Source organism: Lacerta agilis, chromosome 5 (assembly GCF_009819535.1).
Source record: "Lacerta agilis isolate rLacAgi1 chromosome 5, rLacAgi1.pri, whole genome shotgun sequence".
Classification (NCBI taxonomy): Eukaryota; Metazoa; Chordata; class Lepidosauria; order Squamata; family Lacertidae; genus Lacerta; species Lacerta agilis.
Genome location: NC_046316.1, coordinates 3614552 through 3757550, shown reverse-complemented (window position 1 = coordinate 3757550; position 142999 = coordinate 3614552). Strand labels below are relative to the sequence as shown.

General features: G+C 43.4%; 5 protein-coding genes across 6 annotated transcripts; 4 read left to right on the top strand and 1 right to left on the bottom strand.

The window, feature by feature from the left end:
- Positions 1 to 2559: 2559 nt before the first annotated feature.
- Positions 2560 to 3588, top strand: LOC117046227 (basic salivary proline-rich protein 1-like). The gene has a single exon (XM_033148024.1). The coding sequence runs from the start codon at positions 2560 to 2562 to the stop codon at positions 3586 to 3588; it is 1029 nt and encodes a 342-aa protein (XP_033003915.1).
- An 18243-nt stretch (positions 3589 to 21831) lies between these two features.
- Positions 21832 to 24765, bottom strand: LOC117046278 (probable tubulin polyglutamylase TTLL1). The gene is made up of 3 exons (XM_033148078.1): positions 24660 to 24765; positions 23101 to 23264; positions 21832 to 21981 (listed from the first exon to the last, which is right to left on the bottom strand). Exons 1-3 carry the CDS (start codon positions 24738 to 24740, stop codon positions 21852 to 21854), a joined length of 375 nt encoding a protein of 124 aa, XP_033003969.1. The 5' UTR covers positions 24741 to 24765; the 3' UTR covers positions 21832 to 21851.
- Positions 24766 to 27029: 2264 nt separating this feature from the next.
- Positions 27030 to 51318, top strand: SAMM50 (SAMM50 sorting and assembly machinery component). The gene is made up of 15 exons (XM_033148306.1): positions 27030 to 27119; positions 30396 to 30506; positions 31214 to 31315; positions 31860 to 31947; positions 33610 to 33716; positions 34840 to 34970; positions 37917 to 38004; positions 43673 to 43801; positions 45547 to 45618; positions 45869 to 45955; positions 47079 to 47149; positions 47538 to 47605; positions 48606 to 48752; positions 48991 to 49132; positions 51125 to 51318. Exons 1-15 carry the CDS (start codon positions 27099 to 27101, stop codon positions 51168 to 51170), a joined length of 1410 nt encoding a protein of 469 aa, XP_033004197.1. The 5' UTR covers positions 27030 to 27098; the 3' UTR covers positions 51171 to 51318.
- A 3349-nt stretch (positions 51319 to 54667) lies between these two features.
- PARVB (parvin beta) lies at positions 54668 to 108121 on the top strand. Of its 2 annotated transcripts, none has more exons than XM_033148304.1 (13): positions 54668 to 54801; positions 76839 to 76928; positions 79590 to 79660; positions 81932 to 82034; positions 83975 to 84115; positions 85061 to 85176; positions 94923 to 94981; positions 96095 to 96114; positions 97044 to 97105; positions 98808 to 98876; positions 101710 to 101811; positions 105265 to 105337; positions 108039 to 108121. In XM_033148304.1, exons 1-13 carry the CDS (start codon positions 54687 to 54689, stop codon positions 108113 to 108115), a joined length of 1098 nt encoding a protein of 365 aa, XP_033004195.1. In that variant the 5' UTR covers positions 54668 to 54686; the 3' UTR covers positions 108116 to 108121. The 2 variants fall into 2 exon arrangements, with proteins under 2 accessions (XP_033004195.1, XP_033004196.1); XM_033148305.1 differs by lacking the exon at positions 54668 to 54801 and adding an exon at positions 70155 to 70253.
- Positions 108122 to 117554: 9433 nt separating this feature from the next.
- On the top strand, positions 117555 to 134879 carry PARVG (parvin gamma). Its single transcript, XM_033148303.1, has 12 exons — positions 117555 to 117674; positions 118137 to 118201; positions 121007 to 121109; positions 122676 to 122816; positions 123686 to 123801; positions 126123 to 126178; positions 127878 to 127900; positions 129000 to 129061; positions 129164 to 129232; positions 131857 to 131958; positions 134263 to 134335; positions 134557 to 134879. Exons 1-12 carry the CDS (start codon positions 117599 to 117601, stop codon positions 134634 to 134636), a joined length of 966 nt encoding a protein of 321 aa, XP_033004194.1. The 5' UTR covers positions 117555 to 117598; the 3' UTR covers positions 134637 to 134879.
- Positions 134880 to 142999: the final 8120 nt, after the last annotated feature.

Sequence of the window (142999 nt, the reverse complement as noted above, 5' to 3'; positions counted from 1 at the left end):
ACTCACCCAGAATCAAACAGAGCCCATAGAGTTCAACAGCAAACCAGCCCCTCTTGCCTGACCAGTGCAAACACAGACAGACTCACCTAGAACCACACAGAGCCTATAGAGTTCAACAGCAAACCAGTCTCTCTTGGCTGACCGCTGCAGACGCACACAACCTGACCCAGAATCACACAGAGCCTATAGAGTTCAACAGCAAACCAGCCCCTCTTGGCTGATCGCAGCAGACACAGACAGACTCACGCAGAATCACACAGAGCCTATAGAGTTCAATATCCCCTTCAGACACAGACAGACTCACCCAGAATCACACAGAGCCCATAGAATTGAACAGCAAACCAGTCCCTCTTCGCTGATCGAAGCAGACACAGACAGACTCACCCAGAATCACACAGAGCCTATAGAGTTCAATATCCCCTTCAGACACAGACAGACTCACCCAGAATCACATAGAGCCTATAGAGTTCAATATCCCCTTCAGACACAGACAGACTCACCCAGAATCACACAGAGCCTATAGAGTTCAATATCCCCTTCAGACACAGACAGACTCACCCAGAATCACATAGAGCCTATAGAGTTCAACAGCACAACTACAACACCTTGTGGGGACAAATTAACAAAGACCTAAAGAGATGGAACAACACGTACTTCACTTTCTCAGAGAAAATAGCCATGATCGAAACGATCACCCTCCCAAAACTACCTACCTATTCCAAACCCTCCCAATCTGGATCCCCCAACCCAAAACCGAAAATGGCAGAGAAAACTACACTTATTTATCTTCTCACACAATAAACCAAGAATAAGCCCCAAATATCTGCACCTCCCCACCACAGATGGAGGATGGGGAATGCCCAACATAGAAGCATAATAATTGCCAACCAAATATGCCACACAATTCCATATATACTAGAAGATGATGAGACAAAACAATGAGTACATCTGGAGAGAGACACAACTGAAAATACCTGCACCACAGCATACCCATTCCTTCCACACAAACTAATTAAAATTCCCACAACACTCACCAGATACACACAGACCATGCTTAAAGCATGGAAAACAGAAATCGACAAACTGTCCCCCAACCCCATCCCCACTAAGCAGCTACAAGCATGATCTTTATTACAAAACAAAGACTGTTGGCAACAGGGTCCCCACTCACGTAACAAACTGCAAAGGGAAACCCCCCGGGGGCAGGGCGCCATGACGTCACATTGTGATGTCACGACGGAGTGCCGCCACCGCTTCCGCAGCCCCCTTTTAAGCCGCAGAGCGAAAAGGCGGCTTGTGGGGCTGCCGAGCGCGATCCCCCCCACCCTCCCCTGTAACCCGGGGCGTCCCCCCCCACCGCCCCCCCCCAGCGACGCCCCTGGACGGAGGAGAAGCCAGAAGAAAACAGGATTCTTACATTTATACCTTTTAATTTCCATACATAACAATGAAAACAAGAGACGTCAGACGACGGATCCAACAGGCAAGTGGTAGGTCGGAAGAGGCAAATCCCTGTTAATCGTCGTTTGTCGTCCACACTTGGTTCTCAAGAATGAATTTATTATTTCAGTCACAGACCAGTTCCAGCCCACATACAATATCAAGGAAGTCATAAAAAACGATAGGGATACATCTGAATTTATAATTAGGTATAAGAAGGACAATACATATATAGCAACAGTTAAGAAATATAGAAATTAAAACTTAGTCACTAACATATAACCTAAAATTATCATTTAAGGCCTTAATCATTATGATAACAGCACAGCTTGTTCCCTAAGTTTTAGGCACGCATTTGGCTCGTGTTATTGTTTGGCAGGCAGTGGGCACAAAGGTGGCAGAGGAAGGTGGGTGCGGTGGGCAAGGCCGCCCCTTGCGCCATCACAGAGGGGGGTGACAAAGCGCCTGGTGGGAAGCACAGCCTGTCCCCTGGAGGTCCGCCCCCCTCCCCGAAACAACACCCCCTCCCTCTCTCCCCCGGCAGCAGCCCACCCTCCTACCCTCCCCACCACTGCCCCAAATCGCAGCCGCCTTCATGTCAGCACCCCCAAGCCCTCAGGCCCAGCGGCCTAGTAAGGTCATGTGGAAGCATCCAAAGCAGGGAATGCAAAAGAACGGGCTGCCCCCCTCCACCTCTCCCCCCCTTTTCTTCCTAATGTCACCCTAATGTCTCAACAAATGTGACTGACCTATGGAAAATGTAACTTGAAAAAAGAGACATTGCGCACACCTTTGTTAACCAAGACAACAACAACTAATAATAATAATAATAATAATAATAATAATAATAATAATAATAAGGAAAAGGTGTTGCAATGGAGGAGGGCAGGGGAAAGAAAACGCCTGACGCTCATTCTTTCTTGCTACAGAACTAAAAGATTTCTCCGCTTTCCTCCTTTTTCTCTTGGGTGGTGTGTTAAGCGGTCGCCCTAAGGGGAAACAGGTGTCCCCCCCCCACTTTGGAGGAAATGGACTGATCGGAACCAGCTTGTGACCTCAGCTCAGAATCCCCACCTCAGTTGGCGGTTGAGGTGGAAGTAGAGGTGTCCTTGGTAGAAAATGGAGCCACGACCACCAGGCAGCCCCCCAGAGGAGGAGACCCCAGGACCACCGTGTGCAGGAGAAGAGGGGTCTGTAGAAGAGCAGCCTGGCGTGGGGCCCAGAATAATTCTGGTGCTCCCTTACATCAAGCCAGAGCGCCCCGAAAGCGCCTCAGAACATCAAGAGGCCGACCACCTGGGCGAGGACACAGGTGCCTCCACCAGCTCCTGCCCCTGCTATGGGACCAACGAGGAGTTGCCCCGCTACCAGCCCCCCGGGCGCCCCGAGGACAGAGTGAGTGGGGACCCCCAACCGGGCAGGAAGAAGATCCCCCCCACAAAGGGGCAGGAACCCCACCACAGGCCTCCATCACCTGTGGGACGGAAGTGTCTTCAAAAGAGGAAGAACCAAGAAGGCTGGGAGGAACACCATCACAGTCTTCGTCCTTCGGACAGCAGGGAGGCTGCTGGGGACAGAAGAGCTACCCCCCCTGAGGGCGGGGGACCCCCCAGCAGCCCTCCTCCTCCTGAGGGACGGGGACCTCCCAGCAGCCCTGCTCCTCCTGAGGGCCGGGGACCCCGCAGCAGCCCTACTCCTCCACCTGAGGGCGCGGGATCCCCCAGCAGACCTCCTCCTCCTCGGGAGGCATGGAAATCAAAGAAGAAGACCAAGCATGTCCGGTGGGCAGATGAGCAGGACCAGAGCTCTCTGCCCCACCACCCCGAGGAGGAGGCAACGCAGCTGCAGGCAGAGGGGTCTCGACAGCCTGGCCCCATTCTGGAAGAGAACAGCAGCCAAGGGCCGTCCGAAGAACAACACCTGGAGGCGCCCAGAATGAAGGAGGCCAGGCCGAAAAAGAAGACCAAGAAGAAGACCCCCTCGTGCCTTAGCCTCCGATCCCTCTTCTCCCGGGTCCGGAAGGCCTTTCAGAAAGCGCCACCACCTGCGCCACCTCCGGAACCAGAGAAGAGGAGGCCACTCGGCCCGTGGCTGAGGCGGTGGCTTCAACAACGCCGCCGCAGCTGTTTCCATCCAGAGGCCCTTTAAGGAGGAGGAGGAAGAAAAGCCACCACTTCCCTTGCCGCCAGGTGGGTGTGGGCCGCCCTGGGTGTTGACCGCCTCTCCACAGCCTGAACAACCTTGTCGGGTCGGGACTGCTCACTTTGGTGTAGTGGGTCAGAGCGGTAGACTAGCAATCTGGGGAACCCGGTTCGTGTCTCCGCTCCTCCACATGCAGCTGCTCGGTGACTTTGGGCTAGTCACACTTCTCTGAAGTCTCTCAGCCCCACTCACCTCACAGAGTGTTTGTTGTGGGGGAGGAAGGGAAAGGAGAATGTGAGCCGCTTTGAGACTCTTTCGGGTAGTGATAAAGCAGGATATCAAATCCAAACTCTTCTTCTTCGTCTTCTAATGTAGATGAGATCCAATGCCCTCGACAAGAAGTGAGCTTCCTGTGCCACCAGCGTGCCCCAGTACCACCTGCACCGTGCCGATTTCTGCACCTGCCTCTCTGGGTCCTGCAAACATCACCTCAGGTTCTCCTCTGCTGCCCACGGAAGGTCCCACCGTTGATCCAGATTCTGCCAAAAGTCATCTGTGAGCAATCCAGTGCAGCAAGGTTTGTATTCTATTGTATTTTAAAAAAATTATTTATTCCTTTTAATTAATTTTCTAAGCAGTGGAAACTTTAACAATAGCAATAGTTTTTTAATATTTTTTGCTTCTGGGAGGGGGGCAGCTGCCCCCCTTCCTCCCCTTCCCCCGCCCCCCCCCCTCCACCCTTGATGGCGAGAGAAAAGCATGAAAAGGCGGCGCTTCTTGAGGTGGCTTGGTCGTCGTCGTCTTCGTCGCCTCGGGGTCTCCGCCGCGCGTCTGCCGAGAGAAAGGATGTGCGAGCCCAGCAAGCAGGACTTCGGCGCCGTTTTCCGGAGGCTCCGCGCCGTCCCCACGAACAAGGTAAGCAAGCGGGGCAAGGGCGGCCCGAAGGAGGGAGGCGGACTTCTCTCCCCTGACATGTCGCGCATCCGCCGCCTCCCTGCCCGGCCCGCGTCTCCCTCTCCCGAGGAGTCTCCGGGAGCTTCGTGGTTCCCATGGGTTCGTTTACTTTCGCCTGCCACCCTGGAGCCAAAGAGGCCAGACAAAACCACAAGACCCCACAGACGAAGATTGTGATCCTCGTCGTGATTTCGCACCTTCTGTGGCCATTGCCCCCCCCCACCCCTCAGGGTCGCTGTGCTTCCCAAACTCCCTCCCCCAAATCGCATTATCCGCCAGGTGCCGGCGGCTTGCGATCCTAACACCCCGAGGTACGTAGGGAGCAAGCCTGGTCCCATTAGGCGGGGCTTCCTTTCGAGTAGATGTGGCCAGATTTGTTTCACTTTTATTTATGCATTATTTTTGCATTTATTGCCTTTATGTTCCAAGGAGCTCCAAGTGGTGCGCATGGTTCTCCTCCCCCCGTTCCCCCCATTTCATCCTCGCAACAACCCTGTGAGGTAGGCCAGGCTAAGAGAGGGAGGCTGGCCCAAGATCAGATCACCCAGTGAGCTTCATGGAAGATGTGGGGATTGGATCCCGGGTCTCCCCCTGTTGCAAATGACTTCGTTTCTAGGGACTTGAGGAAGGGGCCGAATCCTTTAAGGGTTTGGCTGCATTTGTTTGCAGACAGTCTTAAAGTTGTCTGATGACTTTTTCTTCTGATCATATTTAACCCAAAGGCCAGCCTGATTCCTATCAGGTTGTGAGTTGCGTATTTTGGTGGAAGATCGGTGACAATTTTCTCTTCACAGGATGAGTGTGCAAACTATTCGGAATGTTTTCAGCGTGGAGACTGGTTACCGCCTCTCCGACGACCGGATTGTCAACCATTTCCCAAACCACTATGAGCTCACCCGAAAGGACTTAATGGTAAAAAAGATTAAGAGGTATAGGAAGGAATTAGAAAAAGAAGGCAGTCCTCTTGCAGAGAAAGATGAAAATTGAAAATACCTTTACTTAGGTGATTTGTCTTGGCCAATTCAACTATTTGTATGTGCATGTTAAACACCAGACATGCCTCCGTAGCATGTATAATAGATATTCAGAGATTTGGATCTTTGCCATCCAGTTGACACGTCATTCAATCACTGTTTCACTTTCTGTGGAGCAGGGTGTCTGGTGCAGCTGCTCAAAAAGGCCATGGTTCGTTCTCCCTCCCTCCTTCTAATGGTGAGGAAACAGTCAGAGGCAGGCTGGATATTTTGTGCAAACCAGTCCTTGTGGTTTGATTGTCTCCTAACAAATCATGATGGGGTTTGTTCTTGGCTTACCTTTGTGGTTTGGTAGGCGACAAGGTCTGCTCTTGGCTTACCGTAAGAGTTTGTTGGGAAACGTGTGCGAACCGGCACACGCTGTGTGTATAACAGCAAGCCAACCTCTGGTTTGATTTCTCGCTGGTGGACTGAAGGGAGGAACAAAGTGTGCATTTCCTTTAAGCCATACTGAATCTTGTACTGTGATTGAAAGTGGCGTCTGAACCAGGCCTGTGGTTTTTCAGTGAATTCTGCAGCTTGCTCATCTCTCTCTGGGTCTTGCTCTGCTCATGGTAAGTGACCACATGCACAACAGTTCAGCAGCTGTTAAGGTGAAATGTAAGCACTTCAAAAGCTCTTAATTCTGTACAGCACATATTCTCAGGTAGTAGGTAGTAGGGTATCTTCAGTGTGAGGGTCTGAGGAACAAATCTATTTCATGCATTTGTCTAATCCTCTTTAAAGGCCGCCACCTCCTGTGGGAGGGAGTGCCGTAGTTCGACTACGTGAGGCACTTGGGTTTTGTCTGCCCCAAAGTCTCCCAATGTTCACCTTCCTGGGATGCTTCGCTAGAGTTTTATGTTAGGAGAGAGGGAGGGAAATTTTCCTTTGCTCACTTTCTCTGTGCCAAGGGGAAAGAAGCAGGCTGTGCCGCAGTTGACAGGGCACACGGGGATGGGGTGCCGTTCCTGCGTTTCTCACACTTTGTGAACTGCGTATGGTGTGTCTGGATCACTTCCACTTGTTACTTACTGGAGACTATTTAAATTTCTACAGGTAGTGGAGAACTGTGTGGCAGCTGCTGGATTCAGCATTGGAGAATATGCAGCCCTTGTTTTTGCTGGAGCCATGGACTATGCAGAAGGTATCAAGAAAGTATCCTTGCGCTCTCATATTAAATGTTTATCCTTTAGCTAATATCTTTTCAATGAAAGGATAGCATGTAGCTCTGGCTGGGGGCATATCAAGGGGGGGCAGGGGGGCCATAGCCCCAGGCACAGAATTTTTTTGGGGGGGGAGAAACCAGGCGCCCCCCGGGGATTCCCATCCTGCCGTGCCTGCTGCTGGGGGTCTCTGGGCCCCGGAGCCCAGCCTCACTGCCGCATCTCCAGCCCCCCTGCTCCGAAATTACAGCAACTGAAAATGCAAACAAGTTTAAATTTGCACTTTCTGTTGCTGGGTTGTTGTTTTTTTGTTTTTGTTTTTTTTTTGAGAATACAGAATTAGTTAACCTGATGAGGAGTATGTCATATGTTAAAGTGCTTCCTTGAACAGAGAATTATAGTTTATGTTACAAATAAGAGTCTTGCAGTCTTGCACATGAATTGATAAGCTTGAAATAACAACTTCCCTCTTAGAATTCTTTTCTGCATTAGCTAATACCATAACCTTAATGCTGCAATACCCATTACGTTAGAATTGTTTTGCTATATTTTACCGATGTTTTAAGAATGTAGATTTTCCTATGATAGATTTCCCTCCTGTGTTAGAAACCTATTGCTTCTAACCATGTTAGATTTCTCTTTTGTATAATCTAACAGTGGGAGTCAACCAGCTAAACCAGCTAACGGGGACAGTGGTATCTGCGGACTTGGCAGTGCAGGAGAATGGATTTAGGACTTTTTGTGAAAGCTATGAGGATATTCATATAGAAGAGGAGAAGACCCAGAGAAATATCGGAGGATTCAGCCCGCCAGAGAAAGACAGGATCAGGAGGAAAAGGAAATGCAAAACAGTGAGACGAAAGACTGGGAAAGCTGCAGGAAAGAAGAGAGTTCAACGGAAGGCGCTACAGTTTTTGGACATTGTTGAAAAACTCTCAAGGACATACGAGATAAGAATGGAGCAGAAGCCAGTTTCCCAGGACAGTGGAATCGTGAGATTAAAAGGGTGGGGGGTGGGCTGAAAAAATGGTGGTTTTATGGTCACTCTCCTTGTATTTCGGTATAGACATACGGTTTGGCAATGGACAATGGATAATGTGTTTTTTTTTAATAAGAATTTATTAAAGTTTTCAAATAGAAAAGACAAGAAAAATATAAAAACATACAACATATAATTACAAACCACCACAAAACAAAATACAAAATACAAATTACACCTAACTAAACAAAAATTAAAAAAAACAAAATTACTTCAAAATATACTAAACTTATTCAAATCTTACTTGGTGGACTTCCTCAAACCCTCTCTTCAGTGTTCATTTCAAATATACTTTAGTAACTTTGTAACAACTTTAAATCTTCTTTAAAACTTATCTACCTCATTATCAATACCTATTAGTCAAAACTTATTTTAATAATACAAAAATCCTTGATTCCTACATCTACCACAAAGATCCTATTTTAACTTAACCTGTTATTGCTATCGCCTCAACTGTCCACTGATTCCATTCAAATCTCTATCTTTTCACGTTTCTTTAAATAGTCTTTAAATTTCTTCCACTCTTCTTGCACCTTTTCCTCCCTCTGATCACGGAGTTTCGCTGTCAGTTCTGCGAGATCCATATATTCAATCATCTCAATCTGCCAATCTTCAACAGATGGTAGCTCTTCAGTTTTCCAATTTTTTGCAATCAAAATTCTAGCTGCTGTTGTGGCATACATAAAGAAAGTTCTGTCCTTACTGGGTATCTCATGATTGGTCATGCCCAGCAGAAAGGCCTCTGGTTTCTTGGAAAAAGTGTTTTTCAACACTTTTTTAAGCTCATTATAAATTTTCTCCCAGAAGTCCTTTACCTTTGGGCATGTCCACCACATGTGATAGAAGGTACCTTCAACCTGCTTACACTTCCAACATTGGTTACTCACATTATGATACATCTTAGCTAATTTAACTGGTGTTAAATACCATCTATAAATCATTTTCATCATATTCTCTCTTAATACATTACATGCAGTAAAATTGATTCCTTCCCTCCACAATTTTTCCCAGTCCTCCATCATTATATTATGTCCCACATCTTTAGCCCAGTCAATCATCACTGATTTAACCATTTCATCTTTTGTATGCCACTCCAATAACAGTTTATACATTCTAGAAAGATTCTTTGTGTTTGGTTCAATTAGTTCAGTTTCCAACTTAGATTTTTCTGTTTGAAAACCTTGTTTTTTGTCCAATTTGAAAACCTCATTTATCTGGTAGTACTGTAACCAGTCAGTAACACCTTCCTTCAACTGCTCATAACTTTTCAACTTAAAGTTCTGTGCTTCTTGTTCCAGTATATCGGAATATTTCAACCACCTTGCAGACATGTTAGGTCTTTTATAAGCTTTAGCTTCCACTGGAGACAACCATCTAGGAGTTTTCCTCTCTAACAAGTCTTTGTTCCGCATCCAAACTTGATACAAGGAATTTCTTATAATTTCTTATGGTTTTTAAACGCTTTATGAGCTGTAACTTTATCATACCAAAGATAGGCATGCCAGCCAAATACATTATCATGTCCTTCCAAGTCCAAGACGTCTGTATCCTCTAACTTAATCCAATCTTTCAACCAACAAAATGCTGCAGCCTCAAAATAAATCCTTAAATCTGGCAGGGAGAATCCCCCTCTCTCTTTAGAGTCCATTAAAATCTTATATTTGATTCTGGGTTTTTTCCCCTGCCAGATAAATCTTGATAGATCTTTTTGCCATTTTTTGAAGCAATCCACTTTATCTATAATCGGGAGTGTTTGAAATAGAAACAACATCTTGGGTAAAACGTTCATCTTTATGGCTGCTATCCTGCCCATCAAAGACAATTTTAATCTTGTCCAGCTCTCCAAATCTCTTTTAATCTCATTCCATAGTTTCTCATAATTGTCCTTAAACAAGTTCAGATTTCTCGGTGTCAAATTCACTCCTAAATATTTTACCTTTTTGACAAAAATTAATCCAGTTTGTTCTTGTAATTTCTGTACCTGCATAGAAGTCATATTTTTGTCAGTACCTTCGTTTTTGTTTTATTTAATTTAAATCCTGCTACTTGTCCAAACATCTCAATTATCTCTAAGGCTTTAGGCACACTGGTTTCAGGATCCTGTAGGGATAGTACTAAATCGTCCGCAAAGGCCCTCAATTTATATTCTTTCTCTCCCACCCTAATTCCTTTTATTTGCTTCTCTGCTCTAATCCTGCTCAAGAGTACTTCCAGGACCGTAATGAATAGTAGCGGGGAGATAGGGCACCCTTGTCTCGTGCCTTTTTCAATTCTAATTTCTTCGCATATCACATTATTTACAATAATTTTAGCTTTCTGTTCTTTATAGATGGCATTAATGCCATTCATAAATCTATCTCCGACTTTCATCTTTTCCAAGTTCTTTTTCATAAAAGTCCAAGATAAATTGTCAAAGGCCTTCTCTGCATCTATGAACATCAATACTGCTTCCGTATTTATCTTTTTTTCTAATCTCTCTAATATATCCACAATATTCCTTGTATTGCTTTTTATGTGTCTTCCAGGTAAAAATCCTGCTTGATCTTTGTGAATATTCTCTTTCAGCACTCTCTTTAATCTCGTGGCCATGACATTAGCAAAAATTTTATAAGCCACATTCAAAAGTGATATAGGTCGATAATTCTTCATTAAGGTTTTATCCGAATCTGGTTTCAAAATCAATGTGATATACGCCTCTTTCCATGAATCTGGTGCCCTCCCTCCCTCCAACATTCCATTGCAAACCTCTTTCAATGGTTGAATTAACCAGTCCTTCAAAATCTTATAGTACTTTGCTGTTAGCCCATCCGGTCCTGGGGCCTTTCCAAGTTGCATTTTATTTATAGCATCTGTTATCTCTTGCATTGTAATAGGGTGGTTGAGTATACTAGCTTTATCATCTGGGACTGTTCGCATGCCATTCTTTTCCAAGAATTGGTCAATAATTTCCTCTTTAATTTTCTCCTCTTTGTACAATTGTTTGTAAAATTTCTGAAAGCATTTTCTAATTTCATCTGGATTCTCCACTTCTTTCTCTTTGACCTTTAAATTGGTGATGGTATTCATTTTCTGTCTTTTCTTTAATTGCCAAGCTAACATCTTCCCACATTTGTTAGCTGATTCAAAAGTTCTTTGTTTCATCATTTTAATTTTCCACTCAATTTCCTGATTCAATACTTTCGCATACTGGGTCTGAAGTAACTTTATTTCCTTTTGAATTTGTTGATTTTTGGGGTGGCCTCTCAATTTTTTCTCCTTTTCTTTAATTTGATTCAATAATTTTACTTTTTCTTGATCCTGTTTTCTTTTCTTCAAACCTTTTTCTCTTATGAGGACACCCCTCATTACCGCTTTACTTGCATCCCATACAATTCTCCTTTCCACTTGAGTATTCAAATTTATTTGAAAGTATTCTTTGATTTTTTTGTGGCCTCTTCTACTACTTTGGTATCTCTCAACAGACCATCATCCAACCTCCACCTGAAAGAATCCTTTGAATATAATTTCAAGTCCAATTGCACCGCATTATGATCTGAACAAGTCTTGGCCCATATTTCCGCCTTCTGTATCTTGGGGGTCAACACTCTCGATATCTATATATAATCCAAACGAGACCACGACTTTTGCGATTCTGAAAAATACGTTGCCTCGGTCTCCGTTGGATTTCTTACTCTCCATGAATCTATCAAGTTCAAATTGTCCACCATTTCAAAGAAAGTCTTGGGCAGTTTCCCCTCATTTGTAATTTTCGACCTTTGTGATCTGTCCATTAAGGTGGAAACTGCCCCATTGAAATCTCCAAGACAGATAATATTGTAATCCAAATAGTCCAGCAGGATATCATGTATCTTTTTGTAAAAAGTCGATTTCCCATCGTTTGGCGCGTACAGTCCCAGAATCAAAAACTTGTCGCCTTGTGCTTTGATTTCAATTGCAATGTATCTTCCTTCCTCATCCTTAAATAATTGCTTTGGATTGTATTTTTCTCCTGCATAGATTACCACTCCTCTCTTCTTGACTTTGTCTGATGATATAAATTCTTGACCTAGCTTTTTATTCTGTAAAATCCTTCTATGATGTCAAACTACATGTGTCTCTTGTAAACAAATTATGTCCAATTTTTTCTTCTCTAATGCATGAAAAACCCTGTGTCTCTTCGGCCTCTGATTCAGACCGTGAACATTCCACGTTAACACCTTCATCGCCTTCCTAGTTCCGCCTGTCGCCCCTTGTAACTCTTCTTCTGATTCCGATGAGGCTATGTCTTCTTCTTCTGATTCTTTCTCTTCTGGTTTCGCTGGGGTTACACTCACAGGGTTACTGGAGGAAACTTTAAAGTCGTCTGCGTAACGATCCAGGAATTTCTTCTTGTCCTCAAAGGATCTAATTCTTACTCTTCTATCTCTGTATTTAAATGTCAGACCCTGTGGGAATTCCCAGCTGAAAGGGATGTTCTTTGATCTTAAAGCTGTTGACAAATCGTTGTAATTAAGCCTCAAATTTAAAAAGTATCTTGGGATATCCTTAAAGATGATCACCTTCTTATGGTGTACCACGAGGTTATTCTTATAATGAAAGTCCAAGATCTGGTCTCTCTGGAACCTGTTCTGGAATATCACCATGCAGTCATTCACCCTTTTCGGATTCTTCTTGCCTTTTACGCCAAATCTGTAAGCCTTCACAATGAATGACTGTAGGTCGTTTTCCTCCAGCTGCCAAAATACTGAAAATTCCTTCACTATGTTGTTGTTGTTCAGTCGTTCAGTCGTGTCCGACTCTTCGTGACCCCATGGACCAGAGCACGCCAGGCACACCTATCCTTCACTGCCTCTCGCAGTTTGGCCAAACTCATGTTAGTAGCTTCGAGAACACTGTCCAACCATCTCATCCTCTGTCGTCCCCTTTTCCTTGTGCCCTCCATCTTTCCCAACATCAGGGTCTTTTCTAGGGATTCTTCTCTTCTCATGAGGTGACCAAAGTACTGGAGCCTCAACTTCAGGATCTGTCCTTCTAGTGAGTACTCAGGGCTGATTTATTTGAGAATGGATAGGTTTGATCTTCTTGCAGTCCATGGGACTCTCAAGAGTCTCCTCCAGCACCATAATTCAAAAGCATCAATTCTACGGCGATCAGCCTTCTTTATGGTCCAGCTCTCACTTCCATACATTACTACTGGGAAAACCATAGCTTTAACTATACGGACCTTTGTTGGCAAGGTGATGTCTTTGCTTTTTAAGATGCTGTCTAGGTTTGTCATTGCTTTTCTCCCAAGAAGCAGGCGTCTTCTAATTTCGTGACTGCTGTCACCATCTACAGTGATCATGGAACCCAAGAAAGTGAAATCTCTCACTGCCTCCATTTCTTCCCCTTCTATTTGCCAGGAGGTGATGGGACCAGTGGCCATGAGCTTAGTTTTTTTGATGTTGAGCTTCAGACCATATTTTGCACTCTCTTCTTTCACCCTCATTAAAAGGTTCTTTAATTCTTCCTCACTTTCTGCCATCAAGGTAGTATCATCAGCATATCTGAGGTTGTTGATATTTTTTCCGGCAATCTTAATTCCGGTTGGGGATTCATCCAGTCCAGCCTTTCGCATGATGAATTCTGCATATAAGTTAAATAAGCAGGGAGACAATATACAGCCTTGTCGTACTCCTTTCCCAATTTTGAACCAATCAGTTGTTCCATATCCAGTTCTAACTGTAGCTTCTTGTCCCACATAGAGATTTCTCAGGAGACAAATGAGGTGATCCGGCACTCCCATTTCTTTAAGAACTTGCCATAGTTTGCTGTGGTCGACACAGTCAAATGCTTTTGCATAGTCAATGAAGCAGAAGTAGATGTTTTTCTGGAATTCTCTGGCTTTCTCCATAATCCAGCGCATGTTTGCAATTTGGTCTCTGGTTCCTCTGCCCCTTCGAAATCCAGCTTGCACTTCTGGGAGTTCTCGGTCCACATACTGCTTAAGCCTGCCTTGTAGAATTTTAAGCATGACCTTGCTAGCGTGTGAAATGAGTGCAATTGTGCGGTAGTTGGAGCATTCTTTGGCACTGCCCTTCTTTGGGATTGGGATGTAGACTGATCTTCTCCAATCCTCTGGCCACTGCTGAGTTTTCCAAACTTGCTGGCATATTGAGTGTAGCACCTTAACAGCATCCTCTTTTAAAATTTTAAATAGTTCAGCTGGAATATCATCACTTCCACTGGCCTTGTTGTTAGCAAGGCTTTCTAAGGCCCATTTGACTTCACTCTCCAGGATGTCTGGCTCAAGGTCAGCAACCACATTACCTGGGGTGTATGAGACCTCCATATCTTTCTGGTATAATTCCTCTGTGTATTCTTGCCACCTCTTCTTGATGTCTTCTGCTTCTGTTAGGTCCTTTCCACTTTTGTCCTTAATTGTGGTAATCTTTGCACGAAATGTTCCTTTCATATCTCCAATTTTCTTGAATAAATCTCTGGTTTTTCCCATTCTGTTATTTTCCTCTATTTCTTTGCATTGCTCGTTTAGAAAGGCCCTCTTGTCTCTCCTTCCTATTCTTTGGAAATCTGCATTTAATTTCCTGTATCTTTCACGATCTCCTTCGCATTTTGCTTGTCTTCTCTCCCCCGCTATTTGTAAGGCCTCATTGGACAGCCACTTTGCTTTCTTGCATTTCTTTTTCATTGGGATGGTTTTCGTTGCTGTCTCCTGTATAATGTTACGAGCCTCCATCCACAGTTCTTCAGGTACTCTATCCACCAAATCTAAATCCTTGAACCTGTTCTTCACTTCAACTGTGTATTCATAAGGAATTTGATTTAGATTGAATCTTACTGGCCCAGTGGTTTTTCCTACTTTCTTCAGTTTAAGCTGGAATTTTGCTATAAGAAGCTGATGATCTGAGCCACAGTCAGCTCCAGGTCTTGTTTTTGCTGAGTGTATAGAGCTTCTCCATCTTTGGCTGCAGAGAATATAATCAATCTGATTTCGATGTTGCCCATCTGGTGATGTCCATGTGTAGAGTCGTCTCTTGTGTTGTTGGAAAAGAGTGTTTGTGATGACCAGCTTGTTCTCTTGACAGAACTCTATTAGCCTTTGCCCTGCTTCGTTTTGATCTCCAAGGCCAAACTTGCCAGTTGTTCCTTTTATCTCTTGACTCCCTACTTTAGCATTCCAATCCCCTATAATGAGAAGAACATCCTTCTTTGGTGTCATTTCTATAAGGTGTTGTAGGTCTTCATAGAATTGGTCAATTTCGGTTTCTTCAGCACTGGTAGTTGGTGCATAAACTTGGATTACTGTGATGTTAAGAGGTCTGCCTTGGATTCGTATCGAGATCATTCTATCATTTTTGAAATTGCATCCCAGTACAGCTTTCGCCACTCTTTTGTTGACTATGAGGGCCACTCCATTTCTTTTACGGGATTCCTGCCCACAGTAGTAGATATGATAGTCATCCGAACTGAATTCGCCCATTCCTGTCCATTTTAGTTCACTGATGCCTAGGATGTCAATGTTTATTCTTGCCATCTCATTTTTTACCACATCCAGCTTACCAAGGTTCATGGTTCTTACATTCCAGGTTCCTATGCAATACTTTTCTTTACAGCATTGGACTTTCCTTTCGCTTCCAGGCATATCCGCAACTGAGCGTCCTTTCGGCTTTGGCCCAGCCGCTTCATCAGCTCTGGATCTACTTGTACTTGTCCTCCGCTCTTCCCCAGTAGCATGTTGGACGCCTTCCGACCTGAGGGGCTCATCTTCCAGCGTCATATCTTTTATATGCCTGTTGTCTTTGTCCATGGAGTTTTCTTGGCAGGGATACTGGAGCAGCTTGCCAGTTCCTTCTCCAGGTGGATCACGTTTGGTCCAAACTCACCACTATGACCTGTCCATCTTGACCTGTCCATAGCTTCCCTGAGTAATTCAAGCCCCTTCGCCACGACAAGGCAGTGATCCATGAAGGGGTCCTTCACTATATAATCCTTTAAACTTCCCTCCTCCAACTCTGGAAGATTTCTCATTCTCAAGTTCGCTTCTCTTTCTTTCAACTGCAAAAAGGCCAGAGATTCTTGGACGTCTCTCTGTTGTGCTTCAACTCTCTCAACTTTTTCAAAGTCCAAATTCTTAATTTGAGTTTCCACTATCGTAATTTTCTCTTTAAATTCCTCAGATTCTTTTTTCAGTACTTTCACTTCTTTATTAATTGACTGGATTGCAACTCTATTTTCCTTCACACTCTTCTCAATTGATTTAATTGAAGAATCCAATTTTTCAGAGGATTCCTTTATCTCAGTTTTCAAATTATCTGACAAATCTTTAATTTTGTTCTCTAATGTATCAGAGACAGTCTGCAATTTCTCATTAATTTTCTCAAAAGCAGCCAACATTTGCTCCTCTAGGCTTTTTGTCGTTGAACCATTCCGTCTCTTCTCCCCCTCCTCCTCCTTTAACTTTATTTTTGTCCTTGTGCTAGATGACACCAGGGCAGTGGGGGTAGAATCTTGCATTTCTACAATAGCAGCTGGTATTCAAGGTCACTCTCACAGACACAGTTCCAGTTAGCCAGTTCCAAAGCAATTCACTAAAATAAACACCAGGTGGCCAAAGCCAAAACGCAGTCAGAGAACAAAGAGCAAAACAGAGCCGGTCTACTTCCAATAAACAGGAGCTCTCATACAGTTTCGATTTCCCCTAAAAGCTTCTTTAGACTCCAAACTTCCCAGAGGGTGAAGTGGTGCTTATTTGTAAATCCACCAAAAAATATCTGAATCTAAACAAGAGATGTCGAATTTAAGCCAGTCCCCCCAAAACCGGGGTATTCTCAGTCTTAAGGAATCGTTTTAAAACTTTGCAAGCAAGCTCGAATGGCTCAAGCTCATTCCCGTTACTTTCTTTGTCACTTTCCGAGAGAGGTAGACTTCCTGATTTTACCCTCTCTCCACAAGCCAAATTGCTTTAATTTAGGTCCAAATCCAAATGAAAGACAGTACTTACAGAGTTATCCATAAAAATTGATAATGTGTTTAAATGAATGGTGACTAGGAGGGGAAAGAGTTAAAGTAAAATTAATTTTAAATTGGTTGTGGAAATGGATTGGGGATTTGACAATGGAGGTTTAGAAATGCAGTGAATGCGGACGATAGCTTAAAAGGATAAAGTAGATATGTAAGTTGGAAAAGTATTTAGAAAAAGATATATGAAAAATGTAAGAAGGAGAAAAAGTAATATGGGGATTAAATTGGCAATAACTGTGAATTAGGGTTAATTAGGGATTCAACGGGGGGGGGGGGAATCGGGGAAGTCCGTGAAAGTAAACAATGATTTGTGCAATGTAAGTGGTTAAATTGGGAAAGTAATATTGATTACCTCAGTGAGAGGGGGGTTTGTTTAGTATGCTCCTCTTGGTGAGAGAAAGGGGGGTTAGAAAAATTTAATCATGTATTGTATTTTTTTAAAAAATCTTTTTATTGCTTTTATTTATTACATCAACAAATCCGCATAACGATAAAATATTTCAAAACATATTGCAAACCATTGTACATCCATACATTTTCTTTATATATCCCTATACTCTTCCGAGTATTGTGACTTCCCTCCCTTCCATCACTGGTTTTTAGTCTTCTCATCATTCTCTCGCTTTAATTATTGTTCAATTACCTTTAACATATTGATTCTTATTTTGTTCTTCTCTGAATCTATTATCTAATATTCTCACATTGCAAGTATTTTGTCAAATCCTGTTGGTGTTGTCATTTTATTACCATACTTTTTAAAGTACTCAATAAATTTACTGCAGTCTGTTATAACCTTTTGATCTCTCTGGTTTCTTATCCTTCCTGTCAATCTAGCCAATTCCAAATATTCTAATAATTTAGTCCGCCAATCTTCTATTGTTGGGAGGTCTGGAGTTTTCCATTTTTGAGCTAACAAAATCCTGGCCGCCGTAGTAGCATAAAGGAATACTTTCTGATCATTTTTTATAATTTCATTTCCCATTAATCCTAGTAGAAAGGCTTCAGGTGTTTTGCAAAAGGTATATTGCAACATCTTTTTTAACTCATTGTATATTGCTTCCCAATATTGCTTCACTTTCTCGCACCCCCACGACATGTGGGAAAAATCCCCATCTTGAGTCTTACATTTCCAGCATTTCTTATTTCCTGTTCTGTACATTTTAGCTAATTTGGTTGGGGTTATATACCAACGGTATAACATTTTCATCAAATTCTCCTTTAATACTGTACATGCCGTAAATTTAATGTTATAATTCCATAATTTCTGCCACCTATCATAGTGTATATTGTGTCCCAAATCAACCGCCCATTTTATCATGGCCTCTTTCACTAATTCATCCTTTGTGTACCACTCTAATAAATAATCATACATTTTGGTCAGCAATTTCCCTTTCCCTTCCACTATTTCCATTTGGAATTTTGATTTATTTTTTTCAAAACCACATTTTCTTTTATCCTCCTTAAATAATTCATTCACTTGATGGTATTGTATCCATCCAGTCATTTTATCCATTACGGCCTCATAAGGTTTCAGCTTCCATCCTTTTTCTGAGTCTATCAATAAATCTTCATAAGTAATCCAATTCCCTGCCATATTTACTTTTTTCACCGTCAAAATCTCTGTTGGGGATAACCACTTTGGCATCTTCCTTTCTAACAAGTTTTTATACCTTTCCCAGACTTCATACAAAGGTTTTTTAATTACATGTGTTAAAAATTCTTTATGTACTTTTACCTTCTCCCTCCACAAATATGCATGCCACCCAAACCTGTTGTTAAACCCTTCTAGGTCTAAAATATCTGTATTTTTCAAAGTGATCCATTCTTTCAACCATATTAAGCATGAGGCTTCATAATATATTTTCAGGTCTGGTAGCCCAAAGCCCCCTCTTTCTCTCCTATCTACTAATATTTTATGTTTAATCCTTGGCCTTTTTCCTTGCCATATAAATGCGGATAGGTTTTTTTTGCCATTCTTTGAAAATTTTTGTACCTTTGATCACTGGTATCATTTGAAAAAGGAACAGTAGTCTGGGTAACACATTCATTTTGATGGCTGCTATCCTTCCCCAAAATGACAAATTCAATCTTCTCCACACCTCTATATCTCTTTTGATTTCTCTCCAAATTGGTAAATAATTATCATTGAATAAATTTATATTTTTCACTGTTAACTTAATACCAAGATATTTTATCTGTTTAACCGCTGACAGCTCAAATCTTTTTTCTAGTTCTTCACTTTCACTTTTACTCATATTTTTGACCAGCATTTTTGTCTTTCTTTTGTTCAATTTAAAACCTGCCAATTTCCCAAATTCCTCTATTTTTTCCAACATTTCTCCAATACTGTCTTGAGGCTCCTCTAATGTAATTACCAGGTCGTCGGCAAATGCTTTGATCTTAAATTCTTTCTTCCCAACTTTAATACCTTTAATTGTGTTGGTGCCTCTTATTTTGTTTGCTAATACTTCTAGAACCAAGATAAACAGAAGTGGGGAAAGTGGGCACCCCTGTCTGGTACCCTTTGATATATTAAATGTCTTTAATAAAACATTATTAATAATTAAATTTGCCTTTTGCTCTCTGTATATTGCGCTAATTCCTCTCTGAAAGTTCCCTTTTATTTCCATATTCTCCAGGGTCTTCTCCATAAACGTCCACGACACGTTGTAATTGTAATTTGGATTTAATTGGAAAACCTTTAATAAATATTATTATTATTATTATTATTATTATTATTATTATTATTATTATTATTATTAAAAAATAGATTTCTCTTTTGTAATAGGGAATTATATTGTTTGTAACTACTTCTGCCCTCACCCCGTCTATACCACAGTGACAATGAATAGAAGAGAACCAGTTTATTCATCAATGAAAAGAAACATCCTGGACATGAATTTCACACCCATATTGGAAGCCGTGGGAATTCCAGCCAGCCGCTAATCGCCCAAGAATCGCTCCACCATTTTGAGGGTCTGCTCCTGACAAAGAAGAAAAAAGGAAGAGCCAGCAGAGAGCAGGGGAAGAAACATTTGACACCTCTCCACGCGAAAGAGCACCCATGTTAACACCAATTATTTCCATAAACTACCCCAATTTCCTTGTAAGACCCTTGTTTTCGTGCTTTCCAGCCACCATTGGATTGTATGGGAATAGGAGGGTATAAAGAATAGGAACTCCCACTCATCGGGGCCCCCTTCCTTCTTTTCTTACGAGGCGGGGACCCTACAGCTGTAATTTTTTTTCTGTGTCTCAATAAAGGACCAGTATTGTTTTGCCTGATCTACGTGTTGGTCTCTGTCAATTTCCCGACCGGAGCTTGAATCTAGAATCAACTATTGTGCCTCCGTATCGCCACCGGCTTCGTTACGAGGCAGTGTCATTTCAGGGTTAATTTCTTAGAACAGTACCCCTAGGTACCTGAACTTGGTGTGGCAAAGTTTTATCTTGGTGGCGTTAGTGAGTTCCTTCTGGGTGTGGGGAGGGGTGTTGAAGCACATAGCTTCCGAATTTGCAAAATTGACCTGTAGGCTGCATATCATTGCAAATGTGTTGAGTTCTCCGATTAGGGAGGTTGCTGTATTTATAGGGTCTGGTGTTGTGACCATTAGGTCATCTGCAAAGAGCCCTAATTTGTAGGTTTTGCCTTTTATTTCCTCTCCCTCGATGTCTGTGGCTGCTGAAGGTTCCTGAGCCAAGATGAATAAGAAGGGAGACAGTGGGCATGAGATTGGGTGGTATGACTCTACTTTGAGGTTGTCTTTCAGCGGCTTTGGGATGGAGACTATTTTGGAGTACGTCCAGGTTTTGGGAATAGCCCCCCCCCCTTTATGGTGTCATTGAATAGGCGGGTCATGTAGGGCATCAGGGGTTCTTTGAATTTCCTATAGAATTCTGCTGTAAAACCGTCTGGGCCTGGGGCTTTGTGTGACTTCAGGTTTTTGAGGACCGTATCTATTTCCTCTGGGGTGATAGGACTGTCCATGAATTCCTGTTCCTCATCAGTTAAGGTAGGCATGGTCAGTCCTGCTAGGAATTTTCTGGTTTCCTCCTCAGGTGGGTTAGGAGAGGTGTATAGGTTGGAGTAATATTCTGCAAATTCTGAGGTTATTTCTTTGGGGGAGAATTTTATGTTGCCGTCTTTTTTGTTGATGCAGTGTGTTCTTGTTTTGAGTCCTTTTTTCATACACCTGTTTGCTAATAGTCTGCAGTTTTTCTACCAATAATAGCTGTTACATCAAATGGTGCAGAAATGCATTGCTGTATCAGCACACAGCTTATAGATCGGTCTTTGCTATATATAGTCATGACAGCAGGCCTGTCACACAATATCCCCAGTACACAAAGGCTTTTTTAGGTTCCCCCTCCCATTCTATAAGCCGCTTTTAGAAGTGGAAACGTGTAGTTTGAAAATAGGCATTTCGAACATGAACCATACTGATTTAGTCTTTTACTGTAGTGTATTTTGCAAAAACAAACAAACAAGTATGTGTGTTTTCAGTAGTATTCCCTTACAATTCTAGTAAAATATTAAGAAAAAAAGACTACAAAATATGAATTTAAAGATGCAGATTTTGTCCAATGTGGCACCTGGGGGCACCCACTGAGGTTTCCAGCCCCCGCTGATTTATTGAAATAACAGTTTGGGAGGGATTGCGGGGTTGTTGGGGGAGTGTTACCTGTTTTATAGGATGTGTTTCCTGTATTTTATTTGTTGGCATTTTCCTTCTTTAGGAATTCTGAGCATCACCAGGTTTAGTTCTATGAAATGGGTATTTTGTAGTCTAAAACAAAACAAGTGCCCCTGAACCGAAAAGTATTGGGGACCCCTATGGTAGCAATGTGTGAGAAAGCAACCACTTATTTGCAAGACACAGCAATTTATTTAAAAAGCTCGTTTCCAATTATATTACCGGTAACTCATTGTATATATTAATACAACTATTTCATACAACATGCAGCATAACAGTCCTGCAGTAAAACTGCAATGAACTGATTAATAACTGTTTATATACATGCTAATAAACCAATTTTGTCCAGTCCTTCAATGTACTTCCTACAAAGGCCACAGCCCTGAATTTCAGGAAGCATCAGCTACCTCCATGTAAGGGGCCCTGATTTTCCAGTGTCTCTGGTTCGAGTTCCCTTCAATCCAATGGACTGCCCAGAACGACTTCTCAAATCACGATCTGATGCTTCACTTTGTGCCATCTCTTCATCATACCTAAGGGCAAAGAGAAAGTCATTATTGTCCCAGGGGATTCACAGGTGGGCTGAACAATGATCAGAACATAGTGGGACCGCTCTTTCCTTTTTGCTTCCGGATTAATGTCACAAATGACAGATGGTGACGTCACTCAAGTGAAACAAATGGCTCATCTAGAAAAAGAACCTTAAAACTTTTAACAGCAACAAACCTCAGAGCTACCGCACATTTATAACTGCGATCTGCAACTTTCTGAAATTTCTCAATTCACAGCAGGATGCAACCCTAACAGACATACAGGTGAAACTCGAAAAATTAGACTATCGTGGAAAGGTTCATTTCTTTTAGTAATTCAACTTAAAAGGTGAAACTAATATATGAGATAGACTCGTGACATGCAAAGCGAGATATGTCAAGCCTTTATTTGTTATAATTGTGATGATTTTGGCGTTCAGCTGATGAAAACCCGAATGTTGAGATTGTTAATTTGGGGTTCTCATCAGCTGAACGCCAAAATCATCACAATTATAACAAATAAAGGCGACATATCCCACTTGGCATGTCATGTGTCTATCTTATATATTAAACTCCAGTAGCTAATGAAAACAATTGCTTACATAAATGAACTTTTCCACGATATTCTATTTTTTCGAGTTTCACCTGTATTTAACCAGATATAATGAAGAAATATTGTGTGGTACAGTACAGAAGTCCAGGGTGCAAGGCTGGAATCGGGAATGGCTAAGTTACCTGGCACCATAAGTAAGACTCAACCCAGGCGATCTTAGTGTTTGAGGCATAGGTTTTTCACGGGACTATTTTTTCCACCATAAAATGGTCTTTCTGCAGTAGCGATCCCTGTGGATTGCTTTGGGAAGGTTTCAACAAACAATGCTAAGTTTACAGACCTTGTGAGCCATTATACTTTTATGCATTATGCACTTGTCATGGTTTGAAATTGCTCAGAAATGCTTTCTAAGAAGTCATTCATAAAAGTAGTAAGTAATAATGTGCCATTTAAGTTTCTGCTGAGTTAACACCAAGGCCAAGTTACACTCAGATACTAGTCAAAAGGCAGGCCTAAAGCATTTACTTGCAGAGGTTCAGACAATTGCTTTATCTATGATTAATACTTACAAAATCTCATAATGCCCAAGGGCTTCTTTGGGGGGAGATTTATTCCATTTACAGTCTGGAATTTCCCCGTTCGGGACAGCAATGTTAAGTGTGTCATTAATAAGATTGTATTTGAGGAGACGATCGTTGGCAGTACTGGAAGTAAGAGATGGAGAAGCGTTGACCTACGAAGTGCACACAGGAAGGAGAAAAATAGATAGTTCACATCCACCAATTCTTCCACAAACAGAAATATGATTAATGAAATTATCAACAGCAGCTCAGGGTCATTCCATATCAAGTGGTCCAATTTTTGATGACCTTTTTACCTCATATCGGCCAATTTTCTTAAAAGTTTGAACACTTGTTGAAAGATCAGAACTAAGTTTAAATCTCAATTTTACTTTTTTATCTCATCCCGTTTTTGAGTTATGGGGGTTTGAATTTTTTAAAAAACTGGCAATTGTGGCGTTGCCAGACTAAACAAAAATCCTAAAAGCTCAGCTCAGAATAGAGATATATCCAAATGAAAAATACCAGTTTCTTCAGAACTTCATGGGCTTTAATTTGATATGGCACATGATGGATTTGCTTTAAATTGTTAAAGTGTTAAAAAATTAATAGGAATTAAAAATTCAAAAAAATGTATTATTTCATATTTCTAAGTGCGTCCTGCAAAATTGGGATCTCACTGGGATCACATTTAAAGATATATATTGTACTTATATGTTGGCCCTATTGGGTTCTATTTAGGATTAATGGGTTTTCCTGGAGTAAAATGTAACTGAATAAACAAGACTTCAAAGTGTAGTATCAGTTACTTCAGGCCTTTCTTCAAAATGTTACTCAATTAAAGGGTATCTGAAAAGCTAGTCAGGCTTTTCTTTTTAAAAAGTGTTCCAAAGTGGTTTCAAACCGAGAACACAAAATACGGAATAAAACAAGAACAAAACCAAAGAAATAATACATTTAAAGGGCGATAGAAGGTCCAAGGAGCCAAAGGCCTGCTTACAGAGCAACGTTTTCGCCTGGCGCCTAAAGATAGTTAATGAAATGCCAGGCAAGAGCCTTCCACAAACTCCCACTTCTCTCAGACTCAGCGCCCGCATGGCCAATGGACCAAAAACGATGGGGGTTTTAGCTCAGCAACAACGGGAGGGCCAAAGGTTCCCTTCCCCTTATCTAACAAGGTTTTTCTGCAAGGCAGAGTTGCAGATCTGGGAACGTGCCCCTGATTTTCATGAATCGAGACAGCCAAGTTTGCCAAGTTTTACCAGGTGCTATGATGCCGTAGTTGGGTCACAATAGTTGCCCTGGGTTCATATCTACGTTGAAGGCCTTGGAGAGCAACAGCTACGGCAGACAGTGCTGGACTAGATGGACCAACGGCCCGGATTCATTGTAAGACACCTTTTTTATGAGTATTACTCAAAAGCAAAGGTGTTCCCATTTAGGAGTCGCTTTGCTACCCATTTTTCTGTAGTCCCGAGAAGGGGAATCCCTTAGGTGCCAATGAGCAGGACCCTTTTCCCACACTGCTTTTCAGAGGAAACCTGCAACGTCAAGATAACTCTGCTTACCTCAATAAGCCATGGCTTTAGCTTGTCATCAATGATGATATCATATCCGTAACATTCAAAGCAGTGTTTATCATTGTTCATTACAGGCTGAAAGAGTTGAAAATGGACATGAACATTGGTACAATTTTACTAGCTACTGAGTGTGACTAAGACTCCTGAAATAATTTGCAAGGCATTTCAGTTACACACTTCCTATTTTGGTAGGCTGCTGTCAGCTGTGGGGCGCCCTCAATAAATGGTACAAACAATCATTTTGTGGGCTAGAAAAGGGGGTCCAAAAAGTTTGACAGGCTATTGCTTGTATCTGAAGAAGTGTGCATGCACACGAAAGCTCATACCAAGAACAAACTCAGTTGGTCTCTAAGGTGCTACTGGAAAGAATTTTTTATTGTGATTCAGCTGCACAGTCACTCCTGAAAAAGCCTGTTCTTGTGTATTTCTTTTGCATTTTCCTCAGATGAGGCACACAGAGAAGCAACTCTGATTAATATTGTAGCGGCTGAACTGGTTCATTTTAGCAGAGGCTTGGGCTTCCTGAACTACATGAGGTTTTGTAAGTCAAAACCAGCCTTTTAAATTGAGCCTAGAAGCTAACTGGTAGCCAGTGCAAGCAGGCCAGAATCAGTGTAATAAGCTCAGATCTTCTGGTCTCTGTGATCAAACTGCTGATTTCTGCACTAGCTGTAGTTTCCAAACAGTCTTCAAAGGAAAGCTCTATGTACGGTATATTGCGGTAATCTAATCTACAAGCCATAAGAATATGGGCCACTAAATCTAGATTATCCTTGTGCAGATAGGGATACTAAGGTGGGCCACAAACTTGAGCCGGCAGAAGGTTTCTGTGCCACCATGTACACTTAATGCCTCTAGCAACAGCAGTGGATCCAGGAATTAAAGAATGGCATGGTTGGGAGGGATCCCAAGGGTCATCTAGTTCACCCCCCCATGCAGGAATCTCAACCAGCTCATACAGGACAAATGGCCATTCAACCTCTGCTTAAAAACCTCTGCACGTCTTAAAATAGATGGCAAATAAGAAAAAGCGAGGGAGCAGCGGAAAACTAGAAAACCAGAGAAGAGAAGGAAGGAAGTCAGAAAACTCGACGGAGTGTTATGCAATATTGTAAAATATTATATGTCTAATATGTCTGTATTTTGTTTATTGAAAAATAAAAAAATGTATTTGCAAAAAAACAAACAAACAAAAAAACCTCTGCATGTCTCTACCTCCATGCTATACACCTGCTCCGTAAGTGGTAGTGCGATCCTTCCAGAACAGGTTGGACACGCATGCAGTCTAGGAAATTGCCCCAAAACTGCCTCAGTCAGTCTTTCCCGGATGGAGCTTCAGTTTATTGCCTCTCATCCACTCCTCTACCAAGGTGAGGCACTGATCCGGTACATCCCCTGCCAGATTTACAGGTGTCAAGGAGGTAGAGCATCAACATACTGATGAGAGCACACTCCAAACCTCCAGTGACCCGACGTGTCTGTCTCTCCATGGACTTCCTTTCCCTCTTCCCTCCTGTATTTATTTGGGGCAGGCATCCCCATTACCTTCGGCCTTCCAGATGTTTTGGACTACAATTCCCATCATCCCTGACCACTGGTCCTGTTAGCTAGGGATCATGGGAGTTGTAGGCCAAAACCTCTGGAGGGCCACAGGTTGAGGATGCCTGATTTAGGGAGTAAACCTGTGGGCAGGATTTTGCTTTTCCTTCTACAAGTATATTATGAATAGAGCCAGCTTTTTATGCACTTATGAACTGCAGCTCCCGCTGTGCCTAACTAACCCGGGGGGGGGGGCAGACGTAGTGTTCAGACGTGAACCCGAGTGCCCGAGAGATGGGGGAACCGGAGGCGAAGCGCATATCGGCTTCCCGTGCATTTGCAGAAGCGAAGCAGCCGGGTCCGCTCGGGTCCCATATCTGACGCGTGTTGGGAGTCCTGCATGGCAGCGGGGTTGGTCTAGATGACCCTCGGGGGTGACTGCCCACTTTTACAATTCCTGCGCGCCTATGATTCTGCCCGGGGATCCGTTGCCCCTGCGGACCCTGCTGCCCGAGGCAGCGGCCTCGTCTTGCCTCGTGGGAGGGCCGGCCCTGCCACCAGCTAGTTCCCTCATACATCCCGGAAGCTCGCTGCTATTCATGTCTCTTCGCTCCCCGCGTTTCTTTTATCTACGGTCTCGGCGTCCTTCCTCTCCGTGCGCAGGCTGCTTCGGCACGTTCCTTCTTCAGTCCCCGCCCCCTTCCGCCCCGGCTGACCAATCAGACTCGCCCGGGACGGGTGGGGGGAGGGGCGTTCCGCGGCCGACGCGCTTTCCTGTCATGGCCGCCGCCCAGCGCAACTTCTCCTCCTGAGGGACCGTCGCGGCCCTTCTTCCCTCGCTCTCTCTCCCGCTCTCTCTCTCCCGCTCGGCGTCGCTGAGAGGCGGCCATGGGCACCGTCCACGCGCGGGTAAGGAGCGCCCAGCCCCACGGGCTTGGCTGGCGAGAGCGGCGACCTTGGGCGGAGGAGGGATCGGGTCCGCGGAGGTAGCGGAGACACCCGCCGCCCCCGCGCGCCCTCACATGCACGCGCGCACCGGGGCCGCGCCCCTCCGCAAAAACAACGCCGGCCACTCTCGACAGCGTTCCTCTGAGCATGTGAAGAATTCCTCCTCCTATGATTAATTATCATTGGGGTTTTTTTTAATGGCCGTCACCTAAAAACGATACTGTTTATTCTGAGCTGTGTTCTTCTGAGCATGTGCAGAATCCTCCGCCCGCCCCCCCTTTTAGGGCTCTCCTTAAAAACCAATACCGAACATTCCGAGCTGCGTTTTTTCTGAGCATGTGCAGAGTGTGACCTTGAGAATGTGCAAAGGCGCCCGTGAAGGGGATGCGCGCCTGCCTGCCTTCTTGGGTGCGCTGTGGAATCCGGTGCCTCCGTTCCAGTCTTCCTTCCTTGGGTACATAGCTGTCAAGTATCCCTTTTTTGCGGGGAAACTCCCTTATTCCAAGCCGTTTCCCGCTGCTATCCCTTATTGTTGATATCCCTTAAATTTCCCTTATTTTCGGGAAGGAGAGTTGGAGTCCGGGGACTCCTTGGGTCCCTGCCTTTCTCAGCCCTGCCTGCCTGCCTGCCTGCCTGCCTACCTCGCAGGACTGTTGTGTGGATTAAATGAAGACTAGGACCAGGGAGCTCCTTGGAGAAAAAGGTGGAATATAAATACATAATAAACAGACAGACAGACAGATATATAAAGAAGAAAAAATAGACGAATATTTCTCGGCAACAGGTGCTCAGATTAAGCATTGCTGCCCCTAACTGGAGGCAGAGCAGAGCCAACCTGGCCAGAAGCCATCAGTGGTCCTCTCCTCCTGCATGAATTTGCCTAATCCTTTTCTAAAGCCATCCAAGTTGGTGGCCATTGCTGCTCCCAGTGGCAGGGAGTTCCAGAGGTTAACCGTGTGCTGCGTGAATAAGTGCTTTCTTTTCTCTGCCCCGATTTCTCTTTCCTGGGAGCTCTTTCCTGGTGTAAATTAATTTGTAGCCTGGCGGGATTATCGCGGTGTGGACTGTCCCTGAGAACCGTAGACTGAGGGTGCTGATCCCTTATTTTCAAATCTGAAACTTGACAGCTATGCTTGGGTAGTGGTGGACTTTGCACATGCTCTGGTGCCTCAAGACTTTGGAACGAGAGGGCAGGAAGGAGGAGGGAACGGAGGGGTTTCGGCCAGCTGACGTGGACTCCCTTGCATGGAACCTGGGAGGCTCCTGCTTCGCCTTAAGAAGCCTTAATGGATAATTCTCCAAAGTGGTGCTGTGATGGCGCCTCTGGTGGGACTGCAGTGTTTTCCTTGGCAGCACAGTGCAGTATTTACAAACCGATTGTGAATGTAAAAGTCTTCATGACACACTGACGTGCATCACACTGACTTGGAGGTGGCACCCACACTTTGCAGCTTAAACATCAGGAAGATGTTTCAGACAGTAAGAGCTGTTCTGTTGTGTTCCAACTCCCTCAGAAGGTGGTGGTCTTGCTTTCCTTGGGGGGGGTTTTAAAAGCAAAGGTTGGATGACCATCTGTCAGGGATGCTGTAGTTTTGATTCCTGCATTGCACAGGGTTGGACTAGAGGACCCTCGGGGTCCCATCCCACTCTACAATTCTGTGATTTCTAGTACCTGTGAGCATCCTACAGTAGCATAAGCCTAAAGTGAAATGCAAAAAATGTAGACAGAGCAATAAGAAAACAGCTACAACTGAACAGGTGATTTGAGGTCTTAGAAAAAGATAACACATTAAAAAATATGTTTTGTTATTTTATGCATAGAAACATGCAAAAAAAACCAAAAACTTAAAACATAAATAAATTTCTGATCATAACTTAAAATGTAAATAAAACTCAGTTCCAGAGGCTAATAGACACAGCAAAACCCCCACAATTGCTCTATAACATACAGTAGAAAGATGGCAAATGTTGCTATTATTCTTAATGTTGCTGCAGGAAAAATAAACAGCTGTGTTCCACAAAGTAGCATACTGAGATGGCAGCATTACATAATTCATTTTTCTTATTCACGTGCGTTACAAAATGAAACCATTCTGATCTTAAACTATTCCTCTTTTTAGTCATCCTGGCCAATGTTGTTGCCAACTTTTCAACCAAAGCTATATTCCAAACATTTTTATAGCAATATTGTTTCCTATCGTCTTCAAACTCCTTCAAAAAATTGGCAATCCCATCTCTGCATATTAGAGAATCAAAATGATATATTAACCCAAATGACAGTGTGTATTTAACTTACTCTCCCACCACACATTGGATTACGAAATCTGAAGCTTCTCTGTTGCAGCATTAATAGTGTACCTTTATTCTAAGGCAGCTGTCTGAAAAGAATAGAGGTGGGTGAAGTTTTACAGGGCCATTCAAAGTATACATTTAAAGCTCACATTCAAAAGTACCATAAGTATAGGGTGACAGTTTCCAGTGGTCTCATACTGAAATGAATTTAGGATTTTGGAAATTTATGCAGTTAGGCTTGTGTCAGCTGGTCAGGGAGGGACAACACAGCCAGCACCATAGGTGTCTATAATGGAATGAGAGCCACATCTCAAACATAAATGACCAATGCAGGTTACGTCTAAAAATATATACCTGCTTAAAATCTTAGTGAACAATCTTTCTTTCTTTATTAAATAACCCTTCTGAGTTCTGTGAGATACTCATTCTCTAAATAGCATTTATACTGACCAAGTGCATTGTAAAATAAAAAGGCAAGGTGAAAAATGTAATACTGTGTTAGGTAATTAGAATCATGTAATGTTGGAAGGTACCCCAAGGGTAATCTAGTCCAACCCAATGCAGGAATATACAGCTGGCCTGGATGGGCTTGAACCCACAACATTATCAGCACTCCATTCTGAGCTGACTGACAGGCTTATATTATGCAGTATGCATTATGAGTGATATCCACTATTGAAACAACTGGATTTAAATAACGTAAGCCTGCCACTTTCAGTGAGTCTACTCTGCTTATTACTTAGTTGGATACCATTCTGTTACCACTCTTACGTAGTGAAATTGCATGGGGAGACACATACATAGACTCTGGGAACACAACTGCACAAGACAGCATCCTTTTATAGGTAGATGGAATGGTAAGAATCACCATAAATACTTGATACTTGAAAAACTAAATCCAATTTAACTCAATTGATATATTTGGTGAATTTGTATCCTGTTCAGAGTTTGGAGCCTCTTCCAATGAGCGGACCTGATTTTGGTGCTATAGGGGAAGAAGCTGAACTGGTTGAAGTTGAACCAGAAACCAAACAGGAAATACTGGAAAATAAAGATGTGAGTATTGGGATACCCCATTGTCTTCCTATTTAACAGTTCTCAGTCATTGTAACATAGTCATAATTTTAGTAGGAGCAGAATTCTTACCATTTAGCAATGAATAATTCTCTTCAGGCATTAGTAAACAATTGTGTACCTGCAAACTAGAGGTAGGCAAATGTTGTCCCTATCTTCAAAAGGGAAAAAAGAAGACCCAGGTAACTATTGACCGGTGAGTTTGACATTGATACCAGGAAAGTTCCTAGAACAAATAATTAAAAAATTGGTTTGTAAGCACTTAGAAAAGGATGCTGTCATTACTAAGACTCAGCATGGGTTTCTCAAAAGTAAGTCATTCCAGACAAATCTCATTTTGTTTTTTTTTTTGATGGAGTTACAAGCTTGGTGAATGCTGTGGACATAGTGTATCTTGATTTCTGTAGCGCTTTTGACAAAGTCCCTATGATATTCTTGCAAGGAAGCTGGTAAAAATGTAGGTTTCATCTACAAAATAATGTAAAATCCTGTTTAATAATGATGCTGTTTTTGCCACTTAAAATTCTTGACTTTGATTCATGATGAGAAAACATTCTGTTCAGTCTTGGAATTATAATTCAGTAATTCATTAGTTATGGCACCATTATGTTTTAGTTGAGTAGAAATTCTAGTTGTCCTTAGAATGTTTCCAGGGTTAACATTTTGATGATAACCACCTTCATCTTTAGGTTGTGGTTCAACATGTGCACTTTGATGGACTTGGAAGGACTAAAGATGACATTATCATGTATGAAATTGGTGACGTATTCAAGGCTAAAGACCTCATTGATGTAAGTAGTGAAATTAGACTCACTTTCTGAAAGTGACTTAGCACAGGACATCTCTTGACAATTTACATCTAGGTTAAGAAAAAGGTTAAAAATGACATTCAAGATATAACAACACCTCAGTACACAGAACACCAACACTAGACCGAAAAGCTTAGCAGCAGCTAATATAAGGCCTTGACGCAGCAGGCTTATAGGCTATACAAACTGACATGCCAAAACAATATTGCAAAACATGCTTTATGGTATTCTTTATAAGCAGATATTCCAATGTATAAATATGCTGCTAAACTGCATTCTTGTGCTTGCAGATGTAAGCCTCATGAATTCCTGTTGTTACTTTTTTAGTTTAGTTATACATCAGTGTTACACATGTTGGGGTTGGATGCTAAACTGATTTATATGAGGTCTACTCTGTGTCTTGGAATTCCCATTTGTGTAATTAAAATGTAGAGCAGTGTGTGAGATAATGAATGTATGCATTTGGCAAATAACTGTTGAACATTTAGTCATTAAAGTGCAAAGCTAAACCTTAAATATTTTGAAGGTTATGAGGAAGTCCCATGAAGCTCGTGAAAAGCTCCTCCGTCTAGGAATTTTTAGACAGGTGGATGTTCTAATTGATACGTGTCAAGGTAATTATCAGTGAGTGTGATTTGTTTTTCCTTGAATTTTAATATAGTTTTATAGTAGTTTAATATGTGTCATATTTAAATACTTTGAAGGTTAAAATAAGTAACTCTTGCAGGAGAACCATGGAAATAAATGGGAGTTAATTTACCTAAATCTGTTGATTCTGGTAGGTCTACTCTGAGTATAACTAAAATTGGCTATCCCTCCTTTGATAGGACAGACTGTTTTATACATGTGTCCTTCTCAGTAGTTCTAGTGTAGTGTAAATGAATGGAATGCTTAGTTTCAGTATGTAGATATCGGGCAGCAAAGTATCCATCAGGGTGACAGGTTATATTTGTTTTCATTGAGTTCTATAACTGTTTGTGTAGTGCTAGCCTTGGCACTGAGCTTGCCCCCAATTAAAACATGATGCTGGTTTGCTGCCATCTAGACCAGCCTTCCTCAGATTGATGCCCTCCAGAGGGGTTTGGACTGCAACTTCCATCAACACCAGCTGGTATGGCACATAATCAGGAATAATGGGAGTTGTAGTCCAAAACCTTTGCAGGATAAAAGGATAGTGAAGGTTGATACAGACTTTCCCTTATTAATCAGCTGAAATTGTGAGGGTAGAAGACCCAGTACTAGAAAGAAGTACCAGGACTGGATCGCTTGACCACAGTTGTCCATGCATTGGTAACTTCACAGTTGGATTGCTCCAGTGCACTGTGTGTGGGGCTCCCCTTGGGGTTGGTCTGGAGGCTGCTGCTGGTGGAGAGTGTGGCAGCTAGGTTGTGTTTGTGGGCAGACGGCTGCCAGCATAGAACACTCTGCTTGTAGGATTTACACTAGCTGCCAAGTCTGCTACCAGGCCGAGTTCAAGGTTTTGATACTAACATGTAAGGCCCTATACAGCAGTATCAGGTTTCGTGGGAGGATGCCTACATACTTGGAAGGCCTTGTGCTCCGTGGGGAAAGTTCCAAAGATCTTAGAAGCCTTCCCTGCAGTAACTTGGAGCAGGGCTTTTAGTGTAGCTGTCCCTGTTCTGTGGAATAGCATTCCTGTTCAGATATGACAGGCACCACTATTTGTACATTATCAAAGATCCCTCCAACAGGCTTTCCCAGCTGGATGAATGGGTCCTTGCCATGAGTGTCTGTTTTGTATTGCTTTAGTTTTGTTTTAACTGTATCAGCTAGTTGTTTTTTTTTTAACTGTTCTGCTGCTGTTTTTTTATTATTATACATCACTTTGGGATGATTGTGTAGACGGTGATTAATAAATTAATTATGATAATCAAAATAAAGGAAATGTTGTAAGAGGCTAGAGGGAAGTATGGTAAGACACACAGATCTCTGCTCCTGTCCTGATCTGTGAGGTTTGTGCTTAAATCTTCAATTCCACTGTTAAGTGTTCATAGTTTGAACCAAACAGTGTTTAGTACTGTATTATAGAAAGTCAAATGCATGGGATGAATCTATTTGGGGTATTAGCTTCTGTGAAGGAATTTTTCTGAGTGGTGTACTTAACTGTGAGAACTTACCCGTAATTTAGGTATTATGTATGTTATTTAAAGTATTTCAAGAAGCTATTTAAGAAACACTGTATTTTAATAATTAGAAATGTCAAACTGGATTAAAAACAACATTTTCTTTACTAATACGTCTGTCTGTGTATTTAGGAGATGATGCCCTTCCAAATGGCTTAGATGTAACATTTGAAGTAACAGAACTGAGAAGATTAACTGGAAGTTATAATACTATGGTTGGCAATAACGAAGGGAGCATGGTATGACCTGCTAACAACCTCCTGCAATCTAAGTTGTGGTGATATGATATATGCTAGTTTATCATAAGTGATTTAAATTAATTTTGGTAAAACAGACACCCCTCTCCAGTCATAAATACATTTATTTGGAATGAGAGTTCCATTAAAATAAATGAGATGTGTATGTGTTCATTTTTTCCTGCTTATTCTACAATTGTCCTAAAAATCTCTGCTCTCTTTGACTGCTTCTGTTGTGTAGAAATCTGCTGAGACTGTAAATAATTGCAATATTTTATTCCAAGCTGAAAACACATTTTTTTTTCAATTGAGTGCCTACTATTTTGTAATCTCATCTTGTTATGAGATTGAATGAAGGGAGGTTTCAGTTGAAATCAGAAGCTTGTAGTCAGGAAATTTACATGTCTTCAAAGGCTGGTGCTTCTGCAAATTTAGAACATGATTGACAGCTCTGTGGAAATTACAAAAAAATGCTTTAGGGTTCCAATTTGAGAAACCTGCAATGATTTATGTGTTTTCTTATCTTTCATACATTTGACAGCAATATGAGCACTGGTACTTTACCTATGGTGTATAATATATTTTTCTGGGTTGTTTATGGAGAAGCTTGAGATAATGAAAAAAGGGATATTTTAACTACCTGAAAGCTGCAAAGTTTGCAAAGTTTCAATGAAGGTTTGGGGAAATATGGGTTAGTAAGTCTAATATTAACTGGGTTTTAAAATTCACGCCGTTTAAAATGTCACAAATAGCAATGGGCTGTAGTCACAGCTTCTGCAAGGGAGCTTGCAGAAGGTGAGTCCCCCCCCCCAACCAGGCTTCTCCCCATTGCAGCTCTGTGGGCTGTGCTTTCTGTGACAGTGGTCATATTTCTCTTCCCATGCCCCCAAATGGCTTCTGGGACACTGAGGGGGACGGATAGACCAAGCTGGCACCTGGAATCTGCTCAGTGCCAGAGCCCAGGTGGGGTAGCACAGTGATAAGAAACATTTAAAGGGGGGCACAAAGCAGGTGTCCTTTGCCACTGGAAACATTTGTGTGCAACAAAAAACTACAGAAAACAGTTAAGTGTGCAAGTGTCTTGGCAAAGTTGTACATGCTTCAGTGCTTATTCTGGCTCTTGCAGGTACTTGGACTCAAACTACCTAATATATTTGGACGTGCTGAGAAGGTGACATTTCAGTTCTCCTATGGCACAAAGGAAACTTCATACGGCCTCTCTTTCTTCAAACCACAGCCTGGTCACTTCGAAAGAAAGTAAGATACCTTCAGAATGTAGTAAGGTTACAATGCTATGTACATCTATTTAGAAAAACCCTAGACCCTTGAAAATGTATTGTAAGTGGTATGCAGCAAAGGACAATAAAATCACCAGTATACCCCCCCCCAATTTTTTGAAAGATGAGCTACTTAAGGTAGTGACCCCAATACGTTCACTCTCATTTGCAGTTGGTCACACTGAGAGTGGTTGATAACAGCTTTCACTGCTACGACCGTTAGCAAATATTTTAAGGCACGTGTCAACTGATTGGGCCATACCCAGTGCTTCAGCTCTGCTTATACAGTGGACTTAGTGTGAACAACAGAGCTGCTTCTCCTGTCTCCTCCACCCACTCAACCCTGTGTACCCTAACTCTGGAGGCTTGGGGGATCTGGATAAATGTTGGGGTATGTGTGTTGTGGCTGGAGAGGAAACAGAAGTTCCACATTGGATACAACCCAATGACTTGCACTTCTAGAATCTATGCTTCCTTAGTTCCAACAAAAAAAGGTCTTAAGGCAGTTTACATGGTAGAATTTACTCTTAAATTTTCATTCTCTCCTATGCTTTTCCTTGAATGGGACATTTCTTGACTGCTGTTGGCCTTACCAGGCAGGTGGGCATAGATGTTGCTGGTTCTCTGGCCTCCCAGCTGCCATTGCTATTGAAGTCATGTATAAAGTCCTTCTTCTCCCTTCTATCTGCTACTGTTGCCTTTCCAGGCTTTGAGCAGCCGCTGGGAAAACTCCCCTCTGGCGATGTGTTCCTGAGCAACAGGCCTCAGTAGAACATGTTAATGCCTAAATTTGGTATGGCTTTTTGGAGTTATTCCCATGGATAGAAAGTCAGTTTCACAACATCATCATCATCACCACCATCATTATTATTACTACTGTTATTACTATTAATATCCAGCTTTAGCCCAGGAATTTTTTTTGAGCAAACTTTTTGGGTGATCTATTCAACTATATATTTTATATGTATACATACAGGGCAGTGATTCTACACACCATGTATGCAAAGTATTACATTGGAACTAATTCTGCATTAATTAGGCTATATTTTGATATTTTTCCTTTTTTTGCAGATATGTTGTTATTTTCAACTTAAGCAAAACAAAATAAATACATATTTACCAAATACAATTTTGATATTTTTCCAACACTGGTGAACTTTGGAGAAAATGAGCAAGATATCTTGCTGTTTAGCTTCTATCTCTTGTTTCAGCTAATGCTAAGTCAAATACAGTATCATTCCTTTTTGACATGTTTGCATGTATCTAGTCTGCGCTAACGGCTGTATATCTGTCCACTCGAACAAAGATAATGAAAGGCAGATCAGTTTGTTTCATCCCTCCCATATGTTCAGCAGTTTTTGTTAAATCCCTTGCAAACCAGTATAATTTCTTGATAAAATGGTAAATTGCCTGTTCTCATCAAATAGTTCTGTTCAGAAAGTTAATGTAGATGTCTTGGCTGCCACCGCTTTTAAGAGACAGCTGCTGTGGAGTGTTAAGCTTGCACAGCTCCTTGTACAACTATCTGCATTTCACTGTTAACACTGAAAGTAAATTAAGTTGATTAATGATGACGTATGAGAATTATCTTTCATTTTCTGTGACCAGCTTATTAATTGGTTTTTAAGCTATTAAAGGATTTTGTACAGTAATATTATAAGCAATTCTGTGGTTTAGCTATTTAGAACTAACATAAGGGCTCCAGTGCTAGCTTGAAGGCATAGTTGGCGCTAGGCTTCTGTCCTGCTAGTGGCGAACCACCATTCTGCTAGTATTTCATCTCTGCCTTCCTGGCTCATTTACCGTATTTTTTGCTCCATAAGACACACTTTTTTCCTCCTAAAAGGTAAGGGGAAATGCCTGTGCGTCTTATGGAGCGAATGGTGGTCCCTGGAGCTGAATTGCCCAGGGGCCAAAAGCATATTGTGCTTTTTCTTTTACTAAGAAAAAGGGGGTGTTGAAAGGATCACGCTCAGCAGCTGATCAGCAAGAGATCGGGAGAGAGATAAGAGTCCCGGCTCCCTTTCAGCCCCGCCCTCCTTTGTTGAATGTGCTGCAGAGGGAGGTTGTTTGTTTCCCCAGGACATGTGACTGGCTGATTAGATTATCTGTCTGGAAACAGTAGAAACGGCTCCCTTTCCTTAAGATTTTTCAGAAATGTGAGTTGAACCCCATAAAAATGGGGCTTTTCCTCTTTGCTTTTCCCCCTTTGCAAAAGGAGCTTTGCTTTTCCCCCTTTGCAAAAAAAGCTGCGTAACTTTTAGCTGATCCTCAAAAAAAACAGGGCTTTACCCTTTGCAAAAAAGCTGCAAAACTTTTAGCTGATCCTAAAAAACCCCAGGGCTTTTCCCTTTGCAAAAAAGCTGCAAAACTTTTAGCTGATCCTCAAAAAACCCCAGGGCTTTTCCCTTTGCAAAAAAGCTGCAAAACTTTTAGCTGATCCTCAAAAAACCAGGGCTTTTTCCTTTGCAAAAAAGCTGGAAAACATTTAGCTGATCCTCAAAAAACCAGGGCTTTTAGAGGAGGAAACCCAGAAAAATATTGTTTTTCTTGTTTCCTCCTCTAAAAATGAGGTGCACCCTATGGTCCAGTGCATCCTATGGAGCGAAAAATATGGTAGTAAGAGACAGAGAGTGTCTGTGAGGCATATGGTGAAATTGTTGACCTTATAGCACAGAAGGTTATTTTGGAGGTCCAGGAACTTGAACCACGAGTGCAATCTTAACATCTTTCCTTCAGTAGTAAGGATTTTACAATGACAGATGTGGCAGAGCCACACAGCCTTGTCCTGGCTGCCAAGTAAAGGGTTCTATTTATCTGCTATAGCTAAAGTTAAGCAGTGCCATAGTTGTGATCATGTGAAACACTTGTTCTTCAGATCCTTTCTTTGTTGTAGTAATCCTAAATCTCAATGTTATGTTTCTAGCTTTTCTCTCAATCTGTATAAAGTAACCGGACAATTTCCTTGGAGTTCTCTTCGTGAAACTGATAGAGGAATATCAACAGAATTCAATGTAGGTAAAAGAGCACCACTTGTTTATGGTTTGGCTGGAGAGGGAGTAATCCACAAATCTGGTTATCTGCAGTGACAGTGCCTCTCTGTCTGGCAGCTGCCCCTCACTCACACCAAGTTTTCTGTCTCAAGTTTTTTGAAGATTGCAGAGAACTCAGGAGGAGGAAATATTTGTGCTGGGCATGATAGAATTAACCTTTCCTGCCGGGGTTCGGTGCTGGAGCTCCCCGTGCGTGAGCCTAAGCTGCCCACGCACGAGGTACCAGTTGCGGGGGGAAAGCGGCCAGCGTTCCACGTGCTTATGAGCACGGGCGCCGGCCAAGTCTCACAATCTGAAGGAAGCTGAGTAAGACGGAAAATGACTCCAAAGGTGCGTGAGTTGATGAATGCCTCGGAACTAAAATGATGCCTCGAAAACCAATGGATGCCTCGAAAACCAATGGATGCCCTGAATCTGAACTGGGAAAACCAAACTAAGGATGTTATCTAAGTTTTGGTCAAAATTAAAAATCCTTAAAACTTTTACCCCTTTTCCCCAAAGAACGACAGGCACCGAGTATATCTTTAGTGGCTTTGGCAAAACCCGCGTAGGCTCGTTTCTTGCCCTAAGCTAAGTTTCCCTGAGCTCTCAGTCCCTGCGCGCCCAATCTTCCGCGATACTAAACTAAATAATACTAAACCGAATATCTTCCGCAAATCTAGCCCTAGGCTTGTGGCGTTTGCCTTTCTAGGGTCTACATATAGGAGAAGGAGTAAGTAAGGGGTTAAGTGGCTGGCCCTAGGCTAACCAATAAACAGAGGGGGGAGGAGCTAGGGGCAGCTGAAGAGAGTCAGTTAGAGTTAGAGAGCGGAGAGTTAGGAGGGCAGTTGATGAAGAGCAGTTGATCGAGGGGGTTGGTTGGTGGTTGGTTGTTGATTGGGAGGGTTGGTGGTGAGGTATAGTGGTGAGCGTAGGCAGGGTTGTAACCATTATCTTAAGTTGTTGAAGTTTTTAAATAAACACTTATTATTTTGTTTAAAATTGCACCCTGACTGTGAAAGTTATTACCAGGGAGGGGATCCTGGTTGGTGGCAGCGAAGCGCGTGGTGGCACAGGGATCAATAGTCCGTCAAACGACCGGGGACCCTGTGTGATCGCCACAAAACTGGTGGCAGCGACGGGATAAGATCAATACGCCAGGAGGAGACATCAATAAGCCCATGGAGGGATATTGATATCGTTGTGCCTGTTCACCACAAAATTGGCAGAAGCAGCTGGGGTTAAACAATACACCTGGAAGGGGAAGGGTAAATCTGTGAAGTGATAACCTAGCCCGGGGGTGTAGTTGTGGTTACCCAAAGACGCTGCAAGGCTAAGATAACAAAAGGAGAAAAGAGAGCTCACAAATCTGTTCTGGCAGAGGGTTTTGACTTGGGGTCCGAGGAAGTAAGCTTAACGGGTAGAGAGAAGACCCATAGCAGAACTTTGAGACCCGAGTCTGGAGAAACCTAGCCAGGGGGAACAGTGCTGAGAGGAGATTTCTCTTATTTTGTTAATTTATCTGTCAATCCTCAATCACACAATATGCCACCTAAAAAGACAAAGAACCCTGTGAGGGAACCAGTTCAAGATAGCTCTGAAGGGGAGGAAAATGGGAATCCTCTGAGGGAAGAGCAGAGCTTAGAAGATGAAACTAATATTGTACCTGAGGCGAGAGAGCCACAAGTTTCTATAGAATTAGAAAAGTGGAAACTAGAACAACAATATAAATTTGAATTAGAAAAAGAAAGAATTCGAGCTGAGCAGGAAAGCAAAAGGGAGAGCGAAAGAATGCAATTTCAGTTGGAAATGAGGAAACTAGAATTAGCAGCAATGGAGAATCAAAACAACAGTAATAACACCAGTAGTCAAACAACAGGGAAGGTAGATTTAAAGCGTTTCCCTGAGTTCAAGAAGTTAAGCTAGCCCCTACATTAACCCATTCACAGCAGGAAGAAATAGGAAACATCCTACAAAAATTTAAAACGATTTTCAGTAATACTCCAAGACTAGCAAAAGGGGTAGTCCATCACACTGACACCGGGATTGCAAAGTCTTGTGATTTCATATTTGTTATGCCGTATGATGAACAGAGTCAGATGTGGTCGCAATGCAAAGCCAGAGCCAATGCTCCATATAACCACACCATAATGGAATATGGAAAATACATTCACATGGGCATTAATCCAAAGAAGATTGTGATGGGTGTTCCATGGTACGGCTATGATTATACCTGTCTAGGCTCAATTAAGGCCCGTATTTGTTCAATTGCAAACGTTCCTTTCCAAGCGGCTCCATGCAGTGACGTGGCAGGACGTCAGCGCCCATATAAAGTAAACATGGATCTAGTAAACAGTTTTATTTCCGGGATCCTGTGGGATGAGGAACAGGAAGCCCCATATTTAGAATGCAAGGTCTTTATATTTGACATTGGGGGGCAGGCCTGGAAAACTTATGACTGGTCACATATTACCATAGTGACGATTGTTGGAAAATACAACCCAGAGCTTATGGGTTATGTCCCTTCAAGAGGAGTCAGAGTTGTTTTAAAAAGTGACCTATCTGTGAGATCAGTTAGAACAACTATTCAAAGTTATGATAAAACATTCATCAGTTGGAAATATAGAAAGAAAAACATACTGAAAGTTATAGTTGCCAGGGTGTCCCATCAACTTTCTATGAAAGTGAAAGTGTTTCCTACACTAGAGATTGTGTGGTGGGAAGTTGGGTACCCTGCTGCTCATGCAACACAAATAAATGCCCAAGATGAACGTGGTTACACAGCATTAACGTGGCCACCACGTCAAAGACATAAAAAAGTCGTCTTCAAATTGCTTGAAGTGGGAACTGATAATTCAATACAGATCAAAGATGGACTGACAGCCAGGGAGATTGCTAACAGCAATAGGCAATCAGAGCTTTTTAGTCTACTTTCATTGAGTAAACACGTTTGTCCAAAAAGCTTCATCAAGCTGACTAAAAAAGAAGCTATCCACAAACTTCTGAAAGCAGTTCCCAATGAATTAAAAAGCCAGACAACTAGTTCTAATGCAGTTTTTGATGACTTGGAGACGTTTGTACAAGACCTCAGGCTTCAACACTTAACAGAGATCTTGAAGGAGAGAGAGGGTGACCCAAGAGAGCTTTTGACCCTGAGAAACAAAGACTCTACACAGCTTGGAATCCACAATAGTTACAGACGCATCGACTGCAGGGATCGGAGTTGGACTGTGTCAACTTGCATCCAACTTGCATCCAATCACGTGTGGCAGAGAAAAGACTGGTGCCCAGAGAAAGACACTTCTTGTGGCGGTTAAGGACAATAAGGAGCGTGAAAGGATCCTGGACATCGTTGCAGATGCCTTATCACGAAGACCCAAAGGCAAAGATTAAAATGAACAGTTACAAATTTTATTGCAGTTAACTAAAGGTTTAATATTGCATGATCTATTGTATATAATGTGGGAAAAAACAATTATTAAGCCAGTATAAGATGAGGAGTTAAGGTTAGTAAACATAGAAAATGTTTGTTTGAATTAAGGTGTCACGCAGTTTGATCAGGAGTATAACTCTGTGCAGTTATCCCTCCTGAATCAAACTTATTTAAGGGGGGAGGTATGTGGCGTTTGCCTTTCTAGGGTCTACATATAGGAGAAGGAGTAAGTAAGGGGTTAAGTGGCTGGCCCTAGGCTAACCAATAAACAGAGGGGGGAGGAGCTAGGGGCAGCTGAAGAGAGTCAGTTAGAGTTAGAGAGCGGAGAGTTAGGAGGGCAGTTGATGAAGAGCAGTTGATCGAGGGGGTTGGTTGGTGGTTGGTTGTTGATTGGGAGGGTTGGTGGTGAGGTATAGTGGTGAGCGTAGGCAGGGTTGTAACCATTATCTTAAGTTGTTGAAGTTTTTAAATAAACACTTATTATTTTGTTTAAAATTGCACCCTGACTGTGAAAGTTATTACCAGGGAGGGGATCCTGGTTGGTGGCAGCGAAGCGCGTGGTGGCACAGGGATCAATAGTCCGTCAAACGACCGGGGACCCTGTGTGATCGCCACAAGGCTAAACCTAAAAGCCTAACTAAAATCTCACGGAAATATCTTCCACAAACTGAACTTTAACTAAAGGAAAAAACCCATCCAGCCCATCCAGCCCGCTCCCAAAAACCCTTAAACTAAACTTGACCTAACTGAAAGAACTAAAGAAGAACGTAAATGAACGATTGACTAACCCAAACTGAACGTGCCTAAGCGGGGAGCCTCAGCCTTTTATTAGGGAACAGATGTGACATCACGATCATCACCCCAACCAATAAAACCACTGTTGCTGCCCTCCAAAAAGGCGGGAAGCAGGTTTAACGTTCATTGATAACTTTGAAACATTACCGGGACTATAAATTAAAGGCGGATTAATCTTATTGGCAAACCAACTATTCATTCTTACTTTCACTTTCGCTTTCACGCGTAAGGATACCAAAAGTAGTTCTCAACAACCATTAAAATAAACAATTAACCGCGGATCTTTTAACGGATCCACGCAGTGTATTCCGACACTTTCCTTTCTCATCTTCTTGCTTCATCTTATGCATTGCTAAAATTGGTGTGGGGGGAGCAGGAGGCAATGGAGGCAGCATTTAAAAAATGAAGCAGATGCAGCAGCCACTCATAATTTTCCTGCTCTGTTGTTGCTCCAGTGCTGCCTCCTGGAGCTGGCAAATCCTTGCCTGGATTTCAACATCCCAGCATCTCCTTTCTGTGAGAATTCACTGAGTTAGCTGATGCCTGCTGCTTGCCTCGGCCCCAGTCCAGCTGAGAGCCTAGCAACTCACTTGAAAGGAGCTAGCAGCCCAGCACCTTCCTCGCAAAAAAGCAGCTCACCCTGTTAGCACCTGCCCTCAAGAGAGAAGCCAGGGGAACCTGGGAGGAGACCGTCAAAACAAAGTACCGTATTTTTCGCTCCATAAGACGCACTTTTTTCCTCCTAAAAAGTAAGGGGAAATATCTGTGCGTCTTATGGAGCGAATGGTGGTCCCTGGAACTAAATTGCCCAGGGGCCAAAAGCAGATTGTGCTTTTATTTTACAAAGAGAAAAGGGGGTGTTGAAAGGACCCCGCTCAGCAGCTGATCAGCAAGAGATCGGGAGAGAGGTAAGAGTCCCGGCTCCCTTTCAGCACCGCCCTCCTTTGTTGAATGTGCTGCAAAGGGAGGTTGTTTGTTTCCCCAGTGACATGTGACTGGCTGATTAGATTATCTGTCTGGAAACTGTAGAAATGGCTCCCTTTCCTTAAGATTTTTCAGAAATGTGAGTTGAACCCCATAAAAATGGGGCTTTTCCTCTTTGCTTTTCCCCCTTTGCAAAAAAAAGCTGCAAAACTTTTAGCTGATCCTCAAAAAAACAGGGTTTTTAGAGGAGGAAAACCAGAAAAATATTTTTTCCCCGTGTTTCCTCCTCTAAAAATGAGGTGTGCCCTATGGTCCAGTGCGTTCTATGGAGCGAAAAATACGGTACCTTAGCAGCTCCTATAGTCTGAGTTGGCTCTTCTAAGACAGGCTGCAGTGCCAGTAAACCCAGTGCTCCTGCTCATAAAGATATATGTGAAAGATGCTGAAACTATGTAAATGTTTTCTCATTCAAAATTAAAGAAATTGTTTCTTTTACAGTTTCCCATATGGAAGACCAACCACACGCTAAAATGGGAGGGTGTCTGGAGGGAGCTTGGCTGTCTTGCAAGAACAGCATCATTTTCTGTCCGAGAAGAAAGTGGACATTCACTCAAGTCGTCTGTGTCTGTAAGTTTTTGCTATTTGGAATATGAATTTTTGAAGTATGACAAATGCTGACGAATAGTACCACATTAATTAATCCAAATGCAATAGTGCTGAAATAATGGTTCATTATGACACCTGTTGTCCATTCTTGCCCAAGAGCGATAGAGAGTCGAGTCTACTAAGCTGTATACGGATATGAGGAAAACGTGATTTTTGTACTGAATTATATATATATATTGTTGTTGTTCATTCGTTCAGTCGTGTCCGACTCTTCGTGACCCCATGGACCAGAGCACGCCAGGCACGCCTATCCTTCACTGCCTCTCGCAGTTTGGCCAAACTCATGTTAGTAGCTTCGAGAACACTGTCCAACCATCTCATCCTCTGTCGTCCCCTTCTCCTTGTGCCCTCCATCTTTCCCATCATCAGGGTCTTTTCTAGGGAGTCTTCTCTTCTCATGAGGTGGCCAAAGTACTGGAGCCTCAACTTCAGGATCTGTCCTTCTAGTGAGCACTCAGGGCCGATTTCTTTAAGAATGGATAGGTTTGATCTTCTTGCAGTCCATGGGACTCTCAAGAGTCTCCTCCAGCACCATAATTCAAAAGCATCAGTTCTTCGGCGATCAGCCTTCTTTATGGTCCAACTCTCACTTCCATACATTACTACTGGGAAAACCATAGCTTTAACTATACGGACCTTTGTTGGCAAGGTGATGTCTTTGCTTTTCAAGATGCTGTCTAGGTTTGTCATTGCTTTTCTCCCAAGAAGCAGGCGTCTTCTAATTTCGTGACTGCTGTAACCATCATATATATATATATATGATTACAGCATCTTTATCCATTTATTCATTTATATATACTTTTATATTTATAATTAACTACTTATATTATTGTTATAAGGTTTCACAACATACCTAATATTTTCAGTTCATTGTAAGGGTACATTTCCTAACATGAAGACAGACACAATTTTCTTAATAGCAGTTGGTTTTTCACATGCAATGGGAACCTGGCTTCGTTGCATGTCTTGCATAGTTAATAGCTGAAGTGGCAATTGTATATTTATTCACGATAAGAGCTGCAAGGTTCAATTGATCTAACTGATTAATCAATCAGAATGTTTACTTGACTAAAAATGTGCCATTGCTAATTAGGTAAATAAAGATGGGGAGCATCATCTTAAGGGAGGTAACACCCCATTCTCTCACATGGGAGGGAACTGAATATTGTAAGACTTGCTTTCTCTTACACATATCAATAAGTAAGTATGCCTCTCTCTCTTCACTTGCTGAGACAGAGCTAATGTTGCAGTGGCAGGTAGTATTGCTGTGATCCAGCAAACTGCAGATGTAAGAACAGATATCTCCTTCGCAGTTTCACATGTGTATTCAGTTGCTTGTGCACAGTCGGATAACTGGCAGTTGTCACAAGGAGTGTAGCCACTCTGTGTAAGGAATTGGATCTTGGCCATAGTTTACACATAATGTAGTTAGCTTCATGTTGAAATGCTCAGTGTATGCTTAGTCTACAAAACTACTCAGTAAAATTCAGAATTAAGGATGAACGAAGAACACTTCTATTGCTAGATAATTTTGATTATGCAGTATCACAACATGTTAAAGAGTTTAGTAGAATGTTTGCCCAAACGAGTAGTGGTGAATAATTTTGTTCTCTATCTCTAATAAGATTCTATGCAATTCAGAAAAAAAGAATGTCACAGTTGACTGTTCCTACCGTATAACATTTCATATGTATGTTTGTTTATAGCACGCTATGGTAATTGATTCTCGTAACTCTTCAATCTTGCCGAGACGAGGTGCTTTGCTGAAAATAAACCAGGTATTACCAGGTTCTGGAAAATAGCTGTGGGTGGGTGTTTTATATTTGCAATATGTATGCAAAATATGGCACTATTGGTTGAAGTCCTGTACACTTCAGCTCCCTGCATGATTGAGCTAGCCTTCAAATCAATATTTGGTTTAATATATAGTACCACCAAAATATTAAAACAACAAGTGATTTGTGTGGAAATGTGTTTTTTGTATTTATATTTATATTTCTGTCTTCAAAAGAGTGTTTGGTATTTTAGGAGTTGGCTGGCTATACCGGTGGTGATGTGAGTTTTCTGAAAGAGGACTTTGAACTTCAGTTTAATAAGAAGCTCTTGTGGGATTCAGTAAGTACTTGGTGCTATTGGGAGTAAATGATTCATATCATAGTACCTTTTTTTTAAAAAACCAATGAAATAAAAGTATCTTTTTTAAAAATTACAAATTGTTTTCAGTGCAGTATTTAGCAGTTCAGTTTGGAATCAGTCTAGCTTGCATCTTAGAATATAGAAAATGTGTGCATTTTCCTAACAGGGAAAATGCAGGTGTTATGATTGTCACGTAAGTTTTGAAACTTGAGGGAGTTTCAGAAGCAGTTAGTGTTGTGGTGGGGAGGTTTCTTGTTCTAAGAAGCCAGTTTGAATGTGTGTTTGTGTTGGAGTGTGTGTGTGTGTGAGTGAGTGAGTGAGAGAGAGAAAGAGAGAATGGCATAACCCTTTGCTCAACATTAGGCAACTCTTGACTCCTGACCATAATTTGCAGTACTGTATATAGGTACAATCTAGAGAAATCCACCTATTTGTGCCCTTTTGATTTTTAAAAAGTGCAATATAGGAAACTCTAGCCTTTCTTTTAAAAGGCTTCACAATATGAAAGTGGCCCAGGGGTTGGAGCTGGGTTTTGTGGAGCCACGCTGTCAATTGGTTGTGAATGTATTGAAACTTATTTTCCACTGGAAATGCTAAGATGAAAAAGGGGCAACATAACAAAAACTATTATTCTGGAAGTAACTGATGTTGCTTCAGAAAGTACATATTTTTATTTTTTACAAATTCAATAAATGCAAGCCATTTTACTCCTAAATTTCCCCCCTTTTCTTTTTCCATCCCGCAGTTGAACCAACTCTGTGGGTTTATTTCCAAACTTATAGCTAGCTATATTTTTTAATTGTAGGTGGTAAATTTTTCTTCCTTGTTGGGGCTACTAACATGCAGGCAGTGGCTATTAAGTTCCATACTAGTTCTTTGTTTTATTTAGTCATCTAAATAACACAATAGAATTGCTAAAGGGTCCAAAGTTACAACATAGTTGGTTATTAGTGTGATTAATCTGTTACTACTAGGGTTTCATTATTAATGAACAAGTCCACAAACACGCCTCATACCTGCATTTGAGGATTCACATCTCCAACACTTATCTGCACGTCTGTTATGTATTTTACTCAATCTATGATTGCCTGTGTCTTTAAAGGTTTTATCAACTTCTCTTTGGGGTGGAATGTTGGTTCCTATTGGAGACAAACCATCAAGTATTGCTGATAGGTAAGTAATTCCACTTGCTTTCCTTTGAGTTTGCCTATTGTCTGTCTGGCATATCATATAAATTGAAATGATGCATCTCTTGCATCAAGAAGATTATTTTAAGCATTGAATTTAATGGTACTCATTTGCATGGCTTCCAAACCAAGCTATTTGGCAGTTTGCTTTAATGGCAGCATTTCCTGCATCTCAGAAAAGTTTAGCAAAGGATGGCCAAACTAGGTGTGACAGTGGCACCTCTGTATGCTTAGACAGGGATATACCCTGATCATATTGAAAGGGTGGATCTGGAGGTGGGGAGGTGGTTAAGCACAGTTCCTTCTGCCTGCTGTAACACACCTTCTTGTAACCTGCCACTTCACATGTAGTAATGGTTCTCTTTTCCTTATAGATTTTATCTTGGTGGACCAACAAGTGTGCGTGGATTCAGTATGTACAGCATTGGACCACAGAGTGAAGGTTTGAGACATTTTTAGTAGGCTGCATCATTGTCAATAATTTTACCAGGACCCAGAAAATGGGCTGAGAATACTTGATGATGATAGATAGATAGATAGATAGATAGATAGTTGGTCTACCTGATTAGACGGTTTGAGCATATTACACCGATCCTGGCTCAACTGCACTGGCTGCCAGTTAGTTTCCAGACCCAATTCAGAGTGCTGGTTTTGACCTGAAAAACCTTAAGCAGCTCAGGACCGCAATACTTCAAGGGCTGCCTCTCTCCACTTCAACCATGCCATCATTACCTGAGGCCCTACTTCATGTGCCTCCTTTGTGAGAGGTCCGGAGGGTAGCAACATGAGAACGGGCCCTATCTGCGGTGGCTCCCCATATGTGGAATGCTCTCCCTAAGGAGGGTCACCTGGCACCTTCATTACATGTCTTTAGGTGCCAAGCAAAAACATTCCTCTTCAACCAGACCTCGGCCTGTTTAATATTCTATGGCAGAGGTTCCCAAACTTATCTGACCTACCACCCCCTTTTCAGAAAAAAAAAGTTACTCAGCACCCCCCTGGAAATCTACCTCCTTTAAGTGAACAAACAGAAAGATGCATTGAGAAAATTGCGTTCTTTATGTATCTGTATTTCTACCTACGTCCTACAACACAGTAAAGAAAGATGTTGTACTGTAATTAGGCAGGCAAGCTTCCCAGGCCTGAGTGAAGCCGAAAAGGGTTCACCCAAGCCCTGGAAACCCCAACGCCTCCAGCTTGACCCCCAGATCCAGGGGAGGCGTTGTTGCCGTCCCACAGTATTGTTCTGAAAGTTGTTCTGTGATCAATTGCCAGCAAGTGGGACCTTCAGTAAAGTTTTACAGTGTGTAGTGCTTCTATGGACAATTATGGCATAAATGTTGATTTAGCCTAAAGTGATGGAGGATACACCATTCTTATATTGAATAGTGTTCTTGGGATTGCTGATGTAGCAAATATTTTGTGCTGTGTTACTCTTCTAGGGGATTACCTGGGAGGTGAAGCTTACTGGGCTGGAGGTCTGCATTTGTACACTCCTCTCCCTTTTCGGCCTGGCCGGGGAGGATTCGGAGATCTGTTCAGAACACACTTCTTTCTCAACGCTGGCAACCTCTGCAATCTTAATTATGGTAAGAAGCAAATACATTGGAGCCCCCCCCACCCTTTTAAGGCATTTTAACTGTTTATGCAAAATACTGGTTTCTGCTGGAAACTCTGCAGTCTGTACCGAGTAGGACTGAATTACGTTTTTGAAATTGAGTGTTTTAAAATAGTTTACTGCCTTGTACCTGGAACAGAACTTGGGCTACTGGCCATGAAAACATTTGGTTATTGTCTCATTCTCACTGGCTTCCTTTCCATTCCCAGGTGAAGGTCCTAAGGCTCATCTTCGTAAACTAGCAGAGTGCATCCGGTGGTCTTATGGTGCTGGAATAGTTCTCAGACTTGGAAACATTGCTCGATTAGAACTCAATTATTGTATCCCAATGGGAGTACAAAGTGGGGACAGGTATGTTCGGTTATTCTAAATTGCCTTTCCACCTAAAATATGTTTTATATGTTTTAAAAATATATATAAATAAGGTATTTCACAGCTTCAAAACTGTAAAATCCACTATATGATCCTCTCTAATCGCGTACCAACATTAAAAGAGCTGATAGCATGTCCTCTGTTCAAGGCCTAGTGACCTGCAAAGCTATAAGATGAAAAAAACACTAAAGAGCTAAAAAAAAACACCCTAGTGATTCTCTTTTCTCTTCCCTGCCAAGTCATCTAAAACTAGACAGATTTGTTGCTTAATTGCTTCCTGGGAGAGAATGTCACAGAAAAAGCCTTTCTCCTTAAACTTTCTGCAGAAGCAGGATTCAGAGCATGACTTCATCTACCTATCATAAAGAGGCTACACAGGCTGATATGGGGAAAACAGCCATAGAAGGCTTTATAGGTGCATTAGAAACAGCACTTTGAAGTCACACTCATACTAACATCCAGTACAGCTGAGCAACAGTTGGTTTGGTCTTCTTTCTGCACCCTCTCTCAACCTAGTTGTATGCTAATGATGTTAGGGACAGTCTCATGGAACACACTAGAGTAACTTAATTTAGAAGAGAACCAAGACATGAAAGAGATTCATGGTCCTTGTTCTCTGAGAAGGGGTGCAGTTAATATATGAGATGTACACCCTTGTGCAAATTAATTGAAACAAACGATGTAGTTTATTGTACAAAACTCACATATACGTGAACAAAACTCTGCAACGGCCTGTAGGCTATGCAAATAGAGTTTGTTGTTGTCAAAAAAATGTACAAAACTCACACATACATACATTAGTAATGGATATGACCTCCACTATTTTTAAGCAGCATTTGAACATGGTTTGGCATGGAGTCTACTAGTTTCGAACAGTCACTGTTGATTTTCGGATGCCTGTACCATACTTGAATCAGCACCTGAATGAGCTTCTCCATAGTCGTACAGTCTACAGCATGGAGGCGACTTTTGCCTGTAGCCCACAAATTCTCAATGAGATTTACGTCCGGGGAATTCCCTGGCCAATCAAGTACCTGTATTTGCTGCTCTGTCATGAATTTCTTCACCACTTTCGTGTGACAGGGGGCTAGGTCGTGCTGTAATATCCCAGTACTGTCAGGATACCTCTTTTTCAGCTCTGGAATAACTCTTTTTCGTAGAACCTCAATATCAGGCATGGGCAACCTCAGCCCTCCAGATGTTTTGGGACTAAATTCCCATCATCCCTGACCACTGGCCCTGTTAGCTAGGGATCATGGGAGTTGTAGTCCCAAAACATCTGGAGGGCCGAGGTTGCCTGTGCCTGCTCAATATATTGTGGCGAGCGCATCATTCCTTCTCTTGGCTGCAGGCTTCCAACACCATAATGATCAACTGACTTTTTGTGTTTGTTTTGAGTACAGGATTAGGAGTAAGATAGAAAACATGCTTTGTTTCAATTAATTTGCACAAGGGTGTAACTGATAAAAAGCTCTCTTGGCCATAGCTGCCACCAGGGAATCCAGGAGAATTTCTAGATTGCAAATTTCTTCTCAGAAAGTGCATTTTTATCAAGGATGCACAGTTTTGTTGGATTCAGCTTCCAAGTTGAAGCACAGTTCCAGAAACAGAACTACCAATGTGAATTTAGGTGAAAAGAAAAACAAAAATGCAATCTAGTCTCATCAGCATATTTTAGTAGGCTCCTATCGAATTGTCAAGCTTAATGGAGAAGAAAACTTCAGCATGCTCTTATGCATGTTTGTTCAGAAGCAAATTACACTGTTTTAAGTGGGGCTTACTCCCAGGTAAGTGTGCATAGGATCACAGCTGAAATCTATAATCTTTAATTAGTGACGTAAAGCCAAGAAGTGAGACAAATATACTGCTTAAAGGTCAGCAAAATATAGAGCGTTATCGCAAGCTAAAATTGCATTTAAAATGCTTATTACAGTACATTGCATATCATACTAATTATTTTTGTTTTTCCAGAATATGTGATGGAGTTCAGTTTGGAGCTGGAATAAGATTCTTGTAATGTCACAGTCATTTCATAATAGCACTGGGCCAGAATGAGCTCCTGAGTTCAACAGTGGCACAAAGATGTCCCAGAGGATTTTACCAAAATATAATTATGTATGAAGGGTTTACTTCAATAAAGAAACTTGCTTTAAAAAGTCCCATAATTTATGGTGTGATGCATTCTTGATTAAAAAATTTTAAACCAGGGCTTGGAAAACAGCAACCTGTAACTCAGTTTGAGGTCTCACTTTTGCCAAGGGAGACACAAATAAAGCTTGCATTTGGTATGGCTGAAGGTGTTATTAGGGCAGGCCAGTTAACTCGTCCTTTGAGAAGAATGAGTGGAGGAGCAACATAATATATAGTATTACTGTACTTGGGTTTGCATCTGTGATCCTACCTGGAAACAAAGCTCCATTGAGACATTGAATATGTTGCTACGTTTAGATTAAAGGAGTAAAGCGGAAAGAACAAAATTATCTAGGAATGTTATAAAGAGATAAAAATCCAAAATCTAAAGAGTGCAATGATTATATCAAACTTAAAAAATAAGGAAGTCGTGGTGTGGTGGAGGGAAGTCGGGTGTGGTGGTGGGAAGGGATTGGGGCCAGGGAGGATTTATGTTTGTGTAAATAATAGTGTATTTTTGTGTGCTTTTGTTTGGGTAGGATGTACGTTTCTTTTGCTCTTTTTGTATTGAAAAAACCCTCAAGAATTTAAAAGGGGGGGGGGGAGAAAGTGAGGGTTAGGGGTGGCCCACACATGCATTTAATATAACTTGATTCCACACAGTTGAATGTATGAATGGGCTCTATCCAAAAGCACGGTGTTTGAGGCAGCATGAAAAGTTCTGCCCATGGTTATTTTATTTTTATTACTGCTATTCACAAACGTGAAGAAAATGCTGGAGGCTGTTTTTAGGTACAAGTTAAACATGCTTAGGGTTTGGTGTCCATATTGCAAGGGCTTGCTTTGCAGATGTGTGAGCAGAGACGGTTTTTCAGGGCGTATCAAAACATTTCTTGAGGGAAAGGCAACTGTTTAGATGACTAACGGAGCTTCTTCCTGTTCTGCTATTTTAGATCCTGACTTTGCTGCTCAGCAGTCCCTCTTCCATTAAAGAGGAACTAAATGCTGTGGTGTCTCACTCATGTTCACTTGACACAAGCCCTACACTTTCTTCGATGTGGGTGACTTGCAAAGAAAAGCAACAACTAGGCCCAGCCAGGGCTGCTCTTCCCGATGTCCACTGCTTTCAGTTACAGGAGCACCTTTGATTCTCGAAAGGCAGGGAAAGCTCCTCAGTGCATTGTGTCTCATCTTTATACGATGGCAAATGCACTCTTAAGCTTTTAATTATATCCAGTTATATAGTAAGAACATGCTGGGTCAGGCTAATGATCCATCTAGTCCAGCATCCTGTTCTCACAGATGCTAACCAGATATTTGTATTTGTCCAATAATGACGCACAGTATGTGCATTCTTTAATTTTAGCAATAATTGTATAATTCCAGTTTATTAATTTCAGTTTACTGTGACTTTTCTTCTATTCACCACCAGCATTTATTTTCTGTTAAGATGATCCTGAGGCCCGGGCAGTGTGTCCCAATGTCCCATTCAGGCAGCCCAGAACGGCTAACACATGGTACTAGCAGTGATGGAGATGGGAGGTGATGACGATTGGGAAGGAGAATCTTCTAAAGCTTGACCAGGAAGGAAGCAGTGCAAGGAAGGCAATACGCAGGTTTCCTCTTTGCAAGATGACCACTGGTATTAGAGTCACAAGCAATATACCTGGCATGAGTAGGTGGAGAAAAATGCATTGCTCACCACTGGTGAAGTAACAGGTGCTGTCCCATAGGTGCCCATGGCACACACATGCAACTGCGTTCCACACAAAACTCTAAATCCCATTTCCCCTACCAGCTTGGAAATGAGCCTCATTTTCCTAGCAATAAGACTGGCGATATCCCAGTCACTTCCTTGTCATAAGAAATTTGGATAACTACATTTGTTGCATTCTAACGGATGAGCTAGAAAGCCCTCAGAACTGAGAAGAGATTTTCCTTGTTCTGTTCACTTTATCTACATCTTTGGCAAAGGCAAGAAACACTACGTGGATAAGCATGCAGCTTCATGGCGATCGTAGAGCTAGAAGGGATCCCAAGGGTCATCTAGTCCAACCCCCTGACCACCACTAACCACGACTGATGGCCATCCAACCTCTGCTTAAAAACCTCCACAGAATCACACACACACACACATAATGTGTCACTGCTACATATTATGAAATAATATCTTGCATGGGTCATACCATTACCAAAAGGTGTGGGGAAAGGGTGATGGGAACACTTGTAGAGGCCTCACTAGAAGGTGTTCCAATACACACACACACCCCCCCTCCCAGATAAGTGACTAGAGCAGTGTTTTTCAACCACTGTTCCATGGCACACTAGTGTGCCGCGAGATGTTGCCTGGTGTGCCGTGGGAAAAATTGTGTTTATTTGATTCCTATTCAAGAGAATTACTTTATATATAGTCAATATAGGCACAGAGTTAATTTTTTTAACATTTTCTAATGGTGGTGTGCCTTGTGATTTTTTTCATAAAACAAGTGTGCCCTTGCCCAAAAAAGGTTGAAAAGCACTGGACTAGAGGACATCTGAAGGCAGCCCTGAATAGGGAAGTTTTTAAATGTTTTATTACATTTTTATATTTGTTGGAAGCCGCCCAGAGTGCCTGGGGCATCCCAGTCCGATGAAAGGGGTGACAACAAGAACAGGATGTTCCTATTTTCATGGGCCAAATCCTGCTTGCCTCCTTAATAGTTTTGCCACTGCGGAAGAAGATAAACGTGTGCAAGCAAGGGAAGTCCAGCATTGCTTTTGCACGGCGCTCGCTCAGTCTCTGAACTCTTTCCCTTCCCCCTTCTCATGGCAGAATGGCACTCTGCACATGCCCAGAAGAACCACCGACCTGGGTTCAGTTTTTAAAGAAAGCGAGCAAGGCACATGCTCAGAGGCACTACCCCCCCCCCCGGTTATTCTTTGTTAAGGCGTTTGTTTCCCCTCGGAGGAGGGAAGCCTTCGCTCCTCCAGGCTATTGAGCCGAAGGTGCCCGCGAAAGAGAAGCCTCGTCCCCTCGCCCTTCAAGCCGCTCCTTTCGGTTCGCCCCCTCCTGCACCCGGACCCGCCCCCTCGGCCTTCCCACGCCATCGGCGGGCGCTGCGCGGAGCTGCAGCCGGCAAGCGGCTCTCTCTGGGGCAGACCCTCCGTCCCGAGCGAGCGAGCGGGGATGCGCCCTTGCGCGCGCGCGCCCTGCCTCCCGTCGCGTTGCGCTTCTCCGCGCCGGTGCGCCTGAGGGCGGGCTGCGTGTCTCCCGGCTGCCGGCGCCGCTGCGGGCCTCTCGGCAGCCCTCGCCCCTTCGCAGCAGCAGGTAGCAACCGGGGCGCTTCCCGGCCGCCAGGAGCGCACGGGCACAGGAAAGCCGCCGCCGACCGACGCCGACGCCTCCTCCCTCTCCGGCGCGCCCATGTCCTCGACGCCGGTGCGCTCGCCCACCCTGCGGCCGCACAGGATGAAGAAGGACGAGTCCTTCCTGGGCAAGCTCGGCGGGACGCTGGCCAGGAAGAAGAAAGCCCGAGAGGGTGAGCGGGGGCTCCGGGGAGAGGAGGAGGGCGCACGGCGGAGAGGGCAGAGCCGGGGGGCCCGGGCTCTGGGCGCGAGGGAGACGCCCGCCCCATTCCTGGGGGCGCCCGGAGGACGGGTTTCCGTGTGGGATGGAGGGGGGGGGGGACACTGGCGTAGCCCTCGCTCGTGGCTGCCCTAGAAGGAATCCTGTCCTCCAGCAAGCGGGCACAGGATCGCAGCTCGGAATGCAAAGCTCCCAGCCCGCCCCGCCGCCCTCTGATTATTTCCAGTTGTCTGGAAACTTTCCTCGCGGCGCTGCTCGGTTTCTCGTGGAGGTAGCCAAGGACAATGAAACGAGAAGGGGGCTGGAGGAAAAGTTTCCCAGGAGTTGTCTCCTGTCTCCTGTAAGAGGAGTGAGGCAGCTTCCGCGTGGTGATGCGCTGGGTAGATTTGTGCCAAATGACCGTGCCAGCTAGCGCAACGGGCTACACTTGAAAGAGCAGCTCAGATCTCACTTGTGCTGCAAACGGGTAGCTCTGTTTGTAAACCCCCTATATCAGTGTTTTTCAACCTTTTTTAGGCAAAGGCACACTTGTTTCATGAAAAAAATCACGAGGCACACCACCATTAGAAAATGTTAAAAAAAAATAACTCTGTGCCTATATTGACTATATATAAAGTAATTTTTCAATTTTTCCCACGGCACACCAGGCAACATCTCGCGGCACACTAGTGTGCCGCAGAACAGTAGTTGAAAAACACTGCCCTATATCTCCCTGCCTCAGCTCCAGCCTCTCTGCAGTTTGGGAATAATGGTGCCGTTCTACCACACACGCTTGTTGTAAAGGTGATCAAGAAATGATACTATCGGTGATTTGCGAGGAGTCAGACAGGTCTCCACTCTTCTTTGTAGGGCTTCCATGTCTTTGATAGCTGCACTGCAGGCAGAAATGGCAGGGGAAGCTTTTCCTGCCATGGTATCATAGAATCAGAGTTGGGAGGGACCCCTAGGGTCATCTAGTCCAACCCCCTGCAATGCCCGAATCTCAACACGTGGTCCCCCGTCCAGTGAAAAACTTCACCACTAGTTTTTTTTATTGTTACTGCTAAAGGCACAGATGGAAGCACGTTCAGGGAAAGGAATGTGGCAACTTGGTGCATCAAATATAGGTCATGATTAGTGTAGTTCAGGGGTCCCCAAACTAAGGCCTGGGGGCCGGATGTGCCCAATCGCCTTCTAAATGTGGCCCGCGGACGGTCCAGGAATCAGCGTGTTTTTACATGAGTAGAATGTGTCCTTTTATTTAAAATGCATCTCTGGGTTATTTGTGGGGCCTGCCTGGTGTTTTTACATGAGTAGAATGTGTGCTTTTATTTAAAATGCAACTCTGGGGTATTTGTGGGGCATAGGAATTCGTTCATATTTTTTTTCAAAATATAGTCTGGCCCCCCACGAGGTCTGAGGGATAGTGGACCGGCCCATGCCTGGAAAAGTTTGCTGACCCCTGGTGTAGAGACACAACTTATCAATGTATGCAAGAGTATGATAAGAGTATACTTATCAAAGTATGCAGACTCACACACATATGGTGTGAGGGCCTGAAATAAAAGGGGGGGAGGGTTCTTACCCTCTCTTTAGAGACAAGGGAAGTACAGTATTGAACAAGCCATTCTTTGAAATCCTTACACAAGTAAATCAGAGTCCTTTGACTAATTTCACATTGTAGCCGAGACATATTTAAATGGATGTATTTCTTAACCACCCCAGAAACAAATTGGAACAAGTGCTCAATAAACAGCAAATATGATTTAACCTCTGCACAGACTTTGTGCAAACAAATGGGGATGGATGCTCAACAAACTGCTTGTCCGAAGGAGTCCTTGCTGGAGGAGGATGCGGCGTTGCACAACTATAGCTCTTCTCACCTTTGGACATCCCTGAGGGCCACAGATTTCCTATCCCCGAGATAAATCTCTTTGCATCTTACTACCACCTGAGGGGGGTGGGTGGGTGGGGGGAGGGGAGGTTAAGCATGGGTGGAAAAGTTGCTTGTCCAAAAGACACCCTTGAGCTAAACCCAACTCCACAAAAATTGCTCTACTCTGTCTTGAAATGTGGTTCATTGCACACCAGAAACTGAATGCTAATTCACCATTGTATAGGCTAGTGGTATTTTCTCTCCCTCTCTCCCGCTCCAGGTTATTTATATGCAACATTTTTCACAAGTAAATCTGTTCTCAAAGCAGTTCACCGGGGGGGGGGGCATTGGGTGTCTTTTAGGGCACATTCCCCATTCATACTGGGCCAACAGATCTGATAAGTGTCTTGCAGACAGAAGGTCGCAGGTTCAGTCCTTGGTGTACTGGGAGAGACTCCTGCCTGAAACTCTGGAGGACTCCTGTTGGTCAGCAGGTAGACCGTCCTGAGTTAGAAGGAGCAACTTGCTTTGTTGGAAGCTGCCCAGAGTGGCTGAGGCAACCCCATGGGTAGGGAACAAATTATTAATAAATTTCCAAGTCATAAGTTGAGTTTGTTGTTGTGAACGTTATGCAGGGTTTAGAAAAAATGTTGCCATGAACACATGAGGACTAAGCTGCAGTCAAGTGGCAGGAAATCCAGCAGTCACTTCCTTCAGTTGTGTCTGTTTTGATTTCTAAGCTGATCAAAAATGTTCTTGGCTTTGATGTAAAAGATTGGGGAAATGTTACCAGCATTCTTGTGAATGGCTATTAAAACAACTCATCTCAAATGAACTTAACAGTGGAGCACTTAGGTCCTATTTAAATGTAATGCCTTGTAAGAAAACTCCTCTGTTTCCTGAACTTCCTTGCCTATACCTACAGTGTTGGCGTGCCAGGGAGTGTGTGCCAGGGGAGCGTGGCACCAGCACGTGACCTTTGCAAGTAGAACAGTTGAACTTTAAGCATGGAACCAGTTTCATGGCATTGCACCAAATGCTGCCCAAGTTGGCATCTGAATTAGGATATTTACTTGGAAAAATTATGCAGAATTTCCAGGGACTTGTTTAGGATTGCAGCCGGATGGAGCCTGGACCTTAAACATGTTCGCTTGGAAATTAAGTCCCACTGAGTGCAGGAGGACTTACTCCATTGTAAGCATGCTGAGAACTGTAGTTTTCGTTGCCTCGTTAGGATAGTTCTCAATTTCAAGAAGATAAATACAAGCGCGTAGCTTCCAAATGTGGATCAAAGGAAGTTGCTTCCCTCCCCCCTCCCTTTCCTGCCGGACTTCCTAGCTTGCCACATTTCCTTTCATTATTAACATTTTAAAAATGCAAAGGTTTGCAGCTGTTTTCTCGAGATCATCTGTTCCCAAGCTGTAAAATGATGTGCATGGAGCTGGGGCGTAACTTGATCCAGTGCTTGCCAGCAGTGATGGAATGACCCCACTCAAGGTTGTTGTTGTTGTTGTTGTTGTTCAGTCGTTCAGTCGTGTCCAACTCTTCGTGACCCCATGGACCAGAGCACGCCAGGCACCCCTATCCTCTACTGCCTCCCGCAGTTTGGCCAAACTCATGTTAGTCGCTTCGAGAACACTGTCCAACCATCTCATCCTCTGTCGTCCCCTTCTCCTTGTGCCCTCCATCTTTCCCAACATCAGGGTCTTTTCTAGGGAGTCTTCTCTTCTGATGAGTTGGCCAAAGTACTGGAGCCTCAACTTCAGGATCTGTCCTTCCAGTGAGCACTCAGGGCTGATTTCTTTAAGGATGGATAAGTTTGATCTTCTTGCAGTCCATGGGACTCTCAAGAGTCTCCCCCAGCATCATAATTCAAAAGCATCAATTCTTTGGCGATCAGTCTTCTTTATGGTCCAATGGCTCAAGGTTATTGGCCATTAATCTGTTGTTCAGTTTCCCATACAGGCCAATGCTGGTGAGTCAGTTGGGCCTTTGTCCTCTTTCTGGTGCCCTGGCCTAGGCCATAGAAAGGTGCCAGCGGAGGGTAGGGGCATCTTGCTGCCTCTGCTTTGTGAGTGACTGTATGAACGCAATGGGCCTCATACACGTTTGCAGAGGAATTACTGGTCCTCATTGGGAAGGTGGCAAATTGACCAGAGCAGATACACACAAGATTCTTTAATGTTTGTTTCTTGGGACCCACTGACTCAGGCTTGCGGGATCTACCGGTACTTTGTCTTTTATTTGAAAGAACCTTATGATCCGCCAATAAGAGCCAGGTGTGGAAGATAAACAATCCGAATTAAAGAGCTGTGTGTGTTTGAGCAGCTGCTGATCAGAGGAACGGAGCTGGGTCCACAGTCCTTCTTCCCACAAATCAGTTCCTTGTCTTGTCTTTGTTTCAGTTGATTAATTTCCATTTGGGATTCATTTTCTTGTTGCCATTGTCAAACAATTGGGAGCCAGAAATCTTTACCTATTTACTGTGCGTTAGCCAGAGATCTCCCAGGAGATCCCGATCTATGGGCTGCCCACTCTTGCACTAACTGTTCTCCCATGTATTACTGTGGTGTCCATGCGCATGCTTTTAAAATTATTGTGCCACGACCATCCTGGTATCGGTGGAACCCTTTGCCCGCCCCTTCTTGTCTTCATAGAAGATCTTCCCTGATCTTTCCCTTCCAGAGAGACCCACGGCTTCACACTTTACGTTGCCTACCTTAAATGTGTCAGCCAGACCTCTTGCTTGTAGAGTAAGGGTTTGTGTGAAACAGTCTAATTTGAAAGCTGAATGGAACAACAGGTGAACGTTGTATTATTTATGTGAAGGTCCTTCTTGGGTTGTAAAAGTTTGCCTTGTAACCGAGCACGCACAATCCATAATGCTGGATCCTGCTTCCTGTGAATTTATTGCTGCACTCGGCAACCGCCAAGTGCGCTGGGTTCTGCTGAGTCTGGCTGTTGCTTTGCCAGGTTGTGTTATGAGCGCAGCTTTTTGGCTAGAGGAATCTTCTCAGCTGAATTGATGCCTCTTCTTTAATTAGCTGGGAACAAAGTGGACCGCCTTAGTAAGTGGCATTGTGCTTTTCAATTTTCTTTTGATAGGAGTAGCTTTACCAACGAGGCTTAATTTGGGTTTAGGCTGTTGAAGTTGTTAAGCGGGGGAACACAAGGGATGGCAAAAAGAGGAGGGTTTGCAACGGGTGCTTGTGAACAAAAGCAACTGCAAGCGTTGTTGTGCTTGGATGCTGTTGCTGTTGCTACATTTCTGTCCCACCTTTCTTCCAAGGAGCTCAAGGGGACACCCATAGCTTATGTGTGTGGTGTAGTGGTTAAGAGCGGTAGACTTGTAATCTGGGGAACCGGGTTCGTGTCTCCGCTCCTCCACATGCAGCTGCTGGGTGACCTTGGGCTAGTCACACTTCTCTGAAGTCTCTTAGCCCCACTCACCTCACAGAGGGTTTGTTGTGGGGGAGGAAGGGAAAAGGAGATTGTTATCCACTTTGAGACTCCTTCGGGTAGTGAGAAGGCGAGATATCAAATCCAAAAACAACCTCCTCCTCCTCCTCCTTCATTTTATCTTCACAACAGCCTGTGAGATAGGATAGACCGATGGAGACAATGTCTGGCCTGATGTCACCCATTGGACTTCATGGCTGAGTGGGGAGTTGTGTCCTGCTCTCCCACGTCCTGGTCCAGCACTAACCACTATACCTGAGATTGAGAACTATGGGGTCAAATGAAAACCAATAACCATGGACAGTATTTAGTTTGAAATACAGCACTGAGGCATCTTCCATTTTCAGACTTAGCAAATCCCTTGGTCTTCTCGGCATTGCAAGCTTTTGCGTAAGCGTAGCAGATAGAATGCTAGACTTGGACCGGGAAACCTTGATTCAAATCCTTGATTAGCTATGAAGTGTATATGGTGACCTTGGGCCAGTCACCAAATTTCTACCATATTGACCTCGTTGGCTGTTATGAGGATAAATTAGAATAACCTTACAAGGATATTACCCATTGTAATTCCCAACTGCGGGAGGCAGTGAAAGATAGGCATGCCTGGCGTGCTCTGGTCCATGGGGTCACGAAGAGTCGGACACGACTGAACAACAACAATCCCCAACCATTAATGACAAAATTAGCAGGGGTAGTTTAAGCTGTATACTGAGAGTTTCTTTCCACTGGACACAAAGATGTGCTTTATTTTGTGTGTGTGTGTGTGTGTGTGTGTGTGTGTGTGTGTATGAGAAAGGAAGCATTTTGTCTGTGGTTTCACTGAGATAATTTTCTCCCTTCTTTCTTTTTATTTTAGCCACATAGTGGAAAATTCCGCAGAAGTTCCTTGGCTATAAAACACACACACACCCCATATGTTAAACTTCCACTATACTAAAGTGTGTATGTTGTGGGAGAAGGCTAATACAGTACTTCAAATGCATTTTGAAATTCCATTGTCCTCTGTCTTAATGCAAGATTGGGATTGGGATTAGAAAGGTGTGGTTCAAATGTGGGCACACAGTTAGGAGACCTTTGGGGTAAACACCTGCCTTTTACAAGTTACAATTTGAAGACTTAAACTACGAAACCCAAAGCATAGAAAGAGACTTTCAGAAGCTTAGAGAGAAACTTTCAGAAGCTGGTTTAGGCAGTCGTTCTGTGGTTTCCCCTTGTTATAGTAGAATAGTGGAGAATCAGTAAATATTCTGCAAGAGACTGAACCTGGGAGCTATCCTATGTCTCACATCGCTTAAAAACCCAATTCAGTAGAATTGGAGGAAGCCATTAAGTAATGCATGTTTGCTCATAATTAAGTCACATTGTGTTCAGTGAGGCTTCTTCCCAGGAAGTGTGTTTAGGACTGCACCCATCAAATGATGGTTTGCTCCACATACAAGTGAAACTCGAAAAATTAGAATATTGTGGAAAAGTCCATTTATATAAGCAATTGTTTTCATTAGCTGCTGGAGTTTAATATATGAGATAGACTCATGACATGCAAAGCGAGATATGTCAAGCCTTTGCTTGTTATAATTGTGATGGTTATGGCTCACAGTTGATGAAAACCCCAAAGTTGAAATTGTTACGTTGGGATTCTCATCAGCTATACGCCATAATCATCATAATTATAACAAACAAAGGCTTGACATATCTCGCTTTGCATGTCATATGAGTCTATCTCATATTAGTTTCACCTTTTAAGTTGAATTACTGAAAGAAACGAACCTTTCCACGATATTCTAATTTTTCAAGTTTCACCTGTAAGTATAGGGAGTTTTTCAAGTGCAGGGAAAGGGGGATTGGGATGCTGTGAAGTCAAGGCTTGCTTCTGCTCATGTGTTTCTGAATAGACTGGTTGTGTGTACTGTACTTCTTCCTGGCTGTTCTGTTGGGATACAACTTTCACCCTTTTGCTAAACCCTCAACTTCATCGTCTGTTCACTTTGTCTGGAAATAACGTCTAAGCTTAACTGGGCAGACCGTTGCTGTTTTGCCTGAAATAATTTTCAAACTGCTCTGCTGCATTTGGAGAATGTACTGCAGTGATAATTTGCTCAGAAACTGTCCTGCCAAGAAAGGAACTTGGAAAGTGTAAGAAAGTAACAGGAGTTGTGTGTGTGTGTGTGTGTGTGTGTGTGTGTGTGTGTGTATAGCTCTCTTATTTTATCCCAGGCTCAGTGAGACTTATTTCCTACATAAGTCCATTAAATTCCTACTAATGCCATTCAGACATTTGGGGATCTTGAGGAAAGAGTGCCAAAAATTAAATAACCCGGTTTACTAACTAGGGGAGTCTGTGTTTCGCTGGTCTTTTCTTGGTCTTAGCTGTAAAGCTGTGCCTTCCCAGGTAACTAGCATAGCATAGCAAAACCCATGGTGCAATGCCATTGCTTTGTTTTCCAGCTGCTGTAACCTGGTGAGCATCTGTGGTGGCCAAACCGTGGCTCAGCAAGGCTGTTGGATTTGGACACAATGCCAAGGCATTGTTAGAAAACAAGTCATGGCTCATAAGCCAACAGCAAACCATGGCTGAACATTGTGCTTTGCTGCCAGAAAGCAAGCCATGGTTAGCCTTTTGGATGGGTTCAGACATTCAGATAAATTATACTTTGGGGCCATTCCATGAAAAACGAGCCTGATGAGAATGCTAGATGAGCGCTGGACTTTGGTGAGGAAGATTCCAAACGTGCAGTCTAACCATTTTTTTTTAAAGCTAAAGACAAAATAAGTTTAGTTTTATGGGCCTTCTTTTCAAAAGTCCACCCACGTAGTCTTCACAGAAGTGTTCAAGTTAAAAGTTTTCTGATGGTTGTCCCACCCGTGACAGCATTTTTTCCTTAATTTTGTATCGTTAAATTTCTTAAACTTAATTTCTGATTGCATAGTTGTAACCAATAAACATTCATTTAAACAGATATGCTGAGTTTATCATTGATTCACCTCCCAACTCACAGAGTTTTTCCGTAAATCAAACTTATCTCAAGCTCCATGTCCTTTTTTTTGTCCCACCCGTGACAATACTTTAACATTTATGGTAATAAAATTGTCAAAAACATCCATAAAAATAATAAAAAATTAGTAAAATGTTCAGTATCTTATTAAGAACATAGTTTAAATTTGGGTTGTTAGTTTTTATGTATATTTACATTGTTACACATGTGTGAATACCAAAAAACTTGGTCCAAGTTTCCCACCCGTGACAATGGAATGGATCTTTCAGCCGTGGCTTCTCATATGTGCAACCCAGGCCATTATTCCCTAAATTGCCAGGCCTAGCTGGTTGCAGCTTGCTGGGGGGAAATGCACATAAACAGGAGAAGGGTGGAGCATGTGTGGTTTTTTGGTTTTTTTTTGTATTTTATCATCTTCTGCCTAGCCTTCCTGCACAGTCACTTGTGTTCCCCAAACTGTGCCCATCCTTCAGATTCTTAACAATTACCCAAGTTCTTGCAAGTAATGCATTGCAGTTGGCCTTCTGCAAACTGAAGCAGGGGTGGAATCAGCTTTTGTCCTTTCTCCCTGACCTCGGAGTGACCATCTTTTTTGGCAGTGAGTTCTGTGGTCCTGTAATGATTTATTTCTCCTCCTTCCTTTTTGCTTGGGAAGACTTTTAAGCCGTTGCAATGTAGATATGTGTTCCTTTGCATCACAGGTAGACAAAGATGTTCTGTTGGAAACATGGGGATTTTCCAGGTTGAATGGGAACTCTTCAGTTCCTTTCTGTTGCTGATTTTCTGCTTGATGAACTGGTGAACTTGATCAAAACAGCTTATTTATAAGAGCCACCAGCTATAATCCTTGGGGAGAACTAATCCTATCATATGCCCAGCTTCTTGGGAATATAAAAGAACAGGGAGCTGAGGTTGCTTAATTTGATAAAACGAGGCTGAATGCGCTTTGGGTTGTTGTGCTGGTGTCATGGAGGAACAGTTTGCTCATCATTGGCTCTTAAACAGCTCCCCCCACCCCCCAATGTGTTTTGGAGGTTATGAAATGAAAATGAAAATGGGCAAAGTCATATGATCACTTTGTGGAGTTTTGATCTGTGGTAGTTTGTTCACAAATGGAATTCAGCTCTTCATACTTCAGTCATGAGCCAATGGATTTATAAGTCTGAACGATGGTAATTGTTACCACCAACGTCCGCGGCAGTTTACAGAGTGACACCGCCACATGAAAGGGCTCTGCCCCGAGGAGCTTACAGACTAGTAGATTTTGCCTGAGGGTTAGGCAAAGGGGGAAATAAAGCAGCACAGGTAATAAGGGAGGGAGGGATATGAGAAAGTGCTGTTGTATCAATCCAAGCCTTATTGCAGGTGGCGGATAGGGATTAAGATGGCCGTGCCAAGGGCCTCATGGGAAAAGGGGGTTTGCTATTGCCAAAATGGTGCCCTCCAGCTGCGGCTGGACTCCAACTCTCAGCCATTGCAGGCAGCATGGACAAGAATGTTAGGATAATAGTCTGTCAACGTTTGGAGGGCACCAGGCTCCTTGATGTAGCCGTTCCTCCCTCCACCCACAGATATTTATTAAAGTTTTCACAATCCAATAAAAATACTGTATTTTTCTCTCCATAGGGCGCACAGGACCATAGGGCGCACCTCGTTTTTAGAGGAGGAAACAAGGGGGGGGGAAATATTTTTCTGGTTTTCCTCTTCTAAAAGCCCTGTTTTTTTGAGGACCAGCTAAACGTTTTGCAGCTTTTTTGCAAAGGGAGAAACCCTGTTGTTGTTTTTTTGAGGACCAGCTAAAAGTTTCGCAGCTTTTTTTGCAAAGGGGGAAAAGCAAACCTCCTTTTGCAAAGGGGGAAAAGCAAAGAGGAAAAGCCCCATTTTTATGGGGTTCAACTCACATTTCTGCAGCTTCTAAAGGAAAGGGAGCCTTTTCTACAGTTTCCAGACAGATAATCTAATCAGCCAGTCACATGTTGCTGGGGAAACAAACAACCTCCCTCTGCAGCACATTCAACAATGGAGGCCTGGGCAAGAGGGTGGGGCTGAAAGGGAGCCGGGACTCTTATCTCTCTCCCGATTTCTTGCTGATCAGCTGCTGAGCGGGGTCCTTTCAACACTCCCTTTTCTCTTTGTAAAATAAAAAGCATGATCCTCTTTTGGCCCCTGGGCAATTCAGCTCCAGGGACCACCATTCGCTCCATAAGACGCACAGATATTTCCCCTTACTTTTTAGGAGGAAAAAAGTGTGTCTTATGGAGCGAAAAATATGGTAGTTTCCAGAACAAATAGAATTAGGAAGAGAGGAGAGTTAGAACAAGAAAAGAAAGGGGGAAAGAAAGGAGGAGGAGGAGAAAGGAACAGAGAAACAAGAAACATAAAAAATAACACCAGTAATAATAGTAATAATCATCATAATAAAACACAAAGTTATATGTATATAGCCCTCTGTCATCATTATGCCTTGACCCTCAATCCACATACAAAGAAGTGCGTCTTCCCAGTAGCTCTTCCTGGAGAGAGTAGCGGTTCTTGGAGGGAGATCCATCTCATTCACTCCGTGACCTCAAAGCGCTTTGGAAACAATGGCCAGCCAATTTGGAGACAGACGGAAAGGTACAAAGAAGCTCAGAAACTGCACTGGGTGTCACTCATGTACCCAAATTGCAGAGTCTCTCCAGGATGGAAGTGGTACCTGTTTCCATTCTACAAATGGAGAAAAAATGAGGCAAAGGTTGTCAGTCGATTGGATTTACTGTTTGTAAAAAAAAACTCAATTCTTCTGGTTACCTGCATGGAGTAAAAATCTCCAGGTGACCAGACTGGGAAGCTTTTGAACACAGGAGATGAGCTGGTCCTTGCTTTCCTCTCATGTCTCCTGTCTGCCAGAAATGACTGACACATGCCAGCAGGTGGGCTGGAAGAGAACCCAACAGAGGACTGGTTGCTTTGAGGGACCTCTTTGAAAGACTGTCTTTCGGAGCAGGCTTTGACACGGCCAGGAAGTTCATTCACTACTGCAACTCTCCAAGAGTCCCGCAACTCTCCTTTATGCTCTCCTATAAAGCCGGGCAAGTGCACCATTGTGGCTTCACTTCGGGGGAAGATACTGTGTCCTCTGTCCCATAATTAGCCGCTCTATTCAACATCATCATGACAGCTGCTGTTTTCCAATACTGTGAGGTTCAGACCTTGGATCAGAAATAACTGCAGCTAAAATTAAATAGCAGTTATCACCCGGCTTCCTCTTCCAAGCAGCCAGGCTGCAGATCGCCATTAAGAAGAAACTCGATTGTTAGGATTTAGAAAGCAGGATATGGAAAAAAGGCAACACGTGGACCAAATAATGTAGGGCGAAATATTTCTTTATAATGTCAAATAATATGCAGCGAAATTTCTAATAATATGCAGCGAAGACAGCGTTCCGGATAAGTACACTGTTTCGGTGTAATCTTCTTCATTTCATAACTATAAAGAATAACAAAACAGAATATATACATCAAATCAGTCATATAAAGGATAGTGCTCAGCATCAACAAGAGTCCAAAATAATATTCAGAAAAATAAAAATATAGTTAGAAAAAAATAAAATAAAAAAAATATTATATTGTTAAGAGAAATAAAAATATCATACCTTAATATACATGCTCCTTACGTAGAGTAGTGGTCATAGCCGTATGTAACCCCTACTACCTGACATGAAAAGCACAGAACCTAATATACACAAAATCAACCACAGGCTGATTTTCTAGTCAAATTATAGAGCAGAAAGACATTTAAAGAGACAGACCTCACAATTACACAAATTAAATAAAACAAATCAGATCTAATTCTGAGTTCAGCCCTTGTGGATGAAGAGTCTTGGAACAAAAAAATAAACTGTGATTCTTTTTGTCTAAGTCGTTTCACATAATCACACCTGGTATTAACATTCCTCTTATTCACCCACAAAAGTGTGAACAGCAAGTCTGGATCTGAATGATTATGAGATAAATAGTGTTCCACCAGGGGTGCTTCTAACACTGCATTTCTAATCCGGGAACGGTGCGTGTGCTCACTGACCGAATGGTTGATCCTATGTAAGTTTGCAACACAGGGGTATCTTTTTTTCATTTTTAGGATTTAGAAAGCGGCTGCAGCGAACTTCAGGGGGCTGCTGGCTTTGAACTTAGGGGTTTTTCGTCTGCTGCAGACAGGGAAATTGCAACTTGTCTAAGAGTGTCTTGTAAGGTGTGATTAAAAAGGGGGAGGGGTCAAAAGCAAGTTTTAAACGTAGAATGGTAGAGTTGGAAGGGACCCTGAGGATCATCTAGTCCAACCCCCTGCAATGCAGGAATTTATCGTTATAGACTTATAGTGGTTTTCTTTGCCACTATGTTTTAATGTATTTTTAATCTCCTGTTGGAAGCTGCCCAGAGTGGCTGGGGAAACTCAGCCAGATGGGCGGGGTATAAGTAATAAATTATTATTATTATTATTATTATTATTATTATTATTATTATTATTATTATTATTATTATTATTATCATCCCATATGGGGATTGAACCTGCAACCTTGGGGTTATCAGCAGCACACTGTAGCCAACTGAGCTGTCCAGTCTCTTCACATGGTCTCATATTAACAGTATCTGAGAGCTAATTTGTGTGTAGCCATCCCTGTGGATTCTTACTGAGCTGTTAGGTTAACATAGAGAGGAAGGAACCATGACAGCTGTCCCATGACTGTCATTCCTTTATCCATCTGTTATTGGAGCCTGGTGAGGCGGTGACGGCAAATAATGTTATTATCTATACATTTTAAAAATAAAAAAAATATTGCCCTTCAGTGTAAATATTTCCAGGGCAGCGTACAATGTTAAAACTATTTAAAACCAGGGTGGATAAAAATCAATGATTTTTTTAAAAAAATCAAAAAATCGGATTTTTTAAAATTTAAATCGGATTTTTTAAAATAAAATGCTTTTTGGTGAAAATATATTACCATCCAAAGGTTATTCAATCATGAAATAAAGTTTAGTTTTTTAATTATGTAGAATAAGGCTGTATATGTTTAATTTTTTTGGTAAATAAATTCCATTAATCCATTCACAATGTCATTTATGCTCTTCCAGAGGTTTTTGTATGATTATTGGGCAGTTTCTCTGCCTACAAGATATTATCACAGATGCTTGGTTTACTTTTGCAGTTCTCAAAACTGAATTTGACTCAGCAGAGATCACAAGGCTCTTCTTCACAGCAAAAATGTTATAACATGAACAGAGTTGAGAAAAAGACCTTAATCCTATTGTTCTACAAACCTATGAATACAGAATCAACCCCTTCAGTGTTAAGTTTCAAGAAGTTCAGTGAATAGAATAGAAACAATATTTTTCTGATGGTTTGGAGTGGAATGGATCTAATAAATCTATTTAAATTGCTATTATTAAGGTAATGATTATTTTTCTCCTTCCTAAGTACAACAGAAAAGTTGTCCAAATATGAATGATTAACCTATTAAACTGGGGATTAAAAAAAACTAATATGAAAAGTTGTTGTTCTAAAAATCTTCATCTACTTGCACATTAAAGTTATACCAGCAAGAATTAGTCTTTATGTAGAAAACTGTGATTTAAATCAAGCCTTACTGACTAGTGATTTAAATCGTGATTTAAATCAGTTTGATTTAAATCAAATCCACCCTGGTGCTATACCAGCGGGTGCTGAACCTCCTCCTTCCGCTGGGGGACACCTGGGGGCAGAGAGTAGGTTGGTGCCCTTGCGTGGTGTAATAGAGGGTTGGACTAGGACCTGGCAGACCAGGGTTCAAATCCCCACATGGCCCAAATCCCTAAAATGTATTTTATATAATCAACATTTTATTTTTATTTCTATTCTTTATATTTCGTATTGTTTTATTGCTATGGCCGGTGGCTGATGGAAATAAAGATTCATTCATTCATTCATTCCCCAGATGGCTCCTGGGTGACCTTGGGGGCCACTGTCTCTCAGCCTAACCTACCTCACAGGGTTGTTGTTGGGATTGAAGGAGAAGGGGTGGGCGTTGTACACCACCTTGAGCTCCTCGGAGGAAAAAAGCGAGAGATAAATGCAGTGAACGAACGAACGAATGAATAAAAAGTTGGTTTCTCCTACAGCAAATGGTTGATATCTCAGTGAATATGGGTGGGGGAATAAAGGGGTTGCTATGGCTGGGGGAGGGACGCGGGTGGCGCTGTGGGTTAAACCACAGAGCCTAGGGCTTGCTGATCAGAAGTTCGGCGGTTCGAATCCCTGCATTGGGGTGAGCCCCCGTTGCTCGGTCCCTGCTCCTGCCCACCTAGCAGTTCGAAAGCATGTCAAGTGCAAGTAGATAAATAGGTACCACTCCGGCGGGAAGGTAAACGGCGTTTCCGTGCGCTGCTCTGGTTCGCCAGAAGCGGCTTAGTCATGCTGGCCACATGACCTGGAAACTGTCTGCGGACAAATGCCGGCTCCCTCGGCCTGTAAAGCGAGATGAGCGCCGCAACCCCAGAGTCGGACACGACTGGACCTGATGGTCAGGGGTCCCTTTACCTTTACGGCTGGGGGACGACGATGACTCTTGTTGTAAAAGCACAGCCTCCTCTCAGTTTTTTCGCGCCCTGGGCAGCCTCCACACCCGGAAATCCCACGGAGGTGAAAGTGTGATGTGGGGCAGTTGCAGAGGTGCTCTTGCACCCCAGAGGTCTTTGCAACGCTCAAGAGCCAGGCATAATGACAGACTTACCAGGCGGGCTCACAAACCAGCAGCAAGAGGAGAAGGGCCTCCGTTGAGGCTCGGAGAAAGAGGCGAAGGATTTGGCTGCGGCGGTGGCAGCCCGTTCTTCTTGAGTTTCGCTCTGCCATGCTTCTCTTCCACCCTCCTCTTTCCACCCCTCACAACGGCTGCTGCCCAACCGTCTCCTCCCATGTCACCGCGACCAAATTAACCCAGGCTTGCAGGTCAGTTCCTGTCCATCTGCCTCCCTCCTTTTTAAATATTTGGGACTGTCCAAGGCTGGTCTGCAGCAATACGTAGCCTTACATTCGAAGGGGCCGGAATGGCAGGCCTGCTTTGTAAAAAACGCAAGAAAACGGGAGGTAGGAAAATGTGTGACTCTCCACTAACAACTCCCCCCCCCCCCAAAAAAAAAAACTTTTAGAACTACCTGCATGGAAGAGGAATATTTCCTGGCGGGGAGCTTAAGTTTTCCGTCCCAGAGCAAGCGGTAATGTGATGAGGTTTGGGAGTTTTCTTCATTGGGACATTTGATGCTCTCCTTGCCAGCTTAGTGTTTAGCTCAGCAGTCTTGGCAAGTGGGATTTAAAAATAAAAAATAAAATAAAATTAAGGACAGAGCATATTTTCCCTCTTTCTCTCTCCCCCACACCTGCCAGCTCTTTGTTGAACGGGGAGGGTCATGGTGCATGATTTATTTTTAGTTCCACATTTTAGTTCCTCTGCCAGCTTCGGAGTCCATGGGGTGTGTTTGGGAAATGCAGGACACGATCCGTTCCAGAGATTGCAAATAGTTGAAGGTGGGGTGGGAGGGAAAGAGAAACGGAGAGCATTGGTTTCAACAATAGACAAACACCAGCTTGCTGATAACGGCTGTATCAAAATGCGCTGGAATATGAGCCTGAGAGCATGCTATGCGCTGGTGGCGCAGTGATGCTAGATTGGCTTTGTCCGCCCTCTTTCTTTGCTGGCACAACAACAACACTTCAGGTTAACTAGAGCTGTGTGTGCGAGTCTGTCCAAGTGCAGAGATATCACTGGTGTTGGACCCTGAACTAAGGTTATTTAAATACAGTCAGTCACTTTTATTATGGCAAAAGCCAGCAGCACAGAAGATCATAAATCCAGAGAAAAATCGGCAACAACATCACCAGAGATAAAAACAATTACACAAAGGAACTTTACAATGTGTTATTCAATAAAAGAGATTTACGCTTCTCAATAGCTAAAGTGCAGAATTTAGCCACATCATATGATACTAGACTTGAAGAATCCTCCACAAGATACTTTCGTAAAATTTCGGGGAAGGATTCCAAATAGTGTTGTAAGGGTGTGAACTTTGTTAAAAGGGGTAAAATAAATCGAGCACGTTCTTCACTATAGAATTCGCAAAATAAAAGGGTGTGAGTAACGGATTCTACCTTGTTAGACATGCAGGGGCAGAGACGCGCATGCATTGGGGCCTTCATAAATTTGCCATTTGCTGAAGGCATTGTCTCGAAATGGGCTCTAGAGAAGGCCCATCTATAGGCTTCATTAGTGATATTAGTTAAATAAGGGGCCGCTGGAAAGTTAGGCCAAGATTTTAAACATCTATACTTCTCCGGGAGTAAGGCAACTTCTTGTTGTAATCCAACATCGTGAAGTCTCTGAGTAATGGTAATTTTTGCCTTATTTAAAGTTCTGTTAAGAAGATATTCTGGGTTTAGGCCAATTTGTTTGATCTTATTAGTTATTTGCATAAGCCAGGGGGGGGGGGTAGGGGACTGTGGCCAGGAAGTGAGGTACCGGTAACAATCCCTTTGGGTTGTAATGGATTTTCAACCAGAGGGATATTGCTTGTTCCCATACCTTTAATTCCACTCTGGGGAGTCCTGCCTCTTGCCTTAACACTGAATTATGGTAGGTGTAGGCCCTCTTGTTTATATCATATGCCTAGGATTGCCACCAGAGCAGAAAGATCTGTTCCTTTGGCTCTGGACCTGAAAAATTCAGCATTCTGGCCTTCTGATGTTGGCAGAACAAGGCGTAGGAGCAGGGGTTGGTTAAAGAGTTGGCAACACCACCTTGAAATCCTTCATTGGTCTTGGTTTATAGCCATAACATTTTCCATGTACCGGTATTTCCCTCCTCAAGCAGTTTTTGGGCCTGAAGGAATTAGTTTAAGGCAAAACGCTTTTGAGGGAGCTAAAGTTAGACTTGCTAAGAAAACAGCGTTGAAATTGGCAGAGTGGGGTCGATAGAAACGGATATTTGCTGGGCCATTTTTTGAAGTGTACAGACGTTTCAATCCCGTTAACTGGATACATGCCAGGATGCAGTTTTACTGACCGGTGCCATAAAATAATAGTTAGCCGGCAACTTTGCTTCTGTTCCTTTAGCAAAAATATGCTGCAGAAACAAGGAGCTTCCATTTCATTCAGAACCCCCAATTGCAAACTTCCATCTGGCAAGCCATTTTGAGGCCCGGTGGATTTTAAAAAGGCCCACATGCAAAGTGCAGGATGGGCTTTGTGGTCTGTGCCTCATTCTTGAGGAATCCAGATATGCTTCATATCCTGCCATAATTTGGAATGAGCTCACATTTGAGTACAGTCATGAGGAAACCTGCTGTTAAATCATTGTACGCTCCCCCCCCTGGGGAATTGGTTTTGGCGTCCAGCACAAACGTTGCGTGTCTGTTATAAGAATTATAATTCTCATCCATTCAGCATGTGGGCAAGTGGAGGTGTTCCCTTATTGTTGGAGATGTTCTCTGCTCCTGAGTAGGAAAAAGACGGCGTATTTTTGCTCACTGCCCCCCTCCAGTGTCCAATATATGGGAGAGGAAGGTTAGAGCTGAGTGGATGTTGGAACGTAGAAATGGAAACATAACAATTGTAGACTTGGAAGAGACGCCAAGGGTCATTTAGTTCCACACACTGCAATGCACCAATCTCAACATCCATTTTGAAACCATACCAGACCCTGCTTACCTTTGTAAATGTGCTAGCAGTTTTATTGCTGCACCACTCAGTCGGTTGTTCTTTACTTTAAAAATTTTAAACCAACGAGCTTCGTGGCTGTGTGCCTCATTCATTATATGGGCCAACTAAAGTCTCTCTTGTTTTCCCGTTTAAATCTCCTTATTCAGCTTATGCTAATTAGGGCAGCAAATAATGTCTTTGGTGCGAAGTACAAATCACTGTGAACACTTGGCAGCTAATGTTCTCTCTCCCCTTCCCACTCTGCAGAGGATCCTAGGACAGTGTTTTTCAACCTTTTTTGGGCAAGGGCACACTTGTTTTATGAAAAAAATCACGAGGCACACCACCATTAGAAAATGTTAAAAAAATTAACTCTGTGCCTATATTGACTATATATAAAGTAATTCTCTTGAATAGGAATCAAATAAACACAATTTTTCCCACGGCACACCAGGCAACATCTCGCGGCACACTAGTGTGCCGCGGAACAGTGGTTGAAAAACACTGTCCTAGGAGACTTTTTGCCTTCTCCACTCAGTGTTAGAAACTGAGATATGAAAACAAGGAGCTAAACGGCACCTTAAACCTAGTTTACGGGCGCAACAACAGACTGTCTAGGCACACTTTTTTATAACAAGAATACAAAGCTGAAAATGAAAGAACTTAAGCTTAAACCTTTTGTTCATTTTTTCACACGGCCTGGTCCTTCCCCAGCCCACCCCCCTAATACTCTTAAGAGGGTCTCTTCTCCAGTCTTCAGATAGTAGCTGGAAGTGGGGGGGGGGGCAGAAAAAGCTCCTCCTTTCCTTCCACTCTGCAGTTTTAATCTGAAATCTGCGCCCAGAGCTCAGAAACTGCTTGCACGAATGAAATGTCCTGTCGCAAAATGCGCCTAGAGCAATGGGATTTTCGGACACTGCCTTCACTTCAGCCTGGAGGTCTGCAGAACTTGTAAGCACCTTTTAAGTATGGAAAGTGGGGTTTCCATAATCGCTCTCACTCTGGCCTCCTGCTAAATATCTTCCCTTTAAAAGGCACTTTTGGACTTTCAGGTGAGCATGTGGAACCATAGCTGTCAACCCTCCCTGCTGTTTCCCAGTGCTATAATAAGGGAATTTTCCTGCAAAAAAAGGAAAAAGGTTGACAGCTATGAACAGTCCTGCCACTGCACTGATCCAGAATGCACGGGAAAGAATTGCTTCCATGCTGAAAATCAACCTGCAGGTGGAAAACAGGCCTGCTAGGGAGAAGGAGGTGATTTGTGACATGGGACACTTTAAAATTATCCAGTTCCTTATCCCCTTCTGCACACAGATCTCATGGAGATGTCTAAGATAACAATAGAAACAGTTAAAAGCAACATAGAAAACTGAGCAATTTCCCTACTTCCATGTGTTTTGAGGTGTACAGTTCTGTGGCAAACGATACTGTACACTATACACATGGATACACACACACACACACACACACACACACACAGGGGCGTACCCAGGATGAAAACTAGGGGGGGGGCAAGCCATGGTCGTTGAGGTTGTGACATTTCAGCACGGAAAGGCGAATGAAACCAAAATTTTAGGAAAATTATATATAATTATAGCAGTGCTTTATTACGGTAGTTATTACAATTATTTGCTTGAATTTTTTTAAAATTTTTATTCTAGTTACATGACTTATACCAGGGGTGGCCAACTCCCAAGAGACTGTGATCTACTTTCAGCAGTGATCTACCCCCGTTTTTGGGGGTTGAGCTCAAAGTTGTTAACCTTTTTGGGGGATGAGGAATGCCCTGTTTTTTAGGGGTTCGTTTCGTTTTTTGATTACTGACCACATTATGTAAACAGCAAACAAAAACAGCTTCAAAAAACACCCCCCAAACAGAAAGCCCCAAATGGCTGAAAAACTCAGTTTCCCAGGATCCTCAGCCCTCGCAAAGGAACTACTCACCGTGCAAGGGAACTCAGTTTCCAAAGCTCCCTTGCAATGATCAGCCGGCGCAACACACACACGCACATTGTGTCGGCCAAGAGCTCAGTTGTTATTGAGATTTTGGGAGGTGGAGAAAGACCAGTAGTTTTTAGGAGAGCTTTTTTATTCCTTTTAGGCTTCCGATAACCATTTTATTTTTTATTTTTTCTTCAGCTGCCCCCCCCCCCGGGTACGCCCATGCACGCACACACACACCCTTACTCCCTGGTGAGACTCAAGGTGGCTTACCGATAAAAACAAGAACTGCTCAAAACATTGGGGGGGGGGGGACACATACTTGTATGTTTTAATTGCCTTTCTACAGAACTAGATGTGATGACACATAGTTTTCACCAACAATGGCAAGCTGCTTCTGTTTGTTTGTTTCTACCCTGCCCAGGGATGCCAACTTGAATAAAATATTGTGGGGGCCAAGGTAAGCCCCGCCCCGCAAAATCGATGCACATGATACCATCTGAATGGGAATGGCCATCAAAGCTGCCCAGAGTGGCTGGGGAAACCTAGCCAGATGAGCGGGGTATAAATAATGAAATTATTATTAAATTATTAAATATTTTATGGTGGGGGCCAAAGCCCCGATGGCCTTTAGGAGTTGTCTCCTATGAACCCACCCACCTGTAATAATTAGCTATGAAACTATGTGCTGCGATGTCCTCATGTTTTTCCCTATCCTAGTTCCGGGTGGAATCTAGATACATATAAAAAACGATCTGAAAATGCTCTTAAGGGGGAAAAAGCATTAAAACAATACATTTGATTTTCCATAAGGCTCACCATTGCCACCTAGTGTCTCATTGTATATTGCAGTTAAAACACACTTAAAATGTTTTATTTGTAGCTGTACAGCTGAGTCTTGTGTCGTAGGCAAGTCAACTTGGTGTTTACTAAAGTACTGCTAAAAAGCACGTACTCATCACCTCACTCAAAAGGAGCTTTATTTGTCCCTGGCAACTGACTACCTTGTGTGTTGTGACATGATCTCTCCAGTGCGTCATCTGATGGCTCCGGATCATGTGAGGGGGAATAGTCTCTGGCTGTCTACACACCACACACTTAAAGCACATTCCCAGCACCCCCGAATCCCAGGAAATGTAGTTTGTTAAGGGTGCTGGGAATGGTAGCTGTGTGGCGGGGGGGGACGACGACACTACAGTTCCCAGGGTTCTTTGCAGGTGGGGGGATGTGCTTAAAATGTCTTGTGTTTACACAGCCTCAAAAAGGGTGCTCCCCAAAATTTTGTTCCTATTTCAAGTGGCACGCATAATAATCAGAGTCAAATATTTGAAAGATTGTCAAAAAGATTTGGCCAATTTCATCTGGCAAGGGAAAAAAGCAAGGATTAAACACGAAATAATGACCAGCTCCAGAGAAGTGGGAGGTTTCGGAGTTCCTGATTTAAGAACTTATTATGAAGTGGCCGGTTGGAATTGGTTGAGGGAATGGATAACACTCAGAAACAGGGAGATATTGGAACTAGACGGATGGGATAAAATACATGGTTGGCGCGGGTATTTATTATATGGAAAGTTAGAGATGCACAAAAGATTTAATAATCACCTCGTGAGGAAAGCTCTAATGGTGGTGTGGGAAAGGACAAAAAAGTGATTCAGAAAACACCATGGTGGACTTCTCCAATAGAAGCCACCTCCACACTCAAAAGCGAAATAGGAAGGCAGTGGCCAACATATAAAGATCTAGTAGAGGAAATGAAGTGGGGGGGAAGGCAGCTGCGGATTAGGATGGCTGTAAAAGCCACAAAAGAGAGAGAATGTGTGTGTGTGTGTGTGTGTGTGTGTGTGTGTGAGCAGGGGAGCTATTCACTAAAACAATTACATTCCAGTGCAAAAATGAACCTAAGGAATGTTTGGCTCTACTCTGAATAAAAGTGAAGCAAATGGACAAACTGTGCATTTACTTATTGTTACGTATTGAAGTTCTGCTATGTCCACCCAATACTTAACACTTACGTCTGTTGGGTTTCCCTTTTTTTTCCAGTGACTGACCTGCAAGAAGAGGGTAAAAATGCTATCAATGCGCCGATGTCCCCTGCTCTCCCGGATCTGCACCCGGAAGATACTTTACTCGGTACAGTATATAAATGCTGCTTGTGGTTTAAGAGATCTAAACAAAAGAGCTTCAGTTACTGTGGGGAGGGGGGGGGGGAGAACGGAGGGATCCGGCTTGACATAATCCACCTGGAGCAGTGCCAGTGAATTGCTGGAGTTTTGCGGTGCAGCTTCCCTGTCTTTTCCATCATCTGGGGTGGAGTCCCAGCATGTAGTTCTTTCCCTCATTTTAAAATTCAGCGCTGCATGGCAGTGTCTGATGAAAAAGCGCTGCAGTTCCACAATCCACATTATTGACGGGAACTGGAATGTACTAGCGTTGCAACCAGGAAAGCTAATGTAATGTCTGAACGCAGCCTGAGAATCAGGGGGGAAGCCCTGACAATGCAATGGAGTGACTGGAACGGGAGGAGAGAGACAGACTATTGTCTGGGGAGGTCACTTCCTGCTTCATGCTGGAGAAGCTATTTTCAAATGTTTCCCAAGCAGAGCAGAGTGAGGCCGATGGAGAAATCCAGGATTTTAATCTGGCTGGGATTAGGCAACTGTATGTTCATCCCACTCGCTCTCAAAACACTAGTAGTGGCAAAAGAGCAACACTCCTTTTCTTTGCATCCCAGTTCTCATTTAATGCAAATGTAAAGGTAAAGGGACCCCTGACCATTAGGTCCAGTTGCAGATGACTCTGGGGTTGCAGTGCTCATCTTGCTCTATAGGCCGAGGGAGCCGGTGTTTGTCCGCAGACAGCTTCCAGGTCATGTGGCCAGCATGACTAAGCCGCTTCTGGCGAACCAGAGCAGCGCACGGAAACGCCATTTACCTTCCCGCCGGAGCGGTACCTATTTATCTACTTGCACTTTGACGTGCTTTCGAACTGCTAGGTTGGCAGGAGCAGGGACCGAGCATCGGGAGCTCACCCCGTCGCAGGGATTCGAACCGCCGACCTTCCAATCGACAAGCCCTCCAAACCAAATGCAAAAGGGGAAGTGACTGCAGAAGAGTTGACTTACGACACCCCTGCAGTGTTGTGCACCCTGAGTGTGTTACACCTCTGCATTGTTATCCATGACTCTTTATCTCCCATTTTTGTGTGTTGTACTAGGGGAGAAGCATCTACAACCACCCTTTCATTTTAAGTTTCCCTGGCCCAGATGAACAGTCCATCATTATTGTGAATTGTGATATGTTAGGATGTTTCTTTTGCATTCTGAACACTGTGCTGTTGTTTTGTTGTGCATTAACTTGGTGTTAATTTAATTAGTGTGGTGGCATATACAGTAAGTACTTTACATAGATAGATCAATCAATCAATCAATCAACCAATACTGCATAGTTTGTTGACACACCTCTACTGTAGGCTGGAGGGCTGTGCTAAGAGGCAGTAGTTTTCAGCAGCCCTGCGATGCAGTCCAGTGTTGTTGTTTTTTTCAGGTGAGAGATGGGGTTCCGTATATTGCCTCCCAGCCCAAACCAAATAATCAGTCGACGTGGCCTCGTGCTCCATTGACTTGCGGACTGGTTGCACATTTAAATGTTCAGAAAAAGTGCACATGAAGTTCCAAGATAGAGCAGGAAATCTTGTCCTTGGTGCTAACTCCCTGTCCCCCAGATAACACACGCATGTCAGGAAAACACTGCAACATTTTGCTGCAGGGCCCACTCATGTAACTCTGAATAGATTCAGCAGCATAAGGATATCAACCGAATAAGTCTGCTAGAGCAATGCCTTGTGCCCTGTTCTTTTAAAAAGAAGAAAGGGATATGCATTTATGGATCATAGGTGTCAACTTTTCTTGTGAGGAATCCTATTCGGAATAAGGGAATTTCCCTTAAAAAAAGGGAAAAGTTGACTGCTATGTTATGGACCTCTCTGGGAAGCATGTTCTAGGATACAGCAAATATTTCTTGCTCATCACCACAGACCATTGCAAAACATGGATAAGTATACATTTATTTAAGATAAGAACAAAGTTAAAATACACATCCGGGAATTACACTCCCAAAATGGTTCAAAAACCAAGGCATGGCTTCCGATTGGCTGCAGGAGCTTCCTGCGCTGAAGCGGAAGCTGCGTTGGACATTTGGCTTCCGAAAAACGTCTGAAAACAAGAGCATTTACTTCTGGGTTTGCAGCGTTCGGGAGCCGAACTGTTCAGCAACTAAGCCATTCAGGAACCAAGGTTTGACTGTACGGAAAATAAAGCATGCTTTGTGAGTTTATTATAGGATTCCCAAGTCCACTGACACAGTAAGTTTTCCATTGGAGCAGAGTGACAGTCCTCACTCTCTGCCATCTTAAGACAATAAAGGAAAGGGATCTGGCTGGATGATGAAAAAGGGAACTGGCTCACCCACTTGCCACTCTGAGGAGCTGTGCCTTGAGGACTAGAAGGGTCAGGTCACCGTGTTGCATGCCGTGTGACCGAAAGGCCCGTTCACAAAAGGGTGCGGCCCGTTTCACTTTGAGGAAACCAGCCCTGCGTGATCCTGCATCATTAGACGTTCCTTGTTCCCCGTGATGGCTTGATATTGCTTCTAACTTTGCACCATGACTGGGTTCTTCCGCTTATGAATCAGGCCGCATCTGGCTTTTGAGATCCCGTCTCCGAGACAGTGTGCTTGTGTGTGTGTGTCCGTCCCCTGATGGCTCTAACTCAGCGCTTGTCTTCTAAACTGGCAGAGGAGAATGAAGAACGCACCATGATTGATCCCAACTCAAAGGAGGAAGCCAAATTTAAAGAACTCATCAAGGTAAGGGCTTCATTGATTAGTAGCTTTGCCTTTCTTTGCTGCAGGAACAAACACACACACACACACGCTTTTCCAAATTGGAGTGGAAAACTGGCTGGATGTGCAGCTGCTGCCTGCCTGGAGGTGGTAGAAAGGACTATACCATTTCAGATTCAATGGAGGCAGGGAAATCACATTTTTAAAAAATATAAAATCTTTATTTTATTTCCAAATAGTTTACAAAATTTTACAAATTTTACAAATACACATTGCAAACAATAAAAGAAAAGAAAAGAAAGAAGAAATTACAGAAAAAGAAAAAAGTAAGAGACCAAAGAAAGAGATAACAAAAAAGGTAAATTATTGTTAAAGTTACAATAATCAACTTCCATCGCTGCATTTCACTACCTACACTATCTGAGCATTTTTGCCATTCTTCCCTTCAACATCAAAATTACCATAAATCCACTTAATTGCTATTCTAGACATAACCAAAACCTTTCTCTTAATCCTTGTTTACTCAAATATTCATTAAAACAGTTCCATTGGTCTTGAATTACCTTTTTTGGCTTTTGTTTTATTATATTGGTCAGCTTTGCCGATTCCAGATATTCCGCTAACTTACTCAGCCACTCTTTCATGGTTGGGATGTAGTTATCCTTCCAATGCTGGGCAGGAAATCACATTTTTAATGTGCCCCCCCCCCATTAAAAAACAAAACTACACAGGCAGGAAAGTCGCAGCATTTCTGTGAATCATTCTCTGTGACTTTGGTTCCACAGAAGGAGTCACCATCAAGTTGGAGATAAAAGTGTGTCCCAAGAAACGAAGTTGTTGATATCTGGTGGTGAAGCAAAGTCCCAGAAAATGCAGCTTAGTCTGTATTTGTCTGTCGCCCGAGGAAGCATGTGGGTGGTAGATTCAGAGCTGCCGGCACTGTGTGTGTTTGGAAATGATTAAAACATTAACTGTCATAGCTTTGGGCAAGACCATCTGTAGAATCCCAAGTGCAGAACAGAAAGAGAATATCTTCTTACTGGGCTCAAGGAAGTTCTCCCTGGGGTTATCAGTAATAGCTGACTTGCAAGTTTTTCCATAACTTGGAAGGTAGCTCTGATGGAATAATAAGCTAATTAAATAGCTTAGACTAGTTTGAAAGATCTGGTGGCAGTCAATAGAATGCATCTTGAATTAAGGTCTGCAGTGCACAATCTATTGCACAATGGCTTTGCAAATCTGGATTTTCCAGTGTATGTAAGGTTTAAAATTATGCACATCCATGTAATTTACTGAACTTTGCGACTGGAAAATCACCTTGCCTGAAAAATCTTCTCTCTTTGCACAGAGCCATAACTTAGCCACACATAAGCTTTATTTTGTTTATGTCTGTTAATCCGCAAGTAACATTTATATCAGGGGTCAGCAACATTTTTCAGCCGTGGGACGGTCCACCGTCCCTCAGACCATGTGGTGGGCTGGGCTATATTTTGGAGGGGGGGAGGAGAACTAATTCCTATGCCCCACAAATAACCCAGAGATGCATTTTAAATAAAAGCACACATTCTACTAATGTAAAAACACCAGGCAGGTCCCACAAATAACCTGGAGATGCATTTTAAATAAAAGGACACAGTCTACTCATGTAAACAACACGCTGATTCCCGGACCGGCCGTGGGCTGGATTGAGAAGGTGATTGGGCCGCATCCAGCCCACGGACCTTAGGTTGCCTACTCCTGATATATATACTGCACCGAGTAAAGTATCTTCTGGGTGCGGATCAGGGGGAGCAGGGGACACTGGCACATTGATAGTGTTTGTACCTTCTTTTTGCAAGTCAGTTACTGAGAAAAAGAGAAACCCAACAGACATTAGTAAATGCACAGTTTGTCCATTTGCTTCGCTGACACTGATACTTTTAGATGGTTCACTATAGATCAGGGATGAGGAATTCGATCTAGTTGGTGAGCCAGATGGTTATCTCCCCACCTTTTGTGGGCTAAGTTCTGACTGGCGGGTGGAGCTGCCCGCCTGTCAATCACTTGATGTCACAGTGACATCAGACGATCCTTTTTTGCTTGCATGGGGCTTGCAAGTGTTTTGCGAAGTGATATTTTTGTGAGATGCAGCCGAAGAATTTAATTCTAATACAGGAAAGCTGACACCATGATAAATTTCTTAGTTTCCCAGAAAGGTCTGCTTGACTTGAGGTCCCCCCCCCCCTTAAAAGGATAGAAAGTAAATAATGTATTAGGACCAGCCAAGTAATCTATGTCTTTTCTTTATTGTCCCAGGTTTTAATTGACTGGATAAATGATGTCCTGGTTGAAGAAAGAATCATTGTCAAGCAGCTTGAGGAGGATGTCTATGATGGGCAGGTGCTGCAGAAGCTCTTGGGTGAGCAGGGGACAGCGTGCTGGAGCTGGACCGAGGGGAATCTGGGTTTGAACCACCACTCAGCCATGTTGGTCGCTGTGGAAAAGCAGGCTTTGCTAAAACAAGAGGGCCGTGTTTTGGACTTAAGACTAATGAAAAGGAGGCAACCGTACCCTTTTGCTTCCATTTTTGATTGGCCGTAGTTCAGCGTTACAGTATTTCCATGGTTTCAACTGGTGAGTCTTAAGTATGTTTTCTGAGGCAAGCCAGTTGCGCAAACCATGGTTTGAGGTTAACCATGGTTTGTCAAAACGAGCCAAGGTTCGGCAAGCTTTGATTAATCAAAAAGTGGAAGCAAAAGACTCTAAATGTCTCTCCTTGTGGCCATGCAAGATGAGGAGAGAGATGGTTCTCATAATGCTCAACTGTGGCTTCGTGTTACGTCCAAAGTGGGCCAGTGAGTATTGCTTTGGATCCAGTCAAGTCATTGGCTGCGTTCGCACGGTCAACCATGAACGTAGCCCATTTGCTCTTGCTCTTCTCCTCTCTTTGCATTATCTAGCAGGGAAGCAAGCCAGGAAGTTGCAGTTAACCGTTCCTTGGTTAATGTCTTACAATCAAGCCAGTGCGTGAAGCCACAGCTTACGATTCTTGGCTTGTTTGAAAAGCCTTCTACCATCATTCCCAGTTCACACATAATGGGAAGCTTGACTCTCATGAAGGGATGAGCAAAGGGGGCTTCCGGGTGCAGATCCTGGTTTACGAAGCCAGGATTTGAGTGGTGTGAACCAGATGAATGAGACCCCCTTAGTTTTTGGTCTGTGACAGCCTGACCCCAGAGGTCCATGATGATTGCTGTAATATGCTTTATGTGGAGCTGCCCTTGTATCTGGTCAGGAAGCTTAACTGTTTGCAGAATGCAGGAGCCCAAATGCCTTAAGAACTGTCTGATCTTTACACTCCACCTTGATCACAGAGATTCTCTGGTGGGACATCTTTTGGAAACCCATCTTTGTTTAGACAGGCCTTTGAAATACGAATTTTCTCTTTTTAACCAATCAGATTGGATTTATGTTTTCCTGATACTTTTAGTGGATACTTTTGTTGATTTTATTCTTACATGTTTTGTACCACCTTGAAATATACCGTATTTGTCGCTTCATAGGGTACACCGGACCGTAGGGCGCACCTCGTTTTTAGAGGAGGAAACAAGAAAAACAATATTTATCTGCTTTTCCTCCTCTAAAAGCCCTGTTTTTTTGAGGATCAGCTAAAGGTGTTGTAGCTTTTTTGCAAAGGGAAAAACCCAGTTTTTTTGAGGATCAGCTAAAAGTTTTGCATTTTTTTTTTTTGCAAGGGGGGAAAAGCAAAGCTCCTTTTGCAAAGGGGGGAAAGCAAAGAGGAAAAGCTCTGTTTTTATGGGGTTCAACTCACATTTCTGCAGCTTCTAAAGGAAAGGGAGCCTTTTCTACAGTTTCCAGACAGATAATTTAATCAGCCAGTCACATGTTGCTGGGGAAACAAACAACCTCCCTCTGCAGCACATTCAACAAAGGAGGGCGGGGCTGAAAGGGAGCTGGGACTCTTATCTCTTTCCCAATCTGTTGCTGATCAGCTGCTGAGCGGGGTCCTTTCAACACCCCCTTTTCTCTTTGTAAAATAAAAAGCATGGTCCTCTTTTGGCCCCTGGACAATTCAGCTCCAGGGACCACCATTCGCTCCATAAGACGCACAGATATTTCTCCTTACTTTTTAGGAGGAAAAAAGTGCGTCTTATGGAGTGAAAAATACGGTAAGTGTGGCTTATAAACCATCTTAAAATATAAATACATTTTAATTTTAAAAAGCTGATGGGTTTGTATATGGCCAAGTGAGGAATTGGCCGCCGGGGATCCATGTTCCCCGTCCCTTTTGCGCTACCTGAGGAATCTTGTTTCTGCTTGTCTGTATTCCCAACCCAGAGAAACTAGCTGGCCGCAAGCTGAATGTGGCCGAAGTGACACAGTCGGAAATAGGCCAGAAACAAAAGCTGCAAACTGTCCTGGAAGCTGTCCACGATTTACTGCGACCCCATGGCTGGGCTATCAAGTGGAACGTTGACTGTAAGAAGTTCGTCTGGGTTGGGTTTGCCGTGGCTCCGGGTTCGAGTTGCGCTTTTCCCTCACTCTCAGCTCCACTGTCAGCCCCTTTTTGTCTCCACTAAGTTAGCAAGACTGGGGAAGATATTTGCTTGATTGCCTGGAGAGTTGCTGCCAGTCAGAGTAGACAGTACTGGGCAGGTAGACACACATCTGTGTAAGGCAGGCTGGTGTGTTCACAGAATCCCCCCCCCCCGTTCTGGCATTGGGCAGGTTAGCAAAGGCAAAACGGTATCCTGCAACTTGTGTAAATTATGCAAAATGGCTTGATTTGTGTCGTTTAGCTCATTTTGCATGATTTCTGCCACTCATGGGGAGGAGCAAGTTGCCATACAGGACACTGAGCCCCCCACCCCACCCCACTGACCACTCAAAGCTCTTATTGAGACACCATTCTGATGTCAGTTTTCACCTGCTGTTCCCCATATGTTCCAGCATATTTTTGTACCTGTGACTAAGAACTTGCTTTTTTCAATTCCTTGAGTGGTTTCAACCCCTCTTCGGAATTGTAGCTCTGAGAGGGGAATAGGCACCCTTGAAAAACTACAGGTCCCATAACTCTTTGGGGGAAGCCATGAATGTTTAAAGTGGTCCCATGGCGCTTTCGGTGTATGGTTTGAATGTGACCTGAGAGAGAACTGGTGATGGAGGCGAAAGGAATCGGGGAGGAATAAAGATGCCCCCAGCTAGCTTGCAGTTGCCGTGGGTGGGGGTTAGAGTGGAAAAGATGTGCAGTTCTGAAGAAGAGGCTCTGCAGAAGACTTAGTGGAGAGGCGGGGTTCTTGGGGGGCCCCTGGAGGCAGAGGGTCAACCCCAGACCACCGATCCAAAACTTACCCGGAAAATGGTTTTCCTTAATTGCCTTTTAAAATTTGCGTCTCTCTCTATATATCTGTGTTTCCCTTCAAGCAATCCATGGCAAGAACCTGGTGTCCATTCTCCACCTGCTGGTAGCTCTGGCGATGCATTTCCGGGCTCCCATCCGACTTCCTGAACATGTTTCTGTGCAAGTGGTTGTTGTAAGGGTAAGGGCACGGTGAAACCTTGTGTATCTATTTCCTGCAGATGTTATCCTGTTTTCTGAAATTTTGTTACACTTTAAAGCTCTCTCTCTCTCTCACGCCCACTCACCCACCCACCCACCCACCCACAACCTCAGATATACCAGAGCTTGAAATGTCTGGACTCAATAGCCCATGTCCAACAGGTAGATTGTGATCCACTGGCAGGTCACTGGACATCTGCGGTAGATCGCTGGTAGATCATTGGCTCCCCCCAAAGGAGCTGAACAACTGTGGCTCCCCTAAAAAAAGTTAAACATTTTACCTCCTTCCTAAAAAAAACCCCAACAACTTTGACCTGAACCCCCAAAAAGGGGGTAGATCGCTGCAGTCTCTTGGAAGTTGGCCACCCCTGCAATAGACTAATAACAGTACTTTTGGGTGGGGGGGAATCAAGCTGTAGAACTGGCCTGGACCTAATTTGGGAGGTTTGCAAATAATAACGTCTAGAAAGTTGATGAAAGTTTTAATCTGTTTTTAGTCTGTTGCTGTTTTAACTTTTATGAAAGTCTTAAATGGTTCTTAATTCTTATTGATAATTTTATTGCTGTATCTTTTTTTTTTTTTTTGCAAATTGCTTTGAGGCTTTGGGGTTTGTTTCAAGAGTCAAGCGATAATCAGTCAGTGAAATAATAATAAAATAAACAATTGCTCCGAGCAGAAATGGGGAAGCATAGGCAGTTGTGGTTTGGCTTTATTGGCCACATGTTCTCCTGCCATTAGATCAGGAGTGGCTAACCTGTGGCCTTCTAGACAGTTATAGAATCATAGAATTAGAGAGTTGGAAGGGATCCAGAGGGTCATCTAGTCCAACCCCCTCCAATGCAGGAATCTTGACACACGGCCATCTCCCATCCAATTTGAAACCATACCTGATTCTGCTTAGTTTTGCAAATGTGCTAGCAGTTTTATTGCCACACCACTAGGAGGGTGTTGGGCTCCAACTCCTAGCAGCCACGTCCAGTGTGGCCCAGTGGACAGGGATAATGGGAGTTGTAGTCCAGCATCTCCTAGCACTCTTGCCTTAGGCACACCTGAGATTTGCTGGTTTGTCTGTTCTGGCACATGGAGCAAGTGGAGCTGATCACATCAGTGCATTTTGAAGGGTCAACAAAATCTTCTTTTGATTATACAGTCACATAGAACAGGTATTCATAGTTTCACCTTTAGTTGAAATCATTTTAAATATAATTAATTAGTTGATTTAATTGTTAACGAATTGCTCTCAGCTCTGCTTGTTTCTATACATGCTGAGGCTTTTAATTAGGCTGCCAGCCTTTTTTAGAGATACCTCTTTACAAGATTGACTAGGGAAATATGTTGTCCCAGTGGAAATATTGTACACACACCCGACTCCCAGCTGGGGAAAGGGAACTGATCCTTAAGATACAGAGTGCCTTTTGGATACCAGAAATCTGGAAGCAAAGTGGTTCTGGGCACCACAGTTCAGGAAAGATATTGACAAGCTGGAACGTGTCCAGAGGAGGGCAACCAAAATGGTCAAAGGCCTGGAAGCGATGCCTTATGAGGAACGGCTTAGGGAGCTGGGTATGTTTAGCCTGGAGAAGAGAAGGTTAAGGGGTGATATGATAGCCATGTTCAAATATATCAAAGGATGTCATATGGAGGAGGGAGAAAGGTTGTTTTCTGCTGCTCCAGAGAAGCGGACACGGGGCAATGGATTCAAACTACAAGAAAGAAGATTCCACCTAAACATTAGGAAGAACTTCCTGACAGTAAGAGCTGTTGGACAGTGGAATTTGCTGCCAAGGAGTGTGACAGAGTCTCCTTCTTTGGAGGTCTTTAAGCGGAGGCTTGACAGCCATCTGTCAGGAATGCTTTGATGGTGTTTTTTTTTTTTTTATAAGATTTTATTATTTTCCAATATGACAAAGAAAAAACAGAATGCAACATCAACACAAAACATAAGAAACAATAAAAAACAAAATCAACATTGAATATAATCAACAATATACATAGTCAACATTCAAAACAATAACAACAATAAAAACATAAAAAGCACATATACAAACCTTAACCAATATCTATCTTTGTATATTTCTTGTTTCTAACTTCTCTGTTTGGGGACTTCCCCCGTTCCCTCCACTGTCTTCAAAAAACAAATACTTCTTCAAGGTAGCTTTATATATTGTTCATTCACATTTGCCCAAATTTTAATATACTTAGCTTTTACTTAGTCAGATATTTCAATAACTATATATCTTATCTTATCTTAGCGACCTATCTTAACATATTTTGACATATACATCTTTCGCATAACAACAATTCCTCTTACCATTTATATCTAACACATACCTACCAAAGCCGATGTTCTGTCTAATTCTGCTCAAATATTCAGTTTAACTGATTTAACTAGATAGTCTTTAAATTTTTTCCACTCCTGCGACGCCTTCCCCTCCCTCTGGTCCCGGACTCTGACGGTCAGTTCTGCGAGTTCCATGTATTCCATCATCTTCATCTGCCATTCCTCCACCGTTGGTGTCTCTTCACCTTTCCATGTTCTTGCCAATAGAATTCTGGCTGCTGTTGTGGCATACATAAAAAACACTCTATCCTGACTGGGTATCTCTTCATTGGTTATGCTCAGAAGAAATGCCTCTGGTTTCTTACAAAAGGTAACTTTCATCACCTTCTTAAGCTCATTATAAATCTTATCCCAGAAAGCACTTACCGCTGGGCACAACCACCACATATGAAAGAAGGTACCTTTCGCATGTTTACATTTCCAACATACATCTGACATTTTGGTATTCATCTTGGCAATCTTAACTGGTGTCAAATACCATCTATAAACCATTTTCATTATGTTTTCTCTTAAACCATGACAAGCGGTAAATTTGATACCTTTTTGCCACAATCTCTCCCAGTCATCCATCATAATATTATGTCCTACATCTTTTGCCCAATCTATCATTGAGGATTTAACCAGTTCATCTTTTGTATGCCACTCTAGCAGAAGATTATACATTTTGGAAAGGTTTTTAAAGTTCGATTCTATCAGTTCTGTCTCCAGTTTTGATTTTTCTACTTGAAAACCAACTTTTTTGTCCATTTTAAATATTTCATAAACCTGATGATAGTGCAGCCAGTCGGGGACCTGACTTTTTACTTGATCATAGCTTTTTAGCTTAAAAGAGTCCCCTTCCTGCTGCAATATGTCCATATATCTTAACCAGTTTGCAGACATATTCGGTCTCTTATATGCCTTGGCCTCCACTGGAGAGATCCATCTAGGAGTCTTTCTCTCAAACAAGTCTTTGTATCTAGTCCAAACCTGATATAGGGATTTTCTAACAATATGAGACTTAAAAGTTCTGTGGATTTTAACCTTGTCATACCAAAGGTATGCATGCCAACCAAACATATTATCATGTCCCTCCAAGTCCAACACATCGACGTTCTCTAATTTAAACCAATCCTTTAACCAGCAAAAGGCCGCAGCTTCAAAATAAAGCCTTAAGTCCGGCAGGGCAAAGCCTCCTCTGTCTTTAGAGTCTGTTAAAATCTTAAATTTTATTCTTGGCTTTTTGCCCTGCCATATAAATTTCGATAGGTCCTTTTGCCATTTCTTAAAACAGTCTAGTTTGTCCAAAATTGGTATGGCTTGGAATAAAAACAGCATCCTTGGTAGGACATTCATTTTAACCACTGCTATTCTTCCCATTAACGACAATTTAAGTCTTGTCCAGATCTCCATATCTTTTTTTATCTCCATCCACAATTTTTCATAGTTATCCTTATACAGGTTCAAGTTCTTATTTGTGAGATTGATACCTAGATATTTTACAGATTTGACAAAGTTGAGGCCTGTGGCTTCTTGAATTCTTTGGGTCTGTTCTGCACTCAAATTTTTACCTAAAACTTTGGTTTTCTGCTTATTCAATTTGAAGCCAGCTACAAGTCCAAATTGTTCAATTAATTCCAAAGCTCTGGGGACACTGCTTTCTGGTTCTTGCAGGGATAGCATCAAATCGTCCGCGAAGGCGCGTAATTTGTATTCCTTCTCTCCCACTTTAATTCCTTTTGTCTGTTTATCTTTCCGAATCATATTTAGAAGGACTTCCAGGACCGTAATAAAAAGTAGAGGGGAGATAGGGCACCCTTGTCTTGTTCCTTTCTCTACTTCGATCTCCTCCGATATCACACTGTTTACAATGACTTTTGCTCTTTGTTCTGTGTAAATGGCCTTGATGCCATTTAAGAATTTTTCTCCAACTCCCATTTTTTCCAAATTCTTTTTCATAAATATCCAAGATACTTTATCAAAAGCTTTCTCTGCATCAACAAACAATAGTGCTGCATCTGTATTTATGTCTCTCTCCAGTTTTTCTAAAATGTCCACAATAATTCTCGTATTATTACTTATTTGTCTTCCTGGTAAGAAACCTGCTTGGTCTCTATGTATATGGTCTTTCAACACTCTTTTCAACCTTGTAGCCAAAACATTTGCAAAAATTTTATAATCCACATTCAACAGGGAAATTGGACGGTAATTTTTCATTAGAGTCTTATCAGTATCTGGTTTTAAAATCAATGTGATAAAGGCTTCTTTCCACGTCTCTGGTGCCCTATCTCCTTCTAGTATTCTATTGCACATTTCTCTTAACGGCTGTGATAGCCAGTCTTTCAATGTCTTATAGTATTTTGCTGTTAATCCATCCGGTCCTGGAGCCTTCCCCAATTGCATATTATTTATTGCATCTTCTATTTCTTGTGTCGTTATTGGGTGGTTGAGAGTTATTAATTTTTCCTCTGGGACTCTTTGCAATCCGTTCTTTTCCAGAAATCGGTCTATCTCTACTTCATCTATCTTCTCCTCCTTGTACAGTTGCTTATAGAATCTCTGAAAACACCATCTGATTTCCTCCGGTTTCTCTACATTTTTTCCATTTACTACCAATTTACTGATGACATTTGCCTTTTGTCTTTTCTTTAATTGCCAAGCTAGTAGTTTTCCACATTTATTTGCAGATTCAAATGTTCTTTGTTTCATCATTTTCACTTTCCATTCGATATCTTGATTCATGATATTCGCATATTGGGATTGCAAGTATTTAATTTCTTTTTGGATTTTGACACATCTGGGATGTCCTCTTAATTCTTTTTCCTTTCCTTTGATTAATTTCAACAGTCTCTCCATTTCTGCACTTTGTTGTTTCTTCTTTTTTACCTTTTCACTAATGAGGAATCCTCTCATTACCGCTTTACTTGCATCCCAAGCAATCCTTTTCTCCACTTCTGAATTCCAATTAATTTGAAAATATTCTTTCATCTTTTTCGCCGCTCTTTCTACTAGCTTGGTATCTCTCATCAATGCATCATCCATTCTCCACCTGAAAGAATCCTTGGAAATCATTTTTAAGTTTACCTGCACCGGATTGTGGTCTGAAAGCGTTTTGGGACCGATTTCTGCTTTTTGTAATTTTGGAGCCAATTCATTCGAGATCCAGATATAATCTATCCTCGACCATGACTGCTGAGATTCACTGAAGTACGTTGCCTCTGTTTCTGTGGGGTTTTTTAATCTCCAAGAGTCCACCAAATTCAAGTTGTCCACCATTTCAAAAAAAGTCTTTGGGAGTTTCCCATCATTTGTTAGTTTTGTTCTTTGAGATCTATCCATTAGTGTGGAAACTGCCCCATTAAAATCTCCAAGGCAAACTACCTTATAGTCCAAATAATCCAGCAGCAAATCATGTATTTTTTTGTAAAAAATCGACTTTCCATCATTTGGTGCATAAAGTCCCAGAATCAAAAATTTTTCGCCTTGTACGTTGATTTCAATTGCGACGTATCTCCCTTCTTCATCTTTAAATAGCTGTCTTGGGCTGTATTTCTCCTTTGCATAAATCACTACTCCTCTCTTCTTGACCTTGTCCGAAGATATGAACTCTTGGCCTAATTTTTTGTTCTGTAGTAATCTTCTGTGACGCCGGACTATGTGGGTTTCCTGTAAACATATTATGTCCAAATTCTTCTTTTCTATGCTATAAAATACTCTGCGTCTCTTTGGTCTCTGATTCAATCCCCGAACATTCCAAGTCATTAACTTGAGCGCCATTTCTTTGTTTATTCCTCTCCTCCAGTTGCCTCTCCTTTCTTCTCTTGTTCTGGATCTTGGCTTGGTCCTGGTAATCCCGGCGGTGGTGGGAATACCTCTGGAAACTTGTAGAGCTGTGCTGGGTCTAATGGAGTTCCTTTAAAGAATTCCAGATGCTTGTCCAAAAACTTTTGCTTTTCCGCCAAGGACCTTATTTTTATCTTTTTCCCTTCAAACGTAAATGCCAGGCCTTCTGGAAATTCCCAACTGAAGGAGATTTTTCTTCTTCTTAGCTCCGTCACCAGGTCGTTATAGGGCGCTCTTTTATCCAAAAAAAATCTGGGGATATCCTTATAAAATATTACTTTGTTCTGCTGTACCACCAGGTTGTTTCTGTAGTGTAAATCCAGAAAATAATCTCTGTCGTGTCTATCATGCAGCACAATCAAACAGTCACTGACTGTTTTAGTGCTTTTCTTTCCTCTGGAGCCTCTTGGTCCAAATCTGAAGGCCTTCACTATGCGTGCTGAGACGTTCACCTCTTCTAACTCCCAAAAAGTTGAAAATAGTTCCACAATATAAGCTTTTAGGTCTTCCCCCTCCAATTCTGGAAGACCCCTTATTCTTATGTTTCCTTCTCTCTGATGTAGTTGCAGAAAAGCAAGAGACTCTTCCACAGTTCTCTGCCGTGTTCCAATATTTTCTAACTGCTCCACATCTAAGTTGTCCAATTTTTCCTCCACCTTTTTTATTTTTTCTCTGACCACTTTAATTTCCTCAGAGTCCTTTTTTAACGTAGTCACCTCCTGCCCAATTTTATTAATTTCTTCTCTGTTCTTTCTTACATTTTCCTCAATTTGACCAATTGATTTTTCTAAAGTCTGGGTGGAGGTTTTAATATCAGCCTTAATATCCACTTGGAGTTTTTCAATTGCAGAGTTAACTGTAGTATTCACTGATGCACCAATAGTGTTCACCGATTCTTGTGTTTGCTTCAACCCTTCGGTGACACTTTTCAAACCTGCTGCAATTTCTGCCACACTTGCTACCAATTTCTCCATTTGTTCCTGCAGAGTTAGGGAAACAGAGCCTTTCCTTTTTTCAGAGCCAGTTCCTTTCGATCTAGTTTCCATTCCCTGTGGGCTCTGCAGCTGTAATCTCAAGGTCACTCCAGTTGCTGTAGTAACAATCTCAGACATTCACAGCAGAAGACCAACAGTCCCAAAAGTAAACACCAGGTGGCCTGCAGCTAGCTTCTGAGAACAAAGAGGCTGCTGAGCCAGGAATCCACAACAGTCCAGTAGTCCAACTTTTAGGCAAGAGTTCAGATTTTTCAAAAGTTATAAGTTCCTTAAAGCCAAGAAGAGTCTATTTTAAATAGCCCAAGTCAGTATCTGTTTCTCACTTGCAATGTAACCACCAAGTCTATAAAATAGCTTGTATCTGGCTGCAAAAGAGTCAGAGTATCTCCACCGGTAAACAGTCACTGTAACACTGGAACACCAACAAAGAAAAAAATGGCAACAAAATATTGCAGCCCGCTACTGACCCAGAATCCTAATCCAGAGGGGGAGCGGTGTCTTCTTTTGCCATATCAACTGTTTTTAAATCTTTAAACAAGCTTTAAACAACTTTTAAGTAACTTTTAAAAAGTTTGGCAGAGTTCGCAAAACTTTCCCGTTAGCCGCGGCTTTGATCTTTTAGCGCTACCAAGCTCGCGCAAACAGTTCAAAGGGAACAGGCTTCCTTTTAAAGTTTCCTCTGCAAGCAGTGCTCTTTAAACTTGTAAAATAATCCAGTATTTTGACTTACAGAGTTTCTTTGGAAGTTTCTATATAGGAAGTGCCGGGTGCTCAAGTCTGGCGGGATCGCTGCTTTGATCCTCCGCAGGCAGTCGCTTCTTCAGTCCCGTGCTGGGGCTCCGTTCACCCGATTCTCCCCCTTACGAGGGTAAATCAGGAGCGGAGACAGCACGTCTGGGACCCACGAAGCCGTCGGTCCACGGGACGCTCTTCCCGTGGCTTTAAGGGACCCGTGGCGCAGGCACGGAGCTCCCTATCGCCTAGCGGAGGACGGAGCCGTCGGACTCCCGTCCGCCATTGACTCGGCACCTAACCGGAAGTCGCTTTGATGGTGTTTCCTGCTTGGCAGGGGGTTGGACTGGATGGCCCTTGTGGTCTCTTCCAACTCTAGGATTCTATGATTCTTCTGATTCTGCAGAAATCAAGGAAAGGAAAAGCAGAAAAGCAAGTGTTGGGTGCCCCTATCACCCATGCATGGAAGTGCTCCTGTTTTTGTTGCCTATGACTGTTAAGAGCTGCATACATTTCATAATTGATGAAGACCTGTGCTATGTTTGGATTTAAAAAAAAAAAAAAAAAAAAACTTCTGTATTGGTAACAGCTGTAGCTGCAGTATGCTAAATAAGCCCTTTGCTGATGGAGGTTGTTTTTCTGTGACTTGATGATACTTCTTAGGGATCGTGGGAGAAGAAAACAATTTGCCATAAACAGCACCGGTAGATAGATTGATGGTGTAACTTTGCAGAGTCCCCAAAGGTGCAGGGCAATTTCCTAGCATCTATCAACTCTCCACAGAATGTGAGAGATTAACACATCTCCCTGGCTTCAGAGGTCCGTCTTTCATTTAAAGCTGTGGTCACTTGGGAGTGGGATGAAATTGTTTTGCTGAAGGCAAAGGAGAGTGCGGCCTGCCTTCGGCCTTTGCATTTTCAAAGATGCCTCCCTGCTTGATTATCTCCATTTGTTGGAGGAGGGAAAAAGAAAAGGACTCCTGTCAGGAGAAGCAATCCACATAACAACATAGTGCAAACAGAGCGTCAAATCTCCTTGTTGCTTTTAAAAGTACAGTATTTAAGAAAGGCACCACTAGGTGGCATAACTTGTAGGTTAAGCTGGGATTTCAGAGCCTGCATGAAATCTTGCTCAAGAGGAGCAAAAGAACACATATTTTAGAATGCTTCTTTGATGCATTTGTATGGTAATTCGCCAATACAGGTTCTGACAGAGAAGAAGAGTTTACAAAGGACTTTGCCTTAAATTGGAACACTACTTTTATCTTTTTCTTTAGTTGTACGTAGATTTAATCAGTCACTTTGAAGAAAAAAGGGTTGGTTTTTGTTTTTTTTTTAAGATAATGCCCATCTGATGATGCGGTAGACAAGCGGTGTGCCTCTTCTGTTTGTGAGAGAAGGGGGCCTTTTCGGAGATGGGCGACTGCCACCCATAGCTTTCATTTGCACTTTAAATTAAAAATAATAGGCACTGAGGTGCTGCTATTGCTTTTACATGATTGACGCCTGATTTTACCGAGACACGCTCGGTACACTTTGACCATAAAACTAAGAAACGATAGCTGATGAAGAATAAACGAAACAGGGCCTTGTTCTGCAGTTAACAATCGTTGTAACTGGAATTTGTTTTATACTTTCAACAACAAAAATAGAGGAAAACCATTGTTTATTGCCGTCCTGGTCTGAGTCCTTGCAACCTTTCTACTTTATTTCCTGTATTCTCCAAGGACTCCCAATTTTCTAATTGATTTTGTGATGTTGGCAAGCGGCCTTTTCAGTCACAATTTAGGCAGAATTTAGTGTTGTGCCACAAACTTTCTCCTTTCTGTCTTTCAGAAGCGGGAAGGTCTTCTCCAGACAGCCCAGGTCACAGAAGAGCTCACCACCACCACAGAGTAAGCCCTTCTCATACTCTGAACTCATGGGGAGTGCTCAGAAAGCTCTCAGCTGGGATAGCCCCATCCATTGCGCCCACTAAACAGTATCTGGACCCTTGTAGACCCTTGTAGCATGTTGTAACGGAAAATCCCAGGTGTGGAACTGCCCAGCCACCTGGCCCTTAGGGATAAGCCCACTGGTTTCTGCAGAGTTAAATAAAAGAAGTCCAGCCACTGGAGCAAGGACAAGACAGGGTTTATTGTGCAATAGGTTACAGTCAAACTGCACACCCAGAGCAGCGTTACAAGAACTTTTAAAAACTCCTATCATATCCCAGAATACAATTTGGAAACATCATTACTACGTCACGAAAAGGGAAGGGTTATACATGATTAACATATAGGAAAAACAAGATTAGCATATGGGGAAAACAGAGCAATATCAGGGAGATAGCTCTGAGAAGTGTGAATGGGTGTTAAGTATTGGCAAGGATACCTTGAGCACTTATCTGGGAGAGAACAATGGGATTCTGGTCGAGGGATATTAGCCCAGTGGCTTCCTGAAGCACCCAGAGATTACCTGCCGAGGCATTTCCCTGTGTAAGTGGTCTCTCGCCTACTGGATCATGGCAGAGAGATGGGTCCCCTTAAGGGCATCACTCCATACCCCAAATGAGTTTACTCGGGAAGAGACTTTGCTTAGGCGACCCCCCCCTAATTTCCGTAACAAGGTACACCAGTGTTTTTCATACTTCTCTGCCTTGAAGGAACTCCTGCGTGCTGCAGACGTTTCTGCGGACATATTCTAGGGTGTTCCCTTGGTTCAGGTGGGGCATCAGACAGCCCTGTTGGGCCTCACTGTTGCCTTGTATGAACGGAAGGAGAAGGCAGAACCTTGATCCCTGAAGGATGCAGTCAGATTTTAGTATAATGGTAGTGCTATATAAGAAAATTGTTCACTGGCATTATGGGGTAATAATTTTGCCTTTCATAAAAGATTGTGTAGCAAGACAAATCTTGGTCTGGTGGGGGGGACGGACGACATACCTGGGTTTTCTTATTCAGTTTTGGGCTCTTAGGAGCCCATTATTAACGCACTAACTAATCATTTTCAAAAACTCTGATTTGCAGGATGATGATGGGTAGATTTGGTAAGTACAAGATTTTAACTTGGAATATGAACCCATAATAATGATCCGTGTGCATGTTTCGAAAAGCAGTAAAATAAAGTTGCATTTCAAACTAGTAACGCTGTTTCTTGTTTAGTTTGTCTCCCACCATTTAGGAGTTGCCCTTAAGCATGTTTTTGTCCAAGGTGGCACATTAAAACAATTCTCTCCTTTCGCTCTGTCTTCTCGCATCCCATTTTGCCACCGAGGACTGCACTGGACATTTTTGATGTACAGCCAAACTACAGAGTTCAACTTATTTTCTGTTGCTGGCTATAGCTCCCACCTTCTCTGTGCTTCCAGCAAGTCCTGACTGCTGTGGTCTGAAGGGATCACTCATTCCTGCCTTGCACATGAGCTTGGGACAATCCCACAGCTGTTACGATCTTAGGTGTGCTGCTGGCCTCCTCCGCTTCGTGTTGCGACAGGTTCTCGTCCTTCTTTTGCCCTCTTTGCTCTCAGCCCCGGTGCAGCTTGATCTGCACTTCCTGTTTCCCATGGAACACTGTCATTTTGCATGGAAGAGCAGAAGAGTTCCTGCTAAGGCAGTAATAGACTGAAAAATCCACTACAGCTCCTCAACAACTGGGATTAACTTCTCAGAAGGCTATCTACGCTTGCACTCTGTGCTTATTTTCATCCACCCATCCATTTCATTTATATCCCAACTTTCCTCCACGAAAGTTCTTCCCCTTCTCATTTCAACCTCACAACAACTTGGTGAGGCCACATCCTGGTCTGATCCGCTAACCACCACATGACACTGACTTTCCCCTTGCTCAGTGAGTCCATTTCAAGGGTTCCTTAGATAAGTACGGAATAAAAATAGTCATCGTGCATATCTTGCTTCTGTGAATTTTCACCAAAGCGTTTATTGATTTGTTAAAACCTTGTTCTCTTTCTCAAACCAGAGCGAGATGCTTTTGACACCCTCTTTGACCACGCTCCTGATAAACTAAGTGTCGTAAAAAAGGTAACATGCCATTTGTATTTAATGGGCCCAGTGGGCATTTTTTTCCCACTTTCTTCAGTTTGCGAGGGTCTTGCTTTCACCAGGGTTCGTCTAAGGACACGAACCAGGAGCAATGGCTTTTTAGATGCTGGGTGATTATTACAGGATGCCTGCTCCTCACGATTACAATGTTTTTTAGCAGCCTCCACATGAAGTCGCTGCCACAAAAATCCCAGCCTGCATTTGCCCTCTATTTACTGTTTCTGGCAAAGATCTCTGTCATGTTACTGAGAATGGGTGTTTTTCCTGGGATGAAAAACCAGCAGCCTGGATGAAGCAAAAACTGAAGTGCCTCTACCTCAGCTGATAGCCCTTCCTTTGCTGAACTCCACTTCTCCTTCCTTCCTGCACTTTGACCCCCGAAGAGTCACACCACAACGGGGAAACCTCCCCTTCTGCTCTTCTGGGCAGCCTTCTGGCAGCCACTTGCCAAGAGTGGCTGGGTCCAAAGGAAGAGGTAGTTGGAGCAGCAAATGCAATTTTTACATTTTGTGCAGTAGGCGAGTTTCTACGCCCACTCACTCACTCACTCACTCACCCCTCCATCTTGACAAGCAAGAGACATTAATCAAAGGACAGTCAGGCGAAAAACACCCAAGAGCCGGGCTGCAGAGGCGTGTAAGAAAGTTTCGCCTTAGGTGGTTTGTAGAGTCCTGAGGATTTACCTATATACTTGAGTATAAGCCTAGTTTTTCAGCACACATTTTGTGCTTTAAAAGCTGCCCTCGGCTTATACTCAAGTCAACCATTCCTTAAGAAGTGTACAAGAACGGTGGTTCTTTACTCTCCCCAGGCAGCTTGTTCTATTCCTGAACTGCTCGCATAAATGCAAACTTTAGACCCCAGAAGGCAGAAAGCCTATCAGTTAAGGAAGTATTAAAACCCCACAGGTGCTCACTTTCCCTGGCTCCTGCTTAAACAGGACAGGATCCCAGCCTTCTCTGTATAACACAAGCGAACATTGCGCTGTGAGTTAAACCACGGAGCCCTAGGGCTTGCTGATCAGAAGAATGGCGGTTCGAAACCCTGCGACGGGGTGAGCTCCACAGCAGCAAAGGAGGAAGAGGAAGGAGCAGCCCAAAGGGCTGCTTTGGGCTGCTCGTTCCTCCTCTACCACAGTGGCAAAGGTGAACCGGCTTATACTTGAGTCAATAAGCTTTCCCACATTTTTGTAGGGAAATGAGGTGCCTCGGCTTATATTTGGGTCGACTTATGCTCCAGTATATACGGTACCTTCTTCCTCCCTCCCTGTTGCTTGTGGATGAGTCTGTGCTTAAAAATGTTTAAAAGCAAGCCTCCTCGAAAGGTCCAGCTTGTCTTTCATCAGACTCTTCCGGAGCACGACATTTCCCCACGGGAGCAGCTTGCCGGGGAATGCCGCCAGAGGTCGCTTGCACGGGCAAAGGACACTTTCTGTGAATCAGTCCCTGTTCCATTGAATTCCAAACATAATAAACCTGCCAAAGTTTCCTTCTGCATAAGCACAAGGTTTACAAATGGGTGGTTTTGTATTGTGATTGTGTTTACGTTCCTTCTTAGAAGTGTAAAATGGATAGCGGTGCGGTCCGAGGCAAGCCAGTAGATGGGCTTAGGGTTGCAGCCTTAATCTGCCTATCGGTTGCTTATTCATTTTCTTTCCCGCTGTCTTCTTTTTCCTTTTCAGTCCCTGATCACTTTTGTGAACAAGCACCTAAATAAACTTAATCTGGAAGTGACAGAATTAGAAACCCAGGTAAGAGGCAGTACTCAGCACCAGTGTCGACAGTAAGACCATGCGCTCAGATATTTTTAAACATCTTCCTTTTTAAAATCAAGAAATAAATCAAAGTGTCTGCAGGAGGCTGTAAATGTTTTTAGATGACTGGGGTTTAAACATGTAAAGTTTTCCTCCAAGACCGTTTTTGCTGATAAAAACCTCTCTCTCTAAGCTACTTTCCCACTCAAATATCTGAGCCTAAATACAGGACCAGTTTAAACTACATCACTGCCGTAGGTAAATATTACACCCCCTGTCTTTCCCCCCTGAGAGTTTTCCCCAATTTCAACCTGATTTCCCTGTTATATGTAGCTGAATGGGGCAAAGGGGAAAGACTGAAATTACGTAAAATATCCCCATCTTTGTTCTTGAGGCAACATGGTCTGGAAAGGAAATGATCCCTCTTCCTTTCTGAGTTTTCAACTCCTTTCCCTTTTCCACAGAAGCAAATGGAAAGGTTGCTCCATTTACTTATATGGAGGGCCTGTAAGGGGGCCACAAATGTCTCCAGATCTCCCACTCCTTTATTCGAAGGCTCTAAGGTGGTCCTATATGAGGAAACTGGTGGTTGTTTTTTTAAGAACAGAGTATAGATGTGGGAGAGGGACCTAGGTGGCGCTGTGGGTTAAACCACAGAGTCTAGGGCTTGCCAATCAGAAGGTCAGCGGTTTGAATCCCTGCGGCGGGGTGAGCTCCCGTTGCTCGGTCCCAGCTCCTGCCCACCTAGCAGTTCGAAAGCACCTCAAAGTGCAAGTAGATAAATAGGGACCGCTCCGGCGGGAAGGTAAACGGCGTTTCTGTGCACTGCTCTGGTTCGTCAGAAGCGGCTTTGTCATGCTGGCCACATGACCCGGAAGCTGTCTGCGGACAAACGCCGGCTCCCTTGGCCTATAGAGCGAGATGAGCGCCGCAACCCCAGAGTCGGACACGACTGGACCTAATGGTCAGGGGTCCCTTTACCTTTACCTTTATAGATGTGGGAGTACAGAGCCTAGGGCTTGCTGATCAGAAGGTCGGCGGTTCTAATCCCAGCGACGGGGTGAGCTCCCGTTGCTCGGTCCCAGCTCCTGCCCACCTAGCAGTTCGAAAGCACCTCAAAGTGCAAGTAGATAAATAGGGACCGCTCCGGCGGGAAGGTAAACGGCGTTTCTGTGCACTGCTCTGGTTCGTCAGAAGCGGCTTAGTCATGCTGGCCACATGACCCGGAAGCTGTATGCCGGCTCCCTCGGCCAGTAACGCGGGATGAGCGCTGCAACCACAGAGTTGTCCACGACTGGACCTAATGGTCAGGGGTCCCTTTACCTATAGCCCATATGAAGCTCTCCAGATGTTGTTGAGCTCCACCTCCATCTGGTTTGGCGCATCTGGTTTCCACAGCCGGGGGTGCAGATGGAGAAACACTAACCTGTGGCCTTCCAGGGATTGCTGGACTGCAACTCACATCAACCCTCACCGTTTGGATATATTGTCAGGGCCTGGTGAGACTTGGAGTCCCTCAGCACCTAGAGGGACACAGGTTATCTACCCAGGTCTAGACAAAGGCAGAAGTGATGTAAATGCTTAATACTAGCAACAGTAGTGGAACTCAGCTTCCTGTGGCACTCCTTCTGTTCATTTTGGGTCGTCAAAATATGCAAGCAGGTGGTAGAAGGGGCATGAGCAGTTGAGACGCAGCAAACAGAAAAACCTTAAACTGAAAATGATAGGCAAGTACTCTGTCGTGAGTGCAAGCTTATTGGTCTCAGGATTTCTTGGCTATTGGGTTTACCAGTTTTGATAAGGGGTCTGTAAACTTTTGTTTGCACTGCAGCAAATAAACTCACCTTGTCCGTTTTAGCTGCTACACCAGCCCTGGCTAAATAGCTTTAATGCAAGGAAAGACTTCTCTGGAATTGAAACCTAGGGCATGGGAATCATCGCAGCCTTGCCCGAAATGTATTTATCTTAAAAACAGGCAAGCCAAGTTCCTGTTTGTCCTGTTGTGTTCTGTATCTCTTGCTGCAGCATGAGGAATTTAATATGGCTGCCTTGGAAGGACAACAGTTGAAGATAAAGCTCACATTAGATAGATTGGTCATAGAATCATCGAGTTGGAAGAGACCCCAAGGGCCATCCAGTCCAACCCCCTGCCAAGCAGGAAACACCATCAAAGCATTCCTGACAGATGGCTGTCAAGCCTCTGCTTAAAGACCTCCAAAGAAGGTCACCCTCCCCCAACTCAGCACCAGGGCCGTCTTTAGCAGATGCGGTGCCGGGGTGCTCAGAGCCCCCAAATTACCACAAATAGTGGGGGGAGGCCGAAGCTGCGCACTGCCAGCCATGGGGGGCGGTGTGCGCAATTCTCCCCCATGCTGCGGCGGGAGAGCGATCCCCGCAGAGGCTTGGGAGGGAAGCTGCACATCCGCCCGCCATATGTTTGACGGGGAGCAGCTGGTGGGTATGCAGGGAAAGGGGAGGCCGCTGGCAAAGCCACGCAGCTCCCCCACTCGCTGGGGCGCCCCTGAGAGGCCAGCGCCCTGGCGCAACGAACCACTAAGCCGTATGGGAAAGACGGCTCTTGTCAGCACACTTGGGGACACCCTTTCTTGTTTCCCTAGCTCTTCTTTTGCATTTTTCTTCACCTCCATCCTCAGTGGGGTAATAATAAATCATTAAAATCCCTGCAGACCCCAATTGATGCCAGCAATTCTGAACAGAGCTGAAGTGCCCAGGAGAAATTGATTATTGATTCAGCATATGGTTTGCAGGCAGCATTTGATTGACGTCTCCTGGGGTCCCAGCAGGGGTGTCACTTGTGTTTCCTCTTCAGTTTGCAGATGGCGTCTACCTGGTTTTACTGATGGGTCTCCTTGAGGACTATTTTGTTCCGCTCCACAATTTCTATTTAACGCCTGAAAGTTTTGATCAGAAGGTGGGTAGAAATCCCAGCCAGGCAACTCTGGTTTGCCGCATTCAGACGAGACTTCCATCTTTATATTTGCCACTAAAGCAAGAGCGAAACCAGCAAGTTCTCATAATGGCGGCAGATAAGTTGTATGGTTACCATTTTATAATTCTGTGAAAAGGTTCTGAGAAGCTTACCCACGAATCTTATCTGGAAAACCAATGAATCCAGCAGCTAATGTGCAGCCCACAGCTTTACAATGATGTATTGGCTGCAGGGGTGTGTGAGGGAAAGATAAAATGGCCCGCAAATATAACTTGAAGAGAAAGTAAAGTCTGTGGAGTCACCCTTATCTCACAGACTGTGGTCCAAGAGAGCAGCTGGATCTGTGTGCATAGGGCACTTGAAAAGGCCACGATCCTGCTGATCCTTTGGGAGGGACAGTGGGCAGGTGAAGGGGACAGAATCCGCTCTCTCACACGAATGGCTGGTAGGGGGATCTTGGCTCCTTCTCAAAGGGTTGAATGTATTTCTCCTTGGATGTGGCCGAAAAATCTCATAGGCAGTGCCTGTTCATCCATCTTGCCCCCCATCTAGCTGCTTCCAGGAGGACATGGCTCCTAACCGAAGAGGAGGAGCAAGCCCCATCACATGCACACAGTGGGCGTTCTCCATTTATGCTTTTCAGGATTTATAAAACGGTTCCTAAGAAATGAAGTGGTGTACAGCAGCAATTCTAAACAGCAACTTGTGTAGTAAATCTATACATTGCAATCTAAAAAGAAGAATTTGAAAGCCGCCAATCACAGAAATTCCACATAGTGTACACTATAAAACAGCCGAGTCACTCTTTAGTGTTCAGTGAGAAGCTCTCGTTGGCCACCGAAAAGCAAAATGCTGGGTACTTGTCTGGATTCTGTTTATTTCAGTGTCGGGGAAAGCTTTGCAATTCCGTTACGAATAGCAAAGAAGAATGCCCTTTTAAAATATGTTGAGGGAGGTGTTACTGGGTTGTTGCTTTTATTTTGATTATGTACTTTGTGGTTTTATATTCTGATTTTTCCCTGCGAACGACCCTGAGACCTGCAGGTATAGGGTGTGGTATTATTACCGTATTTTCCGGCGTATAAGACGACTGGGCGTATAAGACAACCCCCAACTTTTCCAGTTAAAATATAGAGTTTGAGATTGTTGGGCTTTTGGTTTTAACTGGAAAAGCCTCAAAACCAGTTTAGCACTTGGAGTGGTGTCCAGCTACGCTTCCTCTGCATTTTCCTGCTTCTCCAGTGCTTTTGCAGAGTTTTTTTTTCAAACTTCTAACTTCTTGCTTCTTCTTCTTGCGCAACAGTATGTGTGCCTTTCGTGCCAGCGATTAAACTCCCACAACGTCTGGGTTGTTTCAAAGTAAGCAAGCTTTAATTACAAGCATATAAATCACAGACACTCTCCTGGAGACTGGGACGACATCTCCGCTCCGGTTCAGTAAAAAGTGAAAGTAAGACTAAAACAGTGCGTCACATCAATCACATAGGCATTCGCATACAGCAGATACCCTGGATGTTGTGACATCTACCCTGTGGGAGTGGTGTACTGTTGAGCTTCTTTAACCCTGAAAGCTCCAAACCTCACAGAGATATAATCGACCGCAGGTTCTCCACCTAGCGTATAAGACGACCCCCAACTTTTGAGAAGATTTTCCTGGATTAAAAAGTAGTCTTATATGCCAGAATATACATTATTATTATTATTATTATTATTATTATTATTATTATTATTATTATTATTATTACTAATTTTATATAACACCCCATACCTGCAGGTCTCAGGGCAGGTCACAGAGTAAAATCAAAATATCAAACTGCACAATACATAATCAAAATAAAAACAACTCGATACCCCCCCAAAAAACCCGCATTTTAAAAGGGTATAGCATAACCCCAAACCTAATAATAGAGTATAATAATAATAGTGAAGTCTGTAGCTCACTGAATTCTGTGTGCGCCGGAACTGCTGAACCAACCTAGCCTTATAAAAATATTGAAATTCCACTATAACGTGTATGAATGAGTATTAATTCATAGGCTGGCTTGCATAGGAATACTCGGAGCCCCTGACGGGAAGTTGTATGTGTGCCAAGGAAGGATAGAACCTCAGTTCGTACCATTTTGTGTTGGTTTATTTAGAGGACTTGTACGTTGATTTGCCCACAGTGTTCCAGGCACCTCTCAATCAAGTAACATGTCCAACCATAAAATCCCTAAAAACGGAACACCCATAGGATTGTGCTTTTGACTATTAAAGTCAGGGGTAAGCAAGAATTAGGAGGAATAAACTGTTGTTGTTTTTAAAACAACAACAACAATTAACTTCCAAGGTGGGGAAGTGTTTCCTTGTTTTTACTGCTCAGCTCACTGAGCTGTGAGTAGTTTTAATTAAATCCCTTCCTTCTGTGTGTGGTGTAATATTGCAAGAATTGGTCATTTCAAGGTAGATGGCAGCAGGGAAGCAAACTCTTTTAATCTAGCTGCAGAAAGAGATTCCCCCACCCACTGCGGTGCATTTGCACAAAACAAAATGTTCCTCCAAAGCTTGCCTTATAGACAACCTCCTCCTGTCTTTAATCAAAGAGAATATTCCTCACATTCCCATTTGCTGCACTTTGATCCACATATCATGAATGAAGCCTGTTTTCATCAGAATGACGCTGATGTGTCATTTACAGCTCGGTTCATATATTCATATATATTCATATAACTGGTTCGTTATTGGCCAGCTAATTGCCAATAACGGTTATTGTGGCTCCCGTCACTTCTGACAGCTGAACTAGATGTACCAATCATAGAATTGCAGAGTTTGAAGGGACCATGAGGGTCATATAGTCCAACCCCCTGCAATGCAGGAACCGTTTGTCCAATGTGGGGCTCGAACCCACAACCCTTCGTGTGACATTTCCTGGATTTTAGCACTCCCAATTGTTGCAGGAATGAGGAGGGACGTGTTTAGTGCTGCCGCACAGATATTAAAAAGTCTCTGTTTTTGGAAAGCTAGCATTTCAGGGAGAGTTCCTCTCTGGTGTGCAAGTGTTCATATATGCAGGGTTTTTGCTTTTTGTTTGTTTTTTTACATGAAGTATTACATGTGATGCCAACAGCACCTTCGTCAGGGACTCAGCCACATGAAATTTCTATGCTTGGAATTCATTTCCAGGCCCGGAAATGTCTGTGGCTGAAATGAATGAGCTTCCAGCTGGCACATTACATTGGTCTATCTGTGTGGTCACCTGAACAAGTCCTAAAGGGTTTAAGCAATGTGATTTTTTCTTGAAAGAAGATGATACATTAACAATGTAGACTGACTTAAGAATCCTGGGGAGCACGCATCCAGGGATAAGCTAAGCAATATGAGGGGGGGAAACAGGAGAGGGGGTCTTTCCATCCCACTATGAAAATTTAAGAGGATTTTTGTTTTTTTGTTTTGCAGGTTCACAATGTTTCCTTTGCTTTTGAACTGATGCAGGATGGAGGGCTGAAGAAGCCCAAAGCTCGACCAGAAGGTATCGTGCGCAGGCCTGAGTTCCACTGAAACAAGCACATGCTCAACTGGGCATGCATGTTGGCAAGCATGGGAGGGATTGCTTGCAGTTCGTTCTCCCAACTGTAAACAGCACCTCCAGCCATGTCCATGTGGGCTGTTTTCCTACAGCTTTCTCCTTTCTTCATTCTCAAGATGGTTAACAGCCATGAAGTGTGGGCCAAGGCTGAGTTTCCATGGCCATGTTTTTCCAGGCAGTGTCACTAGCAGAGGCTGGTCTATCAGGGCAAATGAGGCTCTGCCCCACCCATCTCATCCTGCTCCCACAGAGCCCTCATCTCCCTGTATTCATGCCAACAGCCAGCTTAGAGGATGGCACAGTTGATTGTCTTCCTGCTCCTTAGTCTCGCTATTGCTCTTGTAGAACTCAGCAGGGACGAGGAAGGCGAGGAAGCTGGAGTTAGTGGGCTCCGCCTCTCATTGGATCTGTCTCCATCTATTGTTGGCCTCCTTGCCTTCCACCCACCAGGCAAAATAGGCACCGGCCACCACTGAGTGAGCCCCATGGAACTCAGAGGCACCACCTCCGACCAAATATTGCAGGGGCCAACTGCTGTGTCAGGAGGAGGCCTTGTCCAGCACAGTGCAGTCTCCTCTTTTCTCGCCTGCCTTGGATGTGGCCCTGCGCTCGGCTCAGCGGTTTGGCCTCCGCCCCTCAATATTGGGGGAGCTGAGCCCCCTGCTAGGGAACATTGAGGGGGCTGGCGGCGCCTCTGCCCTCTAGAGTTGGCGCACCTGAACTCAGTGGAATTTACAGTGGTACCTTGGTTCTCAAACTTAATCTGTTCCAGAAGTCTGTTCCAAAACCAAAGCGTTCTAAAACCAAGGCGCGTTAACCAAAGTGGTTAAGAGCGGTAGACTCGTAATCTGGTGAACCGGGTTCGCGTCTCCGCTCCTCCACATGCAGCTGCTGGGTCACCTTGGGCTAGTCACACTTCTCTGAAGTCTCTCAGCCCCACTCTCCTCACAGAGTGTTTGTTGTGGGGGAGGAAGGGAAAGGAGAATGTTAGCCGCTTTGAGACTCCTTCGGGTAGTGATAAAGCGGGATATCAAATCCAAACTCTTCTTCTTCTTCTTCTTCAATAGAAAGCAATGCAAAACGGATTAATCCGTTCCAGACTTTTAAAAACAACCCCTGAAACAGCAATTTAACATCAATTTTACTCTCTAATGAGATCATTGATCCATAAAATGAAAGCAATAAACAATGTAAAGATAAAGGGACCCCTGACCATTAGGTCCAGTCGCGGACAACTCTGGGGTTGCGGCGCTCATCTCGCTTTACTGGCCAAGGGAGCTGGCGTACAGCTTCCGGGTCATGTGGCCAGCATGACTAAGCCGCTTCTGGCGAACCAGAGCAGCGCACGGAAACACCGTTTACCTTCCCGCCGGAGCGGTACCTATTTATCTACTTGCACTTTGACGTGCTTTCGAACTGCTAGGTGGGCAGGAGCTGGGACCGAGCAACGGGAGCTCGCCCCGTCGCGGGGATTCGAACCACCGACCTTCTGATCAGCAAGCTCTAGGCTCTGTGGTTTAGACCATAGCGCCACCCGCGTCCCTTCAACAAATGATGTACTGTACTATAAAACAAAACAATAGCCGACAGCCGCATCGGACGTTCGGCTTCTGAAAAACGTTTGAAAACCGGAACACTTACTTTTGGGTTTTTGGCACTTGGGAACCAAGGTGTTTGAGAACCAATGTACCACTGTACTTCTGAGTAAATATGTCCAGGATTGCACTGTTAATCTTGTATCAAATGTCATTTGATGCCGTAACATTTAATGTGCTTTATGGACACAGTTTTTAATATTATGAGTTACAGGTGGGTAGCCGTGTTGGTCTGCCATAGTCGAAACAAAATAGGAAATTCTTTCCAGTAGCACCTTAGAGACTCAGTTGGTCTCTAAGGTGCTACTGGAAAGAATTTCCTATTTTGTTTTAATATTATGCTTAGTTACGATTTGTGGGCAATACGGAGGTTTAGTGTGGTGGCTGAGACAGCTTTCTGTCCCTCATGCAAAGGAATTGGGAAATCAAGATAATGAAAGCAAAGTGAATGAGCCATGCTTGGGAAGGGTTCCTGTGCTACAAAATCTCCTCATTTAGGAGGGAAAGCATGGACCAGCACATTCTCCTGTTTGCCTACAGAGGCCCGTCAGCCTCCAAGATTGCCCAAATAATCCATCCCTTACAAATTTGGAAATTTTTGCCCAAATAGTTTCCAGAAGCATTGTAAATACTTTTCTGTTTGGCGCAGGCTTGTGTAGGTACAGCTTTAAAATATGAAGCTGCCTTAAATTGTCAGGCTGTTGGTGCAACAGCTTAGCAGCTTTATTAGAAGAAAAATATATTCTGCAACTTTCTAAAAATTGATTATTTTCTCAAATGTGCTTATGTGTTTAAACTTCCCAGTGAGTCTCTGGAAAAGACAGTCTACTGAGATTTCAGTTCAGTGTTCAAATAAAATTCACTTGCCATTCCTAAGAGAGTTGTTTTAATGGGCGTTTTTATTGTTGAGGTTTCTCATAATTTTGTATAAAGGGAATTGCACGGGGGCATTTTGGTATTAAAAAGCTTGTTTAGCAGAAGACCATTTTTCATTTTTTTAAAAGTCAAGCTCTTAACCTAAATCTATATATCTCTCTTTAATCCCTCAGATGTTGTCAACTTGGACCTGAAATCTACCCTAAGGGTTTTGTACAACCTGTTTACAAAATACAAGAACGTTGAATGACTTGGAGACCTCCTGAGACTCTAATCTTCACGGCATCTTTTTAGCGGGCAGAGGAGGAAAGAGACCGTCCCTTTTTCTTCCTTCTGTGCCATATGCTGTGTATTATCTGCCTGTAACTCTTCTATGCTTTGAACCCACTTTGAAATTTAGCTTTAATTCCTTGAACTACCCACAGTGTGCTTGCTTGTTCTAGAAAGCTCTCATGTGTGGCATTCAACGCAAACACCTTCTTCCGTTAGTGTAGATTGCAATTAGGATGAATCCTGGTGGTGAGAAGATTTGAAGTGGTTGATGAAGGAGTGCTGGGATGCCTTCTATGCAGGCAATGGGCTTCTGGCTCCTTCTATTTCAACTCTCCAGTGAACCCACTAGGAGGCTTTAGGCTGGCCACTCTCAGGGTCCACATATGCAATAAAGAGATAATCATAATCATACTTACAGGGTCATTGTAAGTATACACTGATGTTATAACTGAGATCATGAATGGGAAACACATTGAACACTCCCAAGTGCTATAGGAATGCTAACCAGTAAGTAGCTGTATTTCCCTGTCTCCAGGGTATAATATTGACACATATAATACAGGTATGGGTGAAACCGATGTTGGTTGGAGTGTGGAATTTTATTCATTTTCAGATGAGTGCAGCTGTGAGGTAGAAAGTAGCCGTAATCCGTTTGGGAAAGGACCATTCTCTCCTTCCAAACTTTCAGAGGGGTGTGTGCATCTCCTCTCTTCCCTCCTTTTCACCCTGATTTTAGACATACGTACCCCGGCCCTGTTCATCAAGCCACTGCGCGGCTCAATTCATAATACGATCTCTGTTCAATTACATTTTGTTATTTTGAGATTGTGCCCTGGAAACTCTTCTATGTTAACTTTCGGAGTCCTTGTCTACCTTTCTGTCTTACCCTCCTACCATTCAGTATTATTGCCACTAAATACACTGTGAATCTCAGATGGAACGGCTGCCTGGAGTTTTTGTTGTGCTTCGGTTATGTCTGATGAAATGCATTTACAGGATGGGCGAATGGGTCGAAAACAAACCTCCCTACTGGTTTTCAAACAGGGATTTGGAAGCTTATGAGGGAGTTTTCAGTGATGGATGAGATTCCCTGAAAAGCAGGTTACATACCATTTAACTGCTCAAATCTTCTGAGGATGGTTTGGGGCGTTTTCTAGGGTGCACTATCAAATTAGCTCAGTAAGCTGACTGTTGCCCTGGGTAAACTGACTGCACTAAAATACACCCTGGAATCTCTTCAGAAGTGTTTATTTGGTTTGAGAATATTCAGATATTGAAACATGGACTGTACATTTTTTTTCCAGAAATAAGTTGTTCCCTGAGGTAAACTGCTTGAAAATTGCTGTCACAGAGCAGTCTCCCCCAACTTGGTGCCTTCTGGATATTTCTAGACTGCAATTCCTGTCGGTCCCAGCTACTGTGGCCCCTGGTCAAGGAAGTAGGGGGATGCAATCCAAAAATAGGGAGGGCACCAGGATGGGGGAGGGACGCGGGTGGCGCTGTGGGTTAAACCACAGAGCCTAGGGCTTGCTGATCAGAAGGTCAGCGGTTTGAATCCCTGCGACGGGGTGAGCTCCCGTTGCTCGTTCCCTGCTCCTGCCCACCTAGCAGTTCGAAAGCACGTCAAAGTGCAAGTAGATAAATAGGTACCACTCCGGCGTGAAGGTAAACGGTGTTTCTGTGCGCTGCTCTGGTTCGCCAGAAGCGGCTTTGTCATGCTGGCCACATGACCCGGAAGCTGTACGCCGGCTCCCTCGGCCAGTAACGCAAGATGAGCGCCGCATCCCCAGAGTCGTCCGCGACTGGACCTAATGGACAGGGCTCCCTTTACCTTTTAGGATGGGGGAAGACCCACACAGAGCATTGTGGGGCCGAATGAGGTGCTGTCAAAAACTTCATACAATACTTAAGCTAATACAGTGTTTCTGAAGATAATGATTCGTTCTATGGCAGTTGTATTATGCAAACAATCTCTGTGCCTGCTCCATACCTAATTGGTGTGAATATCAAGCCCTCTTGTTTTCTAGATGATAGAAAAGCACTTTGCTTCCCTTCACACGCTGTGGGGCGCTTGTTTCATTCGGTTTCCTTCTCCGGCTGGTATTTTGTCACTTTTTTAAAAAAGCGAGCTAGATAACATTTCTGCAGAGCTTGGAGCCCCCTTGGAACAACTGGTGGGTTCCAACAATATTAAGGAGAGCTTAGTATAGTTAAATGTACAAAGAGGATTGTGCTCGCATGTTAATTTGGACGAAGGCTCCTTGAGGGACATGGCTGTTAACAGGGGACGGGATTATTGCATTGAAGCTGTTACTAAGCATGTAAATGGTGAGGATTACAGAGACCTTTCCTGCCAAATCCTTGCCTTTAGGCTCTCTTTTCCTTAACCTCACGAATGTCAAGGACAGGCAGGATGCTGATGAGTGCGCCAGGAAAAAAGGGGTTGGAGTCTGACTTGGGAGAAGGCTTCCAGGCAGGAGGCAAGAGTCAAGGCTGGGGAAGCTTCAGAGATGGAGGGTGGAGCACAGGATGGGTCGGAAGAAGAGGGGGAAGAGGCAGGTCAGGCAAGGGAAGGGGAGCTTGGGGGCGGAGCTTCCCCACCCTCTCCTGCACCACTGTCTCCCGGAACCAGGAGGGGATTGAAATGGGATGAGCAGAGGAAGTTGTCGCACGGGAGTAGTCTCCCGCTGTGTGTGTGCAGTCCGTAAGGGGAAGGTGCATACCAAAGTGATGGAGAGAGAGTGGTCCCCTGTTGCTGCAGTTGCTCCATTGAGCGTGGACCTGGGAATAGCTGCCCAGACACTGGATGGGTGTGTGTGGGTCTTCAAAACCGTAGAAACGACTGTGTCAGCTTGGCAATAAAGAGGTGACTATCTGCCGTGTGCATTCCTTTGGCTGGGAAGCACCCTTGACAGCTAGGTTCCTAGGACCTCTGCCTGTCCTTGGGCAAGGCTTTAAATCCCAGCCAAAAGAATACTTTGCCGTTTTCGAGCTGCTTTGGGAATTCAACATTTCTGGCCGTTGCAGCAACACAGCAGCACACTCCCATTCAATACCTCTCTTCCTGAAGGGCTCAGGCATTACGGCCCCTAACATCTTCCCTACGCAACACCTGGGGAGGGGAATAGGCCATTGCCAGGTACCCAGTTTCCACCCAACCTACTTATTTAAATTGCTACAATTTTAATCTTACAGCTCGGTCGTATTTTACGAGCTGACTTGTTTTCGAACGAAGCTTTTCACAGAACGTTAAAATATTTGAAAAGAAGTGTGGCCCATTTCGAAACCGATGGAAAAGCCAATGCTCGGAGTGATCTGAAGCTTCTGATGCTGGGGCTCAGTCCGGCTGCCTGTGTTAAAGGGCAAAGGACCAGGCCTCTATCTCAACACAGGGAAATAATAACCTGTGCTTTCTGCATCTGGTACTAAGGTGAGACCTGAAGGATTTTTCTTTTTGAAAACACACACACACACCCTAGCTAAACTCAAAGAGTTTTCCTGGATGTTCAAGCCACATCGGTCTAGGTACTAAACTTCAGGAAGACATAATGAAATAGTGATTGTATTTCAGAGATTTACAAGCTATCTAACAGGGTTGGTTTGGTTGCTGTATCTCTCTTCAACAGTTGATGTACGCTATGAGCTTTTGGGTGAAGGAAAAATCTCGTATGCATGGAACAATCGTATTGGTCACCCATGAACTTGGCATTTAATTGTGCTTTCACAAGACATAAAATGGGCCTCCGATTAGCTCAATACAGGGGCTTCTGGCTCAGTTTCAAGACGTGATAGGCATAAACATACATACTCTTGTGGAAAGCAGCTTGTTTGGTACAGCTCATTGGCGAAGGCAGTCTTTGTTCAGGTTCACAATACTCAGTGAGCTGAGATCCAAGTCAATAAGCAGGTTTGCACTTTTTTCTCTCAATGTTCTCTCTTGCTTTCTCCACACATACACATACATGTTCCCTTTTTTCTGTGCCTTCTTGTTACCCCCCCCCCAGACATGGCATCCGGGGCACACCGCCCCCCGCCCCCCGTTGCGACGCCACTGGGGGTGGAGGCACAGGCCCGGCCCAGGCCCAGCCATGGTGCCGGAGCGCCAGAAGTAAGGCAGCAGCTGGGGACATGCAGCGGTGGGAGGGTGGAGGCCGGGCACCCACAGCAAAAAAATGGTGGGTGCCTGAGTCCCCGGGGCCCCCTGGAGTTGGCGCCACTGGCAGGAGATTGCTGCTGGCACAGCAGAACGTGCCCCTCCTCTTCTCTACAGCCACCCCCATCTGGAGCAGATTTTTTGAGGTGTGTGTGTGTGTGATAGGGTAGAGGAGAAGAAGGGGAAGTCCTGTTGCACAAGCAGAATTTTGCTCTTACAGCATTAGATACAATGCTCTGCCTACAGGAGACCAAACATTCTTTTTAAATACAGTGGTACCTCAGGTTACATACGCTTCAGGTTACAGACTCCGCTAACCCAGAAATAACGCTTCAGGTTAGGAACTTTGCTTCAGGATAAGAACAGAAATCGTGCTCTGGCAGGAGGCCCCATTAGCTAAAGTGGTCCTTCAGGTTAAGAACGGTTTCAGGTTAAGAACGGACCTCCGGAAGGAATTAAGTTCTTAACCAGAGGTACCACTGTATGTCAGTTGCACACACCAGGATTATTGACCCCATTGTAACGTGCATGTTTAATCCAGATCCACAACTGCTGTCAAATTTTTGTTTGGGCCACAGGAAGCAATGTTTCTGAATGGTAGGAATGTGCATCCACCAATATTCCCATAGCTGAAAATGATATATTTTTGTCTATGCATCTCCTGCCTCCCCCTCTCCTCCCCCCCCCACCTGCTGCAACAACACATTGTTGACAGCTCACTGTTGTTTTCTGTTTGTTGCATTAATTTATTCCATTCTAGTCTGCCCTTTGCTTCCTTCTGAAATGGGGTGTGTTGGCAAAATGACAGTGGCACTTTTTAATAAGGCGGAGCATTGTTTAATCTCACATTAGCTCTGGTTGAATTTACAGAAAGTGAAAACAAAATAAAAAATAAAAAATATAAAAAATCCTTCCAGTAGCACCTTAGAGACCAACTAAGTTTGTTCTTGGTATGAGCTTTCGTGTGCATGCACACTTCTTGAGAAAGTGTTTTACTTATTGCAGAATATGTACTTACGTAGTACTTATAAGCACTATAAAAAGAAGCAGCAGCCTCACAATTGTTCTCAAAAGCTAACTAGAGGCAGCAATTTCCAGGGATTGAGACAGACGGAAACAACAAGACCAGTATGTGTGAATAGTGACCGCTGGGCGATATGGGAGTGCATAGGTTGTGCTAACGTGTGAGGAATGGTGGTTTTGTTTTTGAAATGTCACCTATAGGACGGACGTGCACCAACTTCCTCTCCCTGGTTGCGCGACACACAAAGGCAGCCTTCTGAAAGCAAAACTGATCCAATGGGGTCGAAATAGATTGCCTGCCTCAATCCAGCTCTCCAAAGATCTCGCTTTGGAATTTAGGTTGGTGCTTCAAAAGATTTTCTTGAGTTTCTTTCTGTGTTCCTGTATGTATAAATGCAGCCTCCTTGCCGTTGAATGTTGCTGCAAATTTACGAGCGTCAATCTTGGGGACAGAACAAAACAAGGAAGTCGCTTTTAGCTGGCTGCTGATTTGCTCCATTGAAGCATCATGTCTGAAAAAATGTTGCTATGATTTGGATGCCGGAGGAGTTTTTAATATTTCCCTCCTAAAATGTCCATGGAGCATTTCCCCCCCCCTTTGGGACAATTTCTGAGTCTTTTGTCTCTCTTTGCTTTTTCCTTAGCAGAAAAGAAAAGAGTGAGTCCACATTCCTTAGTGGAATCTGCAAAAGTAAGTGGTTTCGATCTATTTCTCTGGGGTTTATGGTTAATAAAGCACTAACTCAGAAACTCCTATCGAACACTAGGGAAATGGATAACAGTAAGAACTACGGGTAAAAACAGCCTTCGCCATAAAGTTAATCGGTTTTCTGATTTCAGTAATGAAAGTACAGCTCAGAGTGTCATATTCTGCAAATGCCATTGGCTATAAATAAAATGTGACTGACTGAAAGTATTCTGCAAATCCCCCGCCACCCAAAGAAGTGATGTTATGGATGGTGTCTGCTCTTGTTTTGTGTCAAAGGGATGGAACTCTCTTTCTAGGTTCTTGCATGGCCTTTTTGTTGATGCTATGGGTATCTGTTTTATTTCCCAATTTGAATGCTCACAGTAGCATATGTGTTGCTCTACCACTTGAACTTCACAGCCCTGTGAGGCTGGGTTGAGAGAGAACGAGTGGTGATTTGAACCCAGGTGTCTCCAGTCAAAATCTACCCACTGCACTTCACTGCCTCTCCAGTTGTTATTCTAGTTGTTAAGGATCCACCATCAGGGTAGTTTAAAAATGTCCTGAAGCCACACCTGTAGGCCAGGTCCAGTGCAGCTGAAAAGAACTGTTTGTAAAGTACAGTGGTACCTCGGGTTACAGACGCTTCAGGTTACAGATACTTCAGGTTACAGACTCTGCTAACCCAGAAATAGTACCTCGGGTTAAGAACTTTGCTTCAGGATGAGAACACAAATTGCGCAGCGGCGGCAGGTGGCTGCATTAGCGAAAGTGGTACCTCAGGTTAAGAACAGTTTCAGGTTAAGAACGGACCTCCAGAATGAATTAAGTTATTAACCCGAGGTACCACTGTATCAGGGGATGCGGGTGGCGCTGTGGGTTAAACCACAGAGCCTATGGCTTGCCGATCAGAAGGTCGGCGGTTCGAATCCCCACGACGGGGTGAGCTCCCGTTGCTCGGTCCCTCCTCCTGCCAACCTAGCAGTTCGAAAGCACATCAAAGTGCAAGTAGATAAATAGGTACCGCTCCGGCGGGAAGGTAAACGGCGTTTCCGTGCGCTGCTCTGGTTCGCCAGAAGCGGCTTTGTCATGCTGGCCACATGACCCAGAAGCTGTACGCCGGCTCCCTTGGCCATTAAAGCGAGATGAGCGCTGCAACCCCAGAGTCGGACACGGCTGGACCTAATGGTCAGGGGTCCCTTTACCTTTACTACTGTATCTGAATGTGGGAGGGGGAAGAAAGTTTTGAGAACTGGCTACAGAAGATTGCTGAGAAGAAATGTTTTCTCTTCACCTGCGCAGCCTGGGCATTTCTAAATGGTGGTTCTTACAAAGTTCACAGTAAGTCTTCAGTACTTATCTAAAAATAAAAAAGTGGCCTTGAAAAAATGCTGCCCTGCAACTTCCCACTGATTAGGTTAGGGGAAGTGTGAAATACTTAGAACCTTGCAGAGGAAACATCTCAAACTGAACTTCCTGTGCTCAAATCACACATCTTGGCAGTCTGCAAAAAAGCCAATTACTGTGCGTGGTGCCCAAGGTTGTAAGGCAGTAACTGCTCTGCACATTCCTATTTAGGTTTTTGTGAGTGACGGGGATCGGTTTGGTTCTCACGCTAATGCAAACCTACCTACTGTAATTTGCACTTCCCAAAACAATGCATGAGCCAAAACAGAACTATCCTTTGAAATCCACTCTTCTCTGAATTTTTGATGCCGCTCTCCAACCAAAAAAAAATATGTACAGAGGTGTGCATTAAGGGGAAATGTGCCTAAATGCACACATTAGCAAAAAATAGCATATGAAAATATTAAGAGAAAATTACTTGCAATTTTTTAAAAAGGACATTTGCAAACTGATGAGAAAAAGTCCAGACTATAGTTTCTAAAAATGGGAAACCAAGGGAAACAAAAGCTAACCACTCCATCCATCTCTGCTACGGATATGCCAGCACCTTCCCATCCAGCTGCAGTGTTGAAGGAAGGCTTCCTAGATTTCTTTGGGAGCCTTGAAAACTGCAGTTGAAGGAACGTGTAAGACATGCAGGTGTATGTGTGCATCATAGTGTTCGCTGAGCTCTGAATTGGGAGATCAGGTCCTCCCTCAAAGAGGGCACATGTTGCGGTGTGGCCTGGCAACCAAACCCTTGTGTTGTGGGTGGGAACGTTTGGACAGCCACAACACCCTATTAGTAGGTCCCTCGATGTTGGGTGTAATCTGACCAATGGGACGCTAGCTAAAGGGATCGAGGGACCTACATAAGCCCATGCACGTGTCCCTGAGCTTCCTCTTTGGGCCAGTGCATCGGAACACCCGCCCACCTCTCCCTATATTTAGGGCTTGTGCTTGACCTTGCTATGCCGTCGTGTGTTGTCTGTCGTTGGGACAGGGGCACGGCAGGAATTTACCCCACTTGGCTGATTGGCTGTTGCCACTTGGGTTTCGCCTGCCGCATAGCAAATTGTCACAACTTGTAAGGTTGCAGATAGGCTCTGGTTCAGGTGATAGGGATGAGGGAACGCTCTTGCCATCCCTATGTGAAAGGTATTCCGTTAAAGGAATCCAGGGACTCAATGGTTTGGTCAACCCCTGAGAGGGGTTGTGCCCGTGCCTGAGTCCAGGGGGACATCTGGGTGGTGGACTAGCCTGACCCCACTTTCCACTGTTCCAGGTGTTTACCCTAGGCTGACCTATGCTGGAACCCTGGGTCAGCGCTACCTGCAAGGGTGCAGGGAGCTAGTCGAACCAGAGCCTATGCCACCACTCACTTTCTGTAATCAATAAAGTTGTGGCCTAAATTCTGCCAAAAACCAAACCAAAAATTTGAGTCTTGTCTGAATTTATTTAAGGGGAAGGTTAAAGGTCTACACACTCAGAGTTTAGACACGAGCTCAATCTCCTCTATATTTCTTCTTAGGGCTTCCTTTTATGAGCATTTTTATACTGAGTTAAATCAGAACTGGAGGTTCCAAAAGGTGGCTGGTATTAAAACCAAAAGGTTAAGAGAAAGTCGTTGTGTGTGTTACAGCATTATTGTAAAAATAAAAATAAAGTAGATTTCATGTCTCCCCCTCCCACATCTCCCTGTCCTGTTTATATTATCTTTCATCAGGCATTTCAGGTTTAAATTTATACCAGATGGTCAATTTCCTCGTTCTTCTCAATTCTTATTGTCAAGTCCATTTTCAAAGTCCTTGCTTTCAGCAGGATTTATGCTTGTTTTGGTTTGTGAGCCTGGTGTGAAAGCCTTTCATCAATTTTGCGGTGCTGTCCCCCCCCCCCCCCCGATTTGAATCCCTGAATAGTCAAAGGTTGTTCCCAGTAGAGCCCCATTTTACTGGAGTTAAATGTTTCAAAAGACACCTCGGGGTCTGGAATCTTATGTCATCAAAATAAGATCCCATCAACACATTAGCTTCAGTTACATAGATATTATTGCCACCGCTGTAGGATTGCTGTTTTCTGTGCAGTGCCAAACTGCTCCAAGGTGGATGCTCTCACCTGGGAACGGCTTGCTCACCTGTACCTTTCTGCCATGGTTTCTAGGGGAAGTAAAACCAGACTTCCTGTTTGCAGGGGGGAAGGAAACCAAAGCAATGGAGCCAAACTTCCTCAAAGCTTTCCCAGAGTTTCAAGTCAATCCATTCTCAGAAGAGGAGGAAATTGCGCAAGGTATGTTGTTAAGAGGCGCCATAGAAAGTGTGACCAAATGTACAAAAGAGATTCATTAATTCAATATTATTTCTAGACTTAATCCAGTCGGTTGCTGGATAGGTTGGTGTCTCCACCACCACTTGCCATTTCCAGTTTAGGAAATCCAAATGTGCTTGATAGATAATCTTCTCAGTTAGGCTAATTTATCACAGCGTTAAGTCAAACAAATGTGGCATCATTTTTATTAGGCTATTTCCTTTAACAAATGATTTTAGGAAGTGCCTCCTTTACCACCCTTCAAAAAAAATTATGTTACTTTGTAATCCCTTAATTATAATTTCATATTTGCGATATTGACCGTTTGCCTTCCGCTGTGCTGGGCTTCCTTCACAAATCCAAATGATTAGACTTTTTTTGCTTGAATTGGCAATTTGGTGATGAAATGGTGTTTGTTTGTTTGTTTGTTTATATCTCTTTTAGGAGAAAAGAGGAAATACATAAAGCCAACTTCTCGAAATGACCCTAAACTAGAAGCTCTACAAACAGTAATGCATGCACTTTCTCCTTATTTTAGTTAGCTTATGGTTTTTTAACAACCGCATTTTCAAAGATAAAATTCCAAGTTGGCCAACAGTATAGTCGAGGAATATTTTGTTGGGCGGGCTAGTCCTTCTTCTTAACTGAACTCACTTGGGGGCTGGGGGTGACAACAGGGCTCCATCTGCCCTATACAGTCGGGGAACAGAAGTTTGCTAAGGGGGTTGAGAGTTATTGGGGAGAGCCCCATTTCCTTCACAGAACTACAATTCCCAGAGTTTCCTGGGAAGAAGGATTGACTGTATACCACTCTGGGAATTTTAGTTCTGGAAGGGGAATGGGCTCTCCTTACAACAGTGTTAAAGTGACCCATCCGGCCTTAATCTGAAGTTGAGCATTTCATGTTGCCACTCCCATACTGTGAAACCCTCTTCCAGCAGAGACATGGCAGGCATCCTCTCCTTTGACTTTCAGGCATCTCTTCAAGACTCCTTTCTTAAAAAATGCTGACAGGCCTGTGGGGTTGTTAAAAATGTTCACGAATAGCCTTAGCTGGTTATTTTAATGATTGTTCCGTACCGCTTTCAATGGTTCATAAAGTTTTCATATTGCTCTGAAAATGATGCTCGGGAACCGTGGGAGCTGTCAGGGCCGACCCACGCGTGAGACAAGGTGAGGCGACCGCCTCAGGCCGCAGAATCCACAGGGGCAACGGATCCCAATGTAGATCTTTATTCCCCCCTTGTTCCTGATGCAGATGTTCACTCACCCCTTCTTCTTCCCTGGTGGGGAGGGGGGCATCATTTTTAGTTAACCTCAGGGACCAAAATGTCTTGGGATGGTCCTGGGAGTTGTAGTTCTCTCTGCCTCACAATTTGATTTAGGAGGCAGAAGACACTACAGATCCCAAACTCCCTGACAGGAAATGAGATCCCTGGCCCTAGCAAGCCCCATCCTTGCATGTAACCATCTTTGCTTTCTTAAAAATAAGGATTGATTCCTTCCTTCCTTCCTTCCTTTAGCTTTGGAAGAGAGAACTGGCAGCCCAGAGCTGTTTCAACCATTTTTTAAGCTTTCCTGAAAACTGTTGTTGTTGTTGTTCAGTCGTTCAGTCGTGTCCGACTCTTCGTGACCCCATGGACCAGAGCACGCCAGGCACGCCTATCCTTCATTGCCTCTCGCAGTTTGGCCAAACTCATGTTAGTAGCTTCAAGAACACTGTCCAACCATCTCGTCCACTGTCATCCCCTTCTCCTTGTGCCCTCCATCTTTCCCAACATCAGGATCTTGTCCAGGGAGTCTTCTCTTCTCATGAGGTGGCCAAAGTATTGGAGCCTCAGCTTCAGGATCTGTCCTTCCAGTGAGCACTCAGGGCTGATTTCCTTCAGAGTGGATAGGTTTGATCTTCTTGCAGTCCATGGGACTCTCAAGAGTCTCCTCCAGCACCATAATTCAAAAGCATCAATTCTTCGGCGATCAGCCTTCTTGATGGTCCAGCTCTCACTTCCGTACATTACTACTGGGAAAACCATAGCTTTAACTATACGGACCTTTGTCGGCAAGGTGATGTCTCTGCTTTTTAAGATGCTGTCTTCCTGAAAACTACTCGAGGGTTATTAAAGTATTCTGCAGAAGAGCTTGAGACACCCCCCACCCCCTTGGGTGTCGAAAGCCAGCTGTGAGGAAACTGCTTATTACTACTTCAGACTGCCAGTAGCTTAGCTCTCCCACATACAGAAAATATTCTCCACCTCCAAAACTAAAGAAGATTCTAGCTTAGCCCTTTTACTGATGCGTCCATTTTCAGCGTGCAGAGAGACTGCTTGTTTAGAGGAGCATTCAGTAATGTGAGCTTCAATCTCTGCCACTGGTTTTCTGGCTAAGTATGGACTAGACTAGGCCTTGCCCTTTGCAAGATGCTGGTGTGATGGTTCAGCAATTCGGGGATAATATGCCAGCAGGATAGCTCACTTGGTGCAACATGAGACTCTTAATGCCAGGGTTGTGGGTTCGAGCCCCATGTCGGACCAAAAGATTCCTTCATTGCAGAGGGTTGGACTAGATGACTCTTGTTGTCCCTTCCAACTCTATGATTCTATGAACTTTTTTTGTTAAAAATACAGGTGAAACTCGAAAAATTAGAATATCGTGGAAAAGTCCATTTATGTAAGCAATTGTTTTCATTAGCTACTGGAGTTTAATATATGAGATAGACTCATGACATGCAAAGTGAGATATGTCAAGCCTTTGTTATAATTGTGATGATTTTGGCGTGCAGCTGATGGAAACCCCAAAGTTGAAATTGTTAATTTGGGGTTCTCATCAGCTGTACGCCATAATCATCACAATTAAAACAAATAAAGGCTTGACATATCTCGCTTTGCATGTCATGAGTCTATCTCACATATTAGTTTCACCTTTTAAGTTGAATTACTGAAAGAAATGAACCTTTCCATGATATTCTAATTTTTCGAGTTTCACCTGTATATACTGGGATGGATTAAAATGTTAAAATATATCTTTTATTTCTTCACTTCAGATACTTATATGCTGCTTAATATTCAGAATTTCCAAGCAGTGTACAAAAACATGCCACTCTTGTCAAGTGCATGAAATTTAACTAGAAACACACATATATGCTAAATTTAGGGCTCTTCCATTTTACTTTTACATTACAGTAATCACCAATTACAGAATTAGGATACTTTGGCACAGATTGTTGAAGTAAATCTGATTTCTATCTTTTTTAAAAAAGAAGAAGAAGTGAGAAAATATCCAAATGCTGTTATTCAAGTCAACATTTCCCCCCACAGTTCTTTATGGATTGGATTAACACAACTCTGAAGCATGAACACATTCTGGTGAAAAGCCTTGAACAAGACATGTATGATGGATTAGTACTTCATCATCTCATAGGTAAGCCCATTTTTGTTTTAAATGTGGGCATTTGGAAATACCTGTGTTGTGAAATAAATCTCATTACAGAGTGGCCTCCTATAATTAATATTTATTACCAGTTCTTTTTCTTAGCTTACATGCAGATCAACCAGATAACTGAAATATTTTGAAGCCTGAATGGCATGTTTCTCCACCCACATTACCTCCAAAAATTTAGTTTTCGATGTATTGCCTTTCTTGCAATTTGACCTCTCTCAGCTTAGTGTATCCTTGAAACACTTGAACACAGAATCAAGATGGTCCTGGGCAGAAAGTTTCCACTGAAATATTATGCATGCACACATAATGGTAGCATATTGTTCTTCTGTGACTACCATGAGGAGATACTGTGGGAGCCTGACAGGAAGGGAGCAGCAAAAGAAAATTGTTTTGAAGAATATAGAATGAAGAAAGAGAGGAAGGCCTTGCCAACGGCAGGATTTTACGCAGAAGGGGGAAAGCAGAGACAAAGAGTAACCCTCAAAAAGGATAAAACATAAGCACTGCTAGCCTTCAGTTTCTAATAATCATATGGCTTCATGGTTCCTGCCACAAGTCCTTTATTTGCTGTTACCTTTTTGTGTGTGTGTGTGTGTTTAGAGTTAGGGTAGGTGTTGTTTATTGATTCAAGGGTCATCATATCTGTATTACTATTGTCTGTATTCACATTAGGGGAAAGTAACTGCCTTCCTGTTCCAGAAAGAACAGCTACGATTGGTTCATTCAAGTTGCTGCATTTGGATCCTCAGTCTTATTGGTTCCCACCAAAAGGCAGCTTTGTGATTGCTTGAGATGGTTCCCTCCAAAATGTATCCTTTCTAGCCAGTCTTCTGTCCCTATAAATGTAGCTTCCCTCTCCTCAGTTCCCCAGTCTTGTTTGTCTGAATAAAGAGTGTTATATGAAGAAGCTGTCTCCTGCCTGCTATGTCAGAGCTGAAATCACTTACTGAAATCACTAACCCCACATTACAACAGTAGGGGAGAAATGTGGCTAATTTGCACTTCTTGCACCAAAGCACAGCTATCCTTCAACATTCAAACTGCTCCAAATTTTGCAGTATACAAGAGTGTGCATACATATATTAGTGAAAACAACTTGCCAAATGCATTGTTGGATAAATTGCTTGGAAAATTGTGTAGATTTGGCAAAAATGCATATAAAAATAGGTATCTGGATAAACGTGGAATCATAGAAATCTAACAATATTTACAGTCCAGACCCCTGAGAGTTCTATAAGATACACAAAGGGATCTTTTATCTATAAGTTCTATAAGATACACAAAGGGATCATTTCACTTTCATTTCAACGGTTGCCCTGAATGCCCTAAGCCTAAGTGAATGAAGGACACACACCTGTTAGCTGTTAGGCTTTTCTACAGCTTTTCAGGCACAAAATGGCTCCGGAAGAGGCTCACACCAGTTAAAATTCAGTACACAATGCTGAAAGTAGGTGTTGTGTGTGCCAAGGCTTCCTGGAGGAATTAGAATCAGAAGTCGGACTAAATTCTCCATCTTTCTTTCTTGTCTCCTTTTTCAACTCCTAGAGCGACTTGGATCCCTCAGCCTGGAAGTAGAGAAAATTGCATTGACAGAGAAGAAACAAAGGCTTAAACTTGAGATTATTCTGAAGTCTGTGAACCAGTGTTTACAGCTAGAAGAAAGCCAACTGAAATGGAGTGTAGACTGTATGTACAAATGCAAAACACAAACCGGATACTGAACAATAATGTATCTCCTTCCTTTTTCTTATCTTGGAAATCTAGCGGTGTAAAGGAGGAAGATCCTCTAGACTGGGAGTAAAAAAAAGAAACCCAAATACCCCAAACAAAAGTTGTAACTCCTGACAAACTCACGGCTAGGTTTCTTATAACATTTGCAGGAGAAACACAAAAAAATATGTCAGCATAAAAGTAATATTTTATATAAAAGCCAGTCACCAGCACCCTAGCCTCCCAAGAAACAAACCCAGGTATGGACTATACAGATAAAAACAGCATTGATTCTTAATTGCCGGAGTCCCCAGGTGCTAAGTGCAAGTTTATCCCTGCAGCAGATATTTCCTCCCAGATGAATGAATGGCGAGCATTAATTCCTGTGGAGGGAAAGTTGCCGCGGCACTTGGAGACAAGATGGGGTGTGGGTGGGAAACGACTTTCCATCTCTCCCTCTCCGTGGCCTGGCCCTTGCTGATAAGGGGTGCGTTTTGTACTTCCCCAAGGGTCCTTCTGTCTCAGGGATGACCATTTTGCTAACTAAAACAGCAAGGGTTCCATTGGTGAGGGATTCTGAGGAATAGAGACTCAGGGCCAGCCTAAGCCTGCATTTGTTTAGGACATCTTGGCCCACTGGGCTATAAAACCCCGTCCTCACTTCTTCCAGTCGAAGAAGAGCCCCCCCACCCCACCCTGGCGCCAGCAGGAGCCACATCCCCCCGCAGTTTTTGAAAGAATCGTACCAAAATCTGCTAGCGTTTAAACCATTTCCAGGTACGGTTTATTTATAAATTATTTCCAAATATTAATTTTCCTCCGTTTGCCTCGTGCTCTTATTTTAGCCATCTTCAGGAAAGACTTGCTGTCCACGTTGCATCTTCTGGTGGCCATCGCCGGCCACTTTCGACCGGAGCTCGCTATACCTCCGAACGTTAAGGTGGATGTCATAAACGTAGAGGTAACGGGGCAATTTTTTGCTTTCTTTCTGCTCTCTGCTGAGCTTGGTAAGGTTGTCTTTGAACCCCTGAGGCAAGCATGTTGCAGTTAGAGAAACGGCTTGCGATGGTTGTGGAAGCAGGGACAGTTCTCATCCACACACCGACCTCAGAGAAGTGCTGTGGAGTAGGGATGGGGGGGCAGGGCGATTTGGAGAGAGCACTTGCACTGTGGCAACCATGTCGCCATCCTGCAGCTTATTGGTTAAGAGTGCCACCACCACCACCATTTGGTGAGGAAGGAGTGGGACCAGGATTGGTTTCGTAGGTCCACACTTCTCTTTCTCACTTGCCTAGCTGTAGAGTGGCTGGGGAAACCCAGCCAGATGGGCGGGGTATAAATAATATATTATTATTATTATTATTATTATTATTATTATTATTATAGAATCAGCAGCCCACATGATAGGCTGCAAGCTAGTGGGCAGTGCCTGGGAGACCCTGTGTCTTCCATCAGAAGTCTCACGGGCCATAGTACAAGGTGGGTTGCAAACAAATATTCTCTCAGCATGGTGAGAGCCAGCATGGTGTAGTGGTTCAGAGCGGTGGACTCGTAATCTGGGGAACCGGGTTCGCTTCCCCACTCCTCCACATGCAGCTGCTGGGTGACCTTGGGCCAGTCATACTTCTCTGAAGTCTCTCAGCCCCACTCACCTCACAGAGTGTTTGTTGTGGGGGAGGAAGGGAAAGGAGAATGTTAGCCGCTTTGAGACTCCTTCGGGTAGTGATAAAGCGGGGTATCAAGTCCAAACTACTACTCTTCTTCTTCTTCTTCTTCTTCTTCTTCTTCTTCTTCTTCTTCTTCTTCTTCTTCTCTGTTTCTAGAACTCTGATTAATATTAGGAATATTAAAAACATGAATGCAAAATGTCAAATTCAAATGCTGAAAACAAAATGTCCAATTCAAATCCTCAAATCCTTAACATGAATTTTTATAACAAAATTCAATTACGTTGGACTTTGCAGTTGGTTGGTGGTAAGTCTTATAAGCCAACTGAAGCCCTATTTATGCACCCAGACTTTGGGCTATGTCTCTGATGCTGTACTTTATAAACAGTTGTTTGACTGTGTTTGTGTTTTCCCTTTTAACTGTGCTCTATTGTTTACTGGTTGTATGACTTTGTTGTGTTTTATTGATATAGTATCTGCTTTAGAATTATTTTATAATGAAAAGCAACTAACAAAAAGAAATGGATAATCTTATGATTCTCTTGACATTTTATTATTAGATGTGAATATTATAAACTGTCCACTCTGAAGCAGCACCACATACTAAATACCATTACATATAATGCCATATCTGTTAAATGCTAAATACTGTTGCATATCCGCAATTAAATTAAATTAAATTAAATTAAATTAAATTAAACATTGCATGCTAACTATCAAATACTGTCAAATGTTAACTGTCAAATAACTAATTCTGAAATCAAATGCCATGTCTCAAAATTAAATATCACTGGAATTGAAGTTGAGCTATCAAGTTTTCACTGCATATATAGTAAATATACTGAGATAATATGTATGCAATGAGTAATTGACATCAAAATTTGCACTAATTCATCATTTTATCACACTGTTAATAAGTTCATGTGTAATGCTAAGCTAAACCCCAGCCACTGCTCCCACTTTATTAATTTTGTTTGTTTGTTTGTTTGTTTAAACACACATTTTCCCTTTCTGCCTGAAGGCAAAAGCATCTCAGAACCCATAGCTAGGGATGGGGAGTGGCAGGGGGAGAGTTGCCGAGGGAAAGCTGATGGCATTTCTCCTTTTGGCAGAAGACACAAGATTGGAAATGCTGTCTGGTTGAGGGTGTCTCTGTTTGGCCCCAGAATATGTAGATTTTGCCTAAGATTTTGGCATAATTAAAGATGCAATCCTATACCTGGTTACCTGGGAATAGAGAAAAAACAACTACCAGACTTTTAGAAGACATCTGAAAGCAGCCCTGTTTAGGGAAGTTTTTAATGTTTAATAGATTATTGTATTTTAACATTCTGTTGGGAGCTGCCCAGAGTGGCTGGGGAAACCCAGCCAGATGGGCGGGGGTATAAATAACAACAACAACAACAACAACAACTGTTATTGTTATTGTTATTAACAACCTGGTCAGTCTTCCTTCTGGGTAGAAATGCCCAAGATTTCACTATAAAGAATCTTGCACAGCATATTGTTCCCTTTTCTTTCTTTCTTTCTTTCTTTCTTTCTTTCTTTCTTTCTTTCTTTCTTTGCAGTTACTAGCTGATACCTTCTTTTTGCTCCCTTTCTTTCTATTTCATAGTATACTGCGAACGGATTTAAGACAGAAGATGCAATTGAGTACATCACCGGGAGCAGGTAAAAGTTCTCCCGTTGAACTTCCGCCTGCCTCCTCTCCGTATTTCGTTTTTGCCTTCCTCCCCACAGCTTCTCCCGTTGAACTCTTGCCTGGCAGCTCTCTGTCTCCTGCCCCCCCCCCCGCTTTCACCTTCCTCCCCACAGCTTCTCCCATTGAACTCTCGCCTGCCTCCTCTCTGTATTTCCTGTTTTTGCTTCCTCCCCACAGCTTATCCCGTTGAACTTCCGCCTGCCTACTGTTTGTCTTTCCATTTTTGCCTTCCTCCCCACAGCTTCTCCCGTTGAACTTCTAGCCTGCCTCCTGTTTGTCCTTCCCCCGTTTTAGCCTTCCTCCCCACAGCTTCTCCCGTTGAACTCTTGCCTGGCACCTCTCTGTCTCCTTCCCCGCCACTTTCACCTTCCTCCCCACAGCTTCTCCCATTGAACTTCCGCCTGCCTCCTGTTTGTCTTTCCCCCGTTTTTGCCTTCCTCCTCACAGCTTATCCCATTGAACTTTTACTATTCCCCCCCCCCAGGAAACCTGATACATGGTGCAGTCCGCTCTGGCATTGAGCCTGGGGTCAGAAGGGACCATAACGATGCAAGGAGGGGTGGTGGGGAAGTGGTAGGGTCCTTATACATTTGTGTGCGGCGCTTTTTCCTCTTCTGATAACTGGAGTTTCGTTTGTAAAGCGATACAGCAGTGCAGAAAAGATTGTGTGTGGAGACAGGATAGGGAGCGAAGCATAGTTGCCGAGCTTTCTCATCCTACATCCCCCCCCCCACCGCCATAAGGATTGGTATGGCCCGGGCCTAAAAACCTTTTCCTGCCTGGAGCTGAAACTACTAAGAACGTTTCTGGCTGGGGAAGGAGAGTTTAGGCCTTCCTCTTAACTGTTTTTTTGGCGGTAAGGCACTTGGCAGAGGCTGGGGCTAGGGATATTAATGGGGGGTTGTCCCTGCTGTCTGAAAATGGCTGACTGAGGGGGAAGGAGGTTTTTTGGTCGGCGCACAGTCTGTGACGCTGCCCTGCGATGAGCCTTTCTATTGGTTGTTGTTCAAAGTCTTCAGTTCTGTTGCTGGTGACACGTAATGTGTGCGCCATTTTTGGCCTTTATTCTATGTTTTAGGCATGACAGGTGTGGTTTTTTTGAATTTTTATTATGCTAGATCCTTCCCCCATGGTCATGTTACGCTTTGTCCTAAATTTGATGTGATTTGGTCCAGTGGTTACGGAGCAAGGTGGTGTCGGCCGCGTACGCAATGGGAACATTATATATGTGTGTGTGTGTGTGTGTGTGTGTGTGTGTATATTAATATATATATATATATATATATATATATATATATATATATATATATATATATATAAAATTATGTTAGACAATTTCTAATAGGAGAAACTACGCTTATAAGATAAACCTTCATTGACTTTTGAGCCAGAGGCTCAGGTCACAGCTACATTTTATATTTCAGTCTCTTATTTCGTAGTGACAAATTCTAGAAAGGCAGGCATGTGAATCTGTTGCCATGAAATAACTGAGGTTGGAGTGCTGGGCAATTTTATGTCCAAGTAAATATGTGTAGACTTCTGCCACATGAGGCTTGTCGCAGCCCAGAAATTAACTATTCAACCTGAGATATTGTGGGCTGCAACCTACTACTTCAGATGTCTGCTTGCTTGTTTTCTAATTCATTTTTCCTTTTCTTGGGTATTTAGGGAACCTGACGAAAGATCTTCACGTAAGTTACAGAACTAAGGACTTATTCCAGTGCGTCTCCACCGTGATCTGTTTTGAAAAGCTCTGTGGCAGTTATTGTTCCCTGCAAAAAGCCTCATATCTTCATCATCAATGACAATCTCCTGATGTTCTTTCTTAAATATGAAGAACTACCTACCATTGTTTTACTAAACTTCTACACATAACAGCAGAAAACAATTCTTCTGAGGTTAGGTATGAGCTGGAAAGTCACCTGGGACTGTTGAGACTTATAACGTTATAATTGTAGCTGTGCCCATGTAATCCAGATGAGATCAAATAAATTGCCCACGTAATCTTATACTGCCTGCTATACTGTGATAGCCAAAGAGAACTAATTCAACCTTTATTAAGGAAACTATCTAGCCGTTCATAGGAAATACTGTACTTTCTTGCTGACAAAGACACGAATGAATACTGATTTTAGACTCTGGATCTCAGACTTTAGCTGATGGAGTATTCCTTTCAATGTTAAGAATGTTAAGAAGTATATATGACATTTCCGATTTTGTCTACCGCTTCTGCCCCTGCTTGCTAATGTAGTTATATGTGTCATTATCATTCTTTCTGTTGTCTTTGACTGTAATAAATATTGATTGATTGGGCTTTCAACTCCTGCCAGTCCCAGCCACTATGACCATAGTCTGGGGGGATGATGGGAGTTCAGCAACATCTAGGGAGCTCCCCTCGTAGATTTGATGCTTTATCAAATAAACATAAAGACAGGTTGCTGTCCCAAGGAATTTCCAGTCTAAGGGTGCAATCCTAAGTAGTTTAAAGTCAATCTCATTGAGATCAAAACAGCTTTCTCCCAGAGAAATGGGTATAGGATTGCAACCCACAATTCTGTAGTGCAGAATGACTGCATTAGGAGGAAAAGGCAATAGAGAGGAAGGGATGGCACAATGGCGCATATACCCACAAGCCCACAAAGAAACCATATACAGAGCACTCCACCTCCATCCTCCTTTGTTATTGGGCTAAGATATGGGTTATTATGACCTGCATTGCAAAACATAATACAGAAGAACTCTCATGAGGTGAAATATATTGAAAATAATCAATTTGGTACTTTACTGTAGAAGCTGAAATCTTTGATGAATTAATGACATATGCTCCAGAGAAAGTGGATGCAGTGAAAGAGGTAAAAACAAACACCTCAGGTCTTTGTTTTGTTTCCCCTCCAATTTATAATACGATATATAACCGAGAAACAGTGATTTGATGCCATTCTCTGTTCCTTTAGGTATTTTTGAAGTTTGTCAACAGACACGTTGGGAAGTTAGGACTAAGTGTGAAAGACATTGACTCTCAGGTAAAAATATCCTACTTGTGATCCTTTGTTGCGTTTAATTTATGAAGTGATTTATGGTGTTTTCTCTCACATCAACCCTTGGAGGCCTGTCACTAAGCATTTCCCTTTACAGATGGGAAACACAGGTTGGGGCTGCAACTTGATGAAGGCCACGTAATAAGTCAGTATGGAGCACATGAACACTATGTAGCTCAGGCTTCCTCAGCCTCGGCCCTCCAGATGTTTTTGGCTAATAATAATAATAATAATAATAATAATAATAATAATAATTTATTTATACCCCGCCCATCTGGCTGGGTTTCCCCAGCCACTCTGGGCAGCTTCCAACAAAATATTAAAATACAATAGTCCATCAAACATTAAATGTATTTTAATGTTTGGTGGAAGCCGCCCAGAGTGGCTGTGGAGACCCAGCCAGATGGGCGGGGTACAAATAAATTATTATTATTATTATTATTATTATTATTATTATTATTATTATTAGCTTCCCTAAACAAGGCTGCCTTCAGATGTCTTCTAAATGTCTGGTAGTTTTTTTCTCTTTGACATTTGATGGGAGGGCATTCTACAGGGTGGGTGCCACTACCGAGAAGGCCCTCTGCCTGGTTCCCTGTAACTTCGCTTCTCACAGTGAGGGAACCGCCAGAAGGCCCTTGGAGCTGGACCTCCGTGTCCGGGCAGAACAATGGGGGTGGAGACGCTCCTTCAGGTATACTGGACCGAGGTCATATATACAACTCCCATGATCCCTAGCTAGCAGGAACAGTGGGCAGGGACGATGGGAATTGTAGTCTCAAAACATCTGGAGGGCCGAGGTTGAGGAAGCCTGATGTAGCTGCATCCTCCATGGGCAGGGCCACTTCAAATGATGGGAAATCAAGTTTAAACACCTACCTCACATGGTTAAAAAAGATCTATAGAGAGTAAGCATGCTAAGTGAGGGCTTCCTTGATTTCATTCTTCATCTCATTATCTCAGATGCTTCCAGGAAGCTCATTTTTTAAAAAAAATTATTTATGCTATTATTATTCCTTCCTTCTTTCAGGGAGCTCTGGCTATGCGCATAGTTTCCTTCTCCTACTTTATCATTTCCATGATCCAGTGAAGTAGTTAAGTTCCAAGATAGTGACTGAAAGGGTCACTGAGTGAGCTTTGTGGCTGAATGGGGATTTGAACCTGGACCTCCCTGGTCCTAGTCTAACCACTACACCACATTGGTGCACATCTAAGTTTCTTTATTGCATGCCTAGAAATTAAATGTATTAATTAGATATGCCATGTGTTTGGAAGCATGTGTATCATACATTCATATTCATCGGACTCGGGATTTGCTACAGCTTCCCACCAAATGTACATCTGGTGGCAAACCCAGGTTCACTATGGCTTAACATGTGCAGTGGCCCAGCATCTGCAGCCAAGTTGGGACTTGAATCTGTTCTTGCCAGATGCAAGTCCACCAATCTGTTCTCTGCTAACACACATTAGTACCCTGGAAAGTGAAGCGATGCAAAAGTTTTCCATATGTCCCACCTACAAAGAATTTTTAATTCTTCTCATAAGATCAGCACAAAGAGAAATCCTTATCTGGATGTTGTCTTTTGTCAAAATAATAAGCAACTTTAAAACTTGATCTATATAGTTGACATGTTTCTTTCATCCAAATGGCATTGGAATCTAGCCAGAGATAAATGACTTACTTGTCACGCTGATAACCTATGAACTGGTCCTAAAGTGCTGATATTTGGATTTAGACTGTAACATACAGATGTGGGTGATATTATGACATATAGTCAAGCCAGAGCTGTGATCTCCCAGAGACTGAGTGATATTGCTAGACAAGAGGACATAGCCCTTGTGAAACCAGGGATGTTCCTGGGGGAGCAGATCTATCAGGTTACACCAGCACCTTATCTCGCGGAAATCCACTATGTGGAATACCGTAGACTCCTCACAGCGGCTAGATTAAATGTCCTCGAATCTGTGGTATTGTGAGGAAGGTATAGGGGAGTCCCATACGCCCAGAGAACTTGTCATTGTGTCCTGGGAGAGGTAGAGTCCACTGAACATATTCTCCTGAGCTGCCCTTTCTATACAGATTTCAGGCAAAATCTTATAGCCCCACTCTTATCTCAACTTAGCTCTCTATCCAGAGAAAGACAGGTTTTATATTTGTTGAATAATGTTAGGGGAAAAACAGCTTCCTTGGTGGCCAAGTTTCTTTTTCTAGCTCTTAAGTGTCGTAAGACTAAAATTGATTGCCTTGACATGGGTTTATCAGTATAGCTTCACGTTAGTGTTGGCTATGTTTTATTCTAAAGTTCCTCTAGATGTTTTAGATGTTTTAATTTTGTATGGATAAATGTATTTTTTTCTGACAAACGGTCGAATAAAGAATGATGATGATGATATGGGTGATATATAACATATAGTTTTGTAGCACTTCAATAAGTTTTTGCGTGACTGTTTTGTGCTGCTGCACACAGAAGCTTTTTGGGGCCAATATGAAGAAGCTTCTGTCCAGCAGGAAAGTTCTTTATGTCATGGAGGTCTTGTGGATTACAAAACTGACCCTGCAATCATTTTAATAATCTTTATTGTAATGCCTCTGTTCATTTCCCCCCCAGTTTGCAGATGGGGTTATTTTACTCTTGCTAATTGGGCAGCTTCAGGGCTATTTCATCAATCTGGGAGATTTCTTCCTGAAACCAAGTTCCCCTGCAGAAATGGTAAGTTATTCTTTATGCACCCAATTGTGAGTACAGAACATTTGCAAAGCCCCTATGTAATAGGTGGGACACACAAATAATTTCCCCACATTATTTCGAAGCTTGTTAGGTGTCCTATGCAAAGGGAATAAACCAGCCTGTAGCAGATCCCACCGTTGTGTCACCAAAGTGAAGCGGATCCCACCTCTCTGGCTACCAACTGTGACAGAACCCACCGACTTATATACTACATGTAACCTCCACAGGTTATCTTTGTGGTTTTTGCATGAGGGTAAACTTAGATCCTTGGAGACTCAAGCAGAAGTTGAACAAATAAGACATATTAGTTTTACAGAACGAAGTTGATAAAACAAAGGATGTGTCAGGAGATAATGTTCCTTCTGGAAACAGTTAACTTACTATGGCAGACCAACACGGCTACCTACCTGTAACTATACTTAATCCTGTGAATGATAAAGGCTTCTAAACAAGGAAATAAATGCACAGCTTCTTTTAAACATCAGCTGCTTAATACAGTTATTACTCCTCAGTTAGATGTTACAGGTTTCTAGACTAGATGGTAAATGCTCAGTTTATTTCCTCTTATTTCACTTCAGTTCCTTAACTTAGTTGTTGTGTAGGTGTTACAGCGTAATACTTTGGTTCTTAAACAAGGAGCTGGTCCTTTCTGTCGGTTTCCCAGCCTTTGATCAGTCATACTCCTGAGATACCTCTGGCAGTCCAACAGACCCAGGGGATCCCCACGGCCCCCTTTTGCCTGGTTTGGGAGTCTTCTCTTTCTGGAAGATCTCTCCCCTCCTGACTGGAAGGAGACCCAAGGAGACCGTATCCTCACAGCTTCTCCTTCTCCTGGCTCAAACTCAGCCCTCTGGTTAACTCCTGTCTCAATGCTCTCCCAAGACACTCAACACCGTCTTCCTATCTAAGCTCAGAGACTCCTTTCTCTAGCTGTAGATATTTCCCCCAGGGTGGATGTTACACACACAGACCAGGACCAACTCCCTAACTCTCCCTCCTGCTCTCTCTTAAACCACCTCCCCATCAGAATCCTCTCTCAGAAACGGCTCCTTTTATTCTCCCTCCCAAAGTGCTGGCTCCGCCCACCTTTGTCTGTCTGTCTAGGTAGCCAATCAGAGAGAGGCTCCAGCCCTCTGGTGGAATTCTGAGGCATTGCGTCACCAGACTCTGGTCTGGCTCAGCTGTCGCTGTCCGTCACATACTAGCCTTCTTGGGGTGGTGTCCATTTTGGCATTCACCTGACTTTGCCGTGTCCTCTTCTGTTACAGCTTAACAATCACTTGTGAATGGCACAGATTCATATGGATTCCATAAGTTGAAGTAGAATTGCATTAGTTGGGTTGTTTTCTTTCACTCAATAATATAAACGGATAAAATGTAACAAAATGTACCAATATTCAAAAGTTTGATGGATGCTTATTACTTACTGTATTTTTCCGTCTATAAGACGAGGTTTTTTTTTTACCCAATTTTTTAGGTCTAAAAACGTGGGTCGTCTTATACACGGAATGTAGCAATTAAATAGATAAATAAATATGGAATTTACTCTAGCAGTCGCAGCTCCTGGCAGTGGCGACCCGCAGGGCCTCCGTAGTCTGCTTCCTCTCACTCTGCCCACCCTACAGGGGGGAGGGAGGCTGTAGGCAGTCTGGTTTTGCCGTGTGGTGTCTTTGCGCGGCTCCGTTTGTGTGCAGGCAGAGCAACATTACACAGGAGAAGCGCGGCGATTGAAGTAATATCCCCCCCCTGCACCTTTAACATCAGCGAAACATCACGCCTTGGGCTGCTCGTGTGTAACGTTGCGCCGCCCGCGCACAAATGGAGCCGCGCGAAGACACCGCACAGCAAAAACGGACTGCCTACAGCCTCCCTCCCAGCTGTAGGGCGGGCAGAGTGGGAGGAGCCAAGCAGAATACTGTACAGAGACTCCACGGGAAAGGCGAAAAGTGCTAAAAGTAATTGGGGGGAAAAAGCTTCATCATTCTTCCCCCCCCCAAAAGCTCAACTCTGCCCCCCCAAAGCTCAGCAATTGCCGGCAAGGGAACAGCTGATAGGCGGCCTGTTAGACGTGTGGGGCTGTTAGCTTCTGGGCAACCCCCCCCCCAAAATTTCAACAAGTCAGGGCAATTTCTCCCATTTTCTTATTTTGGGGTCTCCCAAAATAGGGGGCGTCCTATACATGGGGGCATCCAATACACAGAAAAATACGGTAATATGTTGTTGTTTTCCATTGGCGATAATTTTTCCAGAACTGATACCACCTCTTCTTGTGTTGACCCTCCTCAGGTACACAATGTAAGCCTTGCAGTAGACTTGCTAATGGACGGAGGCCTTCTGGATGTACCTATCAACCCTGAAGGTTAGTCATTGTACAAGAAGGGGTGCGTTTTCACTTCATGTTTCCACATCACCTTAGGGGCAGTCACCTCTGTTCCTGAGCTTTGGGTCTGTGGTCGCTGTCTTGGTTCCCCCATTCCATTCTAGGGAATGCAAATTCAATGTGTTATATGAGCTGTTCCTCTTTAGCTCAAGGATGTATACTTTATCCATTCTACTTTTGTCTGCCTTATGTTTTCACAGATCTCGTGAACCGAGATATGAAGACCACGTTGCTAGTCTTGTACTGCCTGTTTTCCAAATACAAGACCAAAGGGGCATAAAGAACTGAAATCAAAAGGCCTATGCCATATTTGCTAGTGAATAGTCTAATTTTTAGTGCCAATAATTGTTTGATGCTTTGCATCTACATACATATTGTATGTGTAGATGAGAATATGTTTCAGTTACCTAAACTTGGTGGATGCTGACATTTACTGGTAATTCTTAAGGTTTTAAGAGGGCCAGCAGGAAATGGCAGGTAAGACTTGACAGAAATCAGCATGGCATTTGAACATCTACTGAATGCGCTTTGTGTGGCATCCGTCTGTCTTGAGAGACAATGGAGTGTGCCTCTGGGAGTGTAGTGAAACTGTTGTGTTTGCAGCACCAAAGTGACCTCCCTGAGGCACAAGCCTGGGCCATGTGCCTGGAGGTCCTGGGCTGAACAGATGACAAGACCTCCTCCCTTTGGCCTTGCAGATGTGGTCCAAAGAAAAGCAGAGCAATATGTTTGGCACCAGCTTGGCTGCAGTTGCTGGAAGGAGGCGTACAAGACACCATCCAACAGTCTTGGGGATGCTACTCTGGATTTGTGTAGGGGTTTCCTTGGTCTTTTCTCCCTATGATGTCCTGCAAGGCAGCAAAGGTTTTCAGAGTTTTCCTTCTCCTAGATGGGCTACCTTCCAAGTTGACAAGCCCCACCTGCCCCTCACTTCCCTCTACAGCACGTGCAGAAACCACTTTCTTCACCATTGGACCCACTATTTGTCTCATCTACTCAACCTGCTGGAGCCACATGTAGGAAAAGTCCCTAGCTCACCGAAGGTTTGAAATCCATTGGCAACCCTCACCTGGTTTAGCCGGCCATTCGAAGCCCCTGGATGCTGCAACTCAGTCCCAGTCCAGGGTAGCTGCTCTCAGCATTGGCACACACGTCCTGGATCTTCTGGACCTCCTCAGAAACAGGAAAGCGTAAAGTGCCCATAACCTCTGAACGTTTTGGGCTGTAAAAAGCCTCAAAACAGTGTAGCACTTGGGAACACCAGTGGCGTCCAGCAGGCTTCCTGTCTGCGTACCTGCCTCTCCCGTGCTTCAGCAGAGTTTGCCAACTTCTTCAGCACAGAGTTGGTGTGTGCCTCAGATTCTTGCCAGCAATATAAGGTCCACAGACTCAAGCTTGTTCCTAATCTAGAAGCTTTATTTACATCCATAAATCACAGACACTCGCGGAGACACGGAACGCATCTTGTCCCGTCTCCGGTCGAAACCAAAAGTCAGAATGTATACAGGCAGAAAACAAAAGTGTCACATTTCACATAGGCTTCCGTTTACAGCAGAAATACCTGGATTGTATGACATCATCCCTGTGGGCGGTATGCACCTCTTGAGCTTGTTAACCCTGTAAGCTCCAAACCTCAAAGTTCCTGAGGTGTGGCCACTGTCATATGCTGACAGCTTCTAGGAGTGCATGGTGGGGACCAAAGGTGGACAAACAACTGCAGAAGGAGCACGACATATTTACCCCCACAGAGGTACTACCCCTCCCCTAACGTCCCCATAAACCCCAAAGCACTTTGTAGTCTTTGACATTTAGTTATGCACATAATATTTTCCCCCTGTGCACATTTTAAAATCTTCAGAATTACCAGTAAGTGCCTGTATTCACTGTTCAGTAATATGCACGTTTTTGTTGATGCCTCACAATTTTGATGTCCTTAATAAGATTCAGATTTGTATAGCTCTAGAGTTCTTAGATGATGTGCAATCTCCTGGCCATAGCTTTTCTTCCAAATTCTATTATTTCACTATAATTTCTCCCAAGATGTCTGCATGTATATCAACAAAACGTTTCTGGTGCGTGCAGAGGATTCCAGAGAAGAAAATTATTCAAAGGGGAGCTTTTCAGTACAACCCAAAATGTTTATGAAAAACGGTGAATAGTTTCAGTGCTTTTGTTTTTGCCTGTCATGTTTCTCCATAGGTACTGTGAATCAAGATATGAAGATCACATTGCAGGTTTTGAACTGCTTGTTTTACAAATACAAAACTATAAAAAGCAGAAATCAAATAAACCGTATTATGTTTTATTTGACTTTTTAAATATATTTATTTAGTACTCTTTACAGCAGGGGTGGTAAATCTGTGGCCCTCCAGATGTTGTTGAATTCTTGCTCCCTTAGGCCCCACTTGCCATGATTAGTGGGCAAGGCTGATGGGAGTTGTACTACTACAGTAACATCTGAAAGATTACTAAATATAAAATCTTAATCTCTTCCAACCTCACAAATGATCTTACCAGAAAGGGACTTCTTGAGAGGTGAATTAGTATCCCACTCAAGAGCTCTAGGCATTTTGCAAAACCTGGACTAATGGGTCCCAATTCTGAGCCACACTTCTTGGACCTACACTTGATTACATTGATTCCCATTGTGTGATTGCCATTCTGCATGATTTCTTGTTGCGCATTATCCTAGGGTCAAGAGATCAGCTAAAGAATTGTCTTAATTTATCGGCTTTGCTTATATTCATAAGAAAAACTAAATTCTTTTTAGTAATGCCTGAAGGTGGCGCTGTGGGTTAAACCACAGAGCCTAGGGGCTTGCTGATCAGAAAGTCAGCGTTCAGCTCCTGTTGCTCGGTCCCAGCTCCTGCCCACCTAGCAGTTCGAAAGCACGTCAAAAGTGCAAGTAGATAAATAGGTACCGCTCCGGCGGGAAGGTAAACGGTGTTTCCGTGCGCTGCTCTGGTTCACCAGAAGCAGCTTTGTCATGCTGGCCACGTGACCCGGAAGATGTATGCTGGCCACGTGACCCGGAAGATGTACGCTGCATTCATTTGTAAGGTAGTCATGCACCATCTTAGCCATTGTTTCCCCATCTCTAGGAAGGTTAGAAAATGTTCAGTAGGGAGCCCATCATCTGGTGAGACATACCTTACAATAACAGTGAGCTGATCAACATGGGACAGGTCTGGAGTGGAATCTACAGATAAACTGAAGTACCTTGCCGTTTTTAAATCATCCAAAATTGATTCTCTAACCTTAAATGCCATCATTTGGATAAATTCATCACATATTGTTTTAGAAAGATAGGATGTGACACCTGATCCTCTACTTCCAAATTCTTTTATATGGTTTGCTAGAAAAGGGTGAAAATTTTGCAATAAGTTCAAGTAATCCGAGGTAATTGCCATTGTGGGGAGAACCAAATATTTCCTCATCTCCTCTGAAAGGTAAACCATGTTCTGCCAGAGTTATTATGACTGCCATAACTTGTTCAAGAACATGTTTCCAGTACAGTGGTACCTCCAGCTGTGAACAGGATCCGTTCCGGAGGTCCAGCCGTATCCTGAGGAATTCGCAACCGGAGGACCGTTTCTGTGCATGTGTGAGCGGTGAAACCCAGAAAAATACTTCCGGGTTTGCCGCTTTCGCAGTCCGAAGTTTACGTTACCCAAGGGTAACGTAAGCCGAGGGTCCACTGTACTCCCATACATTATGTATCTGTTCCGCTATTTGGCAGTCAATTGTTGAGCATATCTTGAAAGATATGCTACTGACGCTGTTGTATGGTCTCCAGAGTTTTCATGACTTTAACTAAATAGGTGTTGCACCAACCAGAAAATCCATCTGATGATAATGGTGTGGAAGAATTTGAAAAGCATTTGCACACAAAACAGTATACACGACCAGTTTCTGGTGAATACACTAACGATTCTCTGCAGTATTTTTCACTTATTAGCCCATTTGGAATAAAACAAGCCCTTTGAACAATACCTGTTTTGGTTTGCAAAAGACCTCTTTGACTTTTCAAGTGAACCATCTGACACACTGACGGACCTTTTTCTACCCAGTACACAATGTCAACTTTGCTTAAATCACCCCATAGCCCACCATCACTCTGTTTGTATTTTGATGTTGAATCTTCTGTGCTTGTACTACAGGTGGAACTCGAAAAATGAGAATATTGTGGAAGAGTCCATTATGTAAGCAATTGTTTTCATTGGCTACTGGAGTTTAATATATGAGATAGACTCATGACATGCAAAGCGAGATATGTCAAGCCTTTGCTTGTTATAATTGTGATGATTATGGCTTACAGCTGATGAAAACCCCAAAGTTGAAATTGTTAATTTGGGGTTCTCATCAGCTGTACGCTATAATCATCACAATTATAACAAATAAAGGCTTGACATATCTCGCTTTGCATGTCATGAGTCTATCTCATATATTAGTTTCACCTTTTAAGTTGAATTACTGAAAGAAATTAACCTTTCCACGATATTCTAATTTTTCGAGTTTCACCTGTACTCTCTGGTTGGTCAATCTTGGTCATTTCTTGCTTCAGTCACTGAAGCAGATTCTATAGAACTAGATGTACCAGGGTCCGTATCAGGAATGGGACAAATATCACATGACCGACTCACTGTGGAATAGGCTTGGGGTTCAGCCTTTGACCGGAGGAGACTCTTGAGAGTCCCATGGACTGCAAGAAGATCAAACCTATCCATTCTCAAGGAAATCGGCCCTGAGTGCTCACTAGAAGGACAGATCCTGAAGTTGAGGCTCCAGTACTTTGGCCACCTCATGAGAAGAGAAGACTCCCTAGAAAAGACCCTGATGTTGGGAAAGATGGAGGGCACAAGGAGAAGGGGACGACAGAGGATGAGATGGTTGGACAGTGTTCTCGAAGCGACTGGCATGAGTTTGGCCAAACTGCGGGAGGCAGTGAAAGACAGGCGTGCCTGGCGTGCTCTGGTCCATGGGGTCACGAAGAGTCGGACTCGACTAAACGACTGAACAACAACAACCATCCAGGGGTCCTTTACCTTTGAGATGGACCAATGGTCTCACTTGGTATAAGGCAGCTTACTGTATTCCTGTATTGTGAATATTGGTGTGGCAAACAAAGAGTTAGAAAAGGCTCTTATTTTACAGCCAGTTTGATTTCCTTTAGTCTACGCATTTGACCTTTAATCAGATTCACTTTCTGTGCCTTAATGGAAAATCTTGGCATCCTGAGCCTCTTTGATTGCTGACATTTAGAGCGGAGGATTTGTTGTGTCTGGAGCTTGATCAGACAGTTGAGAAGAGCTGCTTAGATGGCAGTGCTGATTTTTAAGCCCTTGGGTTCAATCTTCCAAAGGGGGAACCATGCAAAAACGATATCGGAAAAGTATTAAAGAAAATAATGTGTCTTAGGTTTATTGCCAAGCATTTTCCTGTTTCAATTTTTAGGCTTAAAACAGCCATTTCAGTGGGATATACCTACTGTATTTTTCTGTGTGATAACACGCCCCCGTATATAAGATGTCCCCTCTTTTTTGGGACCCCAAATAGAGAAAATGGGGGGAGATCGCTCCCGTGTATATGATGACCCCCACTTTTTAGCATTAATTTTAAATAAAAAAACCTAGTCTTATACTTGGAAAAATACAGTGTGTGTGTGTGTGTGTGTGTGTGTGTGTGTGTGTGTGTGTATCTATATATCTATCTATCTATATATATTCTCATTCATTCATTCCTGGAAAATCTTCATCTTTTAAAAACTGTGTTTGGTGCCATTGTTTCCTTTGGCTTCTTCTTCTTTCTCTTTGCTGAATGGATCATCCTTGCCAATCAGGCATCACTTATTGAACATTTTACAGATTAAATGAAATTTATGTTTTTATATTTTTCTCTCCTCGTTGATATGGATTTAAGGGGGGGGGGTGTTTAGACCACATTGTGGTCCACTGAGTGGGGTTAATCTCATAGCCTATGTCATCTCCCCACTGTTTTTTTTTATCACGTCTAGGGGGTTTGTGGGTTTTGGGAGTAGTATTTTGTATATTGCGGATACTATCCCTTTGCCGCGTCCCTTTTTGGTTAGGAGGAGGTTTTCAAAGGTTGTCAGGGGCCTAGTTGCTGCGGATTTTACTACTGGGTTGTTTAAGGGGGCATGTAATTGGTGATGTGTTAACCAGGGCAATTGGGTGTCCTCTAGTTTGTCTTGTATTTCTTGTGTTGACAAGGGTTTGTTATTTTTGCAGAAGTCTGTTAGGCCTTTGGTTTGCCAGGTTTTTATTTGGAGGTTTTGTGCTACGTGATGGAATAATGGGTGGTGTGCCAGGGGAATTAGTGGGTATGGGGTTGGGGACAGTTTGTCGATTTCTGTTTCCCATCCTTTAAGTATGGTCTGTGTGTACCTGGTGAGTGTTGTGGGAATTTTCCTTAGTTTGTTTGAAAGGAATGTGTATGCTGTGGTGCAGGTATTTTCAATTGTGTCTCTCTCCAGATGTACACATTGTTTTGTCTCATCTTCTAGTATACAGTGGTACCTCGGGTTGCGGACACGATCCGTTCCGGGGTGCCATTCGGACCCCTAAAAGTCTGCAACCCGAGCGGTGATATCGTGCATGCGTGGAAGCATGATATCACGCTTCTGCGCATGCATGACCTGCACAGAATGCTTCTGCGCATGCACAGACCGCATGGAGTGCTTCCGCGCGCGCGCGCGGCGAAACCCAGAAGTAAACAATTCCGGGTTTGCCACGTTCGTAACCTGCACTGTTTGCAACCCGCAGCAAACGCAACACAAGTACAACTGTATATGGGATTATGTGGCATATTTGGTTTATGCTCCATTTCTTTATCCCTGTGTTTCTTTAGCTCAGTCTGCCCTGCAGTGCTTTGCTCTCTCTCTCTCTCTCTCTCTCTCTCTGTGTGTGTGTGTGGTTTGCAAGTTGCTTCAGAATCAAAGGGGGGAGGAACACCCAGTGTTCGTTGTGTGTGCCTTTCTTTGGGGCACAAGCAGCCTTCAGCTCTCCCCTCCCCAGTCATAAGTATGAGGGAAATACACTCTTGAGATGCTTGTTGGCTTGCACGTTGCTTCAGAGTAAAAGGGGAGAAAACCCACCCTGCTGTGCTGTTTGAGCCTCTCCTGTGTCCCCCCCCCCTCCTTATGCTGCCCATTTTCTCCTAGATGGTTATGCCAAGAGTGGACATTGATGGATGCCCTCTGACGTGGTGGTGGTGGGGGGGGGCACATGAGGCATCCTTCCCAATGCTGAAGGGGCTTGCAAAGAAGTTTTTGGCTATTTCAGGAACAAATGTGCCATTTGAAAGTGTGTTCAGCTCAGCTGGCAATGTTCTTCAAATACAAAGAGCATCTCTATTGTCAGAGAATGCCAAAATGCAGATTTTTGAACCAGTGATTTGTAGCTATTTCTTGTTGCTGCAGGAGGTAGGGAAGAGCTGACTGAGGTGGAGTTAGCAAGGGCTGAACACACAGGAAGAAGCATCGGTTTTCTGGTTTTCCCAAAATTGTGATTTATTTTTTTTAATACCACACACACAATATGTGATAAATTTTGTAAATAACGGTTATCACAATTTGCCCCGATACCCGATATCAGACGATATGTTGATTTATAGCACAGCTCTACTGACAGTATCCGACTGCTTGTTTGGCAGACAAGCTACATATACGCAAAGTTCAATCAGAACCATAACCTATGGGGACAAAAATGTGGCATTTCCGCCAATTTGTTACAGAGTGGTATTCTTAAGCAGCTTCCTGTGCATGTGGGATTTGGTAGTTTGCCTACTTCCAACTAGGGGCGGAGGGAGGGGGTGCAGTGGAGGCGGTCCACCCCGGGTGTCACCACTGAGGGGGGTGAGAAAATGCTGGGTGGCACTCACCATGGTGCCTGCAGCGTCTCTCCTGGGAGTGGCGTGGTGCCTTGAGTGCCCGCAGGCTCCGCGCTGCTCCAAACGGTCCGCCCGCCACCTCCCCCTCAGCTGAGTGGGAGGAGGCAGACAGACTCCTTGGGGGTCCAGCGGAGCGTCCTGCCCCCCCCGGCTTGCCCTGCCCCGCAGGCAGCTGGCCCCACCCCTGGGTGCAGGGCACACCTGCCGCCCCAGGCGCCCAATCGGCTTGCTCCACCGCTGCTTCCAACTACAGCATTTTGACCATGAACACTGTAGAGAGCAGATGCATTAAAAATGAAATGATGGCTTGCATTTTGTAAATGGGTATATGTTCCTGGTTGCCACTAGAAATACTTCTCCGCAACAGAAATATTGTTTCTTATAACATTTTCAGATTCCACCCGCCCCCCCCCCCGGCTGTCACAGCAAATCCACTTCAGAAGACGGTATAAATTGTTTGCTTGTACAGAGTATGTCTTTTTAATAATAATAATAATAATAATAATAATAATAATAATAATAATAAACCATAAAGAAGGCTGATCGCCGAAGAATTGATGCTTTTGAATTGTGGTGCTGGAGGAGACTCTTAAGTGTCCCATGGACTACAAGGAGATCAAATCTATCCATTCTTAAAGAAATCGGCCCCGAGTGCTCACTAGAAGGACAGATCCTGAAGTTGAGGCTCCAATATTTTGGCCACCTCATGAGAAGAGAAGACTCCCTGGAAAAGAC

Excerpts from the sequence above, each read along its gene's own strand:
- PARVG (XM_033148303.1), top strand. The coding sequence starts at position 117,599 with ATGGAGCCAAACTTCCTCAAAGCTTTCCCAGAGTTTCAAGTCAATCCA. Across the intron at positions 118,202-121,006 it reads AACTAGAAGCTCTACAAACA|TTCTTTATGGATTGGATTAA; the intron begins GTAATGCATGCA and ends TTCCCCCCACAG. Across the intron at positions 131,959-134,262 it reads CAAGTTCCCCTGCAGAAATG|GTACACAATGTAAGCCTTGC; the intron begins GTAAGTTATTCT and ends GACCCTCCTCAG.
- LOC117046278 (XM_033148078.1), bottom strand. The coding sequence starts at position 24,740 with ATGAACAATGATAAACACTGCTTTGAATGTTACGGATATGATATCATC. Across the intron at positions 23,265-24,659 it reads TAAAGCCATGGCTTATTGAG|GTCAACGCTTCTCCATCTCT; the intron begins GTAAGCAGAGTT and ends TGCACTTCGTAG. Across the intron at positions 21,982-23,100 it reads CTTGGGCATTATGAGATTTT|GTATGATGAAGAGATGGCAC; the intron begins GTAAGTATTAAT and ends CTTTGCCCTTAG.
- SAMM50 (XM_033148306.1), top strand. The coding sequence starts at position 27,099 with ATGGGCACCGTCCACGCGCGG. Across the intron at positions 47,150-47,537 it reads CCATCAAGTATTGCTGATAG|ATTTTATCTTGGTGGACCAA; the intron begins GTAAGTAATTCC and ends TTTTCCTTATAG. Across the intron at positions 49,133-51,124 it reads GGAGTACAAAGTGGGGACAG|AATATGTGATGGAGTTCAGT; the intron begins GTATGTTCGGTT and ends TTGTTTTTCCAG.
- LOC117046227 (XM_033148024.1), top strand. The coding sequence starts at position 2,560 with ATGGAGCCACGACCACCAGGCAGCCCCCCAGAGGAGGAGACCCCAGGA.
- PARVB (XM_033148304.1), top strand. The coding sequence starts at position 54,687 with ATGTCCTCGACGCCGGTGCGCTCGCCCACCCTGCGGCCGCACAGGATG. Across the intron at positions 76,929-79,589 it reads CCCGGAAGATACTTTACTCG|AGGAGAATGAAGAACGCACC; the intron begins GTACAGTATATA and ends CTAAACTGGCAG. Across the intron at positions 97,106-98,807 it reads AACTAAGTGTCGTAAAAAAG|TCCCTGATCACTTTTGTGAA; the intron begins GTAACATGCCAT and ends TTTCCTTTTCAG.